Consider the following 143851-nt stretch of genomic DNA (forward strand, 5'->3'; position numbering starts at 1 on the left):
AATTGTTGAGGAGGGAAGAGATGGGGTTAGTCACACGCTCTGCAGTACTGTGGAATGTGTGTACCACCATGCAAGACAGTTTGAGGAGATGTCCTCCCCTCCAGGCTGAATTTCATCTTGCTGTTCCTTTCTTTGGCTTCTTGGTGACTTTTTGTTACGGTAAAAATGTAAAAATTTCAGAAGTGTTTCTTTCCTTCCCAGTCTACTTACTGTAAAGTTATTGTGTACTGGAAACCTTTCCTAGTGTGCCTTTTGGAGCTGATGTGGCATTTCACATCTGGTGGGGTTACACAGCTGGGTCAGAGGGAGCAAGGTCTGAGGTATCCCTTGTATTAATTAATGTATTAATCCCCAGTAATACAATTGCTGCTCCAAGGTGAGATCAGTTACACATCTCAGTAGCTCCTGATAAGATTCATAGAGGATAGGCTTCCAGCATGGAAAAGCATTGCCATTGTGAAGCATTAAAAAGTGCTATCTTGTTTTTGGATAACTGCTTCTCCAAAGCACATCCTGTGTGAACTGGTGTGTGTGCACCAGGAACCCACAACTGGCAGCAGGTCTGTGTGAGTGGATGATAGACCTGTGAGTGCTATGAAGGCTTTATCTTAATCTTTATCTTAATCTTTATTGCCCAAGTAATAACTTAATGTTGGGGGTTTTTCTGAATAAGTTTATTTATTGAAGCACCTCTTTAATGTGTTAAATATTTTTAATCTGCTTGAGAAATGGTCTATCAATTCACAAGCTCTCAGGAAGTATAATCCCTTTTCTTTCTTTTATGTCTCTTTCCATTAATATTTTGAGCTACTTTGGTCCTTCTTGCTTAGTTATAGCAGCTACTGTATTTAAAACTAGTTTAAGTTTAATTTTGCCTCTTAACTATCATCACACATTTAAGGACTGACTGTATCTAAAAATACAATCTGTCATAATCTGCAATCCTAATGAAATGGGAATAATTGGGGGTGTTGGCAGGGTTCTGGGGCACCTGTCTCTGGGATGTGAGTTTCCATTGCATACTAGCATTTGGAGAATGGCTGGGGGATCCTGAGTGGAACAATACTCAGGTTAGAACTACTGCAATGCTAAACCTTGTATTCTTGGCCTCTCCCCCAAGCTGACTGGGGCAAGTATGAACTCTGTTTTTCCTTCATATGGGCAATACTGGGATCAAATGCTGGCAGAATCTCCCCACAGTCTGATGTAGAATCTGAAATTAAATTGGGTTGGAAAGGACCTCAAGAGGTACCTAGTCCAGCCCTGGTTCAGGGCAGGAATAACCTGCCGTCACATCAAGTGACTGAAGACACTGTGTAAGAGCACAGTTATAAAATAGGTGGCTGTACACAAACACCATCTGCAAAAATAGTTTCTTGTTTGTTTAGACTTGAACACAAAGGCAGTGTAAAAACACAACTTTAGCATGTTTTGTGTGACTTGTTGGGCATCCCAGTGCCCACAGGAATGCCCCAAATTTTGAATATCAAATACAGAAGACTGTCAGTTTCACAGAAGGACTGTAGAAGAATTCACAGCACCCTTGGAAAATTGCCAGAGTTGGTTGGAAAAATAATTTTGTTAAAACAGACAAAGTCCAAGGAGGATCTGTATCTGTCACTGGAGAACTTAAATGCAGACATAAAAAGTTAACTGGCAGTTGGTTGGAAACCAACCATGTTGGTGTGATGTTTTGAACTGGCCTTCCTCCAGCTGACTCTTGAACAGCTCTTCTTTGTACATTGACCATAAAGCCAGTGGAATGTTCCAAGGAGGGGAGCTGAACAAATACAGGCTCAGTGGAATTGAGGAGACACCAATTTCAATATTGGCTTTAATACAAATGAATTTCTGCACTGCCAGATTTGCAGCCTCATAGATTTTGCAGTTTCCTTGCAAAATGGGAGTATTAATGGCATGTTGCCTTTGCAAGTAATGTTTAAAAAACATTTATTAAGAGATGGGTACTATATACAGGTATTACCTCTTGATAACTTATTCAAAATTTATTTGTAGGCTCTCTTTTAAGAAGGCTTTGCCTTTGGAAGCTTATTATTCCAGTCTCAGATGTGGATGGAGTCCTCACTACAGTACCTGTGCTGCAGAAGCTGCTGATACATTTGTTCTCAGCCTTCAGCAAGTAGTGCAGCCTTAACTTATTTACTTTATGGAGTAGGTGAGGTTAAATTGCCTTTCATGCAGCTGAGAACCCACAGTCATCTATTGATGCTTGACATTATTATACTACAATGAAATTGTCTCTCTGAACTCTTGTCATCTTTTTTGTGAATTATGGAGAAAAAGGAATTCTTGAGGACAGTTAAGGCTGGTGCCCTGTGTAAGTCTGGAAGACTGAGGTCAAGACCTATTCAATGGAAGCACTGTGGAGTACAGCAGCGCTCACTTTCTCTTCCTGAAGGGACTGGTGACTCCTCTGTCATATTAACTGGCTCCTCCAGTTAGATTGCTGTGACTTTCTGCTAGATTTTAAATTCAGTTGGGCCTATTTGGATGATGTCATTCCCACCATCTATATTCATGTGACATCTGAATGGGTTTGTGTCCAGTCTCTTGAATCAAAAAAGATACTCCCCACTATGCATGCATATTGCAAATGTTAGAAACCAAGAGTACTTGTGGGATTACACAAAGTTGATGGTGAAGCTGGTTGGTCCCTGCAGCCAGGCCTCTCTTTTTTTTTTTGCTCAGTAATGGTCTAATTTAAAGAGTATAGAGGATGCAGGATCCAGGATCCAGGCAGGCAGGTGAGGAATACCCTGCTCTTCCTCCTTCTTGGTTAGAGTTGAGCTCTCTCTTGCCTGTCCTGGATTAGGACACTCAGGTCTCTGGCTACACACCAGCCCCTGTTCACTTCTGCCCCTCCCTTCCCAACTGCCCTGGGTTGCAGTGCTTGCTGTGGCAAGCATGAGTTCGACTCCTTCCACAAGATCAAGCATTTTCTTGGGATTTAAATGTTCAATAATTGTAATAAATATACTAAATGCTGTTTTCTCTCTTAGGAGCCATAACAAGCAGTCTTGTAACAACTGAAGAGTCCTGTAAGTGTGAAGCCATAGTTGCCCTCCAGGACTCAGTGACCTCACGGCTTGAAGCTCTCTCCACAAAATATATCCTTTTTCTTACATGATTACCTGCATTCAGCACTTTCCTGGTACTTTAGAGGTACCTGTTTTGATATAAACCAGGGAAGAAATATCCCTCAAAGGAGAAAGTATTTTCAGAGTGATTTTAGAAATATCATGTAAAATAATGTAAGTTCTTGCAAACACCACTATGTTTCACATTTCATTGAAGAGCAACGCGATACAGATAAAATAAGTGCATATGCCCACATCCCCTAGATTACATGTGCCATGCTGAACATCAACCACTGCTCTACTTGTAATTCTGCTGGCTGGCTTTTACATCAATAGCCCTCCTATTATGTTCCAAAACTTTAAAGACAACTTCACAGGCAGTGTGACAACAGTCCCACTAGCTGTGTATTCCTCTGCATCCCACCTCCATAGGCAGGCACTGTCCCAAGTGAATCTCAAGCATCCTCTTTTCTCTGAAAATGTGTGAGCTTATTAGTATCCTGGAATACAGGGGCATGAGAGAGCTGCAAGGCAGGGTGCTGAGGCTCTGGGCAAGCCTTGTGCCCGTAGGAGATCCGAGATGCCGGCTGGTGGTGGAATTTGCTGGTTTCATTTGCTGCAGTGCCGTGTCTGTAGCTGTGAAGAGAAATGTGGTCAACCCCCAGATTAGACATTCCACAAACACGTGGGAGAGAAAAAAAAACCCAACCAATAAAGAAAGATGAAGTGCTGAACTCTGTCATTCCACAGCAAGCCTGAATGCTGGAATGAATGCCCCCAGATGACATGGCAGGAACTAATAACTGGAAGTTGAAGTTGGACAAGCTGTGGTACATCATAAGGCATAATTTTTAGAAGTGAGAGTGGTTGATCACTGCTACAATTTACCAAGGACTGTCACAGATTTTCTTTGCTGAAAATTTTTGAGACTGAATGCTTTTTTTTTTCCTGTCAAAGGTGCTCTTATTCAAATAGGAATTGATTTAAAGGAGCATTATGTCTGTGCTTATCATCCCCATCCCTGGGGCTTCAAAATCAAGGAGGAGTGGACTATTTAAGATTAAAAGAAAAGGAGAGCAAAGTAGTGAGTTTTATACATGAACTCATCATTTAAATAGTCACAAGAATTTTTCAGTTTGCCGAAGTTTCTGAAAGTCAAATAAACAGTTCTGCCAAGGACACAAGAATTTCCCAGTTTTTGAATAAATTCAGAGTTATTTTTATGAGATCTACGTGCACATCCCTCTTTTTGCAGTGTGTTTGGAGTTCAGTTTATCTGCCTGGGAAAAGCTAGGGGAAGACCTCTGATTTTCCTGGATTATAATGTACAATTCTAAGGAATTTAATTACTTAAAACTGAACACCAAGATATTTAATCCTGTAATGTCATCTCAGTAGTAGCACGTCCTTCAGAGATCAATCTTTCTGCCCCAAGAGCTCATGTTAAGCAAGAAAATGTTGTGGGTTTAAGTTTGGAATACACTTTATTACAAAGAGCTGAGGCTTTCTTTCAAAGTTATTCTTTGATGGGCCATTTCTATCCCTAACATCCTTTCAAGACAACCTGGAAAACATAGCAGAGACCATTACCTTCTGCTCCTCATCCCTGAGTATTATCTGCTCCAACTCTTTCTACGGAATTAGGGTTGTTGAGATTATTTGGGAAGATGCCAGGTCTTGACAGAGCTCTAGTACATTTGGAAACCTCTGTTTCAAGCATGTATTAACCTCATCTAGAAAACAGTGGTTTTTTTAATATGCAGCAATGAGAAAGACTGTAAATAAAACAAACCTTATAGCCATCTATTTTATTGCCCTTAACAACTGACCACTAGAGGAAGTGTCTGAGAAGCTGCAGGCATATCAAGAGAGACAGCAGATTGTCTGAGCTATCATTTTGCTTGATTTTAAAATAATTTTTCAGAATCAATTTTTATTGTTTTCAGTAAGCATTATTTCATTGCAAAGCTTACAAAACAGCAGCTGGTTTATTATAATCAACAAACATCAAAAAGACTTCAGGAAGACAAGAGTCTTAAAAATACAGTGACCCTGAGGATCTTCATGTACAGTCACTTTATAGCCATGAAGCTACTCATTCCTGCTGTGCTTCAGTTTGTACTGCAGGTACTGCTTTTCTGTAGTAACTGCATTTTTTATTCTCTTACTTCAAAGGAAATACAGAAAAAAAATGGATACAGTATATCACATTATATCAAACTTTGAAATGGCAAGGCAGAATGAAAAAATGTGCCTATGTCTTCTTTCAATTAAAAGGGAAAGTAAGTTGGGATCTTGTAACTTATTAAAATAAAATACAATATGATATGCACATTGATGTTGGAGTTATTTTGTATTCAACCTAAAGGACACGTGTTATGAAATAAAGGGATTAAAAAAACAAAGGAAACAAAATTTTAAAGATAAAGGAGGCATAAATGGAAGAAATAAACAGAATACTGCGCCAAGACACAATTGGGAAAATAAGTTGATTTTAAAACCTAGACATCACTGTAAATATAGATAAAAGATTGGACAGTAATTTCAAGTATTAATAATGTTTAAAATGTAGAAGAATGAAAGACATCCTCCAATTTAATACTTTTATCCTGAAAGATCTACCTGTGTTATTATTAGTCTGTCATTCCTGTTGTCATCACACAGACTTTACTGATACTTGTGTCAATCAAGCTTTTAGGATAAAACACACAAGCCTTAAAAAAAAAAAATTAGTCATTAAAGGAATCCATTCATTTTATACACTTGGCATTTATAATTATCCAAATACTTTAGAAATTATATTTAAATTAGGAGTCAAAATGATGTTTTTTTTTTAATGGAAAAATCCCACATATTTTGTAGACCCTTGCAATATAATTATACAAAATATTATATCTGGTAACTGGCTTGTCAAGGATGTATTAAACAACATCTGTACTTGTTTCACACCCTGCACATACCACACTCAAGCACGTTATGTTCACTTCACTGCACATGGGAGTGTGACTTCAGGTATGCCTATGCATTAATGTTAAGCTGGAATAAAACACTAAACAGCACAAGTGAACATGGGACACAGCTTCAGCTAAAAATGAGACTATAAACCCTCCAAGAATGCTGGATTTGGCTGTGCTTTGTATTTTGTGATGTGTCCCTGTACTGATATTAATTTGCTGTAGTACAATTAAAGTTAATGTGGGACATCCTGGCTATGCTACACTTGCTTCCTCAAAGTGCTGTGCATGCATATTTTTTATTTCTCCAAGTCATGGAGTTTTATATCCAGCACTTTACTTTGCTTACTTTCATGTCCTCTGCTTAGGCACGGGTATTATACAGGCATTTATAGGGCCAGAAGTATGCCTTGGCCTCTGTAATTGGTAAGAATAAACAAATTGTAAATCTAATGCAAGACTTTACAGCTTCTTGGCAATAGGGAGGGGATGACATCAGTCCTATTTACACTAAGGCCAGTTGTCAGATGAAATGTAAAATTTTATAGGATAGTGGAAAATTGTCCTGGAGGCCAGATGTATCGTGCAAGCTGTCAGCCGGGCAGGCTTTGATTAATGCACTAGTATTCATAACTTCATTTTGTATTAGAAATGATAATATTTACATTCAATTCCTCTGAGCAATTACCTGCCTCACTTTGTGAGCACCATGTAAAATTCCAAGATGATACAAATTATTTGTTTAAAATAGGACATATTGTTGTTCAGAAAAATTTGATTTATTATCCAGTGTGCTACAAGCCAACAATTACACACTCAAAAGAGACTTGATTGTTTATTTCAGAGTTGTGTACCCAGGCCTGGCTGCTCAGTGGTGTTCCAAAAATCAAGTGCATTGCCTATAAAAACTTTTTAAACTTAGTAAAACACAAAAAATATAGTAAAATTTCTCCCTGAGTATAATAAAATTGCAGTATAGATTCTGTTTTTGTCCATGTGCAGTTCATGAGCCCCGAGCCAGTTTCAGCTTCAAGGGTCCTTCTGTTAAGTCCACCACAAAGTTGGAGGAATACTTTGGTCTGTGTGTTATGAATTCATGAGTCCAGTCCTTTCAATTCCATGGCTCTGTGTGTGGTTAGCAGTACCACAAGGAAGACAAGGTCTTTTCCACTTCTCAGCTAGCAGAGTATCTTTCCAGGTTTTCAGCTAGACTTGATCTCCATGCTTGAAAGAATATATTGGTGACTTGACTGGGACTGGTATTCTAAACAGCAAGTACCTCTGTAATAATCTCAGGGTTTTATTTAAAGACAAGAGATAATCTTGTAAAAGCTAAAGTTAAAAGCTTTCTGGAAGTTAAAGCTTTCTCTCCTACCACATCACCTAGTCATTTTTTCCTGTCAGATTCACATTATGTGGTGTACCATACAGAATTTCAAATTTTTCTGGATTTCTCAGTACAACCTGGCAGACTCCTTCCAATATGTCAAATCAGTGGTTGATTCCAAAAAGTAACTTGTACAAATACAGGGGTTTGGTGTGCTTAAATTCTACCTGCAATTGGACTAAATGCACCACTTCCTCCAGTCTTTCCATTAGTACTTTCCTGGTCCCAGTTATCACTATCCTGATTCTTTCTCAGAGAAACCAGCAATTATAAACCCTCTTCCTGATTATCCACTTTCAGACACCTTTTTCCTATACTACAAGCAGAACATCTACAAGATAATTATTTTTCTCTTCCATCATCATTAACACATTTGAATCAGACACCAATAACCTTCATTTCTTTCTTGTTTTGTGACCATTTTTCAATGTGAAAAATAATTCCACACACAGGATTCCATCCCACTTATCCAGTCTTCTGCAAAACAATAATTGTAGCATGTTATTATAATTTAATGTTCCCATTTCTGGCCACTTTTCATCACAATCCAATTTATATTTTGGCTACCACTGAGAACAGTATTCCTTAACTTCCACTTTGTAAGAAGTTCTCCATCAAACTTGCCCTAATGATTCAAAAAATATCCTAATGGAGAACAAGGAGAAGGTTTAATCAATTGCCCCATTCCACATTACTAGCTGAAAAATAATAATAATTTTTAACCATAACTTCATACACTTCACTTGTCACTGTCAAACATGTATGAGTTTTCCAAAATTCTACTACATAATACCAATTCCACAATATTCTATCAACCCTTTTCTTTACCTTATGCATTCTTTTTTCACATGTTGCACCTTTGAGTCTCTTACCCAGTCCTGGATGGGGAGATACCTGCAGAATTCCTGACCGAAAGACCAATGAGCACTGGAATTACATAGTGCTAAAAGTTACACAGTTCTCTTTTTAATTAGTACCGTACCTTCTGTTGGTTAATGATTCTCTTGATTTTGATGCTCATTAGACCACATGCTCGATCTTTTCTTTTGGGTCGGTGGGCTTCTTGAGTCCGGTGGTTGCAATCTGCCCCTGCCGGAATTACCCTTTACCCAGTCAGAGCTGATTTCCACATGGTTGCTGAATTGACTTTTTTAGTTTCTTTCTTATCTTGGGAGTTCTGCCAAATGTGGCTCATAAATTCTGCTTTGTGTCCATTATCAGTGTGACATCCTTCTTACCAAGCTTTATTAACCACCCCCTAGGCCTGAGATCATCAAAACTTGTCCAGACATAAATTTTAGTATGGCAGTATTAGTGACAAGTAATTTATCTTTCTAATACCTCAACATCACTGACAGCTTTTTAGTTGCTCTCTGTTTCATGGATTAAGTCTCCTTCCTTTTGGATTATGAATGCATTTAAACTGAAAGAGGGCAGGTTTGGGTTATGTATTAGGAAGAAATTTGTTACTGTGGGGGTAGTGAGACTCTGGCACAGAGAAGCTGTGGCCGCCCCATCCCTGGAAGTGTTCAAGGCCAGGCTGGATGGGGCTTTGAGCAGCCTGATCTAGTGGAAGGTGTCCCTGCCAGGGGAATGGGACATAGACGGTCTTTAAAGTCCCTTCCAACCCATACCACTCTACAATTCCACGTTGATGTACGTTACACTACAAACACCGTGCGCAGACAACCTGAGCTTCACAAACTTTGGGATTTTATTTCGTGTAAAAGCGGAATGACCTTTATTAAAGAACTGGCAGTGGTTTCTAACCAGGCTGAGCACTCCCATTCCCGGGCAGGGACCCACACCCCGCCCGGGCCGGGAGAAGCCCTCACGGCCCGGCCGCGAGAGCGCGGGCCCGCCGGCACAGCCGTTAATGGTGCCCGGCCGCGCCCCCGGAAGCGGCGCCATTTCCGCCGGCGGTTGCCGGGGGGACGCGGAGCTGGGCTGGCCGCGCTGCCGTGAGGGCCGCTCCGGGCGGCTCCCGGCGCTCCGCAGGGATGTTCATCTACCTGTTCAAGAAGGTGCTGCTGGGGACGCGCGGGGCGGCGGAGGGCAGGCTGCTGTCGGGCAGCCGGAGCTGCCCTGGGGAGTCCCGGGGATCGGGAGCGCGGAGCCCGCGGGGGCTGAGGGGACCCTCGGTCCCTCCCGTCGCCTGCGGCCGCTGTGGGGCGGCTGGATGTGGAGCGGCACTCCCGGAGCGCTGCCCTGCTCTGTCCCGCCGGTTCCCGCGGCCTGACTTCTTTGGTCTCCCGCTTTGGTCTCCCGCTGCTCCATCAGCTCCGCAGTTTTTTCCCCGGTGGGCTTTGGACGCGGCTTTTCCGCTGGAGACCGAAGCCCTGTGCACTGTGTGACTCCTGTCACCTGTTTGTGTTGCTTAGCACTCCTTTGAAGGTGTCCTGTTATTATTTACTGCAGGAGTTCAATTGCTTGAGGCTGGCACAGTTTCGCTGCTGCTTACGGTCTTCTCTCTTTTTTTGCGTGTACAGGTCTGTTCATAGAAATAAATTGATCTCTTGTGCTATTGTAGGTGTCTCTAAGGTGTTCAAATAGACTATGCAAAATAAAACGTGGTTATTGCAACTGTGTAGAGATACAAAATACTTCTTTTTCAGATTGCAATTCCAGGTAATACTCGATTAAAATGTGTTTCTTGGAATAAGACCCACGGTTTCATAGCCTGTGGTGGAGAGGATGGATTACTGAAAGTTCTAAAATTAGAAACACAAACAGGTAAGTGGGGGTGTTGGTTTTTTTGTGTTTTTTTTTTTTTGTTTGTTTTTAATTTTTATTTTAAAAGCAAAACCAATGACACTTAAAAAAACATAACTTCTTCCCTGAGTTACTTGAAGATACTGCATAAGTTTTAAATCTGTACATGTGTATTTCTTTTAACATCAAATTTTTTCATCACTATCTTATGAATGCAGTTTTTCTCCAGTTGGTCTTATTTGGCACACAAGTAGTTTGTCTACCCATTATATCTGCTGAAGTTTTCTTCAGTGCTCCTTCCTTTTTTTTTTTTTTTTTTTTCAGGGCATATAATTAATTCTTTTTTCATTGGCTCTCACTTTGTTTTGGGCCTTACTTTGTTATTTCTTGATTTTGTTTGAATGTTTTCTTCCATCTTAATTATTTTAGGGAGAAAGCTGTGTATTTTCTTTTAAATAAATATGTTCCAGGAAAAGCAAAATCCATTTTCAAAAATTTTTAAACTTTTTTTTCTGAATGTAACAAAATGTGATAACTGTAGTTGTTTTTGTGGGGTTTGGGGTTTTATTTTTTTCTTTCTTTGTTTGTTGGCTCTTTCTCCTGAAAAGAGATCTTAAGGCACATAGTAATTTTGATGTAAGATATGAATAGCAAACACAAGGAACTGGAGGATGGAAATTTCATCCTGCAGTTACTATGTACTTCCTTCTAAGTGGTTCAGTTTATCTATGTAAATAGTGATTAGAGATTCAGTATTCATAGAAACATGGTAACATGTATGCTTTGTTAGGTTTAGTTTCATAGTGAATTTTGTTAATTTTTTTAGATGAAACAAAGATAAAAGGACTAGCAGCTTCTAACAACATTTCGGTGACTCAAACTCTTGAAGGTCATAGTGGTAAGTGTATTTGGGAATTTGGTCTATTCTTAGAATAGAAATACAAGATTTTTGTGAAGCTGATAATTTTGGTATAACTTTTTATTGTAAATTTGAAATAAAGGTTGTGAGTATTCAGCATGCTGTGTAACAGCTCGGTTGTATATTTTAACCATGTTATCTTGGTTAAGGCTGTTAGGGTTCTCTTTTTAAATAATGTCTGTAAGATTTGTGTATCTGTTACAGCTTTCTGTTTTCTTCTGAGGAAATGAAAATAAGTTGAGTAAATCTGATTTCTGTGCTAAATATATTGTAATTTTTCCCTTTATTGACAAGTTACAGAATGTGTGTTAACATAGACTGCAGTATACAGACAAAATTTAGATAAGTTGGAAAGCAAGCTGGAGAAGGATAATGTGTGAAAGTAAAACTTTAGTCTTTAGCAAAATTAAAGAGGACTTAAATTCTCACATGAGAAATGTTGAATGGTCATCACCCATGGACAGTGGGATATGAAGAGGATGCTAATATCCTTGCATTATTAGAAGAAGTGGACTTTCTTATGAGCACTTGCAGTTGAAATCTTCCAAGAGTCATGTTATTTTAAGGGCTTAATTAAATAATAGTGGAACAAATTAATTGTGAGGAATTGATTTAGTGGATACTTTGAAGGGATGTCTTCAGTTTTGAAATAGATTACTATTGCCTTAAAAAATCCCTGACGTTCAGAATTATCTTTGCTTGCATCTGTTGATGAAGTTCATGACTGAAACACTAAAGATGGAAAGGATACAGAGAAAATGAGTACCCTGCAGTGAGGGCAGGAAAAAGTTGATCTACCATGCAGAACTGATAAAAGCTTAAAGATGTTTCAAATATTTGAGTGGGATTGTATATGAAGCTTGAGGGTCTGAAGGATTTGTGTGTAGAATGCTCTTTTGGGTAATTGTCAGTGAGGTTGTTTTAAAAGTGCAGCAATGGTGATAATGAGACAAAGAGGAGATAAAGAGGAATAAAAATCCCAGACTTCCTACAGCAACTCTACAAGTAAAGTTTTGTCAGTGTCCCAGAGTGTCAGAGGTGGACAGAACCTGCAAAACCATGATTTGTGTTTTGGATGTAGAATCAGCACTGAGCAGGATTTGGAGAGAATGTTATTCTAGTGGGCAAATACAGAAGCAAAAGGAGCTCTTGAGCAGAATTTTGAAAAAGAAATAAGTGGCACAGAAAGAAGCCTACAAATCAAAGTCAGACATGCAAACCTTGGAAAAGCTCCAGATTAATCAAGTTGGATATTGTATTTTTTATTAACTACTTAAATAGTGCCAATAAATACTTTTTATCACTTTCTAGGTTTTGTGCAGGTTGTGACATGGAATGAACAGTATCAAAAATTGACTACCAGCGATCAGAATGGCCTCATCATTGTGTGGATGCTGTACAGAGGTATTCTGCAGGATAAACTTGAGATTTCTCTGTCCTGAGAAATATTTTTTTTCCCTCACTTGCAGTTTTTAAAATTCTTTTTCAGGGTTTTTATTTTTCAGATTGTGTAACTCAAAATAGTTTTAAAATTATTTCCAAGTTGTATTTATTGTAAATTTGTTTATTGTATTCAGATTTATTGTAATACTTGTATATATTTTTTATAGTGTAGTCACATGTGACGAGGCATTTGTCCTGCAGAGCTACCATAGAAGAAGATATCAGTACTTAGTCTTGTGCTTGATAAACTGCTCTAAATTTTTTATCTCTGTTGCTTGGAATACAATATAAAAAATATATTGTGCAGTGAGCACAGACATGTTAGTAGATTGCAAGAACTTACCAACAGTGCATAAAGCATCAATTAAATACTCTCATAAAAACAACTTTAGAAATGTTTAATGTAGTGAACCAATATGACTAACCAGTGTATGACTATAATTATCTTTTATTGCTCTTGACCCTTTCACACACACATATACTGTGGTTCACTGGAATTCATTTGAAAGGCAGCAAACCTCACAGTCAAGGTAACCACTTTCCAACATGTGGGAAAGAAAAATGAAATGAAGGGTTTTCCTATTCTCGTGGGAATTTTAGTTTAATGAAAAATGGAAACCAATAAAATCCTAGCTCTTCTCTCATTTCAGGAGTAAAGAACAGATGTCTTTCTGGCTGATACATGGTGGCTACTGTCACATAAATAATCTCTTAGGCTTGGAAAACAATCAGTAAATTATGTATTACCTATTCCTAGCAAAGCCAGTTGTTCACTCTGTTTATGTTTCCTATTGTTTTGTCAGTTCTGAAATTACTTAAGCACAGAGCTCTTTCTGTAGGGCCCCTCTTGGGCTTTGGCTCCCCTTTCTGAGTCCTCATTTGTCACTTGGCTTTGCAAATGAGCAGCTCCTATGGGAACACTGGGTTTCACAGACACTGTGTCTATGTTGTCTGGGGACACTGTAGTGTAGCCTTGCTAGGCTTTTACTGAAAGACCAGTTTAGTGATTAGTATATACCTTGAGTTCTCTAGAGGTTTATCAAATCACAAGTGTAACTCAGTTTTTCTTTCCCTTCTAATAGGTTCTTGGTATGAAGAGATGATTAACAACAGAAATAAATCAGTGGTTCGAAGCATGAGCTGGAATGCTGATGGACAGAAGATTTGTATTGTATATGAAGATGGAGCTGTGATTGTTGGATCAGTGGATGGTAAGATTTTAAGCCCTATTAATTGTTGTGCTATTACACAAATTTGTTTGTAGTATTATATACACAGTGGCTCTGTTTCTCTAGGTAAATGCAATTAATAGTTACTAATTGTTGCTTTGACTTTAGCTGTTTTAGTTTTTACACTGGCAACTTGTATCCTGTGTTTAATTTTGTGGTATATTTATTAAGTGCAGTCAATGTTTTGTTCCAGGCAATCGCATTTGGGGAAAAGACTTGAAAGGTACCCACCTGTGTCATGTGGCCTGGTCCTCTGATAGCAAAATTTTACTCTTTGGAATGGCAAATGGAGAGATTCACATTTATGACAACCAGGGAAATTTTATTGTAAGTTCATTGTGATATAATTAAGGATTATAATGATAATGTCAGGATATAATAGTAATTATATATAAGGATTATAAGTGGCTTCAATAGGCATAAAAGCTCACTTCCTCCTAATTTATTTCATGTTTGTTTAATTGGTGAACTTCAGTACTGAGAACTGGGCAACCTCAGAGACCTGCAGCTTTTTATTACAGTTATTTCTTTTTTGGTAGCTAAATGATTATCACATCAACTAATGCCTTTCAGCCTTGCAATAGTTACTGAAAATATAAAAGTAGGAATGGTTAGACTGGTGAAATTAAGTGAAACTCTTTAGGACATCTGAAAATCTCTACTTTCAGAGATGTTTGTGATGATAGGTCAGATTTAATATTTTTAGCTGCTTTTTTTTCCTCCTTTTACTCTTTGGAGGAACTAATGCTGGCTTAAAGGATATTGACTTCTTACAGCTTCTGCTTCTTAAAGTATTAGCATGCTTTTAGAAAAACCAATAGTTTTTTTCCTATTGCTCCTATTATTCTTTAGAGAAAATCTGGTAGAAAAATAAAAGGAAATAGCTATAGTATATTGTTGAATTCCTGCAATCTAGATTTATTTATCTGCTTTAAGTATTGGAATATGACTATAACAAAAAGCTAAGTGAAACACTGCCTTGAAAACCAGTGTATTTGGGACTATATTTTTAAATTTAAATGGTTAATATTGTGAATTTTCCTCTCTGTTACCTTCCTAAGAAAATATCTTCTACCCTTCCTTTTCTTTTTCCTCCCACTGTATCTTCCCACTGTGCGAGTCATGGTATTTCCAGCTGCTACAAATTTCTGAAATTCTTTAAATAATTTGCTGTCATGTCTCCCACCATATCAACAATATGTATGGTGTACTCCCTCTCCCCCTCTCTCCCGTAGCTTATCTGGCATTCCTCTTTGAACTGATCCAGGAATACTCTTATCTTTCAGACAAACCCTTACTTGTGTTACCAGGTATTCTGGGCTAGTTATTGCAAAAGTTATCTTAATTGGTGTTCTAATTTGGACACTAGTTTTTGCCAATTATTATTGTATGTTATTCAGCAAACTTCAGTCAAGAAAAAGGAAACAAAAATTGTGGTGGTTTTGTTTTTTTTTTTTTGTTTTTTTTTTTTTTTGTTTTTTTTTTTTTTGTTTAATATTGTGCCCAGGAATGGTTTGAAATAAAAATTATTGTTTACAGTGTTACAGGAGGTTTCTTGTGTCTATGCACATACATGTGTGAGTGGTGGCCTTTTTATGTTGTTGGTTTTCTTTGTTTTTAAGTTACTTTTTGAAGAATGAAAATGCCAGCATAAGGGTACTTCTTTGTAGTTAAAAATCTGTGTTTTCGTATATCTGATCTGGCTTTGATTACATAAAGTTTTTCAAACCCATAAAATTCTGGGAACTTGAAAATTTTTCTCGGGACAGGAAAACAATTTTGCTTAGACATCTTGTCTTTTGCAAGTGTCATTAGAGATGTAAATTATTCTTTAAATAAAATGTTGTATATGACTTTAATTAATCATTCTTGTGCAGATGAAAATGAAGCTGAGTTGTTTGGTGAACTTAACTGGAGCCTTCAGCATTGCTGGGATACACTGGTACCACGGTACCCAGGGCTACATTGAACCCAACTGCCCTTGCCTTGCTGTCTGTTACAGTAATGGGAGATGCCAGATAATGAGAGATGAGAATGACTACAGTAGGTACAAAATGTGTGGTGCAAATTACTGAGCTTCTCTTGACCCAAAATGTCTACTTGTGTTGATACTCTTAACATTTCTTCCTTAAAAACTAGATCCTGTTTTGATGGACACTGGTATCAATGTAGTGTGTATTCAGTGGAACCCCAATGGAAGCGTCCTGGCGGTGGCAGGCTCCCTCAAAGCAGCTTCTCAAGATAAAGATGTCAATGTTGTGCAGTTCTACACTCCCTTTGGTGAGGTAAAAATATTTGATATGTAATGTAAATATTTAGGGTTTTTTTTTCTCAGTTTTATTATGTTTTGCTACGGGGTCATTACTGGTGGAATTTGGATACCAAAATGTAGGTGTTTAGTGCTGTGAGGTATCCACCTGTGATATCCACGTGGATCTGGAAACAGCACCACGTACCCTTTTAGAACAGTGGCATAGTGGCCAGCACGAAAATCCAAGTGCCTGTCAAAACACTGATGACAGGAGAAGTGTGGTGTCTAACTGTGAACAGCAGATCCCTGAGATGAGGCTATAGAGGATAAGCAGTTTGGAGCTTAGGCACCAGTCAAGTTGTCAACATCTGTGTATTAAATCCAGAAGTACTTGTCTTTCTACACTGGCTGTGTAAGAGACCTGGACATCTCTAGATTAGAAGCTGAAAATACAGCAGTGAATTAGTATTGATAGTAAATACTTGATATTTGCTCTTTTTTATGGAATCAGTAAAACCGGCAAAAAGGCATCCTATATCAGTAAGAGCAATGGCTCAGAAACCTCAGAAAAGCTAATTTTTTTCTAAACTTCTTCTTTTGGCTGTTGGGACTATTGTTTTCTAAATGTTTTTTGTCCATCCTGTCTTTTTGTAGTATATTAAATGTTTGATAGTTGAGAGATGACTGGTCAATATATTTTTGTTGTGCGATTTTTGCCTTGCCAGGTAATATCCCTTTCCCTCTTAGTAATACACCTGAAAATCAGTAAGTTATTTTTATGTATCAGAGTGTGATGAAGTTTGTCCCTTGTACAGAGGAAGTACTGTCCAGCTTTGAGCTGTGCTGTGAAAGGGGTTAAGATCTAACATCATCTGTGGGGGTTGCCTTAGTTGAAAGTATTTAACAGAACCAAAGGTATTGGCAATAATGTTACATCTCTGGTTGCTGATGTCCTTCTGATTAACTGAAACTGGTGTTCCAGATTTTGTATTTAGTTTAAAAATAAATTCTTCATGGTTTAGAATTGTTTTGTACTAGTTCTGGTACTCAGATGTGGACTTAACTGTTTTGGAAGATGGTATTTTCTGTGAATAATGTGTGAGCAGTATTTTGACTTGGTATTTGCATCTGATCAAAGGCATGAAATAGGTAAATTCATTGGTAGCAGTTTCCTTATGCACAAAGTTAAGCCATCAAAAGAAAAGTTAGATCTGAGCATAAGTATCAGTATTCTGCTCAGTAAAATGTACTTTTAAAGCCTAAGATTATTCAAAAAAGTACAGGAAATAGTACATAAGTTTATCTTTTATTACCTATATCTATAATATTTGTAACTAAAAAGGTACCCACAAGCAAGTGCTCTGTGGGACTAAAGTTACAGCTTTTGAAAACATTATTTTTGCTTCTAATTGTTTCCTTCATTCAATTTAAAATTCTTCAGCAAAATAAAGATATTTGAAAAAAGATGGAAAGCGTACCAACTGCCTTTCTTGGATTCTTTTGGAGAGGAGATAGAGAAAAAGAAAACGTCCATTGCCTTAGTGAAAATTGTGTGCCTCTGCAGCTAATTAACTGCATGCTCTTGACATAGAGTAGGGATATGTTTTTATTTGTTGAATTTGTTTCATTTTATTTGTTTAAGCTATCAGCTATAATTAAATTAAATTGTACATTAATTGGCTAATACACTTGCTGTGTCAGTGAAACTTCTGAGGCATGTTAGGATCAGTACTACTGCGATGTTTTAATTGCGACTGAAATCATAAAGGTGATTCAAATTACCAACCAAACAGAATAATGTTTATACTGTCCTTCTCTATCTGTTTATTTCTGCAAGCTTGAACTATCACCGAGTCCTGTTCTTTCTTTCTCTCTGGAGAAATACAACACAAATGAAAAAATGACAAGCCAAACCTGAGGTGAAAGAACACATTATGGTGTACACCTTAAATATCTCTCTTTCTTTGCATATGTATTGCAATTTGAGAATTGTTCTGGGGTAAAGAATATCTATAGGGTTTTTTTATCAACTATCAAAACTGTCATTTATGTATTTTAGAGTGGCTTTCCTGTGATAAATTCAAATATTTTTCTTTCCTTGTTCTAACCAAGCACTTACGTACACTGAAAGTTCCTGGCAAACATATATCTTCCTTGGCCTGGGAGGGAGGTGGACTGAAAATTGCACTGACTGTTGATCATTACATATATTTTGCAAACATTCGTCCACATTACAAGGTATGTAGTAATGTGACAATTATATTAATGTTTCCTGTTACTTATTCTCTTTCTGATCAGGTTGAAAAAGCAGCTTGCTCTAATATACATATATATGTGTGTGTATATGTGTATACATATATAAATTAGTGCTTAACTTATGATTGCAGCTTGATCACCACTACTGACTTGAAGTTTTAGTGGAATGTGAGGGTGTGTCTTGGTGATGCAGTGACTTAGCCATTGCCTTTGCAATGCATTTGGAGTTTCATTTTCACAAAAAGGAAACAGAACTGGACATGATTCTAAATTTGGTAGGAATTGAGGATGTCATTAGGTAAAGCTCCTCTGTTTTCACTGCTGTGTGGTTAAGTAGGTTGGGCTGAGTCATACGACTGGAATTGTTTGAGTCTTACTTTATTGTCTTTTTTTTTAGTGGTGAATTATTCATTTGAGCCAGGAAAGTTGAGTAGACACCCAAACAATAGGAATGAATGCAACCTGATAGATGTATTTCCTGCTTACATTTCAGTTCCCAATATACTTCTTACAAGTGTGTATTCATCTAATTCTAAATAATGTTTTATCTTGTTTACCCACCTGAGTTTTTTCATTTGGTGTTTTCTTATTTTTTTTAGGACTTAAATCTATTTCAATTAAATTTACAGTTTAACAAATAATAGCAATTACTGTCCAGTATAGTGTATTGTATACTTTTTTTTCATGGCACAGGATATGTTCTTTAATCATCAGTGTGTAGCCACTGTAATTAAGGAGAGAGTGAGTGCAATGTGAGGAACATCCTGAAGCTATACTGAAATGTATTCTTCCACCTGGTTGTGAAAAACCATTTGTCAGGGAGTTGTAAACACAAATCTACTAGGAAGCAATTTCATATAGTTTGTTGTAAATCTTCTGGAAAAGACTTTGGTAATCTGAGCTGGAAATTAGTCTTGCAGGAAAGGCTACCTAATATTTATTCTGGGAAATGTGCAACAGCTGGAATACAGGTCTCTTGCTTTTTCTTAAACTCATCTAGGAGTATCTAGGAGACCATGTGTATTTCAAGATCTGGCACAGTTTGTAAATTAATAATACTTTGAAACTTCAGTTTTTGAAATGGCACGTAAGCTCATTTTTCTATTTTGGATAGTTGAAAAGGAAAGAGATATGCTCAAATTATTTTATTTCTGCAGCAAATAAACTCTTAATATGTTGATAGTGTACTCTATTTCAGTGTTAAATATTTTTATGGTGAGTGATACATATTTTCCTTCAATAAATACTTCTGCTGTGTTTTGATAATATAAGTAACTCCCTTTTAGGAACTATGTATTCTAAAATGTGACAGTCATTAAATGGGAGTGATTTAAAACTGTAATTATCTTAGGCTGGATTGGAATTAATGACCTGGAGATGAAGAGTTAATATCACATTACCAATCTACTAAATAATCTGTTTTCCTTCATTTTTCAATAAGCCATAATAAGAGAAAGGGGATTTTAAATTAACATGACAGCAAGAACTATGAATTGACCTGATGTTTTTTGTAAACTATTCATAATTTTCATTGAGCTGTAATACTAATTTATAGTCTGCAGGTCTATTTTAGAAGTTCTTCTGTTGGTGCTGTAGTTTATCACTTTGGTTTCATTTCCTGAGGAGTGTGGAGAACTCTTGCCGACAGTAAAAACCTTTCTCTCTCTAGTAGATGCTGATGCAGAGAATTTTATTAGTTTTTCTACAACTGCATCATCATCTTTAAGTGTTTTGCTTTATGTCTCATTTATTTGACAGCTTCACCTCCTTTCTGAGATATTTTCTGATTCTACTATAATAGAAAGGATCTTCATTATTAAATTCAGTGCTTTAAATCAAACACAACAAAATACATTGTCATGTGTATTTTGTTTCTTTTGCCTTTTTGCCTTTTCTCCTACTTGTTGCAGGATTTATTACATTGTTCTGGGAGGCAGGGAGGGGTTCTCATGGTACTAATATGGAAGGGTGGTATGAGTTATTACAGTACTCCTATATAATTGCTTATTTTTGTCTGCTTCTGGAATTGCACTGTTTACAGTATTTATTATATTTCCTTTGGGAAATTAACTTTGGGTTTCCAAAATAGTAGTCACAAAGCAAGTATTTTCATGGCAAAAACCATCATCACAGTGGGTATTTCTGAATACCTGCTGAACTATATAAATATACCTATATTCCTACTGAACAAGGAAGAAACAAGGCAAAGTGAGATCTTGTCACATTTTAAGGTTGATCCTTCAGTTCTGAAATTACTCTGTGATAGAAAAGCTTTTCCCAGTTAAGTATTATTCCAATGTCTTATTATGTGAGCTGTGTTCTCATAATAAGTTAGTTTGTCACTTGATAGGTAAGAAATATTGAATAGGAACTGTGTAAACGAAATAAACACTTTCTTTCATGGCTGGGACAATTCATTATTGAATTCTTAAAATTTCTGATTGATTTTATCAATATTGTCTTTCTTGGCAGTGGGGTTACTGCTCCAACACCGTTGTTTATGCCTATACCCGAGCGGATCGCCCAGAGTGCTGTGTAGTCTTTTGGGACACAAAAAACAACGAGAAATATGTGAAATATGTCAAGAGCCTTATTTCCATAACAACTTATGGGGACTTCTGTGTTTTAGCAACTAAAGCAGATGAAAATCAGCCTCAGGTAAAATCTGTCTTAATTTTCATGTGAAATGCTCTGTTCCACATGTCAGTTCTTTACAGCTGGAATAAGATGAACTTTAAAAGTCTAAGAAGCTGCCTTAGAGTTGTCATTTGACAGAATGGCTGAGTGTTTAAAAACACAGAATCCCAACAAACAACAAAGTAGCTGATTAACTGCATCTACAGATCAACTCCTTGTAGTCATCAGTAACCTAATAAAATCTGCAGCCTTCCAGATTAATGTTTCTTTAGAAATATTTGGAACAGTTCTCCAGAGACAAGGTAAAAGCATCAGAATAGTAATGAATATTTCATCAGTGAGAAATGTAAAAAAAGGATAATTTTTTAGGTGATATAAATTACATTTTACTGCAAACTGCTTTGTTTTTTTTTTTTTTTTAATATGTAATTATAATTGATAAATGTATCCTTTGGTTAATGAATGATCAGTTAGTGTGATACTGTTACATGATTTTTCTTGTGTAATCACTTCAGAATTATTTTCTGTATCACATATATTGCTTACAAAGGAGGAGCATGAGACAGAGTCATTTGGTGCCATGGTAAAAAACCCCAAGCATGCTTTAGTGCTGCTTTGCTTCATTGTGCTATAAATGGTATACTGTCATATGGACCTAAAACATATGTGGCCATAAACATTTGGTGAAATTGAGTGCAATAAAATAATTCTTTTCCGAATTGTAATTTTAAAGGCGGAAACAAACAGTAGAGAGACTTATTGTAACTCTATTGAGCATAAATAAGAGATTTAATTTTAACACCTGAAAATTACAGAGAGTAAGGACCTTTCATTTGTTTTGAAATGGCTCCAGTGTAATTATTAACACTGTGAGTTGCCTGGTTTTAGGAAATGAAGCGCATAGGCTTACGGGTAGCAGTTCTTTGGAGTTGTCTGAAAAACTGATTTGGTTTACAAGAGATTTTGGTCATGAGAATTGTTATTTCAAAATGGTAGAATTTACAGCAATAGGAAAAATAAATAGCTAATGGGAAAAAAAAGAAAAAGACTTAATTTCTGCAGGACCTGTTTAAAGATATTGCAAGTAGATGTGTCAGTAAGTTAACAAGGACTTCATGTTGATATCCATAACAAGGCTGGATAAATCAGACAACAGAAGCTCCCTCCCCGGCACCACCTTGTGTAGGTCTACAGCCTGTCTTGGATACTGTTACTCCATTACTCCTTAACAGGCTCCGGTCTGCTGACTTGGAGTCTCAGAGATGACTAGAAAAGGGCATAAAAGAGAAATTTATTGTAGACTGAATGTGGGGATAATTTACTGGAGAAGAATTAATGTAAACATGATGGAAATAAAAACCAGAGAGTTAAAAGAGCCATGTGTATTTTCCTACAAAGGCAGAGGCACAACATATTTTTTTTAAATAGAAATTTGAGAATGCTGCTGGAAAGTTTAACTCGTGAACAAAGAAATAAAAATACTATTTTTGTGAGGTACTTATTGGTGGCCAAACTGGGAAAAAAATTAATGAAAAGAAATCCATGTTCAGCTCTTTTTCTTTGAAAGAATGAAGTTCATGTGGTAGATGAAAAGCTAAATCGAGCTGCTTTCATGTGAGGAATAAGATGTCAAGCTATCAGTTTAAAAGGGTAGCTGTACAGTTACTGTAGTCTGCTACCACAATTACATGGATTGTTCAGGAGGTGAAAGAGCCATGAAAAACTAATTATCTTTCGTTTCCTGGAGAGTCAGGGTAACGGCTCTTGGGTAATTCACATTTTGGTAGCCCTGTATATATTATTTATTTTATTTTAAGTTTAAATACTTGACAGTAAAAGTTGCTCCTTAATTTCCACACTTCTCATTCAAGGCATTTCCCTATGCAATAATCATTAAGATATTTAATCCTTGATTTAGATCTGGATGAATAAATACATAAAGTACAACAATGAAACATCGGTGTCTAGTGAATTGTTATGTATTTGCATCTTCCTGAATTTAACAGCCCAATCTCTGTGCTATTAAAGCCTTCCTGAGTGAGATTACAAGGGCAAAACTTAAAAAACCACGCCCTCCACTTCTGTAGTACTTGTGGTACTGCAGGGCAGAGGGAGAGCCTTATTGACAATTGCCCCCACACTGTTACCATCTTGGAGGTTCAAGAAGATCTGCAAAGGACAGAACAAAGATCATAACTGCTGGGTGTTTTTTAGATTATCTTGTGCATGAGCAGTTGATGCAAGTCAAGTCCCTGAGTCAGTGGTGTATCATGCCTGTAAACACAGTGCAGTGTGTGCCTCACACAGCAGCGGGGGAGACGCTGCCTGTCTTTCCCATGTGTTGTCTGTGGACATACTGGTGGTACCTCCCACTTGTTGGATTTTGTCTGGTAGATTTGCTCCCATGCATAAAACAGCTGGTTACTTGCTTATTCTTAATTTATAGTGCTAATTGGCAGATAGCTCATTACTCTCGTGCTAATGCTGCTTTATTTTTGCTGCAGTCATGGTCTCTGTGTTTGCTGTTGCTGATGAGCATTAGAATGTGTGGTGTGGGTTATGAGATGCACCTTCACAAAAAACTCTGTACAGCTTACTGATCTACAAAAAATGTCATAGTAATGACCCTTGCTTTTATTTCCATACAGTATGTGCTGGTTCTCTGCAATTCTATTGGCACACCCCTGGACCCAAAATATATTGATATTGGTAAGCAACTTGGTCTTATTTTGTAATTTGTCCTGGAATTGACTGTTAGTTATCTGTTAATAAAGATAATGGCTTATCAAACCAGTAACATTCCTTGTTAAATTGGCTGAACTTAAACTGATTCTTCATGTTAATGCAAACTATGGATAATAGAATTTTTAAAAATTGCTACTTTTCTTGCTTGCTTTTCTTTCCCTTCTTTCCCTTCTTTCCCTTCTTTCCCTTCTTTCCCTTCTTTCCCTTCTTTCCCTTCTTTCCCTTCTTTCCCTTCTTTCCCTTCTTTCCCTTCTTTCCCTTCTTTCCCTTCTTTCCCTTCTTTCCCTTCTTTCCCTTCTTTCCCTTCTTTCCCTTCTTTCCCTTCTTTCCCTTCTTTCCCTTCTTTCCCTTCTTTCCCTTCTTTCCCTTCTTATGGATGTGTTTTCGCAATTCAGATTTTCCTTCACAACAGTGGTAATTCAACTTCTTTTTAGGAAAATGTACTTCGAAAAGGGTGCAATTGTATCAGAGGAAGTGAAATAATTTGATTTTGACCTTCATTTTAAAATAACTCGTTGCTGCTTCCCAAATAACTTAGGCATCAATTTCTTGTGTTTCAGTGTTGATAATATCTTTTTCTTATCTTCCTCGTAATTGTTTTATCTAAGTAGTTTCAGATTATAAGTTAAAATACAATTACAAAACATCAGTGGATTATAACACAAGTATGAAACACCCCCAAATTCTAACTAGCACGAATTCCAGGCTTTCCCTACTGCTTGTTTGCTGCAGGTGTGGTACAGAACATTGCCAAGTAATTGCTAGCCACTGTTTTCTGTGATTTTTGCTTGAGAATAAAGAGAATTTATTATTTTCCCTTTAAACAGATGAGGGAACTGTAGAAAAACTGACAAATTAATCAGTTTTTTGACTAATGAATCCACTTTTATTTGTTCTGGTTTTTGCTTTATTTTTGGTTTGTTACCCGAATGGATCTGAATTTGGATTCAGAGTAGATGTTGTGAACCCTGTTTGCAGTTTTCTTTTTGAACCTTGATTCTTTGATTAACTCTCCTGTTTTGTTGAAAGACTAAATAACTTGTCTTCTATATGTTTAAATTTATAAATTAAATTTTCTTATTTGCTTTTCAATGAGAGAGAAGACTATTAGGGCAAGAAACCTCATTAATTTTTTTTAATGTAAATTGCCTTCTAGAGCCATTGTTTTATCCTCTCTGCAAAAAGAAACTTTTCTAGCTAAATTAGTCTCAGTAGAGAAGTTAGTTTTAAGTCATAGTGCTAATACTTGTTGTCAATATTAAATAACAAACAGCCATTCTCTGTGATAAAATTGATGGGTAAAGGGTCTAGCAAAATTTTGGTAAGATAGAAATGATGAGAAAAGTAAGGTGAAGAATTAGTGAACAAGGAAGTAACAGTAGTTCACAGAAGAATATAGGTGGGAAAAAAATCAACCAAAAACTTTATGATCTCAAATAATTGAGATCAAAAATTATTTTCCTCAATCAGTGCTTCTAAATGGTTTTATTCTTTATTATATATTAACTAAGCTGTAAGTATCATTTTCTCATGTTCAGTTTTACAGTGATAACAGGAGGAAATCAGCTATGAGTCATACACATATTTTGAAATTCATGCCCTATATTGTAGATTATATATTCATATATTGTAGATGATATATTTATAATTAAAATGAAGAGTATGCTCTGATGAATGAATTTGACTATGTTGTCCTATGGGATGTTTATGAAAATTGTGGTAGTTTTAGTCTTGTGATTTCTTTTTCTGTCCCTTTGATGTCCTCCTGCCACCTTTTCCAATAGGAGAGTCATATCAGACTTAAGGAACAACATATCCAAGAGGTTCAATACCAAAAATTTTACCGAGACTGGGGAAAAACATCAACAAAACAACCAACCAATGCCTGCCCTGCTAAAAAAACCAAACCAAAACCCAAAACAGAGCACCTAACGCCAAAACAGAATCCAATGAAATAAGGTGATGTGATGGGTAGTAGTCTACACTGTATGTGCCCACTGGTTTCCTGGACTTGGCAGGCAGAATTAGGGTGGTGGGAGAAGGGTTCAGGGACTTAGAGGGAGTAGTTCTTCTCATTTCTGCAACTGATATCTAAAATAAGTTGAGTGAATCATTCATTTAGGGGGTCTTTTTGCTCTCCACTGAGTATGAAGAAGCCCAGCAGCCAGCTCATCTCTGTCAGAGATGTCTAAAATTAGGTGAGATGAATCCCACTCACTGTTAAAATTAACTTTGCATGTACACCTCTAACTCTGCATTTAAACTCTTTGCTTTGCATTTTTCTAGTGTTCTGTTTTGTTGAACTTTCTGGACCTATCTGTGAGTTTTATTTACATTATAAACAAAGGTTTCCTTATGATTCCACCAGTATGACCCATCTCCTACAGCTGCCTGTACACAAGAAAGTAATTCTTTGCAGTAACTGGGAACACTTAAAAAGAAAGGCTATTTAATTGAAAAATGCTGTTGTTATTCCAACTGTACTTGAATTGTGCTGAAGAGATTAAACAATTTCTTCCTTTAGCATAACTTAGCTTTCTGCAGTCTGCTGCTGTTCCCTCCAGGACTGGAGGACCAGTTTAGTGCATAGATTTGCAGTGCTCTTTCCTAGAGTGAGTTCACTTGTGAAAATGCTAGGCATTGTAGCTTTCAGCCTCATAGGTGGATAAATACCAGAGGTTAGGAATATTTACATTTTTGAGTCCTAAAAATTTCTGTAGCCTCAGTAGTTAAAACATTTCAAGCGAGTCTTTCATTACTGTATGGTAAACACAGCCAAGGATTCAACCTCTTTTTAAAAAATATATACCTCCTGTAAGACTCCTTTAAAGTTTGCTTTCCAAACTTGCAGATGAGATTGAAGGTAAAAGTGAAAAGCAAATGTCTATAAATGCAACTCTTGGAATTCATTGTGCTGGTTTCATCATAGTTAACTTTCCTCTTTTTGTAGCATTTGAAAATGCAACTTTATAGAACAACTAGAGATATTTGCAGGAGAAGGTCAGTTGGTGTGAGAAGCTGACAGCTGTACATAGTCAAGGTCCTATTGTACAGTATATAATGCTGTTTATCACAGCTGGAGCTTCTTGCCAGTAGGAAGTGTAATTGTTCCTGTTTGACAGCATACTGAACTTAAGCAGCTGTCTGGCCTTGCAGAAGTCAATAGAGAGAAGACCCTGTAAAACCTTAAGGGCAGAAGACCTTTCTGGAAGTTCTAAGATTCCAGTTGACACATGATTTCTAACAGAATCATTGTCCTTTTCTTCTGTTTATAAATGAGGAAAGTCAGCATGAAATCAATTATCTGGTGAGAGTCATTATTAATAGTGTAAGAAATAAGCAGTTAAAAAGTAAAATTAACTTATCTTTTACTCAAGATGATTGGATGTGTGTTACTGACTTATGAAAAATTATCTATTATCTGCTTGTAAAATTCTTTTTTTCCCCTCTTCTTTCTACTAATACAAATTTTCAGGTTATTTTCTTTTAGTAAGCTAGTAACTTGTTGCGTAAAGTTCTGTCCATAAAAAGTTAGATAATTTTTTGTTTTGAACTCTTGTACTTGTTTCAGACTTCTAAGTGACATCTTTCAGAGTGGCCTAAATACGCTTATGTTGTTACATTATTTGATTTTCATAAATGCTGGTGAAAAATCATTTCTTATGTTGTAGAATGTCCTCAACAGACCATTTGGTATCTGTGTGCTCCTGCCTTTTCTTGAGTGTGTGCTCTTCACTACCATGAGTCTAAACTATATTTTTTGACTAGCTGTAATTACTGCAAATTGAACAGGCACTATCTGTGGTTTCTAGCAGACTGCCCCTTGTTGGAACTAGAATCACCTGGAGCTCTACTGAGCATAAAGAGTTTACTCCTCCTTGAGACTTAGGTGCCTTGAAGGCCTCTTGGGCAAAGCCTCTTGGACTTTGTCCTGGTAGGAGATGGATAGTGGAGAAAAGAGACTGCTCGTGTAGGAATGCTAAGTGGCTGACAGAGCATTTAAATAATGCATCTGAGAATGTGTGTTAAGACACAATTTGTCTGAATGTCAGTTTGTAATATTTTATAATACCATTTCAACAAAGTGCTATTAATCTCCTAATGACAAAGTAATTGTGACATTATGCAATGTTTGATTCACCCTCAGGAGATGTAAATCTTACATTGTTGGGCTCTAAGCCAATAGCTCAAGTAAGGCTCAAAAAAAGAAGTGCTTATTTCCTTTATTCTGTTGAATTTTTAATTATGTCATTAGCTTTCTAATGCTTGTCTCTGTTAATGATGGCAATAAAGGATTAATCAGTCATTATCTGATGAAGGGCCATCACTTCAGCTTTCTTTAGACATTGATGAGTGGTTACACTTCCAGCTGTTCCTCATACTGCTTTTTATTTTGTCCAAAGACATTTTGCTTCCCCTGCTTCCTGTCCCTTGTGTTTGAAGTCCTTCACAATAGCTTGTGTTTGCTAGCCCATAAATTACTCCTTTCTTCATTGTCTAACATTACTGCATTCCATCCTACTCTGGTACAAAAATTAACCAACACAGTGTCTTCTGTGCGTGTTTTACATGCTCACAGGCTTTCTGTCAAAGTCCTTTGATGAATAACTAAATATAAACTACAGGAGGTTAAATATCTTGTTATATAATATCTTTTTAATGGAAACATAACAGATGGTATCTGCTAAGAAAAGGTCACTCAGGCTGGATTATATCATCTTCTTACATGTGCTTAGGAGCACTGACATAGTGAAGTGTTATCTTTCAAGCGTGTGTTAGTGAAATTAATACAACAGCCTGACCAACATACAGGTGGATTAAAGGCAGAGCTGGAGTCATGCCCAGGTGTCTTGCCTCCCTCCTGATGCCTTAACAGGGATGACTGAACTATATGTGAAAAGCACTTGAATTGCTGTTACTTAGTTGATCCTTTTTAATGTAAATTGTAATGGATTTTGACTATTTATGTTGCGTAAGCTGTGGCTGTTCATGAGTTGGCCCACATGTCCCAACATGTTCAGTTGTCCCTGCTGTTGCCTGACATTTTCTTTCATTTGTGAGCCAACACTTGTAGAGATATTTGAATCAAGCTCTAAAATTAGGTAGATTTATTGATTAGACTAACTTCATTCCAGTTTCTCAGGAACAGCCTGTAACAGACTTGTATGAAAACAACAGTTTAGTATTGTGTCTGTCTGTCAGATTGCTTCCTTTCCATCAGATTTAGGTGGGATTACTTGTCTTTCTTGTTTGTGTATCCTATCTCGTAGACTAGAAAGTGTCTCAGCCTTTTCATGTGGTGAAGTAATGTAGTCATGCATTAAGTTTGATTTCTGTCTATATTTTTACAAGAAGATTAGACACTGAAGCAGGTGTTTTCTAACATCATTGAAGTGAGATGGAGTGTGTGTGGATGAAATGCAGACATTGTAGAAGGTTATTTGAGATTCCTGGGTAGATATGCTTCAGGGAGGAGGCTTTATGAAGGAATAGTGAAGAGAAATGAGGTGAGGAGAGAAAAGAGGGCCAGAAAGAATTTAAAGGACAGTTGTTTTACATGTTGGAATTGCTTTGATGGGGACAGTTTGTTTAGTCCTTTTCAATATTTGGTCAGCACCTGAAAAGTAAAGCACCTGTTTAAATGTTTTCCACATATATTTTCAGTGCCTGAAAATTGAGTATTAAGACAGTAATATTGAAGTTGAATATCTGCAAAATCAGCAGAATTCAACAGTCTAAGAAGTTTACATACTAAGCATGAGAAGCTGCTGTGCAGTGGAAATCCTGAGCGGAGGAGTATCCAAATCTCTCACCTCCTTCAGACTTCAGGTGCTTTCGTTTCTGTCTGCTTAATAGTCAGGTTTTGTGAAGAGCACTGATACTCAGGTGAGCAGCACCTGCTGGTAAATCAATGCTGCTAATAAAATGGTATTTCCCTACACTAAAGGAAACTTAAGTAGTTAAATCAGCTGCCTGGAAAGGGATTCTACATCTTCCTCAGCCTGAAGGGATTGAAGTGAGCACATTGTCTTTCATAAGAAATGACAAATCCCATTCTTTCCTTCTCTGCCGAACAACAGCCAAAACTTGGGGAGGCTGGGACATCTTCTCTTATGTTGAATTTATGGTGTTATGCAGTCAAGAAGGAAAATATTTTAGGAGCAGAGTATAGCCCAGTGTGGAAGGCTCTGAGGTGAGAAGGTGGAATGGAATACTTTCAGTTGGAGGGGACTGACAAGGATCAGCCAGCCAGTCTCCAGGGCTCACCAAAAGCATGTTGCTAAGGGCATTGTCCAAATGCCTCTTAAATACTGACAGGCTTGGGGCACTGACCACTTCTCCAGGAAGTTCCAGTGTGTGTCGACCCCCTCTGTAAAGAAATGTTTCATAGTGTCCAGTCCAGACTTGAATTTGAGTTTCTTTTTCCACAGATTTTTCTGTTTTTGATTTCTTATTCAATGACTGGACAATATAAAATGCTAAAGCAGTTCTAGAGAAAATGCCATGTGTACTACTTTTATGCAATTGTTGAAGTTATACGGGCAGTTCTGTAAAAGCATCAGTTCCCACATAGAGTTGCTGCTCTTCCAGATGTGGCTTTGCATGGATCTGATCGTGATGATTGTGTCTGTGTGCTGTGCCCTGTTTTTTCACATTTGGCTTAAATCCAGTCATTGCTGAGCCTGCTGTTGCAAAGAAGGGAAGGCCCTGCCCTCCATGCCTGCTGCTCATTCCTGCCTGCTCCAGCATTTGTGATTTTCTCTTTAATCCAACTTAATGTAATCTTTTATTTATTTAATTTTGAGGTCAGTTGGATGAATGAACTGATCCAACTTACTCTCTTGTCCAGCTGCTGCTGGAGCTGATATGAAAGAAGTGGCAGGAAAATGTGACAGAGGTTGGCGTGTATGTGCTTTTTGGCAGTAACAATCACTTTAGGCTTAGGCATGTTCGTAAAACGCCTAATTGATTGTATTCCCCTGGGTAAAGCAGGAATGCTTTGCCATCTTGTTTTTGGATCACAACAGCCCTTAAGTGAACTTTTTTTCCAGACTCACGTATTTCAAGGTGTGCACAAATGAGTCAGTTTAGGCTCCATGGAAGCTGTAAGTCAAAGGGCGAGTCATCTCAAGAGTGTGAGGAATGCCCATGGCTTCAGATGTTGGCATGGCAATGTAGTTTTATGTTGTCTTGGACCACAATTACTCGAATGTTGACTAAGTTGAGTCCAAATATGAGGTTTAGTACAAAAATGTGATTTGAGCAAGCCTTATTCCCTCACAGGTCAGGAGATTCTCATGTTTCAGTTTTAAAGGATTAAAACATTGGTTGTTATGGCACATACATGAAAGTTAATAAAAAAACAAAGCAAATATATAGAATTTATTAGTGTTTTTGATGAAACAGGAGACTGTATCCTTCAGTTTGGATGTGACTAATTGTTGAAATGAATGTGTTATAAGTACATGAAATACACTGAGTTGCATATAATGTAAACAACTGTGCTGCTCACGTTAAGCATCATCACTAAGCCTTCTTGCCCATTTTTACTGAAAAGTATTCTGCAGCCATTGGGTAGCTTGTATAATCCTCTTGGTTTCAAAGAAATGAAATCTGTTCAACCAATCTTCCCCCATCTGTCTCTTGTAGCACTGCTCTTCTGTGTGGCAGGCTTATAGCTCCCTCCAGAGTTCCATTCTGTGCTAAAATACAGAGGAGAAAAAAAATAAAAGAGATTTACTGTAAAAGAATTATGTTTTCTGCTCATACCATGTTATCTGCATGACTCAGTGTTCCACTGCCAGGCTGGTTTGCACAATTCTTTTGAATTTATCTCAGTTTTTTGTTTTTTTTTTAATCATAATGATTTACTTTTAGAACTTAAAGACATTGGCTGATTTGCATACTTGGTTTCTTCATTTTTCTGTGCCTTCACTGTTTTGGTTTAGTTTGGTTTTTTTGGTTTTTATTACTGAGCATGGACAGCAGGAATGAGATACTCAATTTGTGCAGATATTCTAAATGGGCTTATGACTGAAGTAATGAAAATATCCTGCATTCCTACACTGTGATTTTTTTGGTATAATAAAGTAAAACTAAGTACACAGTCTGCTAAATATTTAATTTCTTGCCATTCAGATAAAGAAGTGATATTTGGTCCAACTATTAACTAAGGTACAAACAGTATTTCTAGGTCTTGTCTAACTTAAAATTTATGATTTTTTTTTAAGAAAAAGAACCTCTTCTAGATTGTCAACTTTTGAATAGCCTTAGATGTGTCAGATATAGAAGTATTTAATAGATCTTGCTAAGGAGATTTGAGATGCTCGTGAACTAGTGATTAACCTGAAAGTTTGTCTATATGTATTTGATGTTTTCTGCATCAGTGTGTGAAGATTTGCTGAGATAGCAGGGAGAAAACTGTTAATGGTAAAATCAGAACTTGTAAAGAATTTCTCTGTTCTTCTGGACAAAGTCACAGGCCCCTGTGAAATTTGTTACCAGCTAATGAAAACTGCTGTTAGGTTGTGTGTGGGTGGATTTTTTGGTTGTTGTTTTTTTGCTTTTAATGTATGAGTGTATGTTTTCATCCATCTTGGAAAAAAGGTACAAATTGTCATCTACACCAATGCTTGCTGCTCTAATTTTGCAACTCTTGGGTTTTGTAACAGAGCCATTGTTTGTCACAATGACCAAAACGCACGTGATCGCGGCTTCCAAAGAAGCGTTTTATGTCTGGCAGTATCGGGTGGCCAAGAAGCTCACAGCCATGGAAATCAATCAGCTGGCACGGACCAGGAAAGAAGGCAGGGAAAGGTTTGTCTTCAGGCTTTGTCAGTTTTCTTCCTCTGCTCTGGTTTCATTGATGAGGTGGATTCTGCCATGTCTAAAATGCAAACCCTTGTCTTCTCATTTTTCTAATCAGGTTTGCTGACTTGTAGGCCTGTAAGATGAAATACTAGTTTTGTATAACAACTGTGTGTTTATTATCCAGATCTCTCAGACATTTTTGGAGTAGCTCCTGTTCAGTGTCTCCATTTGCTTGCTGCATATTTTCCTTATGGAACTGTGTGTCTTGATGCCTTTTTACCCCTCTCCTGTTTCTCCTCCATGCTCTTAGTTTCCAGGCAGCTCTGTTCCCTCTGATAATTTTAACTGCTTCTTGTCTGTCATTGCCTGTAAGAACATAGTCTGTCCAGCTGGCTCTTCTCTAATACACTTGTGTCTGGTTGTGGCTTTGACAACTAATCCTGTATGGACTTTTATCCTCTCAAACTAAACAAGCCAAAGTCAACATCGTTTTGCTTCCAAAATATTTCCTTTCCAGGTGGAATTTGTGGTATTAACTTTTCTGTCACCTTCACAAAGCTTGCAACTTTGTTATGGTTTTCTTTTTAGTTATACTGTGTGTTCTTCTATATAATCTCTGCACTGTATTATCTTTCTATAAACCTACCATCTCCTGTCACCATATATCCCTAATAATAAATAATTATTTGTACATGGTGTAATAACTTACATTGCTGTAGGACCTGGATGTCCTAGCCTTGGACAAAATTATAAATTGATAAAAATACTGAAAAATATAAATGGTTGTAATTCAGCATTAATGATGATTTTAACATTCTAAAATCTTTCCTAATGCTACTTTTTAAAGGCAAAAGATAAGTTATAAGTGTTGGATACTACAGTAATACATAAGTTTTTGTGTATGTGAAGGTGAAACTCTTATTAATTATGGAGAAGAGCCTGGGGAAATATGGGAGTGCATGTTCAGAAAGGACAACTGAGTGGTTGGTGGTTTTCACCTGCAGGACACTTAACTGTAACAGCAGGAACTTACTGTTACAGGATGAAAGTTTACAGATCATAGGGGAATATAGCATCAGGGGTTGTGAAAGTGAAAGCAACTGCAATACCTTTATATGAATACAAAGCAGGTTTATCAAAAGGGATGCTTTCGAACATAAGAACAGGCATAGCTTTTATTCTCATCTCCAGTTCCAATGGTTTCTTCTCCAAGGATCAAACACACCGATGCTACCCATGATCCTTTCCTTGGACTCTAACTTTCCTTCTCTACAGGATCTATCATATTGATGACACCTCTTCAGGGTCTGCAGATGGACACCTTGATTACAGCAGAGCTTTTGAAGTGAGTGATGTTTTGAACTAGTTTATTGTGGTGTCACTGGTAGCTTGAAAGAGCAGTAATTAGTTATTTTATTTATTTTATAGATTTTCATTAGTAGAAGTGGTTGTACTTAAAATTTCTTTCACTTCTGCCTTTTGTACATAAGTTCTGTTCCTCCCCTCTGGTTTGTGCTATTACTGTGTCATTATGTATTACTAGAAATATACAGCAAACTATAGGGAGCATGGAATAAGTATATTCTGGGTGTGTACAGTATGTAGACACTTGCTGTCTTCCTGGTCAGCAGCAGCTCCCCTTCAACAAAATACAACTTTGTTGAAACTCAATAACCCTTGTGATCTTTTCTAGTATTTTTAGCCATTTTCACTTCATTTGTGTGTGCAAGTGCTGGCTGTCCTCACTAATATACCATTAATTAATTAATTAACAGACCTCACAAGTCAGGGATTGTTGCTTTCTTGTGTTTTCTGTTAAATGCCTGGTACATTTTGGTTTTCTTATTTTTCTGGAGGGAGGGACAGGACAAGCTGCTAATATTATTGTCATAATTCCCTGAGCAAAGGCTACTGATACTGATAAACATTCACAGACTGTATGCTGACAAGGTTTGATAGCCCCTTTTCATGTGGATACTTAGCAACACTCTTGTTTATTTAAATAACCTTATTTCTTTAGTAGGGCATTCTTACCTTTGCAGTAAAACTGGTACTGATACCACTTGTTTACTTTCAGGGAACAAGAGACCCGATTTGTGCAATAACAGCATCTGATAAGATACTACTTGTGGTAAGCTACATGATTAACACAACTCCTAATTGCCTCTTGAGCCTGTAGGCATAAGATTCTTCTATGTTCATAAACAGTCATAATTTCAAAGAATTTCTGAATTTAGAATTTACACAGACAAAACCTCTTTCTAAACTTCCTCAAAGATAACTTTAACAATTTCTTCTGTTAACCTGGATTCTTTCTTTAGGAGGGATAGTTCACTAAGTACTTACAATTTAATTACAGACTAGTTGTCTGAGTTAATACCTACGCATAGGATTTTATAAAGTCTAGGTCGGGACTTAATTCTGTAATCTGAATCCTGAGAAGTCTCTTTGAGACAGTATATTCTAGACAAAGATTTACAGTGTTTGTTTACATATGAATGGTATAATGCATGATACTGCACTATATACAGATGAATACATTTATGGATTATACAGATGTGAGGCATTGAATCATGCCAAAGAGCTGGTGAATTTTTTTTGTTCCAAGCTGGAAAGTCATCTCATTAGATGAACAAACTTGCATGCAGGCTTTAAAGCAAACTAAACAGAACAGAGAAAAAGAGCAGTGTTTCTTTCCTGTTATCCACATTCCAGGAAAGGTCTCGATTTTTTCTCATGTTCTGATTCCAGTGTGGATTATTTTTTGTTTTTTTGTTATATCTTTTGACTGGATTTTACAAAATCAGAGGGTCATGGGAGAAAGCAGGAACAAAAGAAGTGTGATGGTTAATAGGTGACTATGGGATTGTTGCTGCTTGAAGAATAAGAAAATGAACTTAATTAAGATAATGCTTAATCTGTGACTTTTGTTTAAAGGAAAGGAATGAGAGGAAATGCCTTTGAGAAATCTGGATAAATGTGCTGAAGCTGAATGCATATGATAGTGGTTCAATTTTCTAACACTTCTGAACTAATCTGTTTTTTAGTCTATAGGATATACTTATCTGAAAAAGTAAAAAATGCTGATTCATGCTGAGGATCTTAGGGACAGCTTTGGGGAAAGAAAAGAGAAAAAGAAGGAATAAAGTTTTCACTCCTTTGGAATTTAATGTTGACTCATTTCCAACATAAGAGTTGAACAGTAGGCAAACCAAGCTGGACATGTTGTTCACTTTACAGCAACACCACAAGAAAATAGTGGCAGTGATTATTTCAGTCAGAGATGTCACTTCTTTCAGCCTGATGGCATCTTGACACAGGCAATGGGTATTTCATTCAGCACAATAAAGATAAACCACACAGGTGCTTAGGCTTGTTTCCTGTTACTCAAGCCTGTGAATAACCAGTGCATTTTATAGCATTTCCTTTTAAATCTAGCTCTGGTCTTGCAGTAACTGTTGAGACTTGTTGGTATGCAGACAGCCCCACATGAGCAGAGCTGTCCTGCTTTCAGACCTGGACTGCTGCTGCCATATGGAATTCTTCATGGGGATTTACCAGTGTGGGACAAGGATCTTTTCACACCTCTCCTGTTTCATTATGTAGACTGTGTCTGGAGGTTCATGGCTCCTGAAATTCTGTGGGAGAGATGTGGACTGTAACTTTTTGTTTCAGCATCCTCCATTTAAGTAGATCTGCCAATTGTAGCATCTTAAACTGTCTTGTTTAAATACCAGAATTCAGAACTTTTAGGGTGATGATTCCCTCTTTTCACTCATGCTGTCACTTATCCCAAAGCTCTTTTGTGTAAAACAGCATATAAATAAGACCATTTTAAAGGGTTTACTGATGGACAAATTCTTTCACTAAGGCAGCATTACTTTCCTCTAGGGAAGAGAATCTGGCACTATTCAGAGATACAGCCTCCCTAGTGTGGCTGTGGTGCAGAGCTACACCCTGGACTGTCGTGCCTATCAGCTGTCTTTGAACTGCAACTCCAGGTAAATTTTGCTTCTAACACAGATATCAAATTTCAAAATGAAGCACTAAAATCTGTGAAAATACTAACTCTGTGAAATCTATAATTCTGTAATAATTGTGTACTAACTTTAGTATAAACCATGAATTAATTTTACTTGTTATTAATGGTTGCTTAAACATTGATTTATTACTAATTATTTTCATCTGGACAGTCATTACTCTGAGAGACTGTTAGTAAAGGTCTCCTATGTTTTACACTGTGTGTACATGAAAACACCTTCGTTTTATTAGATGAATCAAGCATAACCTTCCTTTGATCATGACATGAATTGATAAAATTATGTCATAACGTGAAATTTTATATCTATGACCTCTTTCTGTTTCTCTGTCCTTTTAAAAGGCTGGAAGCTGTTCATCCCATTTAATTTCCCATTGTTACAGGCTGTAACTAGGGGTGATGTTTCTAGTAAGTCTGGTTCTCCTGAGCTTCATCTATGCCAATACTGAAGTTGCTTTCTACTTAACAGCTATTTTTTTTGCAAGAGAATACATGAGAGTATTGGAAGAAAAGGCAAAAATACACAAGAATTTGCAGGGCTACAAGAATTGTAATCACTTCAAAATAACTTTATAATTTCAAACAAAATTCATTATACCTGTGTAGAGATCTCTTGCCTCTTCAGGTATAGCCAAAATATAGATTGCTTTGCGTGAAAGGCAGTGTGATCTAGTCAGAGCCATATTAATTTTGTTTGAACCCAGGACATTTTCTTCCTAAATGACTAAATGACTTTGTTCTGGGAAATAAGCTCAAATCCATAAGCATTTTGAGGTTAATTTTCTAAATTTCATTTGAAATTTTAAAAGGGATTAAGGCTATCTACCTGGCAATATTTAGAAATGCTTTTAAAGTGGCCTTGTAGTAAATACAGGTTACTATGATTGAAGTCCTATGCAACTGTAAATTTTCAAATGTAGCCTTTTAAAAACTTTTTTTCCCATAATTGAAACAACTTGAAAGATTAATTGGATTATACTTAATATTGCCTTGAAAAAAAGTGAAGAATACCCTTTGTAAGAAAAGCAAGAAATCCCATTTTAGGAATTAACAGTCTGCATCAACACACCGACTTTTTAATGTAACAATCTGCTTCACTGCCTCCTAGTAAATAAGGAAAACCCTTTCTGTTTAGTTGTTGAGTCTTTGTCAAGAAAAGTTTGGCAAGGGACAAACCTGAAATTTATTCAACTTGATATCTGATGTATCTTCAAAATGCTGGATATAAAATGGACATATTTCAGAACTTTGCAGGGCCAGATCCTGTGTGAGCAGGTGAAGAACATCCTTCCATATGTCTGGTCTCTGCTGTGCAGATAAATGAAAATCATACGGATTGTGCTGGTTCTGGCACACGACAGCCTCTCATAGAATCTGTAGAATTATACTGTGCCAGGTTAGAGAACTATTTCAGATTTACAGCCTTGAGTAGTGTCATTTAGCTGCTTTATTTTTCTCTGTTTTTCTGTAGTCGTCTTGCTATCATAGACCTTTCAGGGGTCCTGACTTTCCTCGACCTGGACACGCGGGCTGCAGACAGCACGGGACAGCAGGAGGCAGGCGAGCAGCTGAAACTGGAACGCAAAGACGTCTGGGATATGAAATGGGCCAAGGACAACCCAGATTTGTTTGCAATGATGGAGAAAACAAGAATGTATGTTTTCAGAAACTTGGATCCGGAGGTAAATATCAACATATATAAACTACTCTTTTTAAAAAATTCACTCTTAAATTAGCGACTCTTGAATAGTATCATTCTTGTGTTTACCATTCAGTTCTGCAAGTGTTTGTTTATATAAACTTGCTTCAGGAAACCTCAAAATTTTATCAAGTCTCATGTGGAGATGTTGTTTTGGACCAAATAGGTAAAATGAATGGTCTGTCCCAGAGACATAAAAATGGTGTCATATTTTTCTTAAATGTATGAGATTTTCAGGAGTGTATTTTTTGGTATGCTTTGGAATACATAAATGCAATTTTAGTAGAGATACCTGTAAAACAGTTCAGTTGAATCTAAGTGTTATTACCTGTGTCTAAGTGTTATTGCCACTACCTGTGGCAGATTCTATCTCTTTCTCATGATTTAATTGCAGAAAACATGAGGATTTTTAGTGATGTTTGTGTTTACAGAATTGTCAATAATGTTAATGATTGTAGTATCTGTTTCTTGTTGGAAGTGCAAGTATATCCTAGTTCGGAGAAGAATGTATCTATATGTATACTTAACAGATTTATTAGGATATAGTCAGACAGAATACAAGTTCATTCCTTTATTACTTATTTAACTTAAAGGAACCTATACAAACATCTGGATATATTTGCAACTTTGAAGATTTAGAGATCAAGTCTGTTCTTCTGGATGAAATATTAAAGGTAAGTATAATTAATTTTATTTTGTAGGAAAAGTTGGTGTCTGTCTTAATGATAGATATCTGTATTGTTGGGTGAAAATAAAAGTCACCAGGAATAAAAATATGTTTCTTTATCCATCATGTTAGAATCCTGAACATCCTAACAAAGATTACGTCATCAATTTTGAGATTCGCTCATTACGAGACAGTCGAGCATTGATTGAAAAAGTTGGCATTGAAGAATCTTCCCAGTTCATAGAAGATAATCCACATCCCAGACTTTGGTAAAATCTCCTATAAGCCAAATTTGCTTGAATTTGTCTTCTTTTCTATTCTTTTCTTTTTCAGATGGATCTAGTATGAAAAACCTCAAATTAAATCAGTATATATTTTACACACAATCATTTAAGATTTAATGAATATTGGAGTACCTAGAATGTCAGGCATGTGCTGTATCATGATAGTGGGTATAGGGTCTAAGCTCAGGACACCTTTTTGCACTGTGCTATATGGGCCCCAAAACACAGTGTTCCTTGTGTTTTGGAGGGCATGAAAAGCTGACAGAAAGATAACCAAGTTGGTTAAATTAAAATTAAAATTCATATATTTGATATTGAACATTAACGAGCTTAAAATCCGGTAAAGGGAACACATCAGACTGATGGTAGGATAAGAGTAGTTTGAGTAACCTTGTAGCATTTGGACAGGCCATGAAGGAGAAAAATGAGAAAGGCTGGGTGTGCTGTGTTCCCATGCAGCATCTCAGAAGTAATCTGAGAAATGGAGATAGTGGCATGCTTAAACTAAACATGGCTCAGCTATTAAACTAAAGTTGAAAAGTCTGCAGAGCAAATGTGTGAGAGTAAACCTGTAAAAACAGGAGTGCTGGAAATCTGTTTAATATCCCAGTTTGTAAGGGCTGGAAGAGTAAAGGCCTCAGTAGATAATTTAATGAAAAGACAGTGCAGAACTGTCCTAGTTTAGGGCAAATTAGGGAGGAAAACTCCAAATGGGGATTTCCCCAGGGAAATGCCCCTCCTCATTTTCTGGTCCGGGAAAAGAAAGAAAAAAATTCTTTGGAGAGAAGTGGAAAAAGCTGTTTATTTAACAGAAATTGAGTAATATTAAATAATAATAAAACCTCTTGCTGTTCGATGGGATGGCAAGTCTAGGAAGAAAAGTCCTTTTCATGTGGTGAACAGCTCGCTCAGTTTCTTATCAGTCCCTCCGGCGCTGGAAAGTGCCAAGGCCCAGGTCCCGGTGGGCCACAGGCGTGAGCTGTGTGTTCAGGCTGGGTGTTCAGTCCAGAGCAGGCTTGCACAGATCCAGGAAAAAAGGGAAAAAACAAAGGTCCAGGGAACTCCTCTGCCTCAGCTAGCTAAAGCTAACTAAAAGCCAGAGTGATGTTTTCTTTAACACAAACTGCGCGCTTCTTCTACCCTCCCTCTTGCTCTCAGAGCCAGTCTTAAAGGTGCAGAACTTAATATATAACATAAACCAGACGATTGGGGATACCAGTCATAGTCACCCCAGGACAAGAACCTAGAATTTCATTGACAAATTCCTTGATGAAGGAGACCAATTCTCTTTAACTCTCTGGAGACTATTTACTTATCTGTACCCTTCTTTAGTAATTTTGCCTCTGTTTTGAAGCTAAATAGTCTCTTGCAGCATTGTATGCTTAGCTTGCATCAATGGGGTTGGAGAGTTCACTGTTCATCATGATGGTTCAGAGATTAATTTAGAGTTGCTGAAAGACTGGACAAGACACTTTGCTTTAAAAGCTTGTACCAAAAACCATTCTTTTCTATCTACTTGTGCCTTTGTCTCCAGAATATTAATTTTGAAAAACAGGATTTGCTAGTTGAAATTGAATTCTGAAAGTTTCTGTAATACTATAATTTTATTAGCTTGAGTGTGTAGGGTAAAATGCTAGTGTTTTGAGTCTTCGTTTTCATAAATGTCTTGAACTAGCTGAAGATTTTTTTGAGTTTTGAAATCTTTTATGCTTTTTTTGCTAGTACCATCTGTTCACTTAATATAAAATGACTATTAGTTGTGCAAGTCTGTGTCTCAGTAAAAGTTCTATATCACAAAATTACAAAATACATGTCAAATTCTGTTCACCTTGCTCCAAAATTGCCATGAATTTTATTTTTATTATGAGAGAAAACATATCACGTATTTATGAAGAAGAGATGGATCAGAAGTGCTGGATATAAAGCAAAGATATCGCAGATCAGGACAAAACAGTGACCTTACTTCTAGAATGCAACAAACAGGGTGATGTGTAGCAGATAATTGGTTTCTTTGATGTCAGTGATGAGCACTTGAGTTTAGGTGATACCAATCTTCTCAAATTGATTCAAAAATACAGAGCTGATACTGCCTAAGCATGGCTTGGGTCACTGAATACAGCAGTAATATTAGTGGTTTTGTCAGTGCCTTACTGCACTGAGTTTGTTTCACGATGTCAATCAGCCGGTCTAAATTTTAAATAGCCTTATTTTTGCAGAAAATTCTAGAGCTCATTCAAGCACCTGATGCACACAGGTGTGTGCCTGAATTCCCTGTTTGCAGAACTAACCAATGGAGCAGTACCAGTTACAAGGTTCCCCAAAGGTTTTCCCTGCTCTCCCAGGCTGCTGTCCTAACAGGACCAGGAACATCCAGACGGATCAGAAGGGTAATTTATTTGTCATGGCCAATGTAGCTGGAGGCATTTAGACTGAGGCTGCCATCAAGGCTTAAAATTTCAACAAATGAATAGGGAGAAATAAATAAATAAATGGAACTGCACTGAGACCAGCAACACATTTCACATAAATGTAAGTAAAATCTTTCCCATTCCTCCCAAGAAAGTGTCCATCTGAACAGTTGAACAAAAGAATATTAGCAATTATTTGAACATCTCTCCCTGACCAAGTACCAGACAGATCACAGAATGTGTTAGGAATAAACTCACAACTGTATTAATATTAGCTAGTAAACAATAACTTACAACAACTCTTAAGTCTTCTTTAAATAATTACTAGAAAAATGTATCCTGATTTAATTTATTCTATAGCTGCTTTTCCATCTGCTATGTTTGTTTTTCACACAGGCGACTCCTGGCTGAAGCTGCTCTTCAGAAGCTGGATCTGCAGACGGCTGAACAAGCTTTTGTGCGTTGCAAAGATTATCAAGGCATTAAGTTTGTGAAGCGCCTGGGCAATCTGCAGAGTGAGTCCATGAAGCAAGCAGAAGTGGCAGCCTATTTTAGCAGATTTGAAGAAGCTGAAAGAATGTATTTGGATATGGACAGAAGGTAATTGCATGTAAACATCTCAGCAGTAAATACAGAAAAAAAAGTCTGTGGAAAATAAAGCATTCCTTAACCAGGAATGGCTGTTTTCTCTGGAGAGTCTTTACCAGTTTCTGCAAAAACATGTAAGGATCAGATGGAGAGAATTTTGGTTTATCCACAGATAACCAGTTCTGTATGTAAAACAGTGCATTCCAAACTGTTTACAAAACCTTGGCTGCTCTAGGTAGTGCTGTGTTTTATAGATTTTTTTTTTTCACAAGTATTTTGTCGGTATTTCAACTGGGATTCCAAAAATACAAACAATCTTAAATAATGTTTAATTTATGTGGTGTTGCTCTGTGCTAGTAGCCAAGTACACATTCTTCTCAATTACATATACAAACAAAAGAGTTTTTAATGAACTGTAATCTTTGGAGAGACAGAAGGACTCTGGATGAAACTGTGAAACATTGAAACCAATCAGTGTAATTTTTGCTCAGGAATGAAAGCAAACAAAGCAAAATTTTAGTACTGCTGGGAATATAAATTAACTCTAAGTAATTAGCTAGAGCACTGTCTCTACTGAAGAAGGATAATGAGAAATCAGCAGCAGCAGTTGTGCAGTGTAGCCTGTAGATGGTGGTCAAACATGGAGAAACATGAATCATTTTTGCACATGTGAAGGTTTTAAGCTTTGATTAATAGAGCCATGAAAAACAGTAGGGAATGATGGAGAAAAAAGTTAGTTATTATTTCATGCTGTAAGAATGAAAGTGGGACAAGGTTGCAGGGCAGAGGGAGAAGGCAGGAGCTGGGGAGAGATGCCCAATAGCAACTGGTAATGAAAACTTCCTTGCATGTCGTTAATTAGTTGGTGGTGGTTTGGGGATGTGGGCTGCCTCCTAAGCACTTCTGTCACATTGCAACACCCACTTTTAGATGTGGCATATTCCTTTTCACATGGCTGAAGAGAAATTTGGACATAGAATTGCAGAAGTCAAAAACTTACTTTTTTATTTACTTGTTTCAACTTTCAAAACTAGAAAAATCCTGATAAGGATCACAATGAAATAAGTCTATTTTTCAAATAATATTTTAATGTTTTTAGGTAGATGCTCTTACTTAGCTGACTGCATTGACTTTCTAGTGCCTTCCTTAATTTACTTGTAAGTTGAGGGCATTTTTAAAAGAAGGGCATAAGTATCTCCCATTTATTTTCTATGCACCTGCAGAATTACTTTTATATGAGGTAATATAGAATTATTCTGTTTGGTGGAAAAAAACATGCCAGACAGACACACAGTGAGTCATATATATGCATGAATAATAAAAAGGAAAAACTACTGCTGAGTCCTTTCTCCTTTCTCCAAAATCACCCTGAATCTGGAAGAGAAGTCTCTGAAATCCATTTTATTACATCTCAGCTTTAAGCCTCCATTTTTATTTAGCCTCCATCATATTTGTTGCTTCTTGGTCTTTCCCCTCACCTTCCTTCTGCTTTTAGCCTTTTGCAGCTGCTGCCATCTCTTGTAGTGGTCAGCAGTGAAAGATAGAGAACAGAGTAAGAAGGAACCTGAAGTAACATCAGCCCAGCTGTCTCACTCATTTAAATCCTCACACAGTAGTGTGGTTGATAAGGAGGTGCATATGTGTGAAATAACCTGTGAGCTCTCCTGAGTATTTGCTTCAATGGAATGGTGTTTAAATTGTAAACAAGTTATCTGGTATCACTCTGATACCTGCATTGCAGGTTAAGAACACAAAAATACTTCTGGATGCATTTCTTGAGATTTTGTTACCTATTTAGTTGTGTTTGAGTGTGGCAGTGACCTCAGGGGAGACAGAGAGTTACATTGTCCCACCCCAAACCCCTTGTGAAGGGCGGCCCAGGTGCTCTGAGTGAGTTTGAGTCCCTGGGGGTTTCTCCCTTGTTGTGTTTCTACTGGTCCCTGACCCTGAACTCCACCCTCAAGGGTGGAGGTGCTCAGGGGTTCTGTCCCCCAAAAACCCCTGCTGTGCCTCTGTTCGGGGCTCTCTGTTCTGGACCTGAGTTTGTTCTCATGCTGAATAAATGGTTTTGTGAACCAGGAGCCCGTCTCGTTGGTGTTTCATGCTGGTCCCCAGAATCCTGCTGCTTCCCTGGACGAGATCCTAAGGTTGCTGACTGCAACATTTGAGCTCTCCCTGCTGTTTCCTGTTTAGAGATCTTGCCATTGGGCTGCGGATCAAACTGGGCGATTGGTTCCGGGTGCTGCAGCTGCTGAAAATGGGCTCAGGGGACTCGGACGATGCCCTCCTGGAGCAGGCACACAACGCCATTGGAGACTACTTCGCAGACCGGCAGAAATGGTATGGTCTGAAGAGAAACTGTAGTAAGGAACTTGCAGAGGAAGTGTTTAAACTGATGACAAGACTTAACTTATGAGGAGGGACAGATATCAGGAACATCAGGATGCAGTACCTTGGATAATTTTGAAATAATGAGATTAAGCTCATACCTTTATGGTTCCATAATGTGATAAACAGAGAACTGTTGATCAGCTACCTAAAGGGTGAAGGGGATACAAATCTCTGCTTTGCCAGAAGTCTGTCTGCTTCAAAGGAAGGGAAGGAAAGAGAAGTACTTATACAGTTAAATTAGACTGGATATAGAAAGTATTAAAAAACCAAACTGGACTAAAAGTAGTACAGAATTACTAACCACCAGTGAATTTTCAAAAATGCTTCAAACCACAAATATTTGAGAAAGTCCAGAGTTCTCTGACCTGGATCTGTTTCCAGCTGTTGCCCAAACTGGGCACCCAAGGAGGATTTTAAGGTCAGGGCACACCTGTGATGGTATTTCTCCAGAACACATTTTGCAGTCAGGTGCTTACTGAACCAGAGGTGATGTCTACATAGCTAATTACTTGCAGGGAATTTTTTTCATGAACATTTCTTGTTGCCTTCTAAGCCCATGTCTTAGAGTTCCACAGCTCCACTATGTATTGTCTTTATCCAAGCTGTATTGTCACAATGCAGCTGAAAACTTGTGATTAGATTTTGAAAGTTGAGTTTTAGATGCTTTAGGTAGTTTTGGAGACTCGTCTTGGCAGTCTCAGTGTTTGCATTTTCAAATACAGAAACACAACAGTAAGTCCTTTTTCTGGAAGTTTAGCTGTAAGTTGTCCATTGTCTGTCCTCATCTCTGCAGATGTGGGAATATAGCTTTAAGAATTCTTCGGCTTGCTAATCTTAAAATAGTCAGAGAATCAGTATTGCTGCACTTTTAATATAATGGTCTGTGAAAATTAAAATTTTTAGTGCATTTTGGAAAAACAGTGAAATTCTAGCTATGAAAGTTTTTCAAGTAAAATTACCTATTTAACATAATGTGATTTTAAATTACAAATGCAAAAGGCTTACAGAATTAAAAACTTCTCTTATGTTGTACATCAGAAGCCACCACTTTTTTTTTTGTCTTGTTAGGTTAAATGCTGTACAGTACTATGTCCAAGGGCAAAATCAGGAACGTTTAGCTGAATGTTACTACATGCTAGAAGACTACCAAGGACTGGAGAATTTGGCCAACTCACTTCCAGAGAATCATAAATTGCTCCCTGTAAGCAAAAGGCACCTTTACTGTTCATTGTCTTATACCCAACTATTTATTCAAAATTTCCCATCTTGAGAGGGTTGAGAGTGAAAGAATGTAGGGTTTGACCTACTCAAGTGCAATGGAGTTACTGTAGTATTGATCTCTAGTATTACTGTTATTTTTATATTCCCTTTCCCTTATTGTCCCAGTTCCCCAGAAAGACCTGACTGACTCTGAAAGGAGAGGAAGTAGATGGGATAGGGTGTGTAGGATATATAGGTGTAAAGGGTATAGGTGTGTATATGTAGCAGGAAATTATCTACTAAATAGTAGCTAATTTAAAACTATGCTGTGGTTGACTTAATCCAAAATGCGTGAAAAGTGCAAAACATGCTCCTTTAATGACTTTTCCAGTAAAATAAGACATAGCATTTTCTTTTAACCTCATTGTAATAGCTTTCTTGAATTTAGTAGCAGTGTGTGTGACTAGCACACTGTTCTAAAGATTTACAACAATGCAGGTGCCTTCACAGGATCCATGAAGCAAACAACCCATTTTCCACCCTCTCGGACTTAAATTAACCAAACAAGAGTACTGCTGTTGCTGCACAATGTACTAAAAATGCAGAAGTGAATTTAATACAGTGCTGATGCTTTTTGCAGGATATAGCTTATATGTTTGTGAGAGTGGGGATGTGTGAACAGGCTGTGTCAGCCTTTCTGAAATGTAATCAACCAAAGGATGCCGTGGATACCTGTGTGCATCTCAACCAGGTAAAACAGCAGGAAATTATCTGTAATAATAACAGTTTAACAGTGAGATTTCTATCCTAATGCCCAGTGAAATACAAATCCTTGTTAAGTCTCAGATGATTCATCATTGTTTCTAGAAAATTCATACTTAGTGTTTAAGCCAGTTCTCTGAGATTAAGATTAAACCACAGGACAGGCAGTGCAAAGCTACATGCAGGGAATGGGGGCAGCATGCTCAGCATACAGACATTTGTAACCTCTGTGGAGCTAGGCTGTGCTGCCTCCTGATGGAATGGGAGAAGACTGGAGAGTGATGTTCATTCTGGATATTTTCCACATCCCCATCCTTCTTTGTATAGATGCAAATGGATTTGTGACTGCATGAGGATGTAGCTGGAAAAACCTGAGCTGAAAACTGATCTGCATGTTTATAACTAGAGCTGTTTCCTGGTATGACTTAACCTGTGCAACTGTGCAGTCTGTGTCAACACAAGTAAGGGAAAAACTGAGGATGAGGAATTTGATGGATGGAATAGCAGGACTGACTAGGGCTGGCTTTATGTGAACTATCTTAGTTTATGGATCTGAAGAGCTATTAGGTGTGAGATCCAGTTAAGATCTCAGTCCTGCCAAACTTTTCATCTGGGGCAAACACAGTAGCCAAACCACTGGAGATGAGGAAAATTCACAGACAAAATGAGGTATATAAAAGAATAAGTAAAGTTACTGTGTGCTTTAAGCTTCTGGGCTAAGGTCCTCTTTCAGACATACTTTTCAGAGTCTGGTTTAAGTAATATCAGAAGTGTTGAAATCCACATGTCCAGTTATCAGCTGCACTGAAATGATTTTGCATAGCTTTTATGAAAGTAGAAGCAACTGTTTTATATGTGGTTTTGGACAGAGGTCCAGCATTTTTTTCAGTACTGCTGCATCACATGATTCGCAATCATGTAAGCATTTGTATTCTCCTGCTTTTTATGTTAATTTTATAGCAGTCTGGTTCAAAACGGTGATGAAATATTGCACACAAACATTGCAGTCTGTTCATGAATACCTGACTTGTTCTGAGAGTGTATTTGAAAAAATGAGATTAATAATTGCCTCCTTTAATTTCTAGTGGAATAAAGCGGTGGAGCTGGCTAAAAATCACAATATGAAAGAGATTGGATCCTTGTTAGCCAGATATGCAAGCCATTTACTGGAAAAGAATAAAATCATTGATGCTATAGAACTCTACCGTAAAGCCAATTATTTCTTTGAAGCTGCTAAGCTCATGTTCAAGGTATCGCAGGTTTTATTTTTATGTCAGATGACTGGGGTTTTTGGACTAGCTCTTACTATTTCCATGCTACTTTTATTCTCTTGGGGTTATTTTAGTTTTAACAATGTCAAGGCAATTAAGCAGATGTCATCATACAGGATACTGCAAAGATTAACCCATCTCCCAGAGTTCAGGTATCTCTATCAGTAATAGTTACCCTGGATGTCCTCTGTAGCTAGTGGAGAGGAGACTGGACACACAAGCTATCTATTTATTTTGAGACTTTCACTTCAGTAGATGAACTCCGTGTCATAAAAGGTCCTGATGCCCTGCATTGCCTAGTAAAAGAGTGTGGTAGATTGGCCTGGCATGCAATGCCCATGTTATTTCAGATATCATGGGAGTTATTTTTAACCTTCTTTTTTTTAAAAAAAACACACACAAAAAAAAAAGCCAAAAAAACCCAAAAACCAAAAAACAATGTCAATAACTAGAAGTTAAATTTTGGTATTTCTTCAATTAGTTTAATTAGAAATGGCTGTGGTGTGCTTTTAAGATAAAGATGTTGCTTAGATTTGGTTTGGCTGCAGAGATTTCTCTACATAGCTTAAAGTCTTGTAGGAATGATATGCAATTTTTACTGCAAATATTTATAGCATTATATATAATATATGTTACTTTCAAAAGCCATTCTTCTTTTCTGGGAAAACCACCAGACCTTATTGAAAGCTATGTATGTGTTTAAAAATTGCTATTTTTTAGTTTATTTTTATACTAGATCACTAGACTTATACATGGTTACACTGATTTATCCTTCCTGAGAATCTGGCTTTATATACATGTTAGCTAAATAAATACAGAATAATGTGCATACTTCACTTTGACATTTTCATTTATAGTTCTGTTTTCAGTCTAAATTATTACATTTAAAGGCAGAATAATTTTTGGCATGATTTCCTAGGTTTGTACAATCATGCAATTGTCCAAGAGAATTAAATCCCTTTGTTTTTTTTTTTAAGATTGCAGATGAAGAGTCAAAGAAAAGGACGAAGCCTTTGCGAGTTAAAAAGCTTTATGTGCTATCAGCCTTACTTATGGAACAGTGTCATGAACAAATGCAAAATGCACAAAGGGGAAAAGTTAAAGAGAAAAGTTCAGAGGTAGTGTCTTTCTTTTCTCTTTCCCCTTTCTGAATTCTGGTATCTGCTAGCTAGTCACATTATAGCAAGCCATCTTCATGGGAGCCTATAATGTTTTTTTAATAACCCTTTTCCCTGCTAAGAACAAAGCTTTCTTTCAAGCAAGTCCCCCATGAAAACATATTGTTTTAAGTATTGTTTTAAAACATTCAAATTGTATGTATTAATAGATATTTTTCTTCCTAAGTTTAATGTGTTTTTCTTAATGTTTTCACTATAACAATGAAAACCATCCTAAGAAACTTCAGACTTTTTTCCTCCTGCAAGACTCTTGTGTCAATTAGAAGTATTGATCCCAAAGGGTGATCTGTGATTTGATTAAGCTATGTTGCCTGTAATTCAGCAGGGAGATGGCTCCAGATACAGGGGAAGCAAATGGATGAATTTTTTTCTCTGCTCACATGTTCATCTTCATATGCACAAATGAAATAGTTTAAAGAAATTTTTAAGAGCTTTGGTGTTGAAATGCAGTATTAATCCAAACTATGAACCAGTCTGCAGATGTGCACAAAATACATTTGTATACACACGTATATGATATTTATCTTTGAAAATCTGTACCATATGTTGTGCCTGTGCTCTGTACAGACGCCTGACAATGCTCACTGTAGGTCCATTTGTATTCTTCCTACTTAACACCGACAGTGGTGTAATCATCAAGTACAGAAAAGCTCTTTTCATATATCCCTATTTCCTGCTGTATCTGTTTCATATAAAAATTACTTGTGATACTGGTTTGTTTTCAGAGTGCTTCAGCTTTGGCTGGTTTGTTGGAAGAAGATGTTCTTTCTTCAACGAATCGCTTTGCAGACAATGCCTGGCGAGGAGCTGAGGCTTACCACTTTTTCATACTTGCACAAAAACAGCTCTATAAAGGTTCTGTAGATGCAGCACTGAAAACAGGTAAGAATTCATTTTCAACCCTGAAAAGACAGCACATAACTTCATTTATAGCTGCCACATTTTTCAGTTCTTAATAAGTCCACGGAATTTAAACCAAAACCATGTAATGAATTGAACATGTCTGCAGTCACAATGCCTGGAAAGGACTTTGGGAAAGAAAATACAAATCTTTCAAAATATTACCTGGTAAATTGGTCAATCTCTGCAGATGTTCTGCTGACTGTTTTGTTTCTCTCCCTAAATTAAAAGGCCTACCTGAATTTACATCACCTTATAGAGCTTCACAAAAAATCTGTGGGAATTAGAGAAACAAATAGTGCCTTGTACTTTGTCCAAGTAATGAAGATTTCAAATCCTTCTAATATTTTTAAAACCAACCAACCAACTAAAATAAAGTGGTTTAAGATACCAATTTCCTAGTGAAATCTCCTAATTTTTTTTTTTTTAGAGCAATGCTTCATAGTCAAGTCAATAAAGACTGTGGTTCATTTTGTCCAATTTTTAGAATTCATACTGTCATCTAGTAGCAACTATTCCATACAGATGTTTGCACTTCTCAGAAGATGTATAATAGTTCCTTGGATTTCTTTTTTTTTCTTTTTTTTTTTAGCTCTTCATTTGCGAGATTATGAAGATATTATCCCTGCAGTTGAAATATATTCCCTTTTGGCACTCTGTGCATGTGCAAATAGAGCATTTGATACGTGTTCAAAAGCCTTTGTTAAATTAGAGTCCTTGGAAACTCTTAAGCCAGAGCAGAGGCAACAGTATGAAGACCTTGCTCTAGAGATATTCACAAGATACAGACCAAAGCATAACAAAAAATCTGATCTGGATGATGTTCTTGAGAGGTGGGTTTATTTTTATATGATACTATAAGAATACTATCACTTTTTTGTGCTGTTGGTTGCATTTTGGGTTTTAGCAGGTTTTGTGTGTGACCAAACTAATTAAGTTCTTTGCTGCTTAAACCAAATATTGGGCAAGAATGAGGCAGGCGTTAGGCAGTTTGGAGGAAGGTAATACAGCACTATGTTGTTTGGGAAAAGAGACACTAACTCCATTTGAGGAACTGGGCATGATGATGTAACTTCATCTTAATTTGAAATGTAAGTAGACAAAGCACAGGAGTTTTAGGACCTTTGAGACAGTGTCATCTGACATTAGAGTAGGAATGTTACTGTTTGCTTCACCATGGTGGGCTGATGAAAGTATCGACAAGGGACTGTTCAACCTTTATTAACTAACAGGTCTCCAGTGTTCTGTGAATTACTTAAATCTATTTGGTGTGAAGTTAAAATTAGTATGAATGGCACATTTAAGGGGTAAGTCCTTGGAGTGGCTGTATCCACATGTGTGTTTGACATGCTTCCTGCTAAGAGCATGGAACTTGTAAATATGGAAATCAATTATGAATCAGTTTTCTTTTAGCAAACAGGATTTTAACCTGTCTTGATTGATCCTACTGTGCAGCTGTATGGAATCTCAGTAGCAGCTGTCAAGTTGACCCTTCAGGCTTCAGAGGAAGGAGTGTAATAGCAGTGCAGGTGTCTAATCAGGTCTAACCTTTATATGGCCTTCACTGCTTCTTTTCACCCCATCTTTTGGTTCTGCTGCTCCTGATTTGTTGACTTTATGATTCTGGGGGTGGGTATTCTCTGGTGTGAAGATTTTTATACTTGGTTACATGAACAATGAAGTGTTACATGAGCTAATAAGTTCTAATCAGTAACTGGCACACCACATTTTTATTATTTCAGCTTTACTCTTTTTTTCTTTTTTTATAGTGAAGATAGTAAACCTCCTGTGTGTGTTGCAACCGGAGCCCCTATCCTGGAGTATCGATTCTGGATGTGCAGTGTCTGTAAGCATTGTATGAAAGCCAAAGAAGCAGGCCATTATAACGCCTGTCCTCTGTGCCACAGCACAGTAAGCTGAGGATAAACTCTGTATCTGCATTTATGACTGCTAAAAATGGCCTCTAAAATGTTGTTTTCTTTTGAAATACAACTCAGGTACTCTATTGTAGCAATTAGTGCTGCTGGTAGAGAAACATTACAAAAACTCCCAAAAGAGAAAACCCACAAGAAAAACCTTTACTGCTTCCATTTATCTGAAGAAATTACCATGTAAATAGATTCCATTTTTTGCTACACTTTTAAAAAAAGATTTAAGGTCAAAGCATTCTTATTATAGATTGAGACCAGTTTCAAAACCGTGTGACTTGAATGTAGGCTCAGATCAACATGTTCTACTCTGAGTAGGCTCCAGTTTTTTGTCTAATTCCACAGGAAATTACTGAGTTTTCTCAGAATTCAGAGTTTTTTGAAGGAAGCAATTCCAGAGTTGAAATAATGTCACAGTAATTTTGATAATATTACCATAGATGTTTTTTGTACTACTGGAGTGATGATACCAGTAAAAGCGTATGTTAGTGCTGGTTTCTTTTGCCAAATGTAGTTAAACCCACCACAGCAATAAAGGGCTTGAAAACACGCAGCAGTCAGTGTGTCAGTCGGGTTGTTGAGCTTGGGTGATGTCATCTTCAACAGGTTAAGGAAACCTCCACGAACTTGCAACCTGGAACCTGGCATTTTTCGTGCAGCTTGAGAGCAGCCTGCATCTGTTGGAACAGATTTCAGGAGCTGAAGTGTCATCTTTGTTACACACAAACGTCCAAGGAGTGATGTCTCGCTGTCCTACCTTACTGCTGGTTTGGGCCTGTGCTCTGGCAGTGCTGCAGGCGCTTGATGCAGGGGATGAGCTGTCCCCAGGACCAGCCAGCACTCGGCTGCCTGACAAGAGCTGTGAGCTGTGATGTTCACATTGTGCCCGAGCACATTTCTGAGAGGAGAGCAGAGTGTAGGACCTCTTCTGTGCTCTCACCTAAGCACCTCTCTTATCTTAGGCCAGTAAGGATAAACCCCATCTCCATAGAATCACCGGGTATAGAACGGCCTGGGTTGGAAGGGACCTTAAAGAACATCTTGTTTTAAGCCCTCTGACAAGGGCTACAACACCTTCCACTAGACCACGTAGCACAAAGCCCATCCACCCTGTTCTTGAGTATTTCCAGGGATGGAGCATCCACAGCTTCTCTGGGCAACCTATGCCTGAGCCTCTTCACCCTCACACTAAAGAATTTCTTCCTGATATTTAACCTAACCCTTCCTTCCTTTAGCTTAAAGCCATTCTCCCTTGTCCTATCCCTTTATGCCCTTGTAAACATTCGCTCTCCAGCTCTCTTAGAGCCCCTTTAGGTACTAGAAGGTGCTCTCAGGTCTCTACAAAGCCATCTCTGGGCTGAACAACCCCAGCTCTCCCAGCCTGTCTCCCGAGGGGAGGTGCTCCAGCTCTGATCATCTTGGTGTCCTCTGGCCTCGCTGCACCAGCTCCATGTTGTGCCTGTGCTGCGGCCCCAGATCTGGGCGCCGTACTGCAGCTGCGGGTCTCACGAGAATGGAGCAGCTAACTAGCTGAGCCTACGGCGGTATTTCACTATCCCGGTATTTCGGTATGTCAGTATCCAGGTATTTCGGTATTTCAGTATCCCGGTATTTCAGTATCCCGGTATTTCGGTATTTCAGTGTCCCGGTATTTCGGTATTTCAGTACCAAGTGTTCGCGCCCTGCCGTGAGATCGGCTCTGTCTCCCCGCACCCTTTCTCACGTGGCCGCGCCTCTCCCGCGCCTTCGCGGCGCGCGCCGGCGTGCCCCTGACGTCACGGCCGCCCGCCCCGCGTGACGTCAGCGCGATGGCGGGGGAGGCGGCGGAGCTGCTGGCGGCGGCGCGGGCGGAGCTGAGGGCGCGGCGGCTCTCGGCGGCCGAGGAGCTCTTCAGCCGCTTCATCGCCCGCAGCCCCGCGGGGTAACGCCGGGGCCGGGCAGCGGGGCGGGCGCTCCGGGCGGGCCCCCGCTAACGCCGCTCCCTCTGTCCCCGCAGTGCCCGCTGCGACCTCGCCGCGGCGCTCAACGATCGCGGGCAGGCGCGGTACCTGAGCGTGGAGTTCGCCGCCGCCGTGCAGGACTTCACGGCCGCCATCGAGTGCCAGCCCGGCTTCGAGGTGCCCTACTACAACCGCGGGCTGGTGCGCTACCGGCTGGGTACGGGCCGGGGCGGGGCAGCGCCACCCGAGCAGCGCCGGGTCACGGGCGGGACGAGGGACATGGCCCTGCCACGGGCGCCACACGTCCTCAGCAGTGACAGCAGCTTTAGCTGCTGACTGCCCCACCTGGGCCTCCTTACACCCCTCTGTTCCTAGCCGAGTCGCTAGAAAGGATCCTATTCCGTGGAAAACGGGAGGAAGGGTGTACTTGCGGAAGAATTTGTGCTGGGGTAAAACAAGCCAGTTCCAAACACTACCATTAAATGTGAGATACAGCATCTCCCGAGCAGCTTTAGCTGCGGTGAGCGCAGCCTTCACAACTTCCAGTGGGCTACTGGCCACCTCTGGGGAATTTCCTGTCCCGTTTTTGATGATGCCGTAACAAAATTACAGCACTGTGCCTTTTGTTAGTGCTTGGCCATGTCAGAGGTGGAGGGACTAGAGAATGGAGCCGGGCCATGGGCACCAGCTGGAAACTCTGTGCCTGTGTGCCAGCTTTAGGGCAGCCTCATTATTGGTGTGGGCCTTTTGTCTCCTTCTCTTGGGAATAAACTGGCTGAACTGAGCATAAAGTCCATTTGAGATTCTTGCTGTGAAACCCTTTGACTCCCAGTTGAGCCTGTGGAGAATTCAAATGTAGTGGATCCAGGAAGTAGCTGCTACTTTGTGGGTGTATTAGGAGGTGTTTTTGAGTTGTGAGAGGTTTGTGAACATGAGCACTTAAAGATAATTTTACTTTTCCTTTGTTTCATTTTTTGTGACAGGAGATTTTGATGAGGCCATAAAAGATTTCAGGAAAGTATTAGAGTTAAACCCCCAGTTTGAAGATGCTGCATTGAGTCTAAAACAGGCTATTCTTGATAAAGAAGAAAAACAGAAGCGGGGTTATTGAAAATTCAGTGATGCGATTCCCATAAACGTGATTTTTGTCATCAATGGATGGAACCCAAGTTCATTTACATCTGTTATGACCTGTGGAAGCACTTCATTCTTAGATAAGTTAAAAATTGGTTATGATTGCAAAAGAAACTGGATTTGGGGTTTTTGTTCTTGAGGGAATGTGTAATGTTGATCTCTGTGAGACACATCTACAGATTTTGTACAGAAATACTTTGTAATTCTATAATGAATATATTGGACAGATTAATTGACAATAAAAGTGAAAATGTACTTTTTATCTCATGATTGTCTGCAGAGTTTACTGTAGAAAATATTCACAGGAGGAATTGTGGCTTTCTCTTATTAGAGATCAGTTTCCTGAAAGATAGAGTGTAAAATCCGTCTGATGGAGCTTCCTGTGAAGTCCCAGGCAGCATCATTTCTCACAGGGTAGGAGGGACCATTACTGAAGTCTGTAAATTGTCAGCAAGTTTATAGCAACACAAGTTCTAATGACAGAAATACTCTCTGATTGCTCAGATAAGCATTAGGATTTTGTCTTTTATGCCAGTGACATTTCTGCTTACGGTGAGTTCCTCCATGAATGATCCCAGAGTCTGCACAAGCATGAGACTCACTGAAGAGAGTGAGGTTGTTTGGGTGAGTCATGAGATCAGACTGGGGCCTCTGGATATCCTTCCCAGCAGCCTCACCAAGATCACTTTCAGTGTGGGGATGAAACTGCAGCATCCACAGTGAGCAGATTTGGAAGAGGGCTGACAAAATGCTGCATTTATTGCTTGTGCTCTTGACACTTGACTGTAGCCATTTGAAATTACAGAAATATGATAAATGATACCAGTCTGTGAACATTCACAGTTTGAGAAATAGGCAGTGACCATTTTTCCCCTTCAGAAGTCTTAATTTTGGACTTGATATATTAAGCACATGCTTTGCTACCACATATCTTGGTATTCTGTCTCTAAAACAGCACAGATAATTCAATGACTTGACACACTTCATGCCACCTCAGTCTTAAAATGAGAAATCCTACCAACTCTTGACTGATGGTGAGAAGGTGAGCTAAAACTAAACATGTTCCTCACTGACCATGCTGAGACAATTAAAAAAACAGTAATGAACAGTTGAATGTGACTTACGAAGTTTTACTGCGAGATCGCAGATGTGATTCTGCACAGAACACTTAAACTGACAGGATATAGATCAAAATATTAACAGTGAGTAAGTATTTTAGAAAACAAAGATGCTAGAGATAATATTCCAGCTTGTGTTGTTTTGTGAATGTTGCTTAATTACTTCTCATGCAGTTGTTGGCACAGAAATACTGCACAGGGCTGGGAGCAGTTGCCAGTTCTCCACAGTATTTCCTTGTCTCTCCTGTGAAAGGATGAACTGTCATCATGCATTTCAGCATAATCTGGAATTCTTTCAAGATAATTTTGGCCAGTAGGGTTTTCACATTTTCCCCTTTCACATGCACACGAGTCATTTAGTTCTCTGGCTTTCGTGTTTTCAGGCTGAAATTATTAAATAGCCCTGCTGGCTTCAGCTGGGGTAGAGTTAGTTTTCTTCACAGTGACTGGTATGGGGCTGTGTTTTGGATTTGTGCTGAACACAGGGTTGATAATATGAAAATGTTTTTGTTATTGCTGAGCAGGGCTTGCACAGAGCCAAGGCCTTCTCTGATTTTTGTACTGCCAGGCTGGGGAGGAAGCTGGGGATGCCTGGGAGGGTGGGAGGAGACACAGCTGCGACAGGTGACCCAAACTGACCAAGGGGATAGTCCACATCATAGGGCATAATGCTCAGTATATAAAAAAAAAAAAACCAAAACTTGAAGAGGAGGATGTATTTAGTAACTCCCCTTGTCCTGCAAAGTTTCCTGTTATAAAAGTTTAAGAATTAAAAGCCTAATGGAGAGTAATAAGATTCTTTTATGTAATGTTTTGTGAAATTCAGGCAACCTCTCAGGCTGTGAAAGGAGCAGGGTTGTGTGCTTTGGATGCTTTTCAAGATGAGGTGCTGTAGCTTTTTACCTTCACTGGGCTTTAGGGGTTGTCTCTGCATGAGAATTCCACACATCTGTGTTGCTCCTGGGTCAGTCCTGCCCATTCCACTGCCCTTGTCAAAGTCATGGGGTTGCACCAGTAAGTCAAACAGATGGTTGCTGCTAATGCACTGTGACTCTCTTTACTCTGGCCAGAAATACTTCAGACGTTAATAATTCTCAGCTGCTTTCCCAAGATTTCCTACCTATAAACCTACTGTCCCAAGCCTTGACTTTCCTTCCACAGCTGTCACTGGCAGACCCTGTTTGGCTTGTTCCCTGTAGCCAGGGTTAATTTGGCAATGAGTAACTGTTCTCACCTGATGATTTACCTCTAAATTTACAAAAAATTCCATAATGTGTTACAGAATGTCAAAGAATAACATCACTGCCTTACAGAAGAAGGCAAAGAGTAACATCATCACCCTGTGCTTTTCCTTAGGACTCCATTTGTCCTACTGAAACATGGGAGGAGGAGTTGTCACATAACTATCCATGTTGCAATGCCTTTCCCTTGCTTTTTCAGGAAGGTGGGAAAGCTGACAGAATGCCAAGGTTAGCAGGGCACCGAGCAGTGTGAGAAGGGTTTTATGCACATTTAGTGTGAGTGCAGCATGGGGAACAAGGAGAGCCTTTCCAAATGGAAAGCTGTGGCACATTGAGGCCAAAGGGTTGGGTTGTCACGTAGCCAGAATATGTCCCCCTTCCACCTGCCTGCCTTCTGAGTGAGCAGTGGAGGTTTAGTCTGCATGAAAAGCCTGAATCTCTAGGGCTGTTACAAGTGAGGGCTGCACTGTGCATCTAGTAGGTAACCTTGTTAAAAAGTGACAGGAGTGAAAGGTGCACTATTCCAATTTTGTGGGATTGAACTCCTCTGTCTCAGGCAAGCTCAGCCGTGCAGATCATGCTCTCCCTTGCCTGTCAGGAGGGGAAGGATTCAGAAAAGCAAAACCAGTAAGATTGCTAATAGGAAGATAATATCCAATACTCTTTAATGTCAGCAGATGACTGTTCACCTGCTGTTGAAGAATGGCTTGCTTCTCGAGGCCATAACTCCTTGGAAGGCCTGCACAACCCTGACTTTGAGTTAGCATGAGTCCTTGGCACAATATTGTATCAAATATATGAAGAAGACTAAGTGTTAGAGACAACGAAGAATAGATGAGAATTTAGGATGAGAAATCTGCAAAATGTATCTTGTGAAGTTTGTCAGGATGTGAATTCTGCAGAATGTATCTCATATAACCGCTTAATGTATCTTGTAAGTTCCACTAAAAAGTATCTTATAGAGCTGGGGTGTTATGAGCTGGACCAATAGAAATGTGGAAGTTAACGCGTGAAAAAACAGCAATTATCCAATCATAATAAAATATCACATGCTACCTTTCCAAAATACTATAAAAATGTAGCTGAAACTGTGATAAAATGGAACAAGTTACTAACTCATACTGAGTTGTCTCTTGATTCCTGAAGCTGTCTCCTGCAACCTGCCTCATGCTTTTAACAGAAGCAGGGGCTGGATCAGGGAAACAGATTTAACCCCAGCCTGTGGCTTTCATGCAGAATGGAAGGTCTGGTTGTTTTTTATGAAAAAAGTTTGCTGAGAGATCTGGTCAAGCTGGAGGTCCTACTTCCAGCATGTTGTGACCATTTGAGCTGAACACTGCTCTGTTTCCTAAGGTGATTTCCAGGATTCTCCTTGTAGGATCCCTTTAGTGCATGAGCAGGGAGGGATTGGATGCAGTCCAGAGCATTGCTTCCTACAGCTCACGGTGATCAGTTCTTTTACCACTTGTGTTTGTGTTGTACAAGGAGGATGTGAAGTGGGCCTGAAGGATATCCTTGTCTCCCAGCAAGGAACATCTGGTCCAGCTGTGTCCAGGCCTCACAACAGTAGGTTTCAACCTAACTTCTGTTGCTATGGAAAAGGCTGGTCAGTGGGGACTGGGGACTCCCCAGGATGGGGACTCTGGTGTGCCTCTGTCTGTACATTAAAAATATCTTTCCCTTTTCCCCACATTGGCTGAATAACAAAGGCTTGTTCAACTACAAAGGTATGACCAAAGTGGTAACTGAAAGCTAATCCAAGGAGCCATTTAAGCCTATAGGCCTGAAAACTGCAATCTAGGACAGGAGTTAGGTGCTGAAATTCCATCTGTAACACCTGAGAGATAGGAATAATCCCACGAGAATGTAGGTGCAGAGCAGTACACTTGTGCAATCGTGTGGCTGAATCATACCTTGGGACAGACACCCTCAAAGGTAAACAGAGAATGCCTAACCCTGACACACTGTGAGATTCTGTGTGAAATTCATCTTCTACACCATGAACAGCAACCAAAGTATGGGAAAGAGACAAAGGATGTGGAAGTGCTCTGGCTTGTCTGGGAAGGGGGAAACCTGAAATCCCAGTTGAAATGGGAATGCAAGTCTGTCTCCCCTTTTCCATCTCCCTTCCAATGTATGTGGAAAAGTCTCCTCCTCTGCCAGGGGGTGCGTGAAGGGTATGGAATGCTGCTGGACCCCTTCCTGCTTTTCCATGGCAAAAGGGGAGGATCTGGGATATCCCACTTACTGCAAACTAGTTTATCTGAATATACAGTGCAAGGCTGCAAAACAAGTGAACCTTGGTGACACCACACCAAACCTGATGCTCACCTGTGTGACCAGAGAGTGCTGACAAGAGCTAGAATTTAGTCATTATTTTTTTCCCTTCATCCCAGTCTACAAATTTCTGCTTTTCAGATTAACAGAAAGCTAACCTAAACTTATGAGTTTGGTGGTGTTGTTAAAAGCAGGGAGTGTGCTCTCCTGGCAAACTGCTGGGCTCTGCAGTGTGGGCTGTGGACAGCAGAGTGCACTGCTCATGCAGCAGAGGAAGGCAGCACCCAGACACTGCTGGGGGGTCCTGGGGTCCCAGCACTCTCCCATTCATTTTTATAGCACTTACTCCTTCAGCAGATACAGCTTTAAGGGGGCATTATCCAGCAGTCACCTCAGGCAGGACTGCAGCTCTTGGGAAGCGGGCCAAGTGTGTGCACTGACCAGCCAGCCTGGGAAGGCAGGGGCTGAGGAGCTGGGAAACCCTCTGGAGGCTGCACACGAGTGTGCTGTCAGCACGAGTGTGCCATCTGCCCCCTCTGCACTGCTGTTGAACATCTACATGTGCTGCAGCCACACCTGCAGCTACACTGTAGGCACATCCTGAGAGTGATTACAGGTGGTTGTGTGTCAGGTTTGATCTCTAAAAAATACTAAGAATTAAAAAAAAAAAAAAAAGCTTCTAGTGTGCACAGAAACAAAAAATACCAGGTGTCATTTTTGCTCATACTACAGTGTCCATCTGCTCACGTTTTGTAGAGTTAGCCTTTTCCATGCAGAGGCAGGTGAGAGGAAAATGAGGAGCTAACAAGTTTCCAAGAATGTCAGGTTGATGTAATGACATAGACAAAACTGTGTTAGTGGGAAGAAGTGTGTGCCCTAGTGTTTCATGCGGGAGGGGCACTGGCAGCAATTGCTTGGCTCTTTGAAGCCAGTCTTGGTACAGCAGATGGTTGCTGTTGCACATTAGCAAGGAGATGTTCTGTGCTTACATTGCTCTGGTGTATTTTTATTTGACTTCAGATTTGCACTTTGTATTCAGATGGGAGGATTGGCAGTCACTTTATGAAGTATTACAAGAAGCAGCATAATCAGGGCTGGACTAATTTTAGTGATCTGCAAATCCATATTTGAGCAGCTGGAAGAAACACAAAGTGTTATCTTGAAGTTTTGGGTCATTTTCTGGTAAATTTTCTTCTGTAGCCTCTTCAAAAAGGCAACAGGTTGCAAGATTTACTGATCCTGTTAGCAGACTCAAGAAGTTTCCAGTGCTGTCCCACCATTTGGTATTTAAACTTCATGCAAATAGTTCTGGTGGTTCCTGGAAGAAGTAGCTCCTGTGTCCAGTGGCACCATTTGGAAAGTAGCCAGCACAGCAGAGCCTTCAGGTGCTGTTGGAGACACACACAGAGGCTGAAGTGAGGAGTGATGCTGGAGCAGACAGCTCAGCAGCTCTGGTTGTTCAAGGGTGGATGAAGCTATAGGAGAAACCCTACTCTTTGGAGGATTTGAACCATTCAAAAACATTTGGAATATGGCAGTGTGCCTTAGAGCCTTAGTGTTTGTTTCTAAAATTTTGGATCTGTTTTCTCTCAGACTGGGGGCAGTCCTATTGAAAACCTGTTGAAATAATACCTGGCTCCAAATCTGCCTGCCATGGCCCAACTCCAGCATGCCCTGCATCTGCTCCAGAGCCACGGCACCTGTGTTTGGCTTGGCTGGGAGATCTCCTTCTTCCCTCTCTTATGTGCTCAAGCTGAGACCATGGGACTGCAAACCATGTCCTTTCCCTTTTCTTGTCCCAGAACTTTTATTTTTCAGGTCCTCAAGGACAGACTCTGCATCACCTGTGTCACAAAGCATGGCGACCTCTCAGGGTGAATACAGAGGCCTGGCGTTCTTACCAAATCCAGTTTACATGTGTCATCTTGGATCTGGAGCAACAATCCATACTGGTCCAGCAAGTACATAGCCCTGGAGACTGTCAGAAGGGTGACCTGGAGAGCCTGAGAACGATACACAGTGTGTTTGTGTAGTTTTTAAAGAATACATACATGCTGCACTAAGGGTGACATCAGTGTTCACAGTCCATGCTCAAGGCATTTCAGATGTCAGAGCTCCTAAATCTCTGAGAAACATCGGGTCAGGCTTGCATTGCAATGGTTCTTTTTCTCCTCCACAACCTACCCTTCATCTCCCTGCTTGAGCTGCACTGTCCTCTGCAGGTGCTACCAGGCTGTGTGTTGGTAGGAGAGCATGCTGCCACCAAGCAGTGCACATACACCTGAGAAGAAGAAAAAGTGCCACTTGATCCATACCAAATCCCGCTTTGCAGAACATTGTTTTGTCTTTGCCTTTTGCAGAAACTACATGTGATTTAGACTTAGGCTTCTCTGAACATGAAGGTTCCATGTGGTACCTTCTAGCTGAACCTGCCTTGAAATTTAAAGTTGGTGTCAAGGAAGTCCTCAGGCAGTTTGGTAACTGAGAGGCCGAGACAGGAGATGTTAAAACTGCACATGCTGCAGTGTATCAAAGCTAGACAGAAACTCAATCTGGTGCCTGCTGCAGCTGCACACTTAGGAAGCAGCACAAGCCAGAACTGCATCATGTTCATTTCTAGCAAGTTCAAGAGTTGAGGGGGCTATGAAAGGCTGAGTAAATAATGATGCAGTTATTGAGCTGCCCAGGCAGGGTGAACACACCACGGCTGCTGTCAGTACGTCAGGACAGGCAGTTCACTCAGCTGGGTGCACAAAGAGCAAAGTACCCCCAGCTGACTCTCCTGGGTTTTATTTTGCTCTCCTTAGTCCTTAGAAGAGAACAGGATCTCAAACTATAGGACCAAACCCATATGCCTCTGCTTCACTGCCCCTTGGGCTGACACCTGAGGACATGGATGACTGGCTAGGACAGATGGGAGACAGCAGAGATGAACTTCATGTGCATATTGGGATATAAAAGCTGATTTTTCTGCTCTAGACATTTTGAGCTGAAGTGATATAAATCTGATCCTACACAAAGCCAGAACCACCATATAAAAATCATATTTACATACCAAATTCTTTTATTTACTCCAGCCAGTCCGTTCTCAAGTCAGCTAGGTGGCAGAGGAGATTTAAGAAGAGAACTGAATTAAAGCTGCACACCAGTCAGGGTGGTTGAGTTGAATGCTGGCTAGAGTTTAAGTCTGTGAGCTGCCTAAGTCTATTTCTCAAAGGAGAGTTGTAGAATAACTCAGGATAGAGGGGACCCATATGGATCTTCAAGTCCAACTTCCTGCTCCTTGCAGGACTACCTCCAACTAAACCACAGGACTAAGAGCATCATCCAGACTTCCAGGATAGGGTCCATGAGTGGGAGGTGAGCCTTTCACTCGATCCTACCTGCTCCAGGTGCTGTGCCAGGGTCCTTACTGCCAGCCTTTTGAAGTGAGAGGGGTGTCTCACCCTGGGGCTCACAGGTACTGGGCAGAACTCTGCAGAAAACTCACTGCCATTAATTTCACACCTATTTGAGAGGAAAGATCATCAGATCTAAGCAGAAATTAGGACATTGCTGATGAATTCATTGGACATTTAATACCACTTGCCCATCCACAGTGATGTTCCATCTTGGGGTGTAGTTGAAGTCTGGAGATCTGGCTACCCAGCAGTTTTCCAGATATAACTCCACTTTGGGGCTCTTGTCTTTCAGTTCTACCTCAAGAAACACTGGCTCCATGGGTTGTTTGAGTATTGCCGTGCTGGGCCCATAGAACTCCATGAAGGATTCATCTCAAGAAAATGACAGGGGAGTTGGTTGTTATTTTATATTATTTGAACTAAAACATACTTGGAGATTCTCTGCTTCCATGGGAGAAGATTTACCTTTGGACACTCTTGAAACTACATTCAGAGCTTGTCTTACCCTTCTGTAAGCTGCAGAGAAAGAAATGTTAGAGCGGCTCTTTAGTTGAAAGTAAGGCCTGTCTTAACAAGGGAACTTAGGACTGAAAGAGTCAGAGAGGTTTAAAAATGGAAGGGAATTGCACACCTGCAGAGGAGGAGATGGAAGAATGTGGAATCATCGTCCCGGAGCCAAAGGGAGGGGATGTGGCCGGTTCACTGGAGAAGGCACCGAGCACCAGGGTCTCTTTTGCTTGGTAGTAGCACAAGATTGTTAGTCTAGAATAGAAGAAACAGCAATTTTTGTGTTTACATCTATTTTTGTACATCCAGCAGCTGTACAAAAGTGGGCAGTGTCAGTGAGCAGCTGCTCCTACCTGTAGTCTGGATCTCTTGTGATTGTTGGTATGCTCTGTCCTGGAAGAGTCTCCTTCTCATAAGAGATTTCATTCTCATAAATAATGTGGTCACCTTCAAACTGTGCATATGGGAGGCTCATTATAAATTGACTCTTCTCAGGAGCTGGAGCAGGGGATCAAAAGACAAAATGCAGAAGAGGCAGAGACTTCCAGCAGGTGTTTCTGCTCTGGCCATGGACTTACCCTTACTGAAGTGCCACAGGTAGTGACATGGAACTTGAAGAAGGCATGAGCTTCATTATACTCTCTAGGTTTGCAGGAGCTGTCCCTTAGCTTGGTTTTACTCATGTCAATGGCAGGAACTGTCTTCATTTGGGCAGATACCATTATGGTACCATCTGGGTGGCATACTGAGAAAGTCAGAGAGTTGGTTATGAGCTCAAGAAAGAATCACACATATTTTTTATTGATTGATCAGTTGCATAACTTACTTATAAATGCTGAAGTATTAAAGCTGCAGCTAATGGAGAACATCTGTAAGGTCTCCATAGTTCTCACCTTCCTTAGGGCAACATCAAACCTTGCTTTAATTTTCTGAAAGGACACTTCCTGCAGAGGAGGAGATGGAAGAGCTCTCTTGTTATAGTACATCATCCACATGTGCAAAGTTCTGCTCCTTAGCTTGTGTCACTCGAATTCTAACAAGTCACAAGAGTTAAGTCAGTGTGAAGACTTGAGCCTGAAGCTGCTTAGGCACAGAAGTACAAGTTTTCTTGTATGAATTTATCAGTCACTGTCATGGAGATAAATCTGGGCTGATTATTGTAGAATAATTCAAATTATTAGAGCATCAATTTTCCCCTGCCATGTCTTAACATTTCTACAAAAAGTTCCTATAAAAGAGCTTCTTTCATAAAAGCTGTATTGAAATATTGTTTCTGGCTCAGAGCAGATGGGACATTTTGCCTCATCTTACTAAAAACACTGAGGAGTTTGTTTTTGAAGACTTGGTGCATATCTTTTAGAGACAAGTGGGGACCATAGATTGCATAATACCAGAAGGGTCCAGGCCTGATGCCTCTTACTCTACTTGCTGTGGCTCAGAGTCCTTCCCTCTGGAGGTTTTCCAATATGTGTAACAGCATGGCAGACTGTGACAGTAGGACTCTGTGAGAGCAAACAGTCCTATGTGCTATAAAAAGGCATTGCTGAACAGCTCCTGTACCTGGTAGATGAGTCCCCCAGCAAACAGAGGTATTTGCAAGATTAGGTGTGTGGAGTTGGTAGCTGCAAGGTACCCATTGGTGAGGGCAAGGTGCCGATTCAGGAGCTTGTTACCAAGGTACAGGTCCCAGTAGTGGTGCAAGCCAAAAGTGGGCAGGGTTAGATACAGGTTTTCTTCATCACAGGAACCAACTGCTTCTGGTACTTCTGTGGGAAGAAGGTGGGATGAAGAGTAAGAATGAAGGAAGGTTTGAGTGGTGAGGTTTGGCCCAGGCAGGGATTTCTGTCACAGGTAAGAAGCCCCAGCAGCCTGTTGTGTGCATGCTGGCATTGCCTGCAGGGCTTGGCTGGGTTGTAGTGGGTGTACCAGTGCACATCTGGTGGGATGGGATGTCCTGCTTCAGCCAGCTTGCTTCCAGGACTATTCCCTGTTTCACTAAGGCAAGCTGAGCTATGTATGTAAATACATTTTTTGATCAGCCTTCTTTGAAGCAGGATCTGTTTCAAAGATAAAATAGGACAGTGAGGAGACTGTCATCTTTGTGGCATGCAAAAATCTAATAAGTTTAAGAAAATATCAAACAGACCTCCCAGCTGTTTCAGTAACCTGCTAAGTACAGTTCTTAGTGGATGATTTCTCCTTCCAGAAATGCTGTCTCTGGAGATTACAGCAATTTTTTTGAGTTAGTTAAGTTCTGTCCTGGATGTGGAGGCAGAATTGTATTTGAGGACAAACTAAAACTTGTAGCAATGTCTGAAAGTTTTGCCAGTAGATGTATGTTCATGTTCTGAGGCATCTTGTTCACTAAGTTTGCAAGCCAACTTCTACACACTTGTTTTATTGCTCTCAGTGTCTCGAGGGCAGACTGTCTTGCCAGTATGCAGAAGAGCTGCCATCAGTGGAGCAGCAACTTGGCTGTTACCAACAATGAGCTATTGAGGGGTGGGGTTTTCCCCAAAGCTCTCACCCTCACTCTGATGCTCTCACTGAATTCAATGACAGCCATGCTGTTGATGCAAACAAACCAGTTGATGTCAGGGGAAAACTTACCAATATCAGCAAGCACACACTCCACCTCTGCTGAATGATGGTAGAGTGTCATCTCCAGACCCACGCTAAGGGTGTAGTTGACCAGGAGGGTGTATTTTGTTTCATTTCTATTCACATACTGAAAGAGAGAGAAGTGTAGGGCTGCAGCAGCTTTCACAATAGGCAGGCATGTATATTCTGAAAAACACTAAATAATTATTCCAACACCCTCCCCTGCCCTGCAAATAGCTCAGACTCCAAAAGCATCGCTTTAGCTGGCCTAAAGCTATTCAGAAATCTGGCCTGGATTCAACAGCTCTTTCAGCCAAACATAAATGTGGAGAATGTTGTGCCTTTTCAGAAAATGAAGACAGAAATGAACGCAGTGATGGTTCCTCTGTAGCCCAATGGTGGGATCACAGAGGGGGATCCAGGTCCAAATCCTTGTTCCTCTTTACTGAGAATGTGGGCTAAACCAAGGAGAGTAAGTAATCGGTTGAATAGAAGGTGTGAGGAGATGCTGTGAGAGATCCCTCTCAATATCCTCTTCTCCTTCACTGAAAATGTTTACAAAGTAAAACCTGGTGTTCAACCTGAAAGAAATACTTCTGGATTTTTTTTTCTTGCTTTGATCCTTAATGCAATTTGACTGTGGTTTGACTGCAGCCTGAAAACTATTTGCACAAATCCTGTGCATTCACAATGTTGTTTCTTGTAACAGCACCACAGCTCAGCATGGTTTGGTTGAAAGAGTGGTAGAGGACTTGCAGTTATGCATCCTTCCACTGAAATGAGAGGCTCAAATCCCTCTGTGAATATATAGCCTTTACAAATATTTTGATTACAAACTGTCTGAAGCTTAAGTAAATTACATTTAGAGTACCCTGAGCCTGCCCGTAGCATGCTCGCACGGGGCATGGCCTGTGCCAGCAGTCGAACAGTGGGCTCAGGAGTTACTGGATTTTTGTTTGCCAGCATTGCAATTTATTTATTTTTCCAAGACACTCCTGTTTTAGAAGGCAGTGTCTAATACAGACTTGACAAACCTCTTCCTGTCGGGTGTGCACTTGGGCATTAGCCATGCTGACAGGCACTAGAGGAGGTAACATTCCATTCCATCTAATTATACTTGATACTGATCTCCTAGAGATCTGTGGAGATCAAGGTGGGGACATAAAAGCTTCTAATCTTAACTCAGATTATCCCAGACTCGTTGACACCTCTGTGATCAAGGAACTGTTGTTGGTTAATAAAAGCTGGACCATATCCCCAGGAGGGACTGTCCCACCTCCTCCACTCTGCTGCTGAAGTGAACTGCGTGTATCCTACCTCTTTCAGAACATGTGGATCATCAAAAGAGACTTCCAGGATAAATGCTTTTGTTCCATTAGAAAAGGGAGTTTCATAAATCTTGAAGCTGTGGTGCTGTGCTTCCCTCAGGGAAAATGGCATATTTCCTACTGTGATTGCCACCAGAGAGACATCGGGAAGAAAGTGTCCAAATGCAACATTAAATAGCCGTTCTTCTGGCATGGTATCTGCAGGGAGAGAACATCAAATTACTGCTGATGTGGATCAAATAACCAAGACGGTTGGGGTGGCCTCCCATTCAAATTCCAGGAAACTTAGCCAACAGCCATCTCTTTAATGGCTCTGATTAATGAGTGTTTGTGTTCTAGTCAGATCTGAAATACTCTGAGTACATGAGAATTGCTTCAAGCTGCAGAGGATTAACAACAAATATATAGAACTTTATAGAAAGTGGGTTCAGTGACTTTCTAGAGGTGCATTATGATGTGCAATACATTTGAAGAAATCTAGAATCTCGTTCAGCCACATAAAATTTGAAAAATTTATCATAATGTATGGTAAGAGGCTCCTTTTTCTTTCTATATCAATTATCCAGACAACTCCAAGTATGTTTAGTGCCTTAATGCTCTGGGAATTAAAATTTAAAAACCATGACTACAGCACTGGGTGGCACAATGATTTCAGTATATTCCCAAGGTATCAGATGCAGGCAGTTTGGGGGAGAAAATACCACGGATGAATGCTGTCCTCTTCTTCCCAGTGTGATAACTGCACATCACAACATCTTTATTCCAGTGCTCACAGGAAAAATCCAGGTATTAACATGAAAGGAATGTTTACATTTTTATCATCAACTTATAAGTTAAGGCTAAAAGGTTTTTGTTGGGGTTTTTTGTTTGTTCATTTGAATATAATACTTGAGTGTTGACTTTTCCTAAAAAACTTTAAGTGGGAGTTGAGAATATTCTGGTGAATGTAGATTTGTAGCACAGGCCAGGTGGAGCAATGTACAGCACAACAAAAGATTGGTAAGAGTCAATGAGAGGAATGACTTACTGTTGATAACAGTTGGTATTTGTGGCATGAAAGGTGTGGTGATGGATTTGATGACTGTATACTTCGTTGTTTGCCAACCTGCATCCGTCCACGTGTGCTCCAGAAACAGGTCAATGCAGTAAATGACTCCATATACACCGCCAGATATGGAGCTCTAGGAGGTAAAATGTGTGGTTAAGTCTTAATTCTCAGTAGCTTAATAAAGAGATAACTGAATTTAGTTTAAATTCTTAAGCTAGGAAGAGCAGATGGTATTCTAGTACAGCTTGGAACGGATTTTGCTAGTGGATTTTGCTTGTTTTTTTGGTAGCTTGGTCCATTTGTCTGGTCCAGGTGTGGCTCAGATACTGCAAAGATCCTTAGTAAGGAAGTATCAGGTTTTCAGGGGTGTCCTCATTAAGTTTAGCGCGTCACCACTTTTTTTTTTTTTTTTTTTTTTTATCATCCCTGGATTACCAGACACGTTTCTTTTTCTGTCTGTTACACAAATAGGGATCTCCTGAAGGGGATAAGCCAAATTCACACCATTGTCATCTTGCAGGAATATTGCCAGCTCCTTTCTAGGTGTTGAAAGTTGGATGGACTTTGGAGCAACCTGATCTAGTGAAAGATGTTTCTGCCCATGGCAGAGGAGTCTGGAGGATATTGTCTTTAAAGGTGCCTTCCAACCCAAACTATTCTTTTCTACTGAACATTCCTTTTGGCATTGCTTCTGTATCTGTAAATTATATCTTGATAAGGAATAAACTGTGTTCAAAACAGGTGGCTGCACCCTGAAAACATGAAGAGAACCTGTCCCTTGCTAAATCATGCTGTCTTGGAAATTGTCAGGGAAATTACTCACTGAGCCAGGCCAGAAGTTTACCAGGACTAGTTTCATTATTGAACAACAAAGACAATTTATTCCAGTGTCAGCCTCTTGCTTCTACCATGTTTTGTCATTATAAATTCCTAGTTTCTGAGTAAGTGCTTTCAAAACACAGAGAAGAAACACACAGTTCTTCAAATATTGCATCTACAAATTTTAAGCAGCAATCAATTAGTACTTGAAATTACCATGATTTGGAAACATCTGTAGTACAGACTCTCAAATGTATTTGTGTGTGACTGGTTTGTACTAACCTCTAGCTTGCCTCCCTCTGCTCCAATTGGGATGGTTATTCTGATGTGTGTCTCGTTGTACTCCAGTAAGAAGTTCATCTCTGCTGGATTCACTATGACTTGATCACCCACTCCCATTACAATGCTTTTAGACAGAAAAGTGGATTCCTGGACCACTAGTGTGGGGATAACTCTTGGCACAGTCCATGTTAGTGTAGTATCGGTGAAGCTGATGCCATCTGTGGAGTTAGATAGACAGGGAAATTGGAGCTATCACTCAGTCCTGTCTCTGCCTTTTCCTGATTCCATTTCACCAGGATATCTCTGCAGCTTTCACTGATGCAACACCTTGTAGGATATTAGCCAAATGATGGCTATTTTGTCACAGAGACCCTGGCACTCGAAGCAGACCTGAATCACCAGTTTCAGGTGAATCATTAATTAATTGATTCAGAAGAACTGGCAGTTCTGCTCCCAGCTACCTGCTCTGTTGTCCCAGGGCTTACTGGCAGAAGGAAGAGGGCACAGAGTAACCTGTTTGGACCTTCTTGAAATATTGGCTACAAGGTCTCTACAACTTAAAACCTTTTGCTTCCTCATCACTTGTTCACATTAATGCTCTTCTGTGAGAGCCAGGTGCAGCCACCACTTCTCTGCAAAAAGCCAGGCTAGTCCTGCCTCTCCAGAGAAAAGGATGATGTGAGTTTCAAAGATGCAGAGCTCTCTGCCTTGCATGGAATTGTATGAAAAAGAAGAGCCAAGGCTGTGGGATTAGTCCAGGGGAGGTTCCCTGGCTCTTCTCTAGCAGTTTTGCTTGTTTCCAGCTCTCTGCATCTGATGTGGGGATTTCAGAAACCAGAGACAAAGTGTGATACTGCACGGGGAACACAAGTAATGTAGTGTCACAGCAGGGCCTGTTTTCCTGTGACTAAAGCCACAGACTCTTAGCTCATGTTGTTCTGAGGGAAGCTTGTAAACCTCTTCTCTAAGGGAGAATGGGAAGACTGTGTTTTCTGCTACCTCCTTTGGTGGTTGTTTTTAGTGAAGAAGGAAGAGATCCTTACCAACAGGACAGGAGGCAGTCGTGTCAATGAGCAAAAGCAGCCACCGCTGCCTGTACATGGAAGTGGAAGTGATCATGTTCATAGTTACACCACTGACCTGTTTGAGCCCAGAAAAAGAGAGCTGATGTTCTGGAGAGGCAGTGGGAACAGCAGAGCTTTGTGTCTGGCTGGGGTCAACAACTCACCACGCTGACATCAGACTCATTGCTGTGGTAGGGCGCTCGCAGGTACACTCGGGACAGGGTGTTATTGAAGCTGTAGCCCAGTTTTACTGCATCACTTACTGTTATTCTCTTTCTCCCTGATGGAGAAACAAACATCAGTTGCCATTGCTGGTATGCAACATTTTGAGTCTGCAAGAGAGAGATGAGCTACATCAGTTCTATGTCTCCCAAAGTCTCTTAAAAAACTATGATGTTGCAATGTCTATTTTCCTATTAGTAGTGGGAGTAACTGGAATGATAGTATTAGTTCATCTCAGGCAAGAAATACCCTTGAGATATATATATCTGTAGTGTAAAGATAAGGAATTCTAGAGCTCTTTAAGGCATCTTTAGAGATTGTCTTCTAGCAGCCCTGGAAGAAACACAGACAGATGTCCTTGAACAAATCCACTGTGGACAAAATACCCATGCTGTTAAGAACCTGATTATCTCCATGTCTGCTGTTTGCTGGAACAGTCCAGAGGTCAAATGACAGACTGCCTCTTATTGTGTGTAGCTATACTGTGTCAAAGATAAGAAGAGAGCAATGCCTGTAAGTGGCCTAGAACAGAGTCCCCTGCTGTGATGGCCATACAGTCAAAAGGAAAATGGGCATCGAGAGCAAGTAAGACATGAGAAATGTGGGACAAGCATATATATTTGACAGAATCACAGAATGGTTGTGGTTGGAAGGAACCACTGGAGACCATCTAGTCCAACCTCTCTGCTTGAGCAGGGTCCCCATGAGTGTGGTACTCAGGATTGTGTCCAGGCAGCTTTTGAATTTCTCCAGATGAGTCTCCACACCTTCTCTGGGCAATCTGTTCCATTCTTCCTCACGTACAGGTGGAACTTCTAGTGGATCAGTTTCTGTCTTCTCTCTTGTCCTACTGCTGGGCACCACTGAGGAGAACCTGGCTCCATTCTCTTGACACCCTTCCTTCAGATACTTGTGTACATTGCTAAGATCCTCTCCTAGTCTTCCCCAGACTAAACAGGCCCAACTCCCTCAGCTTTTCCTTGTAAGAGAGATGTTCTTGTCATCATTTCCCACTCATTCTTTCCAGCCTCAAATATTTTTCATTTCAGTGACTCCTGAGCTATCTGTACCTTCTTTGTATTTTGTATGCCTTATTGGATTTCTCTTCAGTCAACTTTTCCAGACTATCTGTGGGATCAAGTAAGCTTTTAGCAGCCACAACATCTTTTGGTGATGAGTTTGACAGTTTCACTACCCATTGTGTGAAGAACTACCTACCTTTGTTTGTCTTGAACTCAATTTTCACTAATGGAACAAGCATATGACTGTTCTCCCACCTAAATGTCTTTTTGCAGTCTAGAGGTCTAAAAATACTTGAGAGGTTTTCAGTACTTGATGGCAAATTTGTCATCTCCCTTTTCTTGTCAGAGATGGAGCAATGCCCCAAGAATGACTCATAAAAGTAGAGAGAAGAGGCAGGCTAGGAGCTGTTAGGAAAGGCTCCCCTTCATACCTCTGGCAGTGCTGACATCCATGCTACGGTGTAGTCATTTGAAACTGCTGGGACATCAGTCTTCACTGACACCTGGGGACACAGGAGATTCTTTGGGAGCAATGGGAGCAAACAAATCCTCAGTATTATTGCAGACAAGGGGAGCAGTGTCTATCAGGATTTAACAGTTTGTATTCACTAGAGGTAATTAAAGTGTTTCTGTGGAGGTTCTTGATGTCAGTAATTTTAGTTAAAGTTAGTTAAAAAGTTAAAGTTAGTTAGAAAGTTAAAACCATGGCATTTATAGTGGTGGGAATATCTTGTGTATAACCAGGTAAACCTAAAGTCCTGCTTCATATCTGGTAAGCTGTAAACTAGATTAAGCTCTGGAGACCTTCAGGGACATCTGGGTCTCTCCACTGGAGGTGTAGGAAAGCAGGTTATTGGCATCAACAGGACTGGTTCTGTCTTCCCAAGCAGGCTGAACACCTAAAATGAAGGATGCCCAGTACCTAAGGTAGGTGCTGTGGTGTAAATCTTGCCCACATGTGCTGCAGAGTGAGGCAAGGAAAGGGGACAGTCTGAAGACATCTGTACCATGGTTTAATTGTGTTGCAACACTCAGAAGTGACTGCACAGCCTTGAGTTCTAATAGGAGAGGTATGCTTTCTTTTTCTTGCCTGTTGCAGGAATGCACAGAAAGCAATGAAATTTGGTTTGTTCGCTGCCTTGTTTCTACACTGGCAGGAGGCTGAGCAGCCCCACTGCACCACCTGGCAGGAGGCAGCTCCTGTCTCACAGTCTTGTCCTGTGAGTTTTCTGATTCAGCAGAGATGCAGCTCTGCAGACTCTAGGTTTTAGTATTTCAGATATGAGGATGACATTCTCACAGATGCTGCAGCACTTTATGACCTAAAGGGACTCTCACAAGTTTAAGAGCTTGGCCTTAAGCCTCTCTGTTGATTTGCTTGCAGAGGCTTGCCTTATTTAATCTGTACAGTTAACTGAGTTTCACTGCAAATAAAATTCAAAATTCACAAAATATCTGTGGCATGTAAATGTGTTACTAATCAGATCTACAGTTACACACTCTGCTAAATATCAGCAGGTTGCTATTATGCCTGGTACATGGGGTACAATCAACTTCTGACAGGAATTTGTGGAGGTTGCTGTGCCTGGCAGGGAGCTTGGATGCAGCCTCGCCTTCAGTGGGAAGGTTTTTACCTCCATGTAGTTCTCTTCGCACACAATTTCTCTTGAAGCCCAGGATGCATAGGAGCAGTACATAGGGTAGGTGTAGGTGACAGCTGCCCTCATGCTTGAAAATGAGGAGACCTTGATGTTCACAGTCAGTGAAAACAGCTCATCTGCCTGGGAAGAAAAAGTGGCAATTCAGCAGGTGGTGCGGAAGGTTCCAGGAGTGGCTGCATGGGACCATGTTCTGAGCGTTTTCTGTTTCTGAGTGTTCTGTTTCTGAGTGTTTTATAATGATGAGAACAGGTTGAGAACTGCAGTGACAGCTCCTACAGCATACCACCCTGTCTGAAATGGTTTGTGTGCAGGATTTTACTGAGCCGGGTTCATTGTCTCAGCACTCACAGCCTTTGCCTCAGACCCCATCTCAGCACTGCTCTTGCCACACTATAAAGGAGAAGCTGGTCAAGGGCAGATCTGACCTGCCTTACTGTGGGGTTCATGTTTCTCCTCTTTGTGACTCTTTGTGTGTCTCCACATGGAAAGAAAGTACTGGAACTTTTGTTTTGATTTAAGTAGTTCACATCTAATCTACAAATGCTGTTTAGTATTTAACACTAGACTGAGTCCAGTGAAAAACTCCTTTTCTTCAGCTCCCCAGGAGCCACACACAAAGCCATGGACTGTCCTTCTATCTGACATAGATGTGTATTTTTCTACAGAAGAAGGCAAAACCTTTACAGAGAAATTTCCAGCCTGGAAATCTAGGTCATTGCACAGCACACTGTACTGCCCCGTTCTTGTTAGCTAACCTCTGCCTATAAAGTTTTACCATATTTTTTCTGTGGGGCTTCCAGGACCAACCAGACTAAACATGGACAAGCAATGAAGTTTCTACTTTGATTTGTTCTGGTTTTGGGTACATTTCATCTCAACTAACATTTAGAAATTAGAAATCCAGGCTACACTTTTACACATATTTTTGGAAGGGGTGAATCACCTTCTGGAGATGCCTGCTTCTCTCCATTGACTATTGTGGAAGAGTAAACAACTAGTTTAGACTAGACATTATCTTTTAGATGGCTAAAGTTACGTGAGGCAGATCTGGGTCTAATAGACATGTGTGATCTACGTTCCTAGGCATGTGTTAACAGGCACATTACCACACAAATTAAGCCAGGAAATGATCTGCCAGAATCACACTGCAAACATTGCTTTTTCAAGCAGATGCCTACTTCTTTCCAGAGAGGCTTTCAAGAAACTCTCTGGCAAATCAGCAGCTACAAGGATATGCTTGAGAACTGGCAGATACTCAGCAGCATTAGGATGAGTGTCATTCCATGGAGAGAGGAAATCCCATGTCAGTCACACTGAACAAACCTCACAGCAGAGAGCCATTGCCTGTTCATTCCTACACCACACTCCCAACACTAGTTCCTTGAGTTCGGTATTCTCAAAATATTGCTGTTAGAATACCATGTACTATCTCAATCTTGTATTTTTGGAGAAGATGTATTGCCTGAGCTGCTTCCAAGCCCGTGTCTGGACCTTACCTCATTGGCCACATGGCAGCCGAGCACTGACGCGCGGAAGACGGGATTGCCCCAGACGTCTTCTGACAGGACATAGCCACAGCGAGATGCTAATTTCTCATCCAGCAGAACAGGGCCAGAATAAGGATCTACAGAAAAAGGGAAGGATATGTGGGACATGAAGCTCAAGACAAGTCCTGGGGCAGAGTGGGGTTGAGGCCTCCTCAGGCAGCTCTTCTCCACCTGGGTTGGGTGCTCTCCAGTGACATGTGTTGTTAAGGAGCTGGTGACACTGTGCTGGCATGTGTAGGAGTGCATGAGACAGTTTGGCATGACTCAAGCTCACACACATAATGTGCACTTCAATGCCTGTTTCCTTGCATCCAGAGACTTGTGCCATTGCCACTTTGAAGTGCTGCTATTATGGAGACTTTCTCTGAAGCATCACCTACATTTCTCCCTCCCCGATTTCGTTCTCTAGAAGAGAGTTATGGGCTATTAAGCCCCTCTGTTTCTAAAAATCATCAGGTTGGGATAATCTGCTGTTCACAAAAGATGTGGTCACAGACCTGCTTTGGGTGGGCACTTTTACATATTGATCAGTTTTCCTTCTTCTCTCTGCGTGCTGTGAAACCTATGGGGCAGCCAAGTAAGAGACATGACAGGGACTGCCTGTACTCAGCTCTTGATGATGATAGAATTAATAACATCATATTTTGTTAATTACCTGCCCTCTGATTAAGTAATTTTTTAGTCTTGGGTTAGACACAAGAATCTGTACAAATGAATAGGTTTTAACTGGCTGCCACTGCAATTTCTAGATTTGTCTGTCATGCCTATATATTGGACAGTTCTAGAACTGCTGTTTCAGTGGATGCATGTCTGCAGCCGGGATAGGCTCAGGAGATAAGTGGAATAATTTTGGAAGAAGGAGGAATGGCTTTTATGAGACCAACTGATAGAGCTGGAAGAAACAAACAGCAGTTTGTGCCTGAAGGCTGGTCTGTTTTTTCCAGCAGTATCAGTTACTCTCAGAAATGCTATCCCTTCTGCCCACACCCTTTCCCTACTTGATTTTTTCAGTTCTGCCTCCAAATCAAATGAAAAAAAAAAAACAAAAACGTAACCCAGAAAAAAGTGCACTGATCTCAAGAGAAATTAATTAGGTTTGGGGTGAAATCACATACTTTTTACAATGTGATGTGAATATTTGTTGGTTTACATTTTAGTTCTGAAGATTTTTGTTTTCCCTAGAAAACGGAACCCCTTTGTCCAATCTGAACTATTGTATTTAGATGTCATTGTGGTGTTAAATAAAAAGGAAATAAAAATACCCTCCAAAGTCCTTTAATTGGTGCAGCACTCACTCAGCCCGCACTGAAAGTGTGTTTTCTGGGTATTACCCAGCCTATACTGCTTTGCTATTATGCTGTTCAGGATATATCCAAGCTGCAATGTCACCTTTGTTTCCCTTGCTAGACACTTGTAAGGGCTCAGCAGAGGAAAGAATGAAAGCCAAATGTCAGTCCTTCCTCCTCAGACCATTCTTTCTCCTTCTCCAGCACTGTAGCTGCACAGGGAGGCTGTGGCTGTAGTTTCCAGCTTTACTCCTCTGTAGGGTAAGTGGCCAAATTGAGGTGGGAGAGGCTGGCTCAGGGTGAAAAGGATGTGCTGCAGGTTCCTTGGGGTGAGTTATCAATTATCAATAGATGGCAGCAGCATCCAGATCACAGACTCTGTGATCACTTAGGTGATTCCCTAGCCTTCATGTTATTCAGGGCTGCCACTTGTAACTCACCATAGATTTCCAGCTGGAAGAACTTTCCCTGGAGCAAGAGTTTATTCAGTTTCATCCAAAAAATTCTGGAGCGGCAGCTGCTCTCTGCAAAACCTAGTGGGAGCACATATAGAGCTGATGAGTCAGTAGGACTGGAGGGCAGAGAAGAGGCACATCGTGTTACGAGCAAAATAACTGAGTTCTCATCCTTCCCCACTCAGCTTTTATCATGTTTCACCAACCTGGGGGAGCCATCAGCCTCCCTTGTCCCAGCCAGAACAGTAAGAAAAACAGCCAGATCCTGCAGTATAAGCACATGAACTAATAACAGGGAGAACAGAGAGAAAAAAATGAAAGATCAAAATGGTAAATTAAGGAGGTGGAAACCAAAGTCTTGTTACCTGTGTAGCAAGTGACCCACAGCCTCCATCTGTCCCCAGAGACCTGTGCATGGGCAGCAAAGTCTTCCTCCCTGTGAAGTAAAGCAGAGCCAGGGGTGCAGATGGAACTTGGCCAGACCCAGAAGAAGGGGTACAAGTTACCTTTCACAGACTGTGCTGTCTTCTCCAAACCTTGTGTGTGGACCAGGAGAGGACAGTGGCTTCTGTTGTGGAAGGTCCTGGGTGGAATCCTGCAGTGCCCTCCAACGTTATCAGAGCTCGCTCCTGGCCAGGGGAGGCAGCTCCCTCTCTCTGGGAGGGCACAGCACCCTCCTGCCAGATATTTGCAAGGTCAGAGGCTGCTGCTGAGCCTAATTGTAATGAGTAGAGCAGAGGGTGCTCGGTCCCTTCCATCAACCCCTGGCAAGTAGTCTCATTCCTTACAAGCCAGTTGGGTAGCTCTAACTTCAGGTCTTTAGAGCACATGAAACATTTCCCCAGAGGTATTTTAATTTGGTCTACGCAGGAAATACATTTTTGTTTCTGTGAAATGTCCCAGTGACCCAGCCATGCCAGAGATAACAGCAGTACTTTGGCAGCTGCACGTTTTGCTTTTTTAGATCCAGCTAGGTTGCCCTTTGATTTGTTTGATTATCAGAGAGTGTTTTAGCGAAAACATCTTGTTTTCAGAAGTGCTGCAATATCTCTGTATCAGTCAGACCATGTGCAGGTCTGTAAATGGCCAAGCATTTTGCCTGGGAATATGTCATAATGGGAATTGTTTCTCTGGGGCTGCAAGTGACCCAGGAAAGAAAGGCTGAGAGGCCTGGAGTGCTAAAGATACAGCTTGTGTGGCATGGATGAGCCACAGCGGGGTGAGGAGTACAGGAGACTTAGGTTGACATTTTAACCATTTCACCTCAGGGCTCCTTTTTGTCCCCATTTTGGGCCATTGATCCGATGTTCTTACCTTACTTTAGTTCACAGGTATGAGCAGAGCTGTGCTGTAGAACAGATTGTTTCTGTAGCGCACTTCACACCACTGGGGGATGAACAAAAGCCAGTGGGCACATCCCCTCCCAGGACACACTGCAATCAGTGTGATTTCTTCCTCTCTCAGAGGACCTGTGCAGTAACAGCAGAACCCCCACCACAGCCCTGCCAAACACACTCACTTTGCACAGCAGGGAACAGTGGCACACATCTGTGTGAGTGCTCTGGAGTGGGCCCTGGGGCTCTAGCAATCTCCTAATTAATGTCCTTTAACCACAAGGCCCTTTCTCATTCTGTGGGAGCTGAAGTCCAGCTTCTGCCACAACTCCTTACGAGCCCACGCAAGACTCGCTGCATGATCCTGGCCCCCGTTAACTCTGCGTCCGAGTGACTCTTCATTGAATCCAGCTGGGGCTGGAATTCTGCTGGAAATGGCCGTACTCAGATACCACAGTGATGAGTGTGGTGTAACAATGAGATTTTGAATTTTGAGTGAAAACTTCAGTATATTTGGATAGCAAACAGTTCCAATTTTGATAAGCCACTTCCAAGAGACATGTAGCATCTCCCCGAGATCCTGTGAGTCAGGGTCCGAGCGAGCCATGTTTGAGAGAGCGTGATCACAATTTATTAATTAGCAGTCAACTGTCAGGGCAGGTACACAACTACAGTTAGCTGCCACAAGCAATGAGACAAATTTCTGCATCTTTGGACAACTCAAACCATCGTGATTACTGTGTTTCTGGCACTAATTGTGGATCTAAGTGTGACAGAAGTGACTTTGGATATGACACAGAATTGTGGTCAACGTGTGATAGCCAGCTCTTGGCCTCACTGTCAACCAAGCAAAGCAAAGCATGTCCAGGTCAATGCTTTTGGCTTCCAAGGATCGCTTAAGTGCTGTGGAAAGCATTGTTAGCACTGGGTGTCTGGAAGCATCAGCTGCTTGTGGTTCCTAAAGTTCCTCTGGTATTCATTATAAAGGTAGGGAGGATAAGCCTGTATGTTCCAGGTTATTATATTTGTCCACTCAGTTTTGTTCGCAGTGTTGGCTTCAGAAGAGCACCCATCTTAATGTTCTTGCAGGGTAATAAACAGCTGCTGCATTTCAGCTTTGAGGTGATGGCATTCTGCGGTGGATAAAATGATTCATGGCTTGGGTTCTTTAGAGTTGAAAGGTACCATTTGAACGTAATGTTTTGGTTTCTTTTCTTTCCTGCATGGGTCTGGACCTGGACTTTGTATTATATAATATGTTTGAAGGTTTAAAACCAGCCACTTGGAGCAGCACCTCTCCCAGTGAGGTTTGCTTTCAGTGGTGGAAAAAGGCTCCAGCCCTTTGAGTCATGGTGTTTGTCTGTTGTTCTGTGGTACTGAAATCCCCAAGTTACATGAATGCTACAGAAAAATATTTTTAAATTTTTCTGTCCCAGGTCTTTTAATGATGACTTTATTTCTTCAATTGGTTAAAATGCAAGGAGGTTGTTTTTGGTGTTTGGTTTTTGTTTTCTTTTTTCACTAAGTCCTGTGTGTTGATCTGAAATAAGCCTCGTAGTTTGATACTTAGTCTGAGTGTGGGATATAGTAAAAATGGACAAAAAACCCCTGGTGAGCAATGGGAGAGGGAATGGGGAAAAGTCTTGTTTTAATGTAAAAAAAGCAGATTCATAGAATCATAAAATCACAGAATGATTTGAGTTCGAAGGCATCTTAAAGATCGTCCAATTCCAACCCCTCTGCCATGGGCAGGGACACCTTCTCCTGGATCAGGTTTCTCAGAGCCTCATCCAACTTGGCCTTGAACAGTTCCAGGGATGGGGCATCCACAACTTCTCTGAGCAATGGTCTTTGCTTATATAGAACCTTTGCTTATACTTCTGAGTTGGGAAAAGCCATTATAAGGCATCTCTGCCCATCTTGTCCTCTTGAAACTGCAGGACTGGCAAACCTGAAAAAGAGAGAGAAATATTGTTATGTCAGTGTTTCTAAACATAGAAGTAGTTGCCCAAGAAGGCAAGATGTGGCCTTCAACTAGAGACAGCTTCTAGAAAATCTTCAAGGAGATGCTAGAAGAGATGCATCTCCATGGGAAAAGACATGCCTTGGAGTAAGATGAGAATTAGATAACCAGGTTGTGGGTTCAGAAGGTGAGAAAAGGGAATGGTGTAAAGCTTTATCTCTGAGAAGTGTTTTCTCAGGGCGTCTGTGAGAAAGAGAGGTGCAAGTCACCTCCACCAGCAGGGTAGCATTGTTCTGGCACGAGCTTGGTCACCTTGGCAGGAACGTGAGCCTGAGCTCTGCTCCCACCCACATGCACCAGGAGCTTGTAAACGCATTCAAAAGGCTCTTGAATTCCCAGGGTAAAAGAGCACAGAAAGATAGTTCTGGTTGAACTTCATGCCATGGCACAGGACAGCCTCACTGATGTCACTGCTATGTCTGTCTTCATATGCACATGCCATGTTTCAGAGGGTTGAGGCCTTACTGCTCTGTGCCGAGGGTGCAGGGGAAAATATACCTGTAATGAGCAACTATAGAAAAATCAGCTCAAAGACGCAATTTCTTCCTATCGCCATAAGCAAGTAGTTGGCTTGTGCTCTGGACTGTGAGAGTTTACATTCCTCATCTGTCATCATCATTATTATTATTATTATTATTATTATTATTATTATTATTATTGTCTCTATAATGTGTGTTTAGAAACTGTCCTTGTGTTTATGCCATTTTTATCTTTAAAACATACCACACTCAAATGCATATGAATTCCAAAAAGCAACAGTTGCTATCATTGCATGCCAGTAAATCGTTAAAGTGGTGGAAAAAGCACAAATAAGCAGACCTGTACCTTGATGGGCTTTTAATTTTTTTTTTAACATGCAATTGGTGTTAATTTCTCTGTGTCTGCAATGTTTGTGTTCACTATAACTGAACAATAGAACTTTGTTTTTGTTCTTTGTGTAAATTAAAAACATCTGTTCTCTTTATACGAAAAGTTGTTTTTTAAAAGAAGCTGGTCTGATCTAACTAAATACCAATGCTGTGTCCACAATGAGTTACTATTAATATTTGGGAAAGGCAACCATCCAAAGCAAGTGTAATGTCAAATCACTGGCGGGAGTGCATATTTATTGCTCGAAGTGACAGATAAAAATGCAGAGGTTACAAAAACAAAATTCTTGCAGATGACTAATGATGCATATATATGCCCCCAGTGCCCTATCACCACATTTGCAATTGGCAGGGTGTTCTCCACTGCCTCCTGCTCTCCAGGATTAATCATCAAGAGACTGGTAGCTTGGCACCCTCCCTGGAGGAGCGATGCTGCTCCCACCTTCTCTCCGGCAGACCCTGCATGGAGTGACCTTTGGAGCATTCTGGAATCTGATCCATCTATTTAAGTTGTCTGACTTTTCCCCCACCTCACTCTGGTATTTGACTGCATGGGTTTATTTTCTGCTGAAGGTACATGATTTTTTTCTGTGCAGGTGGAGGAGGTGGACCAGGTGCTGCATGTTTCTGTAGTGCCTGTGACACCAGCACCGTGGTGGTCTTCAGAGCTGTCTGTTAAATTCTGGTATGAAGGAGCTGGAATCCCAAGGCTGGACTGTCATCTTACTCATGAAATAGCTATTTAGGAGGTTATTTCAGAGAAAAAGACCCAAACACTATTTGTCATGATCTGCAGTAGCAGAACTGGGATCTGAGAGGTTCAGCACTCTCACTGTTCAGGTGACTGTGGAGCCTTGTTACTATTGTAATTGAGCATCTCAGAGATGATGAAATTGCCCTCACAGGCAGATGCCTTCAGAAGGAAATACATCTAATTAACATTTCTTGATGAAGGGCCTGATTAAAGAAAACATCTCTATTGAATGAAGTAGTTAAGCCCTTGCTTAAATCTCATTTATTTAAGTAAGATTTAAACACAAGTAAACGCTCAGACCTGTGTCTCACCTCACTGCTACCTCTGGTGTTATGTGCTAAGGGTGACATGCCATCCACTGGCAGGAACCAAGAAAAAGCTTGTCTGTCTTAAAGAATTTGATATTTTGTTGATATGCTTGTTGCAGTAAATTCCACAATAGGTCAATTTCTATTATCAGCATAATTTCCTGGCTCCCTCTTAGAGGGGGGCATATGTTAGTGTGTCCTTCCCCTCTCCTGTTCTCCTGTAGAGGAGCCCTGTTCTCCTTTCTTTCTCTTACCCTTTTCCTTGATACCCTGATACTTCCCCTCATATCTGTATTATTCATCTCCATGTATTTCTACAGCATCTCTGCTCTCTCTGCCGTGCACTGTGGCATCCCCCATCCACAGGTACCTGCACCAGGGCAGCCATCTCCCAAGGAGCTGTCATCAGCCTGTTGGTGATATTTCACCTCCATCTCAGACACCCACGGCTTCCTCCAGGATCCAGCTGAGCACAGAACTTGCTGAGTCACATTTTCCCCACAAAAACACTCATGGGCTTCCCCAGAGTCACACAGTTATAGGCACAGCTTGGCCAGAGAGGAGCAGACAGCTTTCACCCTGAAGTACATCCAGGAATGCTGGCAAGAAGTCGCTTTTATTTCCTATCTCGGGTTACCGCAAGGCGGGTTAGGACTACAAAAGCTTGAAATCCCTGGCAAGCTAAAGCTGTACATCTGTCTAAGATGATGGCCAGAGTGGACAGCCATGGGCTTCAGCCCATGACCAGTGTGAAACACTTTGTTCCTTGCTGAGCAGCTGTCATTAACAGTGATCTGTGAGGTTTCTTCCCGATTTCACCCGGTGGCCTGCATGGCTGCTCTCTTCTCTGTGAGTTCTCTCGCTTGTCTGTGTGGCTGTGGAGGTGATCTACTGCCTGGCCTCACTGGCTAATTCTTCTTGTCATGTTGCTGTCAGGGGGATGAATGCTGTTTCCATCAGTCTGATGAGCTGCAGCCCCTCTCAACCCCTTGGGAATGTAAAACCTGTAAAATGGGAACAGTGCTTGCTCCCAGGGACTCTTGCAAGGGATTAGTAGGGAATGTTTGCTGGGTAACTCAAGAATATCTATAACTCACCAGGTTCAGCCTCCCTCTGGGTGGAGGTCTGTTTGGGAAGATGATCTATGGGGTAACTGCCTTGTATCACTGGTATCTTATGTGCTCTTTCTACCGTCAGAAATTGGTGAATTAAATTAGTGCTGCACTGCAGGAATCGAGCCTCTGTGTTCTGTGAGACCTGTCCCAGTTCCCCACCTCCCAGTAGGACCTGGAGTTCATGTCCCACAGTGAAGGGGAGAGCAAGCTGCAGCGTCCTTTTGTTCTCTTGAGGGAAACAATTTTGATGCCGATATTCCCCAGGTATCCAGGCACGATGCTGCTGTCACCTGCAGGCATGATGTTTTTTTTTGGTGTGGGGGTGGAGCAGCATCCTAGCCGGGTGGATGTCTTTCCAAAAGCAGTGTTCAGAGTGGTACCTGCCCAGCCGTCCCCAAACCCCTGCAGCCCGCTGTCCGCGCCGCTTTTAGCGCCGGTTCCCATTAGGTGTCTCCCTTTCCCTCCGCATGGAGCGCTCTGGGATCGGGATCGCGGCCCCGGGATCGCCGCTCCGCAGCCTGCCGCCGCCGCCAATGGCTCAGGGCTCATTGGTGGATGTTGGGCCGGGATTTTTGCTCAGGACATTTCCTTGGCAAAGGAAGGGAACTGGATCCTGCTGCTGGCACCGCTGTCAGGGCACTGTGCACCCCTTTCCAACCTCTCAAGGGCCGCACAGTGATCCTTGGGGATCCTTGGGGTTCTTTGTCCGTGTCTGTTCGGGGCAGACAGCAACCCTGCTCGGGACAGGTGTGTCAGCAGGCAGGGACAAACAGCTCGGTCCCACCGAATCACAGAATGGTTTGGGTTAGAAGGGACCTTAAAGATCATCTTGTTCCACCCCCTGCCATGGACAACTTCCACTAGACCAGGTTGCTCAAAGCCCTGTAAACCCTTAAACACCCCCAGGGATGGGGCATCCACAGCTTCTCTGGGCAGCCTGTTGCAGTGCCTTGCCACTCTCAAAGTAAAGAATTTCTTCACAGTAGCTAATCTAAGTCTCTCCTCTTTTAGTTTAAAACCATTCTCCCTTGCCCTATCACTATCTACCAGTGTAAAATTTGCTTTCCCTCTAGTAGTTTAAGAAGTTAAGTTTCCCCTTTAAGTACTAGAAGGCTGCTAGGACATCTCTGGACACCTTCCTGCTTAGAGATCTCACCAGAGCCTTCTCTGCTCCAAGTCTCTCAGCCTGTCTCCATAGGAGAGCTGCTCTAGCTCTCTCATCACCTATGTGGCCCCCTATAATACATCCATATCCTTCTTGTGCTGGATCCCAGAGCTGGGTGCAGCACTGCAGGTGAGGTCTCATGAGAGCAGAATCATGGGGCAGAACCCCCTCCCTCAACTTGGATCCCACAATGCTTTGGATGTAGCCGAGGACCTGACTGGCTTTCTGGGCTGCTAGGGCACTCTTGTGTCGTGTCCAGCTTTTTGTCCACCAGAACCCCCACAGATACAGAGCTGTATCTATCTTGTACCCATACAACTTTGCAGTTTCATTCAACACACCTACATGGAGTTTCAGGCTGAACCCAGATTTCCTGGTGTCAGGAAAACAGGCCAGTAAGGTGGAGGGAGGCTTAGAGAAGGGCTGCTGCCCAGTCACAGGTACGATGTGCTGTCGCTGTTTGGGACCTAGGATTATCAATGTGTGAAGAAAATACATGCAAAGAAGGATGCATGATAGCAAGCCATGCACAAACATGCCTGCCCCCCTCCCTGAATCCTAATATGAAATCATGACAGTGATGTTCCAGAGAATTTATGTGGTGAGAAAAAGGGCATTTTTAACAATGAGGTGGTTGGGAGGGTTTTGCCTCTCTTTCTGCAGATGATGCCTAATCCTACCTCTGCTCTGATCAGTCTGACCTCTGTGCAGTCCTTGTGACATCCCATGGAGCTGTCTAAAATTATTTAAGTTTTGTGCATCATGACATTGGACATGAATTTTTTGCTGATCCAAATTTTTGCTGATCCAAATTTTGATTTGCTACTCAAAATACAGCAGGTTGTGAAGACAAAAGCAATACAGAACCCTGCATGCTGCAGCCTTCACAGAGATCATCCAGTCACTGCCATGACTTTCTCCTCATCTAACATTACCTTGCAAGGGGATTTTTGTGGCAATAAAAGTTTTATAACTGACTGCATATTTGATTCTTTTTTCACATACAACACTGAAGTGCCATCACTGGCACTCCTGCAGCATATGAGTTTAGATTGTCTTGTCACCATTTTATAGAGAGGAGGACTTAAGCTTCAGCCTAAAATGTTATGCTAAGATTTGAATGCCGGGGCGGAATATCTTTACAGAAGTATTTTTTAAAATTTTATTTTGGTGTTAATTTATTTATTAATTCTGGGCATGAGCTCCTGTTGTTTGCAGTGATGTTAGTTCAGCTGTCTTACAAACAGAGTTTTGCCCCAGATGCAGCTGCATCTACAATCTGTGGCATAGGCTGACTTATTTAAACAACATGTAGCATCTGGTCTCTGTGGCTTGGGCCACTTACTGAAGGTCACACAGCAGAGACTGGGAAACAGCCCAGCTCTCCTGCCTCTGATCTCTGCTCTCAAATTTTTGCAATGCTTCCTCAACCACAGAACAGCACTAATGTCCAGAGGCAAGAGAGGTGCTGTAGCCAAACTTGGGAGATGTGGAATACAAGGTGGCTGAAAATCAGTCTGGGTTTGGAGGTGAGTGGTTAATGAGCTGGAGTCTGGCTGGTGGTCAGTGCTGAGTGGCAGCTCTCAGCTGTGTTACTGGGATGGATGGTGTCAAACACCCTCAGCACTGCCCCGGGTGACGGCCTGGCAGGCACCTCTGTGGATAATGCCAGCTGAGGGGAGCACTGAGTGTGCTGGAGGCTTGACTGCTATCCAGAGAGACTTGACAAGCTGGAGAAACGGGCTTTTGGGAACCTCAGAAAGCTCAACAAAAAGGAATGTGAGGTCCTGAACCTGGGATGGAGCAAACCCATGCGCCACTGCTGGCTGGGGAGTGATTGAGTGCTGGGAAGGAGCTTTGCAATGAAGGACATAGGTAGGGGTTCTGGTGGACACCAAATGGGACAGAAATCCCCAGTGGGCCCCTGTGCCAGTGAGGCTACTGTTCCCTAGGCTGTATCAGCCATAGCCAGGGGAATGGTGAGGACTTCCTGGCTGTTGTGTGCTGGGGTACTGTGCTCAGTTTGGCCCCTTGGTACAAAAATGACATCCTCAAATGAGTTCAACCAAGGGCACTGAGCTGGCTGGGCACTGCAGCACGTGAGGAAATAGGAGGAGAGGCCAAGACATCTGGGTTCTCTCAGCATGAGGAGCATCTACTCACTGTTGTGTCCAGCTGCCTAAAGGAGGGTTGCAGGGAAGATAGAACTGAACTCTTCTCAGATGTTCACAGCAAAAGAACAGAAGGCAATAGTCACAATCTGCAGCAAGGGAAATCCTAACTGAATATAAGGAAAAACCATTCACAATCAGTGGTTAACCACTGGCATGGTTGCCCAGAGGGACTGTGCAATCCCCACCCCTGAAGATCTTCAAAAAATGACTGAAAAAAGCCCAGAACAATCTGATGTAATTTTGAAATTTTGAGTACAAGTTTTGACCAGACCCAGTGGTCTCTTCCAGCCTAATTTATTCCATGACTTTACAATAGCTGGATACCTTTAGTATAATTCCTGTTGTATTCCTGGGTCAACTGAATAGAACCCTTTGTCAGTATTGTTTTCACAGGCACACCTTTCATAACCACCACATATATCACAAAAGAGAAAAAAGAAGTCCAACATTGAGAGGAAAAATTGAAGCAAAACAATGTTCAAGAACTACACAAAACCTCCAGTGTCTCAAAGCTGCTGGTTGCTGCTAGTGTTGGCATGAGAGGAAGTATAAAGTGGATTAAGTGCAAGGACAAACAATCTGAGGCATTCTGCTAGCAGATTCTCCTGTCATCTTCCTGCCTCCCAACATGATGGTGATCCAAGCTGTGCAGAGTCTTGGATGAGGCTCCAAGTGCTGAATCACTTTGACTTTCCTCCCTCCCCTGTAATGATCACACATAGAAAGCAGACGTGACTGAGAGAGGCTCGGGCCCAGTTTATAAAGGAAAGTCACTTTTCAGCACAGCCCTTGTGGAGCAGTATTGTTTAGTTTTGTCACTTAACACCCCAATGGCCTGATGAGGAACATTTGTCAAGCTGAGTTTCCTTCCTCAAGAAAGAGGCTAGAGGAAGGTGGGTTTAAGAAGCTTTTGTTGCTGCAAAAAGGTGATGGTAGCCTTGAGATGGGATCTGTCCCTTGATTACCTTCCTCCCCTGTGGCCCCAGTCATATTTAATGAAGGAGATGCAACATATCTTCATGCTGCCAGAAAAGTGCATTGATAATATAATTTATATACTGTACAAAACCTTTTGTATTTGAAGAATATTAAGGCTCCAAAGTGAAACTCCCGTTGACACAGCAGTAACTCTATCCTCTCATTATTATGATTGAGGACATGGGGTCCTTTGTACATGGGAAATGGATTCCAGGCTCAGTCAGTCAGGTAACACAGCAGATGGTTAGCAAATTGGGTGAAGACTCTTTGGGCACATCTGTGTTAGTATCTAAAACCATCCACATATCTTGGGCATGGCTACAGGTCACTTGCACACTTCTGTCATGGGCAATTTTGTGCAATACAGTCTGAGAGTTAGCACAGGAGATCTGCAGTCAGAGACAAGAGTGTTTGATAAGATGAATACAACCAGAGAAAGTAGAAGTTTACAGGTGTAAATATATTTCTGTGCTTGGCTCCTAGCGCTTCTCACCCCAGAGCTGTAGACCTCATTCTTAGCCTTGGTCACATTTTCCTTGACCTGTGCCTTCTCACCAGCTTGTTTCACCCTTGCTTGTTCCCCTTCCACAGCCTGTTCCTGCCCAGTATGTTCTGCATTGATCCCACTCACCCTCATCCCTGGCATTTCCCCATCCTGTCTTTTGAATGTGGTTAAATCATCTCCTTGACTTATGGGCTTTCCCTGTATTCTGCAGTCATGATCTTACTTCATCGCCCTGCTGGTGCCTGACCTCATTTTGCCTTCATTTTTACCACTGACTTCAGACTGACCAAACTAGTAGGCAGATCCATATTGTTGCAGTAAAGGTGTTTTCCTTGGGCTGCAAATCAGAAAAACACTTTGGTGTGTTGTTAAGCCAATCCTTGGTTCGATGAGCTGTGCTCTCCTATTGCCTTAAGCAAGGAGTGTGCCTGCTGAGAAGTGAGGTGGGGTTGGGCTCCTGAGCTGTGTGGAAAAGTTCAGAGCCTGTGCAGGACTGATGTTAAAGCACAGATGAAATAATTTTCCAGCAGTGTTCTTCATGTTGCTGTTGTGGCCCGTACAGTTGTGCTGCTGAAAGGTCAAAAGGGACATAGATGAAGAATAAAAGACCAATAAATAGAGGTCAAGAGGACTATTCAGTATTCTGTAATCTGAGCAGTAAACACTGGGAAAAAGGGTGCAGGCTTTACTGAGGTGAACCCTGGAAATCAGTGATGTGGCACAACCTGGGAAAAACTTGTGGAAGCAGCCATTCCTAAAGCTGGAATTAACACTTGCTCAGTCAAGGTTGTCCTTACTTGGACTTAGTATCGTACTGTATCTAAGGTCTGCATCAAAACTGTTTCAGCTGTGTTGGCCAGACTGAGAATTTGCTAATCTTGTTTTCTGCTTTGCACCTCTGGAATTCATCTTTTGTTGTTTGAGCTTATTTTCCTTTACATTTGCACAATTTGAAACAAAACAAACTCCAACAAAAACCAGCATAACCCAGAATTTCAGAGCAATTTTGAGGAGTTTGAGAATATTGTCTCTTCTGGTATGAGCCCACGTGAAGCTGTAGTAGTTCAGTTCCCTTGGCAAGGGAGAAATCACAATAATAACTGGCCATGTTCCCCCCTGTTCCTTGAATTTGGACAGCTTCAGGCAATGGCAGGCAGTTGGCAGCTTCCTGGGTAGCAAGAACAGCTTCAAGAAGCATTTACAATCATTTGTCTCTCACCTAGAGGAACTGAGCTGCTACTGCCTCCTGCCTCTGTTTTCAAAACCTTTGGCCTTTGCTTGGGCATCACCAGTTTGAAGTCCTGCTCATTACGCACGCACCAAGAAATGCCATTTTAAAAAGCCAAACCATTGACTTCAGAAGGACTGCTCGTGTACTTCAACTTCTGTGTGTTTACAAACCAAGGTATTACCTTGGGTTGCCACTGCAGAGATTGATGGGAAATCTGCTCAGAGGGTAAAAAAAATAATGGAGTGTGTGTCTAGCAGGATTTCATTCCAGGCTTAAATTATATAAACACTCCTATAATAAGCATCTTTGGCAAAATCCATGACCCAGCTGTGCCACTTTTCTTGCAGAACTTCTATTCCTGGATCCATTTTGCCGAGCTGTAGGAAATTTCTTGATGTGCCTAAGTAAGCATCTGCTCAGGTCGCACTCCCACAGCAGTCAGCAGACAGAGGTCAGCTTCTCCAGACATCGTGTCCAGTCCTAGCTCTGCTCGGGAAGCAGAGACGAAGCCTGTCTTACTTCCAGGAGCAGACTGGGAATTTACAGTGACTGGACTCCAAACTAGCCTCAGTTATATCCCTAAAGCTGGGGCAAGGAGGGGGATACCCTCAGCTCTTGATGTCTAAGAACCACCCGTGAGGTTATTTGTCGAGTCCTTGTGCCCAAAACTCCGCCGGCCTTGGGCGGGCAGTCGGGGGTGATGGAGCTGGTCGTGCTCCTGCGGCCGGAGCCGCGGGTGGCTGCAGCCGTCCCTCCTCTGTGCCCAGAGCTGTGAGATCAGAGTCTGAGCATCCACACGTGGATGCCTCTCCACTACACGGACGAGTTATTTGCAGTGGAGAATCATATCTCATGCAGCAAGTTCAAAAGGACAAAAATCTCATCCTTCAGGAGTTAGTTTCTGGCTAAGAAAAACGACAGATAAAATGTATCCATGACAAAAAAACCCGTAGAAAATAACCTCAAGAGTTAAATCTGATGAATATAAAATACTGCATGAACTACAACTATAGAACTATAACTCAGGATATTCACTATGTTCGTTAAATCTCTCACACAGCATTTTAAAAGACTAACATTTTTTGAAGTAATCTTTCTTCAGCTATTCTGTATTAATGACTATTTACATAATAAGTTATTTTAAAAGATATATGCATAACATACTTCTTTGAAGATATGCACTGGATAACTTGGAATAAATCCTACCTCATTTAATACAGATTTTCTGAGATGTGTAGAAAAATGAGAGTCTTGAAAAACCTGGAAAGAATTCACATCTGATGAAAAAGAAAATATTATATGTGATTAGATTTTCCAACCAGCTTTAATAAATACACTGATATTTAAACCAGAGCAAAACAGAACAGTGAAGTATGTCAACATTTTTCAAGGCTTCTAATAATTTTTCAGAACATGAATACTGAAAAGTTATATCCAATTATCATTACTCTTTCTTCTATAAACGGCTGTAAAGTAATTGAAAAGGTAAAACAGTATTGGAACATGCTGCTAAAGGTTACTAGAACATCTAAGTCCTCTGAACTATGAACGGGGATCACTCTAATGATCAAGATATTTAAATTAAACTAAACACAGTAAAAAAAGGGGTTCTTATAGCAGGGAAGTGAAAAGCTAAAAATAATATTTTCTATATGAGATTGAAGTTCATTAAGACCTGCAATACTTTTGCCTCTTAAGCCCATATCACATGTAAAGTACTCCAACATTTCTAGCTTTTAAAATCCTTTTTTTGTGTGTCTTTCAACATTTGAATGTATCTCTGACACATAAAATTCAGTCCTTCATGGTGAATGAATGTTTTTAAGATGAAGTACCTGAAATTCTGGAAATATTTCATTATCCATCTCAGAACACTCTTTCTAGCCTGCCACTCATACTTTTAAAATTTAAACAGAGCTGAAATAAGGAAACTAAAGCAAAACAGAAAAGAAACTGTAACCTGAGTCTGTTCAGCTGCAGCACAGCCTGTCTGTGAGAGGAGATCTGAACACTAATCTCATTGTTGATTTACATCAGATTCCTTTAACTTTTGTCTGAGTCTTTACTGAGGCTGTTCAAATCAGTTTGTAAATGTAGATTGAAGGAGTAATTTATATCATTATCTTGACAGGCAGCTCAATCAGGATAATTCTTTGAAAATATCTATTTTGAACTCATCATGGAGACAGAGCATTTTATGCTTCCCTTTTTCAAAAATAAGGACAATTTGCTAAGGAAATGGGGAATTGAAACACTTTTTTTTCTTTTTTTTTTAAATTTTACTTTCTAGAATACAGATGTACTTAAGCTCTTATTAGCTCTCTTTGCATTGATGTGATAATGCATGATGCTTTCCAAGTCATGAAAGAGCCTTAACCTACAAAAATTGCTTGCAAACTGTATAATCCAAGTTTTAATAAATAAATGTTTACTAATTTATAGTAAGGGCAACAGTGTCCACAGTAACAGAAATTTATTATTACTTTAAAACACACGTCCCTATTCAGCACATCAGTTTAACATGTAGCTAGTAGATGAACAATTCCTTAAAATTAAATCTATAAGGAACTCTGTTGTTGACATGAAGTTCAGACATCTAAACCAGGAATCTTTCCAGCAATTAATGAGCAAGGCACTCAATTTCCCACATGCTTCAAAATTTAGGATAGAAAGACAGGTTATCTGAACTGGCTCTTACCTACTGAGGGATAGATTTTTCCTGATGGTTTTACTGCTCAGGAGGCCTTTTTTTAAATTCTTAGGTGCATCTTCTCACCACTTTGTAACCTCAGGAAGGGCCAGCAGGCTCACAGACTCTGATAGCACAGCAGGATCCCTCAACTTGGTGCAAACCTTTTCAGGGATGCAGATTTTGCCAGATTTTGAAGCTGCTCTCTGGTCAGAATCTGAGGGGCTGGCAGTGAGGTGCAGGAAGGATTCTTATGAAAGATGCTTGTGAAGAGCAGAATGCTGCTACAAGGGGCTTCTGTATATCAGTATGGAAGTGAAACCCTGATTGCTTGGGAAACCTTGCCTAAAAGAACATAATGCCTCTCTACAGAAGTGCCCAAATGTTTTTCAAACAAAAGTCCTATGAAGGAGTTAAATATTGTAATTTCACTAACAAAACAAAGACGCAGACAACTTTTCTTCTTAGTATCACAGGGCCAGACAGTAGTAGAAAGATTCCTCTCTGGTTCTGTATTGCTACTTCTGGGACATAGTCTTATTGCTTCTTCTTTTCTGGAGGAGTTATTAATATATTTATATCTCATAATAAAGACATATCTACGTAATATCCAAATATGCTAGGAAAGAAAATGGGAGCAAAATGTATTGGCTTGAAACGGCCATTTCAGAAAAAAAATCTTAAAGTTTTTGGTTTGAATATAAAAAACAGTGAAAAAACCTAACAAAAAAAGTGAAGGCACATAAAAAATTAATATATTTTTTATTGGTTATGAGAGCAGACTTGTTTGTAAATGCATGGAAAATGGATAGATGGAAGAAACAGTGTTTTTTGGGTGGCAAGGGTCTCTCCTTGTGTCTGACTCCAGCAGGTTTGCCTGGGGTGCCCAAAATGCCATTGACTCTGGAAGCCTAATCTCTTTTTTGAGGAAATTTTAAGCAGATAAGGGCTGTTTAAGCTTTTTCTATTAAAGGGCCTCAATACAGCACAGAATGAAAATGGTGAGTTTTCCAAACGGTGAGATGCAATTACAAAATTGCACAGCAGCACTGGAGAATAAATACAAGCGTTTCAGGCTGATAAGCATCGGGGTACAAACTGAGTATGAAGATAATTTATATTTGTTTTTCTTTGGCTGTTATGAACTTTGATGATTTTCATCCTAATTTAATAGCATGATAAATCATTTTCATGAACGTCACACACTTTAATTGCTTCCTTGTTAAAATGTGAGCTAATTGTCCTTGGTCTTGGAATAAACCTTCAGGGAAAATAAAATACTGTTCTGAACAACCCAAGTCTCTTAAGTTCAACAACGTTGCATGAAAGTGCAAATGTCAGAACAGCCTGCTGTCGTGTTCCTCACTGGGAAAGATAAAATCGGAGAGCACTGCTGTGTGTTTGTCATTGCTGCTGGTAAAGGTCTGTGGCTGAGGGAATTCCAGGGCTAAGTCTTGCCTCTGACCCCCTTGGCCTTTTCAGACTGTACCAATGGCTAACACCAAAATCCTGCTGGCCTGGGCAGGCCTGGGCACCTGGACTGGACATGGCAGTGCTACCCTCGCACAAACCTTCTGCAGGGAAAGAGCTTTGCTGCTCAGAAACTCGTATGCCTGCTCCTTGGGAATGACACCAAAGAATACCTTATAAATGAAGTATGCTTCCCATTAGGGATTACAGCATCATTTGATCAAAGTCCACTGCAAATAGCTCTTGGCAGCACAGACGTTCTCTGTAACTCTTCACTTGCTTGAGTTTGATTGGCAAAGTTGGGAAAAGCAATGCTGACTGGAGGGCTAGAGGAGACAAGGACATGACAGGGGTTCTATTGTTGTTTTTGTTGTCTTTCTCTTGGTTAAGGAATGCCCGTGTGAAATCGGTTTTATGGATGCAAAGAAAACATTGGCAATGGCTTTATTCTTCTGTGGAGCTGATCGTGCCCTACACACTGGCTTAACGTGTAAAAGTAACGCAATACAGGCTTCGCTTAAAGTTAAACAAGTTTTTGGCAACTCTGGTGAAATATATTGTCATCGGCTGTAGAGCACCGACACACTTGATAGAGTTAAAGAATGTTTGGAAGACTTCAAGCTCTCTCTGGTTTGAGTTTAATGAAATCTGGGCAATCAAAATGTCTACCTGGCAGCTCACAAAACACACTTCATGTTCATTATTTTGTAGCTAAACTATCTATCTGCCCTGATGTGCAAGGATACAATTTATATACATTTTTAAATCATCTATTTCCATTGTAAATTACCCATAAATTAGATACAGACATTTAGGCACCTCGGAGGGGTTTTTCAATCTCTATTTTGGTATTAGGGATACATGTTGCTGAGTTTTGTACATTGGTTCCTCTCTGGAGAAAATCGGTGTTTGCAGCTGGGAGAAAAATACACCCCTCCACTGCCTCCTCTTCCCATTCTATGGGCTATAAATCATAACCTTTAAAAAGATGAAATACTGGTGCGGTGCTGTTTTTTATTGCTTTTGTTTGAAGACTGCAGAGCATCTGACAAATGTAAATTGATCTTGACAAAACCTCAGTGAGTTATTATAGAGCTAAACCTGTCCTTCATAGAGATGACAAAACATAAGTAATATGATTTAAAGAAATCTCCATACCCTAAATAGATTGTGAGCATAGTCCTAGTTAAATATGTTTGAGTCAGTTTTCCTGTTGCACGTAAATCTACAACACCTTTAAGACAAAAGGCAGAGATAGATGAAGGAGTAGGTCCTTTTTTTCATCCATATTGTGCCTCGGTGTTTGCACTTCAATGTAAGAAAATTAAGGGCTTATTCCTTTGACTCTGTCTTGATCCCAAGTGATCTGGTCCCGAGACCCAGATCATTTGGACACTGAGATGAGTACACAGTGGAGAAGATAAAGTTCTGCTCCCAGCTTACTCTCCATATGTGAAAATTGTCCCATTGTTAGTGTATGTGCAATTCTATTAAAAAAACAGTCAAAAACCCTGTGAAAATAGGGCTTGTACAGAGCAAGAGAGAGTGGAGGATAGCAGTGCTTTCCTGCTAAAGCAGGTCCTAGATTCCTCTGAGCGGTCTTCAGGCCCCTCTCACCCCTTTTCTCTCTAGACACACATGTTCCAGTTCATTTTACTTTTATTTCCTTCTTGTGAGTGTAATGTGCAGATTACACAGCTGTCTTTTTGGTTATTAAATGGGATTTTATAGTTTAAATATATCTCATGTCTGTGTATATAATGGTCCCAACATGTTTATGACAGGTTATGTCATTGGTTCCCTTGTTAGTGAAACTAACAAAACTTCTCCATTAGTTTAAGAGGCCTGGGAATTTTGTGCATCCTGTTCTTGTTGCTGTATGTCAGTGCTGGGCGAATTGCCATTATACCTCGGTGCACAGTTCACTGGCTAAGAACATGTGAGTGTGTCTCCCTCTAATGTGTGGCTCCAACAACAACCTGCTCATTCCCCAAAGCCAGCAAAGGCAATCTTGCCAATTCTTGAGATTTTATTGTGAGTCCCTGGACATTTGGTGTGTGCCTTAAAAAACACAGCTCCTGGAGTTAAGATGACTACATAAGAACCTCAGCTTTCATTTGAAAAATAGCATAAAATAACAAATTCTGAGCCTTCCTATTGTGGAAGTGTTTGAAAGTAGACCCTAGTGGTTAAAAAAAAAACCTAGACAGCAAATGCAATCAACCCCTAATGTGTTATTAAAATCATATATTGTGGTGTGACTTTTAGCTAAAGACAAGCTCATGAGTATGGGAACCTGTCTGCAACTTTTGGATGGCTCAAGCTGGCAATGTAAGAGATGCTGTTCCTGTTCAAGTGCTGGGCTTTTGTACATTTGATGCTAGAATTCCCATGCTTTTTCCCAATGACAAATATAGTGCTGGTCTGTGTGCTGCTCAGCATTTGACTCATCTGCAGCCAGCAGCCTGGGGCCATTTGGAACTGAAACTCAGGTATGTTGCACTTAGTCAAGAGCAGCTCTGCTTTAGTTCAGTCTCCTGGAAGAGAGATCAGACCTGTGCAGGTGCTAAGCAAATTCCTCCCTGGTTACATCTCCACGGTTCTGAGAGCCCTCAGCCCCTTTGCTCTTGGCTCCAGAAGCACACAGCTATGCTAATACTGCATATTCTGCTTTCCAGTGTGGTAGTTCATCTGGGCACCCTGCTACATGAGCACAGAGATACAAATCCCAGACAGGAGCAGCTGGGAATCTGGGGGTGAATGCGCTGGCCTGTTCAAACCCCTGTAAGGAGAGTTATGTTAACAGTGCTTGGGGAATCGCTTCTTAATTGTCAAAAAAGGCTCTGAGCCACCAAAGCTGTGCCTTCCAGCACCTGTGCCCACAAGCGTTTGACATTGTGTTCATACTTGTGTGAAAATGGAGCATCCCAAGCTGGATTTACATTCTATATGTTGGGCTTTTCAGTATCTGTCCATGAATGAAGGACCCTCTTCACTGGACTGGACTTTCTAAAGATCACAATCATTTCATCAGAAATTGGCTTGTAGCAACTTCAGCACTGGCTTGATGATACTCACTGCTTGAGATATTGATACTCTTCATCTTGCTGCCTTTTCCCATCCATTTCCTCCTTGGGTTGAGCCAACACCTGTGGTCCCATATGGGCAAATTTGGCAGGTGCAGGGGATGGATAACAAGCTCTGGATATATTTTTCCAAGTGTGTCATCTGGCTTATAGGAGAACTCTGGCTTAGCTGTACTGCCAGTACTGGAATGACTCTGGAGCTGTCTCCCAGTCAAATGGTTGTAGAGCTGGCTGGCTTGCTTTGTTTTCCTGGACAGCATATTGTCTCCCTCTTTAAAAGAAAAAGATTTAAAAATAAATAAATAAACAAATATTCCCTTTTCACTGTGAGAAATATGTCCCATATGAAACATCTGACATTAAACCCATGTTTTAAATTCTTTCTGCAATCTGTGTGCTAGGTCCATTAAGATAAAGGGAAGTCTTTTCCCCAGTATCTATATATGTTTTTCTTTAGCTGGGAAAGGAATTATAGGAACTACCTGTGTCTCTGCTTCTGAAATCCAAATCTCAGCTCTAAGAATAAGTGCAGAATTTTTTCCTTGCAAAACCACAGCTGTGGTTAATGACCATAATGGAGAAGAAGCAGCGCATTTTCTTGCAAACATTAATAACTCCTGTGCACATTGTCCACATTTTGCAACCACATTTTCAATCCACGGCATGTTTTTCAGAGGACAGCTGCTTGAGGAAAGCCTTTCTTGCTACCAAATGCTGGCACTTGGTTGCAAAGGTCTGCTCTCGATTTAAAGAGTACAAATACAACAGGACTGGTGGCCCAGCACTCGAAAAATAAACAACCAAATAAATCTGCTAGCTATTATTGATCTTTATTTTGCCCCAAATGGTATCAGAATTCAGCATTCCTCAGGCTGACGAGAATGAGGAGTTCATTTTTGAGTACTTGCCATAGTGCATATGTCAGTACTTGCCACTGACTTTCCCCCATCGCAGCCATCTGCAGCCCTCCTGAACAAAATCATGTGCAGCATTGTGTTTAATGTTCCTGAAAGAAAAGGGAACATGTAATAATTATTTTAAAATAAACACCAAAGGGACAAGTATTGTGTTCTTTGGCTTAATTCATACACGGATGAAATCATTTCTCTAAGCAGTCCTGCCAATGTCTTGTTTCAAAGTCTGAGCCTTGGAGGAGGGCTGCAATCACTGAATGAAGTGTCGGCCATCCCTCCCTCCTCCCACCCTGCTCCCTGCTCCACGGCAGCACAGTGAGCTCAGCCACTGCAGCCCCATGTCCAGGGACAGGAGACATGGAATCCCTGCTCAGGACAAGAATATAGCACCATATCCAGGGACAGGAGACATGGAATCCCTGCTCAGGACAAGAATATAGCACCATATCCAGGGACAGGAGACATGGAATCCCTGCTCAGGACAAGAATATAGCACAGGCATTGAATGTGAGCAGGAGTCCGGGTGCCCCATGGCAGCTGGCTCAGGTGCCCTGGCACTGCCTCCCTCTTCACCTCCACCTCAGCAGGGAGCAAACACAAGTCCTAATGGCACTGTCCATTGTGGGCTTAATGCCTCCAAGAACTTGGGATCAGCCCCGTGGTGGCCTGGGGATGAGTGGTTTCCCCGTGGGTGCCTGTGTGCTCTCTCCTGCCTGGCACTGAGGTGCTGTGGCTGTGGCACTGGGGCTGGGCTGCAGGGAGGTGCAGCAACTGCTGTGTCCAGCTCCAGTGCATGGGCTCCAGCTCCTGGTGTGGGCAATATTAGGCACTGTGCAGGCTTAAAGTTTGTTGTGTCTGTATTAGATGAGTGCTTGTTCATCCTCTCTCTCTCTCTCTCTCTCATACTCTCTTCCTCCCTATCTGAAAATCCCACTGCTCTGCCCGGCTCTCAGCTCACAAAAAAAGGGGCCTAAAGGCTGAATGTGTGATGGTTCTAGGATGTCCATGGCATCCTGAGGTCAGGCATGGTGAAGTCCAGAGTAATGTCTAGCTCACATGTGTTCCAAATATATTTTTGCCTTATTTTTTTATAGCCGATGGGCACAGAAAAAATTGGCACTTGTGTGATGGTGCAGAGCCACAGAAGTTGGGGCACGATGACCTCTGCAGTGTCATGGCCAGGGCTGTGCTCCTCTGCTACCAGCATGCCAGGACAAGGGCATTTACCACCCCTTGGCAACTAATGTCCAGTTTAATTTTTAATTACCTTCGAGGACAATCTCAAGATATTACCAATGCCCTCAGAGGGAGTTGCGTCAGTCTGTATTCAGAAATCACAGTTAAAACTCAAACTTTATTTTGTCATTAATTCTGAGGAACATTTTAAAATTTTAATATATTTGAGATGAAACCCTGTAACTGACCTGTTTTGTTTTTAATTTCCAAATCATTATTTGATTTCTCTGAGATGGTGCCTATCTTGTCAAAGAGAACATGATATTGACACTTTATTTACAGTTTATAGGAAAATCTGCAAAACCTTCTTCCACCCAGGACTCCATAATTCCCACTTAGCAACAATTGAAAGAAGTGGGCTTCATCTTGACTGCACAAGGCTGGCTTTTCCCCATTAGCATCATGGCTTTAGCTCTGAGCCAGAACCAGGATAATTCACACCAATGAAAGCTGTGCCAGCCCGAGGGACGTTTACAGACAAACCAGCCCACACTAGTAGACAGCACAACATCAGAACATAAACGCTTCAAAGGCTTGCAGCCATCTCAGTGCGAAGATGCTGATCCAGTGAGCAACATCCTGAGCAGATGTCTGCTCTGTAATTGCTTCGTGTGCATGTTAACACTAGCAGGTGATGATCTGACCACCGGGCTGGGTGTGCAGGGGTGTGTGTGGGTGTGAGGGGGGTCAGTGTGTGTTAGAGAGGACGATTTTCTGGATGCTGACATCTTGATGTACGGTAGCGTTTGATGAAATGCATCGTTTACCCTAAAGAGGGGCCTGATCAATCACAACAGGTTGAGCTCGATCTGCCTAGCCTTAGCCATGGGAGTCGGTGGCTAGGGAGGAAATTGTTACTCTCCAGCTCAAGTGAAATGAGTCATGAAGAAGCAAAGATCCTGTGTGAGTTTGATACAATGTTCACTATGTCTTGGAAGAGCTATTTTAAGAAGAATTTGGCCAGAATCCTCGACTTTTGATTATTCTTCTTTCCTTCTCCTTGCATTTTACTGTTTCCCCGTAACATGTTCTAAACGCTGTGTCTTGATTTATATCTGTAAATAAATCTCCTTATTTATGAGGATGTAATGTCCCTGGGGTCCAGGAGGCCCCAGCCATTCCATGTAGCTGAAAGAGACGTTACCTAAGTGGACCATGAATCAGAAGTGGGGCAGACAGGGAGAACTATTTTTACCTACCCACTTGACTTGTGAGGGGGTCTGCCCAAAAGGCAAGTGGGGGCAGCTGTTGGGGGGACTGGGAAGGTGTTAGGAACTATACCCTGGGGTATAATTTCTGAGCATTACAAGGTGCTGTGCTGAATTATAGAACAGTGGAAGGAAGCAGGAGAGACTGTGGGAAAGCTGTTTGTGTTCTACCTAAGCAATAGCCAGGGCATTCTTGACAGAGGAAGAAAGGTAGAAATTGGTGGTAGCTGCTAAAATGAAAAAGTTACTTTCTGTTGTTCTCTTGCCAGAAGCAACCTGATAGAAAATGTGTAGCAGCTGGAGTTGGGTTGGTCACAGTATAGTTGTGATGGAGCTTTCCTTGCAGCCTCATAGGCTTCACTTCCATTCTTATGCTGCCCTTCTGATGACATGAAATAAAGCCTAGTGCCATTTCTGGCCAGAGCTACATTTCCATTCCATATGAATGTGAAGGAGGTTTCTGCTTCTCTTGGGATACAAAGTCCTTCCATCTTTTTCTGGACAGGTTCTGGTTGGAAAGATGTGGTGTTATCCACAGAAAATTCACGTAGTGAGGAGTGCCAGTATTTGTCACCTGACTTTTCTGTGTTTATGCCCTTTTTTGGTAAGGTAGAAACCTTGTCCTAACACAAGTATAATTTCCATTGCCCTCATTGAGAGATTTCACAGACTAGGGATCAAAAGTCTTCCCTTGATTTTTTTAAAATCTTTTTAATGGGTCTTTGTTTTTCAGGAATTTTTTTTACCCATTTATCTTGGTAATAATACTCTGCTTGCTCATCTCAGTGAACTGGAGATGAAGGATGAGTCTATGTACTTTTACAGATAGTTTTATTGTTGCTGGTAGGGTCCTGATCTATGATTAGAAAAGTTACTGTCTTTGAAATGCTGTATTCTCACTCAAAATATATGTTCTGGCCTGACTTTGAGTCTAGGCTTTTACTGTGAGTGATTACTGAAGATAATGTGTTTATTATAATAAACTAACAAATGTTCTACTAGCACATCATGTTTAAAAACATTTTTATTGAGTCTTTCCTTAAAAGGCTCAAATTTCATGGGAAGATTGAACCTTCTGCATGAAAAATAGAAAAACCAATAGTAAAACCAATAAATATTTCAGGTGAAAGATATTATTAGAAAGTTCTATGTCAGGCCATCTTCATGTCCACACTTTTGCGTATGGACTGACCCATCTCTCTGTCCTGCTGTAGTCACACAATTGCCAACTTGCACTGCTTCCCTTTGCTGTGTGAGGACATCAGGGTGCACTGGGAGATGCAGTTCAACCAACTATTTTCATGAAACAAGAAGCATAGCATTTAAATATGAAAATATCAGTTTCTATTCGCCTCCCTCTCCCACCCCCCAAAAAAACCCCAAAACAGGATTTCTGTGAAAAGAGGAAAAAGTGCTGGCATATGCAGGAGACTGATTGAATTCCTCTGCATGTCACTTCAACACACTTATTGGCTTAGAAATGATGACAATATCCTCTTGCTAGTAGTGAGGTAAGTGGCAGAAAGCAGACAGTACTCTTATCAACTCCCTTGAGGAGTTTGGGGAGTGACAAAGAAGAAAAATCATCATGTGTCTTGCACATAGACCAACTATGATATGTAATCACAGAAAAAAAGAGCACTCAACCAGCCAGTCTTTGTCAGCTGTCTAATTATAGCTACAGCCAACTAAATAGCCAACAACATGCAGTCCTCATTAAGTCTGCCGTGAGCAGAAATTGCTGTTAGGGTCCAGAAAAGCTGGGATAGTGAGAGGCTGGACAGAAGTCATGCAGGGAAAAATGACTTGAGGAGAGGAATGGCTCTGTGGTCCCCCAGCTTTGGAGACTGAGGAACCGAAATGCTAATATTAAGAGGACATGACTTTTAGAAATGCAGTGTGTGAGTCACCCAGAGATGCTGAGGATGATTATTCAGCTGCTCTCTGTGATACTTTTGAAGAACTTTTTTTGCTGAAAACTTCCTTTCCAACCTTTTAATGACTGAGCTATGCTTTAGCCTTATTTATGTTGTTTTAACACTGGTAGGGGATGAGGTTGCCACTCTTGTCAAAACACAGAAGCAAAAAAACTAATAAATAAACAACCCTTCTCTGCTTTTATTACAAAAGAATGCTGGTTGTGTGTGGGCAGTAGTGATCAGAGTAACAGCACTAAAAACATAAAATAAACACATGATAAAGCTGGCTAAAATGTCCAGGAGGTGTCCAAGTGGCAATATCAATAGGAGGGCTCAGAGAGTCTTTGAAAAACCTGAAAACCAAAGTTACAGAACACTTTGATAGCTATTTTTAAAACATGAACAGTACAATTGCTTTTCCTTCTTTCCATGTGTCCATTCTCTCTTAGGACTCTCCTGTGGACAAAATCCCTGAATTCTTACTGCAATCATCTGTTGTCTGTTTCACTTCTGATCAGGTGAACACACCTGACCCTCAGGCTGTATTAATGGTTTGATTCAGTAGCAATATCTGAATGATAGAGGAATAGATAAGATCAGCTTTTTCCACCTGAAGCAGTTCTCTAGGGAATCATGAGCTCAAGAAGGAATGAGGTCTTCCTCATAAAAAAACCCAACCACCTCATTTTCTTGGGGATATTTGAATTCAACCTGGAAAATCCCCTTTTCTACCAGCAGCAGCAGCAGCAGTGTGTGCAGCCAGTGCCCGCTGGGAGCTGTGCAGCCAGAGCTGCTGGCACTGGGAAGATGCTGCCAGGTGGAGGAGGGAAATGAGCTCCTCTCTGCTCCCTCCTCCCTCACTGCCACCTCCCTCCTGATTCTGCCGGGTCAACAGCAAGGAGTGAAGGGAAGGGCTCCGTCTGCTGCCATCTTTTATTTTTCATTAGGAGCCTGGCAACCATTGCTTCTAGAGCAAAATGCTTTCAGCTTTAGGCTGTGGGATTCTGACCCCCTCAATACACACGTCTGAGCAGAGGGGTGGTATAATCAATCACTCACAGCTAAAGGGCATCCACGGGAGCCTTTAGGCCTAGAAAGGCATAGCTGCACAAAACAAAAGACATGTTACTGATGATTTGCCTCTATTTGTTCTTGAAGATCAGTGTAAAGGAGCGTAAGATCTGAATTCATTCTTAGCCATGCACTGAAGTTGACAGAGTTAGATCAGGACTGTGTTTGGCAGGCTTTCCATATCCTGCAATTCAACATGGAATATGTAATCATCTGACAGAAGGTTCAGTATGTTTAGTTGTATAACTGTTAGAACAGATAAAGGATCAGCCAGGCAAACAGTGAAATATGAAAACGGTTCTCGTAAAAACATCCCAGCCTTGGGGCAAGCATCTGCCAAAACTACTCCGTGGTGACATGAATGGACATAGCGTTTAACTACTCTCCAAGAGGAGAGAGGATTACAAGGAGGTGGGGAAAGCAGAAGAAGCCAGAGCAAGCCTGCCAACAATAGCAGGTTGCAATACTTAATCTCAGTGCTTGTGCCAATGCACTTCGAAGCTGCTGTTGTTTTTATGAGGAAAAATGCAGAAAAGACTAATCTGTGTATTTATGTCTGTCTGGAAATGTTATAAGTGCCGTGTGGTCATTTTGATTCCAGAACCAATGGGGTCGGTATTCCCAGGATGGGAAGGCTTGGACAGGGTGCCTGAACTCAGCCACTACATGTGGGACTGAAAGAAGAGAGAGTGAGTAAATGGAGGGATTCAACAAAGTGGAAAACAAACCACAAACTCTACCCACACACCCAAATAATCAAATTTTCTGGGGCTGTGTCAGCTCAGGGCTACAGCTTGTATGCCCTTGAGAAGTTCTAGAACATTGTCTTCAGTCTTCTCAAATAACAAAGTCAGTTAATTTGCTCATTTATTTCCTGCTATGAATATAACTGTTATTTTGTGGGAGTTTGTGCTAGTGAGGTGAGCTAGAGTGAGCATCCTGTGTGCTGCAAGATTTGATCAACACAGACAAGTGCAATAGAGGGGCAGTGCTTGCCTTCCAATGACAATATTTTCCTGTGCTTACCAGTATAATGTTTCACAGAACAAGGGCCTGTGGCTTATTATCTACTTGTCTTTCCATTCTCAATGGAAACAGAGAATTTCTTGACAAAATAGAATGGGTTTTAATTGGTGGCTACCCTGTTTTGGGGTTTTGGTCCCATGTAATTCTTTTGCCAGTGGCAGCAGAAATTATCAGTACAGCACTGACTTTTTGTGGGCACAAGGATCTGTATGCAGGTGACAGACATATCACAAAGGTTATTGATCACTCTTGATAAGGGCAGGCTTAACATGACAGAAATCAATGTCCTTTATGGTTACCACTGTGCTTACCACAGGCTGCTTGGGGGCTTTGGGGTCAGGTTTTGTTACTGGTGACAGCACAAGGAGGAAGCTGGTTTTCCATGGGTTCTTTGAAAGATCTGCAGAAGTGGATTTAGATTCACTGGGCATTCCCTGAGGAGGGTGGAGGAATAGCACAGATGATTTGCTGCTACTTCATACTACTCTTTGGTTACACAAAAGCAAAATACACTGATCTGTCTTTTCCTATCTGATCCTGCCATGGTAGTCTCCATGCTGTCTAAGGGTTTGTTTGATAATGTGTCTCTGGTGGTTTGTGCAGTTTTGCTTTAATCCAGCTAAAGCTTAGCTCTGTTTGACTGGTAAAAGACAGTGACACGTAGGAGTAGGGCTTCTTTGGCTTCCTTCATTGGGTAGGACAGATACTTGGCAGCTGAGTTTCCCAGGGACCTAGGGATTGAAGTGAACCTTGAGTTTCTTTCTTACTTGAAAGTCTCCATCACTCCAAATTTAACATTTTTCTTCTCTATAGGCTGTAAACTACTGCAGGGAAGAAACATTTTCCAGATGACACTGCTCCATAAATGGTGTTGTAGGATGTCAATTAACTGTGATGGGAGTTGCACATCTCTAGAGTACTCATGAGAACTCTTTTGACAATGAAGTGTCATTTTGGAGATAAATGAAGCATGTGTGGACAGGTAAGAAGTTGAAAATTAGCATAATCTTTGTCTAAAATTGATTTATGTGAGCTTCAGGAAAAATTTCTTGGTGAACTGGGCTAAACCTAGGCTAGCCTAAGCCTAAAAGGGTTTGCTGCTTCTGTAAAAACTTTTATCTTTCAATGTCTCTGTGTCTGTTAATGTTCCTATAGATTTTTTAAGAAATGGAAAGAGAATTTCCACCACAATGGTGCCATATTTTGAAGGTCATTCAGGTTTATGACCTTCCAGATCCAAATCTGAATGTCTAACACGATAGGCTTACACAGTATAAATGAGATTTCTGAAGTTGCTGTGCAAATGGGAGTTTCAGCTGAGGTGGAAGACTGAATAATTTCCTTTGGAAAAGGAGGAGATAACAAGGAAAATGGATGTTCAGCAATGTGGGTATTTCAAATACAGATTCCCACTTGCCTTGCTGTAATTTGTCTTGATTATTCTGTGGAAACCAATTTTTCCTCCTGTTATCCTGGATGAGATCTCTCAAAGATACAAGATGGAGACTAGGAGAAACTGTCCTTCAGATTGAAAAAAATCAGATCAAGCAGCAAATAAATAAACTTTGCGTAGTCAGACACTGTTGCTGCATACCTAAAGCTGTAATATCATATGAAGTTTATCAGAGGGGTTGGAACGTTTACAGCGGTGTTGTCGCCAAATTTCTCCTGGGTGAATTGTTATCCATCTTCCTAAATCCTTTTGGCAGTTTCTACTGGAGAAAGAAAAAGGGTTTGCCACGTGCTGAGACCCTGGGCTGCACTTGGGCCGGGGCTCCTGCTCTGTCCCTGTGCGTGGTCCCTATCTGACAAGGGTAACACTGACATGTGCTGCAGGACAGCTGCTCACCGGGATGATAACTTGGGATGGGAGCTCAGGGAATGAATTCCAGAGAGGCTTGGAGCCTCTTTGGTGAGGTGGGCCTTAGACGAGCGTGTTCCTCACCCCCTGCTCCAGACACCTGTGTGCTGCTTCTGTAACAGCTCCAAGCCTCGCTCCCTTTGATCCACAGAGACAATTGCCTTTCCCTGGCATTGTGGGTGGGTGAAATGACTCTTGCAAGCACGTAGCACAAATGAGTTGTACGAGTGCCATAGTACACGGACGAAATGTGAGTCATAAATCATCGTTAACATCTGCTGGAAAACATATTTGTGCCCCAACACAGTACCCATTATTGGTGTTATTTGGCATGTTTGGGACACAAATCCGTAAAGATTGAGACTAATGGCTGCTTTAGCAGGCGTGTCAGTTTGGGCTTAATGAATTTGTTAATATCAAGCAACTTTCTCCCCCCTAACAATGGTGTTGGTAATTCACAAGCTGTTATTCTTGGAGCCCCACTCTAACAAAAGCCAGCCTCTCTGTCTGAATGTTGCTGCTTTCATATTTTATTGCAGAAATTACACAAAAATATTTGGCTTGTCTAATGAGGGTTTGACAATATAGTATATATTGCTGAAAATGTGTCATCACATTATTCCTACAAAAACAAACTCTTGCGTTTTTTTTCCTTGTCCACTGGCGTTTTGCTAGTTCAAACTGGGGAATATGGGATGTCTGTGTAACTTGTCTAATAATACAAAACAAATGATAAGGGTGTAATGCTGGTATTATCATTGTTCCTTTGCGCTTACACTTGTTTTCCTCCTTCTTTGGATCTATAGGTTTAGACTGCTCTTGGCCTCTGGAGTTTCAGAGGCTTTAAGAACATGCGGTTTGTCCTCCCTGAATGTCCTTATTAATCCATGTTCTTATGTGCTAGATCATGCAATTTGTTTTGCAGGAGGCCTTTAGGGCCAGGAAAGCTTATTGTGGTTATCTAATCTGACCTATTTCATTATGGAGGTCACTGAATAGCCCCCTCAGGATTTCCTGCAGCTGGGAGAGAGAGAGTACTTGAAGAAAGTTTTCCATTGTAATCAGAGATGGCTGAAGGCTTTTTGGCAGTGTAGGCAAAAATTTCTTTTCAGGGCAGCAGCAGGACGGGTTGTGAGAGAAGAAGGGCTGGAAGGGGCCAGGGGATTTCAGGAGATGGGGATGAGAGTGCTGGGATCAGTCAGGAGGACTCCAGTAGGCAAGTGTGAGATTAGCAAGATTTTGGAGACCATGAGTGTCAAACAGATTCAGGAAATATCACAGACAACTGCAGAGAAGATATGGAGGTGATTAAGTTTATTTTTTGGAAGGTGTGTGTTTCAGGACGAGGTCACAGGGCCAGGCAGTTTAAAACTGAAGTTTTACAGGCTAGAGATGGAGAAGAATAGTCATGAATTCCAGAGAGGGAATGGAAGTGATGAAACTTTTGAGAGAGGTCTGAGTGGAGGGTGGGAGGAATTTGGTCATGGGTAAAGACATAGGTAGTTTGAGGGAACTGTCATTTGAAGCAGGGATCCTCACCTGATCAAACTCTTTCCCCTCTGGATTTACAGCTGCTGTACTTCAGAGGAGAGTGAGCCCCACAGCTTGAGCCCCAGCTGAACTCCTGAGGCAAGAAACACCCCCTGATTTGTGTTGTTCCTGTTTGTCCTACTGTGAGTCAGGGCACTTACACAAATAAATGGGAAGAGGGCTACAGGCAGGTAAGGGTTTTGAGGGGGGCACACCTGGGGAACAGTTCTTTCTGCTGCCAGGATAGCAGGATGCACCATAAGCTGCTTCCCACTCCAGCTGTGCCCCACCACTATTCCCAATCCTTCCCTTGGGGCAGGATCAGGGAATTACCCTGACATCCCGATGTGCTGTGCTGTGGCTCAGAGGGGTCCTCCACCTCATTCCTGCATGAGAAGCAGCCTGTGGATCTCCCTTCCCTCAGCCCCTCTCACCTGCTGCTGTGACTTGGCTCTGATCTTAGATAAAAGCCACACAAGTGGTGGAGAGTCTACCAAGGCTCTTGGTAAGTAATTTCAATGCAAAAACCATATACCTCTTTACTGGTTTGAATCTATTTGCCATCAGAAGCACGGGAGAAAAAGAAACAGCAGAAGAGAAGTGCAAATTTTGCAAGGCTGGTCAACAGTTTGAAAAAAAGGATATCAAAGACAGCTTTTCTCTGAGTGGAAGGTTAGAAACACAGGGCAGAAGCAAAGAGAAGAAGCTGACATGAATTGGATTAGGCAGCTAATGAAGGATTGAAGCAATACATTATATTGCTACTGTGGAGGAAAACAAATACCTTCCTCCCAGAGATGAGAGATGAGGAGAGAAGTGGATATTTGTTCAGTGCAGACTGCAAAAAGCTGGTGGTTGTCGTGTCAGAATACAATATCATTGGCTCTGTGAGGAGGAAAGTGTGGAAGAGTTAAGACTTCCAAACCTGAACTGAAGATTTATAAACTCTTCCTGAAAAATGAAAGCAGAATTTTCCTTTGATAAACAGAATTTTTCAAATATCACATCTTTTGTGTCCAGTTTGGTATTCCCTCTCTGAGACCTGATTTCTCAGAGGAAGACAGTGTGTTTTGTGTAACACACACATACACAGGGAGTAGCTCAGTCTTGTGAAGGGGAATCAAGGCACACATGGATGCCTAACTCCCACTTTGTTTTCCTGACAACCTCTAATTCAGCCTTGGGCTGTGCACTCTCTCCTTTTTCAGTAGCCACACTATTTAACCTATGACTGGAAGCAAAGTTAGTGCACTGAGGACTTTCTGAAAGGCCATTCTTTTCCTGACATAGAGGAAACCCCACAGAATTAGGGGGTAAAAAGTTACCCTAAAAGCAGACAATACTGTTCCTTGCTAGAGGCTGGCCTGAGGGAGCCACAGAAAAGGGATATAACCCAAGGAGTAGAGCAGAACAAAACAGTATGTTCCTGTGTTTGCTTACCCGGTTTATTCGCATAGAATTATAGAATATCCTGAGTTGGAAAGGATCCACAAGAATCATCGAGTCCAACTCCTGGCCCCACACAGGACAATCTCAAGAACCAGCAGGTGCCTGAGAGGGTTGTCCAAAACCTTCTTGAGCTCTGTCAGGTTTGGTGCTGTGACCACTTCATGGGGAGCCTGTTCCAGTTCCCAACTAGCCTCTGGCTAAGGAATCTTATTCTAATATCCAGCCTAAGCCTCCCCTGACACTTCAGGCCATTCCCTGAGGTCCTGTCACTGTCACTACAAAGAAGAGGTCAGTGTCTGCCCCTCCACTTCTCCCTGTTCACACTCCTCCCTGTTAATACAGAGAAATACAGACATGCCATTTTCTAAATGGAAATGAAAATCAAAATGGCTTTTCTGAGAGCTGGTCCAGGTCCTGGGAGAATATTTGCCCAGGTCTATGTCTCAGAACATTGCTTCTGGTGGCAGTGTTTTTACTTCACTGACTGAAGGAAAGGGGTGTTACGGAGAAATCTGATCATCCCTGGTGAGGAGTGGAGGTCTGGGCAGCTGTTCCAGGTGTGCTGTGGGGCTAGTGCACATCTGGATGCACTAGGTGGCAGGATGTGTCTGCAGCAGTGAAACATGCTGTGGGAATGGTGTTTGCACTGGACAGAGAGCAGGTGGAGAGCATATTTCCTCGGAGACGCCAAAAGCGAGTCCAAAAGATCTCTATCTAAAGCTGGTATGCAATTCATTACCAAATGCAAAACAGGCTGCTCCAGCATAGCTCACTGATGAGCAAGAGACTTACATTTGAAAAGGAAAAAGGGGAGTTTTGCTATCAAAATATCTCTAAGCCTTTTCTTCGGGTAGAGAGAGAACATTATGGGAAACAGCCCAGTGTCCTCTTCCTCTACCTGCTTGATATTCAATACATTTAAAACGGAATTGCTCATTACATCTTGGGCAGACAGGGATTCATGTCTGCCCTAATAGCCTGCTCTTGGCCTGACAGAATCATAATTTGATTCTTGCTTGGAAACTGTGTTCAAGTGCAGCAAAGAGCAGGTGTGTGAGAAGACCTGAGGTGTTCTCCAATGAAAGTGTGACCTTGTCTGAGAAGCCTTGGTCCAGGGGAGGGCTTTCTGTGAAGAGAGGTTTGTTAGAGGTGCTGGTAGCAGCTGTGGTGGCAGAGATATGAGCAAAAGGAAAAATCATATCCTTGCTTCTGTGGAGAGGGATATTGAGTTGATGTGATCTGGCTGAAACTACATGGAAAGTTAATAACAGGGCCAAGACTGGTGCCAAATGAGCTCCCTGGAGCCCTGAGTTTGGATGTCCAACCATGTCTGGTGTGAAAGCAGGTGTTAGCTGCTTTCTGAATTATGGGCCAAAGATGTTGATGTTGTCTGACAAAAAGAAGATAAAGCTTGGGAATAGCAACAAACCTGACCACAATATTGGAATGCTGTCACCCTGAAATTGTAGTTTGGTAAAGAGACAGGTCCTGGTTTTCCCCACTGTAAAGCATTTGGGTTTCAGCCCCCTCTCTGCAGATTCTAACAGGTCACTCATTAAGTATGTGTTTCCGAGATGAGATCCACAGGGTCTCTGCTGGGAAAGATCTTCTAGCCACAAAAAGTTGAAAGCTGTTAGTGTGGTTGTAGATGTCTCCCTTTGTACTTCAGAGGCATAAACATGGAAGAGAGGCCCACACCAAAAGGGGAATCTTCATACTCTGTCCCTGTCAGGGATTCTGAAAGTTTTTGTGGGTTTTTTTTTGTTTTTTGTTTTTTTTTTTTTTTCCAGATTAACAGCATGAATACAACCTGGCATTTTTAATTTTAAGCAATGACTAAATGAACTTTATGTCATGCCTTCATATGGAATTCAGTTGTTTTGGCTCCTCTCTGACAAGCAAATAGTAAAAACCAGGTGGTGGACAAGACTGACATACTGTACCTTTATGTATCCTTCTGAAGAATGCATCAATGATAAGGCAATATAGCCTCTTTCCCCCCCAGTTTTGCAGAGTATGTTTTCTATTTTGTGCAGGTTGCAGTGCATATTTGCTCATTTTTTTCCTATAGCAGCCTCAGGTCAATTGGTCCTGTTGCACATAATTAATTTTGATGGTCATCATCTGATCACTCTTCCCACATCACTTGCTGCTTATACCACTGTAATTACAGCCCTTGCTTAACTTCTTCTGATCTACAAAATGTTGAAAGACAGTATCATTTTCCCTTCAAGATCCATCCAGACCAAAACCTATGTTTGATTTTATATATTTGGACTGACAAATAAAACCACGGGTAAGAAAAATAAATCTGTGGATTCTTTGCCAGGTAAGCAAAGGAGGAAAGTAAAGCTGCCCTGTTCCCTGCTTTCCTTTTCTTGTGACTGAACAATAAACTGGCAGAGGGAAGCATCCTATGGCATATAGTCAAAGGGGCAATTTCATTGCCCTGTCTGTACTTGAGAACCATGGAAAGGGATATCAGCTTCCTGAGTGATGTGGAGCCAGCTGTGGTGTTTGCTTTTGATGGGAAATGGAGCAGAGTATGCACTCCTGGTTGTCTTGGATTGTGCAGCAAGAGCTTGGGGCTGGTGCTTCTCCTCAGGGCTGACTCCCCACAGAGCATCTCCAGTGCAGGCCAAGGGTGTGCCAGGCTGCCTGCACACAGGGACCACACAGGTCCCTCAGTCCCACCTGAATGTTTCCAGTACACTGAGATTCTACTGCTTAGAGGCCATAAAAATGTCTTTAAAAGAGCTGGCATAAAATTTGGGCAATCTTCCAGGGCAAGGGCATGAAAATCATCCCAAGCTGAAGAACTGCATTTCAATTGTGTGTGACCACTTGTGTGTTAACTCTACACCTCTGGCTTTCTCACCACTTCACTAGATCCTCCATCCACTGGCAATTATCCTCTCTCTCCTCTCTGCTTACCCCAGTTAGTCATGCCTCCTTTTCTTCTATTGGCCAATTACACTTTCCCCAATTACACCTCCTCTTGCCCATGTTTTTTCTTCCCATCTTTCCTCTCTGGTGCTTTACCAGGATCGTTTGCCAGTTTATGCTTTCTTACATCAGCTAAGCCCAACACTCATCCTGCCTCCTTCCAGCAGACAAATCTGGAAGAGGCCAAGGCAAGATCAGGAATGGCAATCCAAATGTGCCAGCAAAACACACAAAGCTAGCACATATGAGTCAGTGAATATCACTTTGAGCGCAGGAACAAGAGAGCACTGGTAATCGCAGGAGACAGTGTTTTTGGCAGTGTAGGGGAATGAGATCTAGTCAGGACTTTCCAGGTGCTGCTTTATTTCCATTTCTGAAAAAAGGCACTGAGAAGGGAACGTGGATCACCTAGGATGAAGCATGTCAGTCTGTGGGAGGACAAGCAGCACTTCTAGCACATGTTTATGATGGCCTATCAAGTCTGAGAATCTGTCTGCAGCCCCAGAAGTAGCCTGAACTGGTATCCAAGTACAGCAGGTGGACTTTCCTCTTGTAAATGCTTATTTGTTTCCAACAATGGTTCCACCAGACACCAGTCAGCCTTGACCAGGCTGACTTCACTCAGCAAGTACCTCAACTCAATCACTTGTTTTTGGTTTGTCTGGGGAAAAAAAAAAAAAAAAAAAAGGAAATGAGAGAAAAAGAAATCCCAGGAAAAGTGAACATTTCTGAGAATGATGGTTGTTTGCTGTTTCGCTTCAATTTTATATGAACTATTTGGGTTGGCTATAGCAGAGCTGCCAGGTGGCTAAACATGCCGAGTGAGTGTGGTCAGTGCTTGGGACATGCACTATGCTCAAGACATCCAAAAAATTACTCTTGACCTTCATTTAGTCTGCCAATCACTACAGGCTGCCCTTACATCACATTTTCTCACTAGCCAGTAACAGATTCATAGAAATTTGGGGTGGAAAAGACCTGTTAGGTCACACAGTCCACTTCTCCCCTTCCTTCTCTCCACTCCCCGAAGGTCAGCCCAGGGCTGTTCCCTACAGTGTATTTTCTAGTGCTTTGTCCAGTCTTTGAAATGACTCAAGTGGTGGGGCTGCCAGCATTTCCCTCTGGGATCCTACTCCACAGTCTAATGGGCTTCACTGTTAATTTTTTCCTGATTTCCAGCCTAAAATAGCCCTTTTCTGTTTTTTTCTCATTACCCACTTGCACCACCCTCCACAGTTCCTCTCCCTCCTTGTTAGCAGTGCTAACACTCGCTGAGAAAGCATCAGTTAGCTGAGAATTCAAGTGTTTTGCAAAAAGTAGGCATTAGTGCTTCCTTTAGAACCATTGCAAAGAGAAGTTAAGGAGCTGGGAGAGAAAGTGAGTGATGACTAGAACCAGACACAAACCTCACATCTCGTAGCTCATTTCATGGCCTTGGTAGATGAAAGCCTGTTCTCACCTCTCCAGTCAAATTTACACACAGCAAGTTGAAAATGAGCAGAGAAGAGAAGGTTTTGATATTGATCACAGCAATCCCTTGACACTTCAGTTTATTGAAGTTGTGACTGGGAAGAAAGTTCAGAGTACTTTTCTATTCCGTCATCTTCTCCCAGAAAGATGTCTTATTGATGTTTGGACTTAGCAATATCCAGAGCTTTTTTTTGGAATAGGATGAGGCAGGTTGCCAGTGTTTTCTGACTAGATAACGTCTCTACCCAAATTTCTGGATGTAAACAGATACCATAGTAGACTGTCTCCAGCTCCAAGCTTCACAGCTGGGCCTTGTCTCTGATGATACATTGAACTAAAATCCCAGCCCCAAACAGGCACAGTATCAGATAGGGATTTTGAGCCTTGAGCATATCTGGTCAAAGAAGAGATGCTTTCTCACTTACCCTTCATCAAGTATTTTCGAAACCACTCTGACTTTTTAGATCAGGTCTTATTTCCTGGGAGACCTTTGCAAAGATGCTTGCTAATCTGTGATAACGTGATCCTAGCTTTATCTTAGTGCTTGTTGATGCTCTCTGAAGCATCAGACATGGCGAGAGCCCAACCTGCAAGGTCCCTTGAGGGTTGGGCCCTCAGAAACCAGAGATGGAAGAGACCTACAGGATTAGCTCATCCTGTTCGTTCCCCCGCCAATACAAGCCTGTTCCCCACGGTACATTTTCCAGGGCTGTGTCCAGACTGATCTTATTTTTAAATGATTCATATGATAGGGTTTCCTCCAGTTCCATTGGTGACTGGATGGTTGCCAGAACCATTATTTTTTCCCCCTTTCTTTGATTTTGCCTCTTTGGATTCATCCAGAATTTTGAGGTCTGCAAATTGTACTGAGCATATATTGGCAGGGAGTAACTGCAGAGAAAATTTTGACTTTTTCCTTGAGGATAACCTTGAGGTTTCTTGAGGCAAATGAATCTCTGATAGAAGCCAAGAAAAGTGTTGTTTCAGAGAGACTGGGCTGCTGGTGAAAGCTGCTTCTGAAGGATAGATGTGGGTTGGTTTGAAAGCACCTCTCCAAGCCTTCAGGCTGTGGTACCACTGAGGTTTCTGTCCTAGCTGCCAAACTCATGGTTGGTGACTGGGATTGCTCTCTTCCCTGAATTTACAATGGCAGTCCAAATTTCAGGGGACTATGCTGGGCCTATAGCCAGTGTGTCAGGAGTGAGGTTGGCCAGGTTCATTGCTGCACGTGTGGCTCCTTCTTTTGCCATCCCATGGCATAAACACTTCAGTTGCTTATTGCTGCACAGTTTTCCCTCCCATGTCTCTTGTCACTGTCCTGTGCACTGTTTGGAGTTCTTGGATACTGATGTCTGTGTGCTCAGGATCTCATCCTCCATTAGGTTCATAAATTGCCACCTGGAAAATCATTTGGGATAAGCAATATGACCAGATTTTCTGCATTCTTCAGCACTTGTCTGTTGGCAGCCATGTCCTCAATAGGACAAAGCCTAGCTCAGGAAATAGCTGCAGCTAGTAGCAAGGCTCTCACTATGAAAGGACCAAGGTTTCACCCCTTGTACTTTCACCTCCATTTTTTTCTCTGCTGCTTCTTCAAAACTTTCTTTTCCCTTTCAGGGATGGATTGTTTTGTGGGTGGGATGTGGGGTTTGCCTTCAGGGCACGCTGTGTGTATCTCTACAGCCGTGGGTAGCTAATGCTTAAAGCCTGTGCTGCCAACAAGAACCTGGTCTGGAGTGTGAGTGATCTGTAGGCTGATAGATCCCTGCAATGGACAGCTGGAAGATAGAAGAGATGTGGAAATAGTATATGAAAAACTAAAGAAAGAGGATAAGAAAGAAGAGGACAGAGCTCAGGGCCACCTCTTCACAGTGGTCCCAGAGTCCCTTGGAACTTTCCTGCCCTCATCCATCACAGGAGCCATGACTTTCATTGGCAGGATGAAATCACCTCTGGAGATAAGTCCTCCACCTCTCCACACTAGATCTCAAAAACCTTGGCCCAGACCTGTTTCCTCTGGATATTTAGAGGTTTCTTTTAAATCTCTGGACATGGCATGTCACTGAATGAAAAATTATGCTCTGATATGATTAATCTTAGAAAAGATCTGGATGTCCATCATCAGCCTCCTTATTAATTTTACTTAAAGGAGTGGCAAAACCTAATTTCTTCTTTTTTTTTTTTTTTTTCTTTTGTGCCAGCCAACTGCAATAGCCTTATCTAAGAAGATCTTAAAGCACAATCTGTCTTCCTGCATGTGTTCTTAGAGATGTCTACATGTGGTTTTCATTATTTTATCTTGTCATTTTTTCTTGGAGCCTGGAACAATGACTCTTAGACTGCACTTTTTGTCCCGTAGGAACAAAACCAGTGGGATCCAGACTGGTTTAGAGGGATGATGGTCAAGGGAGTTCTAACAGGTGACAGTTGTGTGCAATGCACTGTGTTACATGTGACCTATGTGCTTTTCTTTTTTACATGCACAGCTAAAATATGTGAACTTAAGGAGATCCTGTCCTTGAAAATTCTTGCCACTCATCAGTCAAAAAGCTTTTCTTACTTAGAAGCAAAGGTCATGAGGGAACCTGCATTGTTTAGGAGGAGTAAAATTACTATTATAAACACTCTGCTCTGGAAATGTACTGTATTGTCACCAGATAATCTGCAGAATAAAAGTATTATTCCTTAGCAGTGATTGAAATGGAGGGCTGATCATAGAGGAAATAATATGAATTCTGACACAAATTAGCCAAATCGAGATAATTAGAAATCAAAGTAGGAAACTGGCGTGGAGGAATTTAGTCCAGTTCTTTCCACACTGCAGATGATTGTAGATACATTCACCCTGAAGCATATTTCTTAACATCCTGACCCAGTGAATGCATTTGAAATCAGTGCCCATGGCTGTCACCAGGTTGTATGGTCATCCCCATGGTGTGGGATACATCAAACCTTCCTGCTCCCCAGGAAACACACTGCTACACCAACAGTGGTGAGATATCACAGCTGAGATCTGCACACTTAGATTACTTAGCTTTTCACCACACAAGACACAAATCACATTTAGTTTTTTTAGATTGAAATTCAAATGTTGATCATCCTGTGGAAAGACAGGAGATAAAAAGGTGGACCAGTATCATAGCTACAGAATAAAAACCAGAGATAATCTTAATTTTTTTTAAAATTAATCCCACAAAGGTCAATTTTAATAAGTTTCAGGGTAGAGCAAAGGAATCATTTGTTTTATCTGGCATGTAACTGATAACAATGAATGTGTTTTTGATCTGTTTATTTATAGCACCACCAATATTGTAGATATGGTGGGTTGAAAATTTTCCATAAAAATTGTTTTTGGATTAAGGTTTTGATTTTGACAGAGTAATTTATTTTGGTGAAGAAATGATCACTCTTGGGAAAAAGTTTCCCCTGAAAAATAGCATTTTGGCTGAAAATAGATTTTTTTATTATTATTTTTCATTTTTCCGATGAAAAGTCAGAATTTTCCACGGTGAGAAAAGAAAATTCCAAGTAGCTTCAGCATGAGGTATTTTATAGATAGGCAAGGAATAATCCTGCCTCAAAGGGAATATAAAATAAACTGACAAAAATCTAAGAAATTTGGATCAGTAATTTTGAAGTTACAAAAGTTTAAATTCAGCAGCTTTTCTTGTGCTTAATAGAATCTCTGCAGTGATGTGTTTTTAATGCCTCAGTTTGGGATTGCCCATCTGAGAACATCTCATTCCAATCACAAAAGTCCTTTTCCATAGTGTTTAAAGTCAGTAGAGACCATGAGATCATCTAGTTTGGCCTCCTCACATATAACTCAGTTAACCCTTTTCTGAGCCCAAAAGTCACATTTGGCTGAATCACAGATAGAACAGCAGAGCTCCTATACTTTCCTTTCAAGAGTGCTTCACCTTCTCCATGTCTTGTTTCTTTTGCTGTTAGATCTCTCTAAAATGACTCAAATATTTAACTGAAAATCTGTTTTCTTTTGGCTATTGACAGTAATTTTCTGTATGTATTTGGATAGGTTAAGCATCCCCTGTGCAATCCATGACTTTATTTTCATAAGATTGTGGTATATGATCATCAAATTACCAAAATTTTAATCATCATTAGTAATGTGTTGGTGGTAAATGCAGTAGACTTCGTCAGTCTCTGCCTGTGCTTGCTGGGTGTGTGAGGAGTGTGGAAAAGAGTGAAAAAATGTTCTTTAAAAATGTCAGAATTTTAGTCAGTGTGGTGCTTTGGCCCCACCAAAGATGCAGGAGGAATTTAATCTTAGATAACAGCACCTTAGCAGGTTTCTCAGGGCTGCAGTGTCACTTTTTGCTTGATGTCAGGACCTCAGCCTGGCCCATTAGAGCTTTAAAAGCCATCTCAGAACTGCTGCAAATCAAAGAACATTCCTCTTTTATAGGAGCAGCCCATTCTTTTTCTCCTAGCATGTATGAATTTATGGAAAGCCTCTTTTTCAGTAGACTCAGGTTATTGGGCACTACAGTTCACTCTGCTTGCCCTCTCCCCACTTTTGTCTGCCATTCACTGTTTTTAGATCATCCATAAAAATATCAGCTGTAATTTTAAATTTCCTTTCAAATACTCTAGGATAGTATCGTGTAGGTCTTATATTTATAGACATCATTTTGTGACCCTCCTAGAAACAGCCCTATTTGTTACATTATTTACAAACACTTTGGTTTATATCAGTTAGCTAATCTTCAGTATATTTTGTATACAGTTTCTCAGTACTATATACTGCTGATTTTTAGATCAGAATATTGTATGGTACCAAGTCAAACACCCCATAAAATTTTATTACATCTACACAGTTAAATTTATCCAAAAAAAACTTCTTAGAGAATGAACTCAAGTTTGTTTAAGTAACACTATTTTCCATAACCCATTTCATGTTGTCTGGTATTCATTATATTGTTCTCCTTTATTTTGTTATCAGTTAAATTCCATATGTGCCTTTTTATTCTTTTGTTTGAGGTCGATGTCAGGATATTCAGTAATGTATCTCTGGTAGGTAGTTTGGTGCTCTCAAATGTTTGCACAAGGTGCTCATTCATCTTCTGCTTTCAGACTTGTTTGGTATTCTGGGATTTAGCAAAAATAAGCAACAAGTGAGCAGTGATTTCTTTAGGCAAGTCCTTTATGACTTCTGAGTTCAAGTTATCAAGCTGATGGCTATAAAATGTACATTCTTATAAGACATTATCTAATTCCCTATTTTGTACCTTTTTTCTTCTTTGAAATAAAAAAATTGAGTAATCATACTTGGGTGATTGAGACACATCATGGTCAAATAGAAAACTTTTTTATTTTTTAATTATTTCTATTTAGAAGTTTGCCCTTGTCACTGAGAAATCGGCGTTCATTTTTTTGGATCTCATTATATTTAATTTTTTTCTTTCAACTAGTTTTGCCAACCATGACATTTTCCTTTAGGATCTTTTTCCCATTTTACACACCTTCTGCTGTTTACAAAAGCTAATCTCTATGGTTTGATTTGTGTTTGATTTCTTATTTCTTGAATAAAACTTCTGAAATTCCAAGCATTCAGTACATCATTGAACTGAGGCAAGCTTTGAGGTACTGCTGTCTTTTTCCATTGATCATGTGTGTCCTGGTCATCTAACAAGTTCTCGAAGAACTCTCCACTGTCTTTTATAATTTTTTGTCCATATTTTTCCTATTACCACATTTCTCTTGTGTTTTCCCAGTGTCAGAATATAACTGTTTGGAAATACCCAAGTATTTTTGCCCTTTGGCCTGTACTGTGTTTGCCTACATGAAATAAATAGAAACTGGTCATGACTTGCAGTTCCTAATCCAGCACTCTTTCATTGTTCAGAATTCAATTCACCTTTATGCATATAAAGTGTTACCAATACTTCACGGATTTGTTTCTCTTTAACAGGCAGCTGCTTTATCATCTTCTTTTTTCCTCGAACATTTGTGGTGGCTCACAACCTTCCGTCCTCTCTCCTCAAAAACTTCCTTTGGGCTTTGCTCATTGCATTGACCCATGGATGTTCAGGTTCCTGCATTTCTGATGTACCAAAACTCAGCAATGAGATCTGAGTTAACTTATTAATCTGATTTATCTTATAATATTATCTGATTTACCTTATAATGTTATCTGATTTACCTTATAATATTACCCACCATCTCTTCCATTATAAATTACTTTCTTCTGGTGTGGTCAATAGGGACTGCAGCTCCACGGATTGAAAATATCCATTTATGGCAATGCACTCAGTCAACCAGGGAAAGCTAAATTTAATCTGTAAAGCCTTTTGGGTCTCTCTGATTAACAAAGTACAGAAACCTTTATATTCTATTCTCTGAAGCAGTGAGATTTATGAATTCACCAACAAATGATTCATAGGTTTGAAAAATAAGCAAAAACTTCCTATAATTAATTACTCAAGTGCTGAGACTAAATAGCTGGAGCTGAGAAGGTAAGACATTCCAGAGCTTGCAAATTAAGTCTGTTGGTTGTACATATGCTTTTTTTCTTTCTTTTTTTTTTTTTTAGTTCTTCTTTACCTGCAAAGTTTGCTTTCAGCATAACTGTAACATATTAAAGGTGAGTGATATGTAACAGCCAAGGTAGGGGCTTAACCAAAAAACCAATTTAAATGCTGACAGGTTAATGAAATTTCAAGCTGGAAGGGACCACCATTCCAGTGTATCTGACCTACTCTGTGACAAGTGCCACCTAATTGCAGGCAAGATTTTTGCAATGTAAGGAACTGGAATTCTTTTACACTTTGACAAATGAATGATGCTGTGTTAACTTGCTATTGGACTACTAGAACATGTCACTTAAACATCCAATCTGAATTTAAAGGTTCCAAGTGATGATGAATTTACCACTTCCCTGGGTAGTACATTCCAGTGATTAATTACTCTCTCACTGTAAGGAATTTGTGTCCTATTTTCAGTTTACATTTCTCTACTTTGCACTTTCAGTCAATCGATCTTCTAGGGCCTTTCTCTGATACAGTTAAGGGGTGGCTCCTATCATGACTTTACTTCTGAAGCTTTCAAAATTCTGCTTATTTGAGGGCCTAAATTGATGGAACTCTTTACATTTCTTGATGGAAGATGTGTTTTCTAGAACCTTCCCAACTGCTTTAAAATGCAAATTCCAGAGATGGACACATTGCATAAGGTTCTTAACAAATCATTTGTGGAGGCATTACTATTTTTAGCATGCAATTAAAGTGATTTTTCCCTACTTTTTGCTGCTGTATCATGATTCCTGTATCAGATTCCTGTGATCCACAGTCCACCTCTGCAGTGTCAATCTTTGTCCCATGCATACCCCCACTGTTAACAAAGGTCGTTTTTGTGACAGAATTCACTCCATTACAGCAAAAGTAAATAAAGCCTGTCACCACTGTAGCGATGAGTGGAGGTGCTTACCTTGGAGCTGAGCTGGGTGGGTAAATATACTGTGAATGGCCAACTGGATCACATCCATGGAACACGTCAGAAAGGAATCCTGACAGTCTATTGTTTCACTTGTGCCTGGGCCTTTAGTGTTCACCCAGCGTGAAGAAGAAAAAGAATTATCAAAGGCGGCTTTTAGGAGTAACTTTACATATAGGGTGCAATTACAGTGTAAAAGAACACTGGCTTAATAGTGACAGACAGTGACTAAGAGATATGATTAACAGGGGACTAGCTGCCAAAATCACATCCAGGAAAAAAGTGCAGGGAGAAGAAAAGCTTTCAGACTGGCCAGCATATTTGTCAATCCACAGTTAGTGATGCTGGCAAACTGCTGAGCATCTTGGTTCATCCTCAGATGGACTAGTGCAGTCCCTCGGTCACTCGTGCACTCACCTGCATCTCCCCTGCTGGAGCCTGGAACATGGCCCTGGGGAGAGGCACAGCCCAGCACCGTCACCTGCCTGCCAACCTTCCCAGTCTGGAGCTGTGAAATGTGGGGTCACAGCCCTGCTCACCTGCTCCCAGGGACACTGCAAACCCAGGGCTCTGCACCGTGTCTGCTGCCTGACAGGGAGGGAGCAGGTGCTGGCACTTTTCTCAGCTACCCTCCAGAGATGTGTGCTTTAAGCTGGGGTCGTTCCTAGCTGAGATGCTGCAGGGCATCATGCTGAAGTCCGGAGACCTAAATACCAGTTTAAAGGAGTTTAAAGCACTTGCAAAACTGTGCCCTCTATCAGCTGGCCTTAAGTATTTAAGCTATTTTTCTATAAAGACATGACAGATAGAGTCCCCTTTTATTTTCCATTTGTCATCTCAGATTGGATTGTTTAATGTTTTTTCCCTGTGGATTTCTTCAGTCTGGCTTTGCTGTGAGCCCTGTAGAGTCCAGGAAGTCACAGAAAACCAGTTGAAGTCACCACCATGCCCTCATGACTCCAGGTTTTCTCTTGAATCCTACAACAATTTCAGAGTGGCTCCGTTTTCAGCCCAACTTGTAGCCTGACCTCCAGATACTCTTGGACTCCACATTCCTTGTCTCTCACCTATGTTTTGTTTTGGCCTCTCTGCTCTGCTCTTCTCCTGATTTTGTTCAGTGTTTCCCAGACTTGCTGCCACCATCTCTCCATTCAGGTTCTGTGCCCAGAGAGCCAGGGACCTGGATTGCTGTCTGTGGTTGCATTTCTTTTGTCATTAGCCTCAGGTGGTGCCATTCCATTTGGTAGTAGCAGCAGTGGGACGGTGGACTGGGAGGGAGCTGGGAGGACTTTGGGGTACTGAGGCCATCCAGTTCCTCCAGTGAAACTGGCAGTGTGGTTCCTGGCGTGTACTGACCATCTCCCCTAGGCACAATTTGGTGGGAGAAGCCAAAGCCCTCATTTATTTTGGGGTGTGGATAGAGCCTTGGTCTCAGCACAGCTGTGTATCTGCTCTAGGCCCATGCCTTTCCTGTTGGGAACTGCTGGCTTTGCTGATGCTCTCGCTTGTGTCTGCCTTGGCTGACGAACCACTCACGCAGAGTTGTGGCATCTTCACGCCCTGTTTTAGTACTGCTACTTGTCAGTGGATACATGAGTCAGTACATCGCCAGCTGCCTCCTGCTGCGCTCATCTGGGGCCCAGTCTGCAGGCTCTGATCTGCAGGCTGTGCCGAGAGAGACAGCATTCTGTGCTGTTTCCTTTCTCGTGTGCCTGCCTCTGGACCGACACAAGCTTCAGATGTTTCACTTTGTGACGTGCCTTTTTTGCTTTCTGGTGTGTTTCCCAGGTTGGCTCTGAGAGAATGAGCGGGTCAGGCTCATTTGGGAGGCTGGGAGAGGTGTCCACCAGGGCAGGCACTGCTGCTCCGCCTCATGTGTCCAGAATGGCACCTGCATCCCTCCTGGAGCTGGGCTTTAAGCAGAGCTTTACACCACCAGGGCCAAGCTCTGAGGAACGTGCCCTCATCCCTGCATCCCTTGTGCCAGACCAGTGGCTACGTGACCCTGTGATGAGCAGTGCAAGGGGTGCTCTGAGAGAAGCACAACCCCATTCTTGCCCCCAAAAAGCACAAGGCCTAACAACACACATCACTGGATGGGCCAGAAAATATGCAGTGTTTTTCTTTATGTATACCTAAGACAATTTAAGGAAAAAAGGTTTGGTTGGAGGATTTTTTTTTATTTGGGCATTGAAAGTGAAGAACTAGAATGGAAAATCAGGTGCAAACATTTTGTGTCTGAGATTTTTTGTGTAATTTTAGCAAGATAATCAACCACAGAAATGCCAGCAGAAGTGTGTAGGTAGGGCAGGATTTCTAGAAATGTGACTCCTGACTTCTTACTTGTCACAAAATTTCTATGTTACAGCTTGCAATATAAATAAGCATTGACAAGTATTTTGGGTAATGTAGCCTTTACTATACACTTGTGCTGCTTCATGTTCCACCAGCCTTTTTCTTTAGATTATCTCACGCCAGTTGGAAACATGGCAATATTGTAATTTCATAATATCTGCTGTCTTTTGGATGGTGCTGCAGTTTTTTTGTTCCTGTTTTCTTTTACAACTAGCAGATTATATCCGGAAAACACACTTCATATTCTGATAATGGAGGAGCAGTGTAATTCTGATCCAAATGAAGTCAGTGGCAAAACTCCCATTGACTTCATTAGGGATAGAATTTCACCCCATCTTGTGTTGCCTTGCCTAAAAAAGGAGAAGAGACCTGATGTAAAGCCTATTGTAGTCAATGGAGAGATTCCCAGGGATTTTAATGGGCCTGTATTTGGTCCAGCATGAGGTTATTCAGTCACCTTCAAATTTTACAGGAATATAACACTTGTGCTGCATTCTCAAAGGACTAACAAACTTACTCTGAGTTAGATAAATTTCTACACATTTCTTCTCAAGCATTTGGGTGTGCTAAGAAGTTCTTTCCTTCTTTTTTTTTTTCCCCTCTATTCTGCAGTTTCTCTTTTCAGACACTGTTTTGCCTTATGGTGATTCTAAATCACCACAAAACAAATCAACAAAGAACAATGAGCAGGATAGATAAGTTTGGGTTTATAGATTCCAGTTCCATGAACTTTGATTTAATAAACTTACCCCTCTTTTTTTAGCAGAAAGCACAAAACATGGGCGGGCTGGCGAATTTGAAACCTGGTTCTGATTCTGACCTACATTTAAAAGCTAAATTTGAGTCTGATAAAGTTTTAAAAACACTGGTAATATGAAAAAGATGGTTCACTGTTCCCTTTGTATTTTTAACCTTTTTTCCTATTAAAACTGTAAACAGTTTTGTATTATTGCAGTGAATTCTTCTCTAATTTACTCCAGTGTAAATCCAGAGGAATGTTTCTGAGGGTGGGGGAGCTGTTCCGCGTTCATACTGGGGTGAGTGATGGGTGCTCTGCCAGGCTGTTTCCCCTTCCTCTTCCTCCTTTCCCCATTTATCTTGGGTAACTCTAGACAAAAAATGTCATTAAATGTTGCACTGGTTCCAGTGGTGGTTGGTTGTCTCTGCCATTCCCCATCCCTTTGGCTATGAGTATTTAAGTGCCTGCAGTATCTAAGAACCAGAAAAGTTCAGTCTAAAAAAAGCCTTTCTGGTGGATTCTATTTACCTCCTAAAAAATATGACTATTTATTTTTATTTTTGCATTGGAAGAAAAACAAAACCTCAAGCATTTTATGAAAAGCTTTCTGTGGGCTGAAACATCTGTTTTTGCCTCACATGTCAGGGCCCGATTTGAATCTCTTGCATAATTTTTGATAAGGCAGATGGACTGTTTCCTTCTCTCTCTCACACAGACATGCAGACATTATCTTCTTCAAATTTCAGAAACTTTTGTTTCAAACTTTTTTTTTTATTTGAAAAAAATTTATAAAAAATGTTTTGCTCCATATAAGAAATTAGCTTTATGTTAATGTTTATGAAGAGTTAGGGTCAAGAGTGTTTCCAGTTTGTTTTCTTGCGTAATGAATTTAATTTCAGCAGAATATGGACTTTTACTGAGTTTCACTCCAAAAGTAAAGATATTCTGTAGAAAATCTTGTATTTTTTCAATTTTTCCGCTTTTCCTTCCACATTTTTTCTTCATAGTTTTCCTCACAATAGTGTATAAAAAGAGTGAGCATACAAGTGGGGTTTTTTAGATTTTGAGCTAAATCACAGTTCCTCATTCACTCTGTGTGCAGGTGAAAAGCACAGATCTGTTGCCCTTTGGCTGATATATACTTGTATCCTTTATTGATCTAAGCATCGGTGCTCATTATTACAGTGGGACTCATCAAGTCCAGCTGCACAGACCTGAGGTTGTATCTGAGAAAGGAAATACTCCCCTGGAGCTCTCAGAGAATTAGGTATCTCCAGCACATAGCCCTGATTGCTGTGCCTGCTGTAGGACAAAAGAAACAATTTCTTGGAGGTGGCTCCTTCTCTCTTTTTCCCTAAAGGGAATTTAGGGATTAGCTGAGATTTAGATACCTAAATCTTAGACGTGTAAACTATGGCAGATGAATCCTGTAGAAAGTCCTTGGAAATGTTAATTGGCTACCTAAAGAAATCAGCTTAAGTCTTCCAATTGATGGAATGATATTGCTTATTTAGTTGCTATACGAAATTCTTGCAAACATGAAATTGCAAACTAGAGGTCCTTTGTGTCTTGTGTGGTTTTTTTTCAGAGATAAGCCCACTCTCTCTATGCATACTCTATAAGCTAATTTTATACATTGTGACTGCTTTCTTCCACCTCAGGAAGAGAAATCCTCCTGGGAAAAGTTGTAATGTGATCTAAAGTCCAAGTCTTTACATAGTCTTCAGTGACTTTTGCATTATGAACAAAATTGTTTGGCATTTTTTTCAGCATAAAACCCCAAAGTGAATTTTTCCATTATTCAGAAGATACAAGCTGTTCGTGATCACATTGTGATTTTTAACTGAAAACTAGTGCCATCAATTATATTGGGAGGGTTGATTGGTTTTTCTTCTCTTCTACCTTCATACGTCTAGTAGTCAATAATTGTTCATTAATAACAATAAATGCACATCTGTAGGCAGCAGGATCACATTAGAAATGAAAGCATTTTTGTTCCTTCACAGATTAGATCCTGGTTAGAAACCAATAAACAGAAAATAAAATCCTCTAAGATATTGTTGGGCTAATCTTCTAATCCTGTGTAGAAAAAAAGTCGACAGATTGTTTTCTAAACCAAAATAATTGTTTTCTTCTTTTAAAATCTCTTTAAGGCAAATGTTCCAAAACCTTAGGCTGTATTTACATTTTTTAGCAGCTTTCTGTAGTTAATTTTTGTCATGTTATCAGCACTACCTTCTGTAGTTAATTTGGCGTGCAGAAAGCCGTGATTAATGGGCCTTTGCTATAGCATTAATTTTCAGCCGCAACCCCTCCTTGCCCTTTGGTGTTATGTTAATTACTGGAAAAGAACCGTGAAATCGCGTATGGCACAGAGCTGTGGCGTGGTGAGCAACAGCAGCCAGGGCTCAGGTTCTGAGATGCATCTGAACAGCAGAATGTATCTGGTCCAAAAGTATCTGATCCAGCTAACAAAACCAAAAACGTGAGGGGTTCTAGGGATTAGGCGGGTCTGGTTTATTCTGAACAAGTGCTCCATCTCACCTCTTTCCTTTGTCAGTGGTGATATTTTGGTAGTTATGCAGAAAATTACTGGACACTTTTTTCAGTCCTTGCAAGGACACTTAATTTAAAAGCACTTTCCTCAGCAGATTTTCTGCCTGGCCTGACTGCTGTAAGGACTGCTGGTTCTTGATCCAAAACCAGCTGGAGTCATTGCAGTGAGTTAAGTTTTACATCTACCCTGCTCTTATAGAGAAGAGTCCTAAAATGGTCACCCCTGGAGAAGTAATTTGTTGTGTTAAAAATACATCAATATTTAATAATCCTGTGAGCAAACTGCTTGATTAGCAAATCAAATAATTTAATGATGAGGCCAGAATTGTAATTTATTACTACCAAAATAAATGTGAATATAATAAGCTTTATTAGAAAAAGATTTTTTTTAATGTAGGGAAGTATCCTATGTCTCCATTCATTGAAAAAATCCTCCCCATCAGACTGTTTGCAAAAAGGGGGAGAAAATGTAAGGTCCTACTTCTCTCTGTTTTTGACACAGCTCCTAGGGGCAGAAAAAAGTGCTAGATGCAGCAGGAAAAGACTAAAGAGGGAGGAAGAAGGTGGTGAAACCTGCTGTTCCATGGGCTGTTGCAGTGGTTTCTGCTGAAGCTCGTAAGCAGTGGCCAAGACACAGAACTCATCTTTTTTACACACAAATAAAAAATGCTGGGCTGTAAAGTCACTCTCCTTAGTCCCCATGTTGTCCTCAAATGAGGTACTGCCCTCTGAGGTGTTTGGGTGGGAACTGAGCTGCAGGGCTCAAGGAGTTGTCAGGTTAGCCTGAGGGGTGATGTCCCCGGCTGGGAAAGGCAGATATGTCAGGAGCTTGGCAAGACACCCCTGAATGACATCAGCAACAGGTTCATCTGCCTCATTTTCATCAGGAGTGGCCTTGTGAGCTGGCAAAAGACAGGTGTCACCTGCAGACAGGGGAAGACAAGAGAATAAAGCCAAGAAAGTAGACAGTACATTGTAAAACACTGTGACTTTGTACCTTTTCCAGTTTAAGTACTAGACTTGCCTCTCTGAAGCCAAGAAGTATCATTTCAATCTCTCCCACTGATGACATAAGACTGCTGCATGACACATAGCCTTTATAAAGCATCAAACATCTAGCAATGTGATAGTTGTTTTTATCACAATGCTCCCAACAAACGACACATGCTGTTAATATGAATCTATCTTTCAGCAGCAGATATTTCAGGCACTGTTAGTAACATAATCTCACAGTGTTGCCCTAATAGAGTATGCTGCAGATGTGAATCTTGCTGGAGTGTATTCTTTCTTTGGTTATTTTCCTGTACTTCTTGGCTGCAGTGGGACACGTGCCCACATACTGTGCATATGCTCAGCCTTGTTAATCTTTGTCTTGAGTCAGGTCTTTGTTAGCCTAAGTGTGTAGGCACAGAGATGCTGTTGGAGCACTGCAGGAAGTGGCATGGGCTGGAGGGTGCTGTGGAGGAAAGGGGAGAGCAGGGGCAGTAATATTTAAATAACATGGGGCAGTAGCACGGCTGAGGGACTGTTCTACCCTCCTTCAGAGAGTGTATAACACATTTCAGTGGGATTAAGGGCCCAGCATGCCAAGAGTAGGGGAATTCCTTGGCTCCTGGTGCAGCACTCCCAGGGAGCCCTCACTGCTCTTGAAGGGCTACTCACGTTAGTGTTGGCTGCAGGGTATGGCCAAGAGTCACCCCTCTATCTTGGGCAATTTATCCCTTTGTGGTGTCTGTACTGGCACACCAGCGGTGCCAGAGCTCTGGTCTTGGCCCTGAATGCTGGTGCTCCTGTCCTTAAAATGTCAGAGCTGTCCTTGGCACGTGTTTGGCTTGGGCTTACTGAGAGTCTCTTGTACTGTTCCTGGTCAGGAGTTAGCCTGGGCCAGGGACAATCAAAAATGCAGTTTGGATACAACCTCCCTATTTTAGAGGCCAGGAGAGTTTAATAAATGCATGTGGCCATGTTATGACAGCATGCTTCTGCTCCCAGGGCCAGAGAACGGGGCCTGGAGCTGCCCAGTTTATTGGTAGGGATGTAGTCATTGTGTCTGAGACCCTCCTGCAACAGGGAGGCTCTTGTTTCTTCTACTGTGATGCAAGAAGCACATGAAATAAAAAAAACCAAACAACAAAACAGGCACTGATTGCATTTTTTAAAAGATGTGTTCTTTAAAAGTTGGATTTTTGCCAACTAAGAGAGCAAGGCAGAAAAAGTTAGAAGTTAGAACTCAAAGAAAGGTGGATCTTGAATATTAGACAATGCAATTTCACATGTGCATAAAAAAATTAAGAAAGCTACAGAGAACTAGAAACTACAGAAAGTCAATGTATAAAAGTCTACATGCTAGATAAACTAGATCTGGAAGATCTTGTGGAATTTCTGGTTGGTTTTTCAAATTAATATCTTCTCAATATTCATGTGAACAGGTATAAAAATGTTAATAATATTTAATTATTCCTAGCATTACCATATGTGTGTTGTCTTCTGTTAGTAACCCCACTAACTGAAATGGAATTGATGTAATATAAGATTGGTGGGGCTAGCTGTTGAATTGTACACAGAAATGCTTACAGACAACTCAGGTTTGTTAGTCAGGTAATTGCTAATCCTCTGAATATGAAATGAATAAGAATTTAGTATTCTAGCTTCATTAAGTCCTCTGCATTTATTAATCTCACATTCTGTGTAATCCTAATTAAGATCTGGTTCCAGTATATGTCTCTGTTGTCCAAATCCTAAATGTACATAACACATGGTCTTATACTCAGTTATTTGAAAAAAAACCCACCAAAATGACTTCACTATTGTGGCCTGAGAAAATAGTGTTCTTGCAGCTGCCTGTAGCAATCAGTCAGGAACATTTATGTTCACCAAAATACTCAAATAACTGTGTCATTGCTGTATTGCTCCAGTTTTGTTGTAAAAACTGACCGTGGTGTTACTCTGACAACACTGAAGGTACAGACATGATATAGTCTGGCTGTTGAGTTTCTCTTTTTTGCAAAGTGAACCACCAGGACTGGAAGGCAGGTAAAATTTATAATAGTTTCTCAGAGTCTGAAACTTTGGATAGTGCTTCTAAGCTGTCCTTACATTCTCACACCTCCTTGATCTGGACAGACAAGGAGCCTGCTCCCTGCAGGCTCCAGTCTGGGTTGCCAGACCTTGTCTTTCCTCCCACCAATATTCCCTAACCATCTGATTGAGGCACATCTTTAATTTTTCTCTTCTTTTGGTGAATTTGAAACTCATTTGATGAATCCTGTGTATGTTTGTGGGTGATGACACTGTGGGTGTTGAGACAACAGAAAGGAAAGGGTTGACAGCATTAACCTGAAGCTATGGAGGAAGCACCCTCCCAGGCTTGAGAGATAATACACTGCTCCTGGCCTCCTGAGTGGCTTGATGATGCTGGCTGGTTTGAGACTTTATGCCAGAGACCATCTCTGGCATGTGGAGCTACAGATGGAAAGGGGACAGGCTGGGCTGCAGGGGCACATGGATGACCCAACAAACCTCTTCCCCAGCAGAGCTCATCTCACTCATCTGTGTTTTCAGCTCTCACCAACTGACTTGAAGCAGAGCCCAAAGGAAGCAACAACAATTTGCCGACCAGAGTTCAGAGCACATCTTTTCCATGACACCCATGAGGCCCCAGTCCCAAGCATTTCAGGGAATAACTGTTTTCCCTTCTGCTTCTGCTCTTCAAATCTGGTAATTCAACATTACGCTCTGCCACAGACCTGAATGAGAGCAAAAGTTTAATCACTTCCATACAGCCTCTGCTCCAGTCAAGAGTTTAGCCTGAGCCCATTTGCAAATAAAACAATGAGGAGAAGACTGTTGTCTTAAATACATTTTAGTTGGAGCTGTGTATTATGAAGAAAAAAAGTGAGAAGCTGCAAAGCCTTTTCAAAAGCAGGCTGGTAGAGCTGGGAAGTATTTTCTTTTTGCATAAAGAAATAATGCTCAGTCAAACACCTACAGAGTGTAATTGCACATGACAGTCCATGTCAGAGTTCAGCAATGAAAATTGAAATAAATATTTTTTGGTTTTCACACTGGAAATAATGTATCAGCTTAATGAGTAACAGGTTTTGTTTGTTTGTTTGTGTTGTGTTTCTGTTGGTAGGGAGGACATGCTCTTTTGTTCTCACCATTTTGTGCTGGCTCGGGTCTCTAATGCTACCATCACATTGACTTTGACAGACTCAGCTGGAAAACCAGACTCATTTTAACTAGTGGTGCCCAAATACCAGCTGTGTGATATGATTCACTTTGCGGAGGAGGAAGAGAATTGCTTGTTCAAGTCACTGCCTGGTTTATGCCTGAAGGACGCCTGCTGCAGAGGAGGTTTCACCTGTTAAATCCCCACAACCTGTTCTATTTATAAAAAAGTATTTTTGACAGTTGTCACATGCACACGTGCTGTATAAACGAACTGACATCTGTCTTACCCCTTGGAATTATAACCACGCTGTGGTGCTATTAATTGTTTTTGCTATCGGTTTTCTCAGTAGTTTGATCCTCCAGCACAGCCCCAACAAACAGAGGCACACCTTTCTGAAGCAGAGTTTAGAAAACTATATATTTCTTTCAGAGAGGAGGTGAAAATACTTTGAACTTTAAAAAACAATCTAATTAAGTAGTCAGGGAATGTTAGTTTTAAGACTTCAATACATTCAGATCCTCTAACATGCAGTTTCAATAATTTAGTGTGCTGGATGATTGAGGAGGGTAGAAGAACATACTAGGAAGCAGATATGGTATGATTTTAGTTAATGGGGAATGTTTATTCACTGTTTATCATAAAGCAGAACTTGAAGGGACTTCTGTGAAGGTTAGGGAATGGCAGATTCAAAACAAACAGCACATAGTTAAAGTGCGGCACTTATAATCTTGAAAGTTTATGTGAATTTAAGAAAGCAATTAGATGAATTCATGGAAAAAGAGTACTCAAAAGCTAATAACATGAAGAAATAATCTCTGTCTTAGGAAGTCCTTATGCCTCTGATTACTGGCAGCAGGAGAAGAATGCCAAGAGAGGTATCAAGAATCCTTTCTCCTGTTCTGCAGTTTCTTAGTCATCCTCTATCACTCACAGCCCCAGATCAGTCTTTGTGCTCTTCTTTCAAAATTAAGACCATAAACACACCATTGAATATAAACTGGTGTTAAAGCTCCTTAGAGTAGATCCTAAATTTGGGGTACTAACACTGCCAATTCTGTGTTCCATATTGTGAGCATTTCCATTTTGCTTCACACAAAATTTCTGATTTAAATTTTCTTCTTCTTTTCCCCATAATTGTATGCTGATACCAAAATACTCCATATTGTTTTAAGTAAGCTGATTTATAATATTATCCTGTTGTTAAAATAGATGTCTTGAGAGATGAATCACTTTGGATTCAAGTAAAAGTGAGAAATTCTGTCTATATTTTATGGTATTATAGTAACTGATTACCTGACAAAGAGACTATAATATATGTATGCAATTACTTTACTTCTTTTATTCTTATTTCTTAGCTTAGTATGCAGAAGAAATTATCTTTTTTGATTTTAAAAAACAAGCACTTTGCAATAATGGATGTTGAATAAATATTATAAACTTCACAATATCTTTAGGTTCAACTGTATTCACAAGTGTGCAAAAGGTCTGACTTTCAACTCGTGCCTATAGAAATGGGTCCTGTATATCCCATGTATGAATTCATGTATGCAAGCTCAGAGACAGATTTTTTACACTTACACCATGTATTTATGAATGGCATAGAAATGACACATAAATTACAAACCTGAAAAGAAAAGGAAAAATAAATTACATATCAAAGAAGGACAGTGGTGCTTTTCTCTCATCATAGAACTGAGTTTTAGAATAAAAATTATATATTGATAGACTTGTCCTCAATGTAATATTTATCCATTGACTTTTTTCATCATAATGAAAAGCTTAATGAAAAAAGTTTTCCCAGTCTCTTAACTTTGTCACTACTTCTTTTGACAGATTTGTTATTAAAGTTTCTAGCAGAAAACCCTCATTCTATGGGTCTTATAATGGGAAATGTGTCTGTTAGTATGGCAAGTTATATTTGGAGACAGCATGTGCAATACTAAATGCCAGAACACCAATATGACCCATCTGCCCAGTATGTAAAGTATAATAACACCATTATGAAGTGATGATATGTTTACATACCCTTGTAACAGGATTAAAGTTTTCTTAATTGTCTCCTGCTTGAACCTAATGTAATGTTTTTGGTGTGTCCTATAGAATAATATTGAAAGAATGAACAAATCAGTGGCGGAACCTTCTGAGATTTGCCTAATTACAACTCAAATTGTTCCCATATTGGAAATTACATGCATATAATGCCTTTTGGGGCACAGAGTAGAAGCAGCATGTGAAGGTCAGCCAACAGTATTCTGAAATGAGTTCTGTCTTCATGAACTTTAAAAATGTCTTTTTCATGCAAAGAGACACATTAATTTACTAGAAACAGATTTCAGAATTGTTTTATCCCATTTTGGAAGGCTTATTTCTGCAATCCCCATGAACCTGCTGTGGAAAACACAAATTGAAATTGCCCCAAATTTAGTTAAATCACCACAAATAGAAATCAGTCAGCTAGATCATGTGTAGTATTAGAATGCTGCTGCTGCATTTCAGGTATGTGGTTTAAGGGCTCTCAAGAGGCTTAGAGACCTTCAACCAGATCTTGACCCATGCATTATTCAAAACAACCCTGTGACATGTAGGGGAGTCTTGGGCAGGTCAAGAAGTACCAGCTGCATCCAGGTGTGTGTTCCCATGACACTGTTGCACGATTATCATAGGTGAACATGTGACAGTTTTTTCTTTTCATTCCACTTCAGCATTTTTCCCAGCACAGCTGCTTGTTAACCAACGTGATGACTTCTTGCTGGCCTAGAAGTGCAGCCTCACTGAGCACAACTGCGTGTCTGGGAGCAGAGAGATACTTGCAGAATGACTAAATCTTTGGGGAATGCCATAAAGATCAGCAAGGTCTTCCTGAGCTATTGATAATGGCTCATGTTTCAGGACTTCATTGACTTGATTACTTCAAGTCAAAAAAATCCCTTGGCAATCATCAAAAGTTCAGTACAGTTTTCATAGTGGTATTACGCAATAATTCTAGGTATTGAAAATCATACAAGCCATTAAAATGTTAGCATCTATATGTTATTTTAAGGAATATTCTAACATCAGTATTCTAGTAAAATCCCAATTTCATTCGATGTTTAGTGACACTGAGAAGTATCTGAGGACTTACATGTTAGAAACTGTCTCCGTACCATCCTGCAACAATAAAACTAAACAACATGTGTTGGTTGCCTGGGTTGTTTAAAATAAAACATATCTTCTTGAAAGGTGTCTTATGTCTTCCTGCTTCAGAAGTAAGACAATGTAAAGGAAAGGGGTAGATATGAATGAGGGATATGGGTCAGAAAAGGATCTAGAAATGTTGTCCTGTTTTAGACAATCTGTCTGGGACATCATCTTTGGTAATGCAGTTCATGTATTGTAGCTTAGGATCTTTTACTTTCAAAAATGAGTTTTGGCATCAGTTTTATTAATTGGTAACTTTTTGCCTTCCAAAATCAGTGCTGAAACCCATTCTAACTGAAAAGAAGGAAAAAATGTCATTTGACAATGCTCCATGATCTTGATTTGCTTTGCTTGCAGGGTACAAATGAGAGATGTGGTGGGGTTTTCTTTTTTGTTGTTGTTGGTTTTTTGTTTGTTTTTGTTTTTGCTTTTGTTTTTGTTTTTCTGAAAATATTGCTTACTTTTCTTCAGTTCACTGGAAATTTAGAGATTTAGAGAGCCCATTTTGACTCCTTGCACAGGTGAGAAGGGAAATGAAAATGCAATTTTTCAGGGTGAACAGAATATTTGATATGTGATTGACTTGTACTTCCATATTTTGTGAGCTTGGGGTTTGACACTGCATCAGATGATGGGAGCAACATGAACTGCTCCTAGAGCAGAGTATCAGACCTGAAGTCTGTCACTACCAAAGGTTTGTGCCTCATGTTATACAGAAACAGCAGTTTAGGCTTAGTCTACACCAAAGATTTGCAGCTTTGCAGACCTTTGGAGCCTTGCAAATGTTTAGGTTTTGTGTTGACCTACTCTAGCAGGGATGAGTGGGCAGGGAGTTTGTGCTCCTTCCCACAGCACAAGTGTGGATAGCATTAGGGTTTGGACTCAGTCCCATGACAGGATAACTGCAGCCAGACTCCCTGGGGTGCTCTGGATGTTTTGTGCTGAACCTGTAGTGCAGTCTGACTCTCCAGCCAGCGTATCTGGGGCCATCACATCAGCTTGGTTGGTGCTCACAGACACGGAGAGCTGGCGTGGAATCCCCAGTGTCATTCTCTTCCCAGATTTTGGCTGCACAAGGCAGTCATGTGCTCATGACACGAACACCTTCATGCTCCAGTTCATGGTGGCTGGTTTGGCCCCACTGCTTTCCATCAGCTAAAGCAAAATGACTTCTTGCTGCCTCATCGGTGGCACTAACTTGTATTTAAAGGGTTTGGGTACATTGTCTGAAGGGCAGACAAAACCATTTCCAAAGTGGGAAATGCTCGTTAGCAGTGCTCTTTCTTTCTGGAGATTTTTAATATATAATTTTACCCTTAGTGAACCCTGTAGCTGCAACAAATGTTGGCAGTTTAGTGGGTGTTATCTCAGATAATCAGCTTTATTAGCAAAATCGGGTCTCACAGCTCTCTTTGGCTTGGTTCAATGCAAAGGAGCATTAACAATTTAAGTTTAGTCTGAGCTAGTTGCCTACAAGGGGATTGCCAAGTTTATGTGCATGCTTCTGTGTAATTATAATTATGAAAATTGCTCTTCAGCTTGTGAAATGGAGGATTTTTGCAGGCTTTTTAGATTAAGAGGCTGTCAAATATGTATGCTGTTCCAACATACAATTCCACGGCCTTTAAAAAAATAAATTATTTTGAATGCAAGAATCCAAGGCTCTTTCTATATAATTATATTATTATTTAAATAATATTCATATGAATTATGGTAATGCCAGTTAAGAAAAACTAAATGGAATTTATGATAAATTATTTTCATAAGTTGCATTAAATTTGATATCCTTACTCATTTGCAAAGGAACTCTTGTTGTCTATCACCATATTGTTAGAAGATGGAATCCTCAGTGTAGTGTAGAATTTATGGTTCACACACACTTAAAATTATGTATGGAAAAAAAGACATCTTTAATCTAAACTAGTTACTTTGGGTCTTTAGGGGGGGGAAGCCACAGCAAAATATTCAGGTATGCTTTTGACTGATGCAACTTTAAAGAAATAATGCCAAGGTTTCACAAAATGATCTCTTGTCTGATCTTTTGCGTCGGAATGAAGATAAAGTTGGTGCAAAGTATTCATTACCAATACCAGGATCATCAGTTCCTTTAAAATATTTCAATCAGGAATAAACTTGATCCAGTAACAAGCAGTGGGGTCTAATAGCACAGGCAGGAGGGAGAATCTTAATAGTCTTTTAAAGACTCAAAGTCTATGAGTAGAAGCATCTCCATTTGGAGATGTAAAATATGTTACAGGCTAATTTCCATACATGTTTTTCATTAATGCAAGAAAGAGCCATCTTCCTTTCTCTCTGGGTAAAGCTCTCTGTAGAACAACATGAAAAATACAGAAAAAATGTGTAAATAGTAAAAAGGTTGAGTATGGTGAGTTGAAGTTCTGAACACTGACAGTCTACAGGGAACCTGAAATGTGCAGTCTTGAATGGCCCTGAATCTACGCTAATTAACAAAGGGCAGGACCGTGCATGAATGTGAGTTAGTTACAGCTCACTGAATCCAGCCACAGCAACACCTGTCTTTAATATATAGAAAGAATAATTGTCATGAGGGACTTGAATCCAGGATGCAGTGATGGAAGCTGCACTTCGTTCAGAGGGTAGAGAAGCCTCTAAAAATGATGGATGATAGATGATGGTTTTCTAACACAAAACATACTGGCTCTGACAATGAGTAATTTTATGTTGGATCTTGTTCTGATGGATATAAATGAATTAAACACTGTGCAGCAGCCTTTAGTGGCTATGGGTCTGATGATCACAATCTGATTGTAAGTAATATGTTTCTTATACTTAATATATTAAAAGAGAACCGTCCCAACAGCTAGCACATTTGTGAAAGGGAGAAGCGGTGAATAAATTTTGTGGAAGTTAGGGAGAAGTGATGAATAAATTTGCCTCCAAGGAAAATTGCAGATGTAAAAATCTGAATGAAATCAGGGAGCTCCTCAGCAAGAGTTTATTATTTGGCTGGTAAATCTTGATTCCACATTCATAGGAAATAATTTGCTAAAAGAAATTCTGGTCCAGCGGAAAAACAAGGCTATAATCATCCCCAAATATCTGACGTGTAGGAAAAAAAGATAGTTGTAAACTAGAGATAGTTGTAAACAACTTGTATAAATTAGAAACTGTGGTATTTTTAGGAGAAATAATGCTTATTGCAAAATCCCTGGTTACAGAACAGGAATAAGGATATTAGGAGCAGAAGAAACCTTTGGGAGAAGGTAGGCTTGATGCTAGAGAAAACAGATGATACTGACAGTGATGAAGTAAAAAAAGACAGAAGTAATAATGATTTCTCATCTCCATTTGGAAATATATACTGTGACATACTTTATCACCTTCCTAGCTCATCAGTACTGAAAGAAAACAATAGTGATCGGCTACGGATAAACATTTTTATATTGTCTGTCTTGGCTAACTTGCACTTAAGAATCCTGAAAGAGTTGGCTGTGGACATCTCTGTTTCACAGATGTTCATTTCTAATAAGTCCTGAAATCTTGGGGGATGTCCAGAACAGAGGAAGAATTGGAATATTGTGCCAGCAAACAAATAGCAGAGATGAGATGAGATGATTCAGAGAGCTGCAGACTGGTCTACCTGGCATCACCTTCTCATCAAATAATGGACAATCTGGTACAGAATTCTGTTGATAAGAAATTATTTTTCACATGATTGTAACCAAAGTCTGAACAAATGATTTAGGTAAATATGGCATTTACTTTTAAGAATGACAAATTAATTTGATTATGGTGACAGCACAGAGTACATTATGGACTATTTTGATTACACCAAGTGTTATTCTGACCAAAGGATCAGCACTGCATGATATCAACAAGGTGAACTTGGAGTCTGTTGTGATTCACATGACAAAATATTAAAAGTCTTGTCAGTGGGTGCCTTCACTAAATAGAAATGCTTTCAATAGAGCTACAGAATGGTGGCTTCTGCCTCCAAAGCTGTGTAAATTTTCCCTCAATGCTATGGAAGTAAGTCTGCATTTATCCCTGTGGACATTTCTGAAAGACACAAATACTGTCAAAGTGATTTCTTGTGATGGTTACACAAGGTAATCCAAATAATTTGGTCCAATAAAAAAATGATTTGTTTAACTGAGCCAGAGATATGAAGATATTTTTTCTCTTTGTTCTCTTCTTCTTAGTTCCAACCTATTGTTCCTGAAAGGAAAGGTGATGAGTTGGAGATTTTGGAAAAAAATAAAAAAAATCCCCAAGCCATAAGAATGCTGGAAAAAAAGACTTTTGGTGACAGAATGAAAATAAAAGAGCAGGGTTTTTTATTAACAAAAAAATTAAGGTGGGTTGGGAACACTTAACAATAATTTTTTTTTATTGGAAAAAGCTGTTTTGTTAAATCAAAGTTCTGTTAATTTTTTCTTTCCCTTGACTGATCCTTTTTTTATTTAGCTTTTGAAAATGTTGATATAAGTCATATGAATGTTTTTGAAACCATGAAGGCCATTTTTATGCTTTAAATTGCTCATTTTTTTCTGAAATGTGAGCTAATTCTGGTAATAGGCATTTATGAAAACAGAAAATTCGTCCCATCTGAGAATCCAAAATTCCAAGAATTATGAAAATTTTGGTGTTGGAATTTTATTGGTGAGCATTTTAAATATCTTAGATGGGAAAGCTGTTTTGGGAAAAAAAAATCAGAACAACATTGTTTTATTATATAAATGAGAGATTATTTGATTGTAGAATATGAATTTCAAATAGGATTAGAGTTCTAGGAGACAAATATGAAAATAAATATTTACATAAGAAAAAGGTGATAGCAATTTAACTTATTAGTTCTATATTGAGTCCAGTAATTTATAAGACTAAAATTTATCTTCTGGAAAGATAGCCAGCTTTGAATCCATGTTTTCAAGAAAAAGTATTCCATCATTTTCCTTGGGAGATAATTTCAGTGATCAATAATTCATTCTTTTAGCAGGATGCACTTCTGCTTTGAAAATCTGTCTCTTGCATCCTACTGTTGACTCTTATGAAATTGTTGTGTTAAAGTAGTCCCTACAAGCCTTTTGGTTTTCTTTACCACACAAATTTTTATATCATAGCCAAGTGTCCCCTTCAACTAACCATGCCATACAGAGGCAATCAAAACTGAAGAGTTTATGCTAAATCAAAGACCCAAGTCCAGGTTTTGCCTAAAGAGAAATTTTATTTGAAACCTAATACTTCCATTTCAGCTGTCAAAAATATGGATCCATAGAAAATAAAAGCATGAGAGACAGACCTCCAAGGGTCATTTTGTACTGTGACTCAAGTCGGAATCAAATAAACTTGTGCCATTCCTGCCAGATGCTTACCTAACCTGCTCTTAACATCCTCTAGGGATCCTAGAAGTTCCTTAGGAAATCGATTCCAGTGCTTCATTATCCTTACCATTAGGTAATTTTCCATAATATCTGATGAGAGTCTTCCTAAATGCAGTTAAAGTCCATTACTTTTCACTCTTGAAGACAAGGAGAGCAAATTATTGCTCTCCTCGTCCCTCAGACTTTCCACTATCTGCAGTTTATTTCTTGAACCTCTATACAAAACAATGATAGACTTGGCTGTCCTCAGAGTGCTCCAAAGCAGTGCACTTGATAAAGTCTTTCTAAGGCTGATGGGCTCTTGCTTACATTTTAAATGTATTCCTATTACTGCATGGACTTTCAGAGGGTGCTCATTCAGCCAGTGACCACTGTTCTTAAACATAAAGAGTATGATCTCTTCAGAATGCTCATTTGACGCTGTTTGAGTACATTTAAGTTCTTGTATTGCACATATTATCAGGGCTACGTGCCCTTAGAGATTTGAGATATCCCAAAATGTAGTTCGGACCTGTCAGCCCGACTTTCCTTCATTGTTGAAGTCTGATGTGATAGTAACCTTGTTTTTTTGAAGACATATTTTTTGCATTTGAAAATGTCTGTCACAGTTTGGAGCATCTCGCTAGATTACATCACAGTGGCATGCAACACACAGGAAATCTGAAAAATATGCTGCATTAAACTGCCCTTAAGGAAACTGTGGTATTCAAAATAGAATATGTTTTAAATCTCACTCGCTTGTTTGTACAACTGGCCTGTGCTACGTAAGCTCTGTTAAAGCTTGGAGGTTGTGTGCAGTAACCAGGTATCCCCTGTTTTTGGGTAAGTTCACTCATAATACTGAGAACTCTTTTTTCAGGTGAGGGGAGATAGGGAGGTTGGTGTTTTAACCTGAAATGAATTATTTGCCGAACTGTCTGATTGATAATGGAACTGGGATACAAAAGAAGGAGACATTTATCATCTGAACTCAACACAGTTTAGTGAGACTTTATTGACACCAGAACTTCTCTAAGATCTGCCAAGGAATGTTAATCACTGTGCTATCTGTCAAGAGGAAAGGGATAACTCAGTATAGAAAGAGCCCTTTATTAGTGTGCAGATAAATAGAAGTCTAGATAAAACCAATATACTTTGTTACATTTATCAAGGACTACTCCCTTTATGAAATTTTACTTATGGTTGCCAAATGATTGATGTACTGGTTTTAAGTCATAATTTCATCACATATCCTTCTTTAAAAGATAATGAGGAAGCACTGTGATTCGTACTTGATTTCAGCCTTCAGCTGTATGTAGCTGAGTCCAGTTTGCCACCCTGTTTAACCTCGAGGAGAAAAAATTAGGTACTTTTCCCCTGCATTGCCTTTCTTTACCCTCTCCTCCTCCACTGCTCTCACCTGCACCCTGCTCCATTTCCATAATGTGAATGTGATTAAAAGATGCCTTTTGGCTGGACTGGAGTATATCACATTTCTTTAAGGGGACAGCAACCTCTCTCCCACAGAGACTAGCTTGAAGCCATTCTGGTCTGTTCCAGGGCCCTAAATTATCATACTGTCAATAGCAAAAGTAAAAATAACATAAAAACAAAAACAACCAAAAATTAGAAAGTTTAGTATTTAGTATTCTTTTCTTTTGAAAGTAGCTCATTGAGCAGGTTGGTTTAGTTTCAATTGTTTTTTGTTTCTCATTCTTTAGGAGAGAAGTGGACTGTGGCCAGGTTTTCCTATCACAGCCCATCTGTGTTATGTGCTAGGGAGACAAAAGAAAAGATTAAAGATGTTATTGTGTAAAATACTTTATATTTTGAGGGTGGGAAGTAGAGGAGCTAGGGAAGATAGAAAATTATTTCCAGTTGAAGACTGTACTAAAAAATTATCATCTTTTGTTGGTTTCAGTTGTCTGGGGAGTTTGAGGTGAATGATGTTACAAATTGCTGATCGGCTGTGTCAGAATTAATTTCTTCTTTCCACAATTTTTTTTATAAAGCTTGCTCTGGTTGAACTTTGGGCTGCTTTCCTCTGGAAATAAATTTAAAAGTGGTTTGACATGAAGGTGTAAGTATGGAAAAATGTTAGCATAATACTAAATATGTATGTACTAGAAAATAAAATTTAACTCATCAAAGGAAAACTTGACCAATGTGTCAATCCATCATTTCTTCCAAATGCTCCAGGGTCTTTAAATGCAAATTAACTGCCCAGAGATAAATTAAAAAGATATTATTCAGGTTGTAATGTCAAATACTCAAGTGCTTGGAAATTGCTCTCCCATACAATGTGAATTAAAATCTCATGTGCATATGAAGCTGTCACTAAGTGCATGGTCCAATATGCTTTGCTTCAGTGGGACCTTTGCCACTTTTAAGGGAGGGAGTGGATGTTACTGAATTAGGGAACAATTATTACTTATCGTATGGCTAACTATCTACTTGAACTATGAAGTCAGAATTATTGATTTCCCCATAGTATATTCTGTCCTCTTCATGACTTTAAAATCTGGAGCTTTATATGTTCAAAATTCATGAGAGTTAATCAGTTTCCCTATACTCCTTTCAGGTACAGGGCAGCACTGTCTCAAAAGCTTTAAAGCACAGAGGTAAAACATTGTATGCCAAAATTTAAATACCAAATTTACACCATGAGAGACACCATGAATCTGATTAATTGCCAAATTCAGCCATGTATATCATAATTTATGTTCAAAACATAGATCTTGCTGTCTTTATTGACAATTGTGATTCACCAGCAGATATGAAAATCATTTGGACACTCAGACCATGAAAACTACACTACCAGTGAGTGTCTGGGTAAAGCTTGGAATACATGCTTTTCTCCTATAGCTGACAGAGGTCAAAATGTTCTCCAGGATGTAAAAAACCCTAAGAATGGTAAAGCTACCGAGAAAAAATGTCTGACCTTACTTCTTTATCTAGGAGTTATAAGAAGACTAAAATGGTCGTGGAGGATGGAGATTTTCAAGATGGCTTTATTAAAAGCAAGGCTGATTTTTTCTAAGTAAGTTACAAATGCAGATTGTTTTCTGCATCTTATTTTTGAACATTTTATTCAAGAGGGCAAAATCGCACACCTAATATACAAGAACTCTCTTTTTTGCTGGACTTCAAGTTTCTTAAATGAAAAAAGTAATCTTTGTTTCATTGCAACAGAGATTTCAGATACTTTTGCCCTTATTTTTGTTTTTCAGAACTGCTACCATATTAGTTAAAAATTAAAGCAAGATTGTGGTGGACACCAGTTATGTAGAAGAAGCAGTCTAAACTGTTAAACTGCAGCCGAGTGCCACTGAACAGGGAAATAAAAATGGGCAATCTGGGGCAAGTTTCCTAATAGGCTGTGTCACCAGACACTCAGCTACCCAGAGTCTAATCCAGAGCTGATTGTGACAATGCATACCCCTCCTTTGAGTCTGCTTAGTTTTCATTATTCTTTCAGTTTGGAGAAATTCTGTGACTTCCCTCTTGCTGTATAACATGTTTGCCTAATCATTCATTCTATCACAACATTTTACTTAAATGGAAAAGTATCATCCATGCTTTTCCCTTGAGAATACTGAGCCACATGTGGTCTAGAATGAAACCTTGACTGAGTCAAGATGAGAATTTAGAACAGATCCCCCAGCAGCCACCCTTTTTCTTGCACATCTACCTCCTCCAACAGCACTGTGTGGCAAGGCTTTGCATTCACATCTGTGTTTCAAAATGTCTCACAGGGAATATACATGGCCAACCCTATGGTTTGTGGGTTCATTTCTGGTTGCAGGTTGATGGCTGGTTTTGACATATAAAACACTAAGTTATGTTGGTTTTCCTGACCAAAGACACCACATTTTATGGTGCTACACAACTCTGTGATTGGAGATTAACAGGATGTTAAAGAGGGCTCTGGGTGTTTTCAATAAACCCTGATGCTGGAGGTCCTGAAATGGGTGATATGAGATTTGTGATGTAAAGAACACTGGTTTTGAGGTTTTGAGAATTTAAGAGTCTTTGTTGACAGTTCCTGGCAGGTTATCTGAAAGGTAACAGGTAAATTATTTCTTATGAGTTTAACCCTTGATATTGTAAATGGGGCCTGCAAGAAAATTTTGCAGGGCATGGAGAAACAAAAGGTTTAATTCAGCCTGAAAGAGAGAAACTTCAGGAAAACTGAGAAATTTTACCAGAACTCAGGTATTTAAGCATGAGCTCATGATCAGCATGATTAGAGCTACAGATATGACTGGAACTACTCACAAGTGACCATATAGGGCATTCTGTGGGAGACCAAATATTATGGTAAAACAGAAGAAATTATATTGGACAAGTGACTTAAGGGTGTGAATGGCAGGTGTTTCAGAAGGAATGGATTTGTTTTTAAAGGTTTCATTTACTTCCTAAATTAAATTTATCTTAAAATTTTTGAGACTCTTTTCTCAGAAAGATACTCTTAATAGATTTTCTCTTTTATTCTGCTTATTTTAGTGAGAAAACTCCCCTCACAATTATTTTAATTACATTTCAGTATAAATAATGGGGACTATTACTATTACTGGCAATATTTCTGGGTAGAGTATCCCAGATTTAATATCAGTTTTCTCTGAAATTCTAGATATTTCAAAAGTAAATACACTTATTTCCGAACTCCTCCATCTTAATTTTCAGAATTCTTTTAATGATGACTTTGGAACAGTTGAAAAATAAATTTTCTGACTCTTAGAAATGTTGAGATGGAAAATCAGTCCTTCCTTTTGGGTTTCAGTTAACCACTGATCTTTAGGATCATTTAAATATGATGGATTCAGTTTTAGTGTTAAAAGCTTGCATACATCAATCTTCTATCAGTGGCTGTGGAGTCCAGCAGAGCATATCTCAACCATCCAAGCATGTGAAACTCCTGAGAGATCAGATCTTGCAGTTAAACAGACAGTTTTTGATATAAAGTGGAAAGATATAGCCTTGAGATGTTAATATTGCAAATTTCCACTTTT

The 143851-nt window shown here is 40.4% G+C and overlaps 4 protein-coding genes across 13 annotated transcripts in view; 3 read left to right on the plus strand and 1 right to left on the minus strand.

The window, feature by feature from the left end:
* The window catches only part of MATN3 (matrilin 3), a 14655-nt gene extending 9231 nt beyond the window's left edge, over nucleotides 1-5424 (plus strand). For all 4 annotated transcript variants that reach the window (XM_058836513.1, XM_058836515.1, XM_058836514.1 and 1 more), the window contains 2 exons: nucleotides 3021-3128; nucleotides 4931-5424. In XM_058836513.1, the coding sequence (XP_058692496.1) occupies nucleotides 3021-3128; nucleotides 4931-4986 (164 nt within the window). In that variant the 3' untranslated portion in view covers nucleotides 4987-5424. The remainder of the gene's footprint in view (nucleotides 1-3020; nucleotides 3129-4930) is intronic.
* A 3942-nt stretch (nucleotides 5425-9366) lies between these two features.
* Nucleotides 9367-53368, plus strand: WDR35 (WD repeat domain 35). 2 transcript variants are annotated; one of them, XM_058835774.1, is made up of 27 exons: nucleotides 9367-9463; nucleotides 10055-10172; nucleotides 10978-11049; nucleotides 12382-12474; nucleotides 13596-13724; nucleotides 13936-14069; nucleotides 15620-15785; nucleotides 15882-16027; nucleotides 18106-18231; nucleotides 20722-20907; nucleotides 23535-23595; nucleotides 32304-32448; nucleotides 33718-33787; nucleotides 34520-34573; nucleotides 36334-36443; nucleotides 37953-38163; nucleotides 38774-38854; nucleotides 38980-39116; nucleotides 41936-42139; nucleotides 44321-44467; nucleotides 45587-45719; nucleotides 46359-46469; nucleotides 47566-47730; nucleotides 48729-48869; nucleotides 49655-49811; nucleotides 50422-50662; nucleotides 51599-53368. In XM_058835774.1, exons 1-27 carry the CDS (start codon nucleotides 9440-9442, stop codon nucleotides 51747-51749), a joined length of 3513 nt encoding a protein of 1170 aa, XP_058691757.1. In that variant the 5' UTR covers nucleotides 9367-9439; the 3' UTR covers nucleotides 51750-53368. The 2 variants fall into 2 exon arrangements, with proteins under 2 accessions (XP_058691757.1, XP_058691758.1); XM_058835775.1 differs by lacking the exon at nucleotides 47566-47730.
* Nucleotides 53369-53520: 152 nt separating this feature from the next.
* On the plus strand, nucleotides 53521-55095 carry TTC32 (tetratricopeptide repeat domain 32). The gene is made up of 3 exons (XM_058835776.1): nucleotides 53521-53678; nucleotides 53754-53914; nucleotides 54681-55095. The coding sequence occupies exons 1-3, from the start codon at nucleotides 53566-53568 to the stop codon at nucleotides 54806-54808; spliced, it is 402 nt and encodes a 133-aa protein (XP_058691759.1). The 5' UTR covers nucleotides 53521-53565; the 3' UTR covers nucleotides 54809-55095.
* Nucleotides 55096-60393: 5298 nt separating this feature from the next.
* LOC131578256 (uncharacterized) lies at nucleotides 60394-77566 on the minus strand. Of its 6 annotated transcripts, none has more exons than XM_058836826.1 (24): nucleotides 77247-77566; nucleotides 77076-77146; nucleotides 76917-76975; nucleotides 76696-76788; nucleotides 74919-75046; nucleotides 73396-73542; nucleotides 72193-72264; nucleotides 70682-70849; nucleotides 70497-70593; nucleotides 69454-69671; nucleotides 68332-68485; nucleotides 67294-67502; nucleotides 65986-66103; nucleotides 64936-65141; nucleotides 64202-64319; nucleotides 63954-64120; nucleotides 63729-63829; nucleotides 63500-63630; nucleotides 63334-63384; nucleotides 63057-63240; nucleotides 62851-62974; nucleotides 61652-61748; nucleotides 61369-61470; nucleotides 60394-60855 (listed from the first exon to the last, which is right to left on the minus strand). In XM_058836826.1, the coding sequence occupies exons 1-23, from the start codon at nucleotides 77538-77540 to the stop codon at nucleotides 61388-61390; spliced, it is 3090 nt and encodes a 1029-aa protein (XP_058692809.1). In that variant the 5' UTR covers nucleotides 77541-77566; the 3' UTR covers nucleotides 60394-60855; nucleotides 61369-61387. The 6 variants fall into 6 exon arrangements, with proteins under 6 accessions (XP_058692809.1, XP_058692812.1, XP_058692810.1 ...); XM_058836829.1 differs by having other exon boundaries at nucleotides 60418-60855; nucleotides 76917-76995; nucleotides 77247-77563; XM_058836827.1 differs by having other exon boundaries at nucleotides 60418-60855; nucleotides 76917-76995; nucleotides 77217-77563.
* Nucleotides 77567-143851: the final 66285 nt, after the last annotated feature.

This window comes from Poecile atricapillus, chromosome 3 (genome assembly GCF_030490865.1).
Source record: "Poecile atricapillus isolate bPoeAtr1 chromosome 3, bPoeAtr1.hap1, whole genome shotgun sequence".
NCBI classification, from domain to species: Eukaryota; Metazoa; Chordata; class Aves; order Passeriformes; family Paridae; genus Poecile; species Poecile atricapillus.

Coding starts and splice junctions, on each gene's coding strand:
- WDR35 (XM_058835774.1), top strand. CDS start 9,440: ATGTTCATCTACCTGTTCAAGAAG. Junction 20,908..23,534: donor CAGATGAAAATCAGCCTCAG/GTAAAATCTGTC, acceptor ATTTCCATACAG/TATGTGCTGGTTCTCTGCAA. Junction 39,117..41,935: donor AATCCACATCCCAGACTTTG/GTAAAATCTCCT, acceptor TTTTTCACACAG/GCGACTCCTGGCTGAAGCTG.
- TTC32 (XM_058835776.1), top strand. CDS start 53,566: ATGGCGGGGGAGGCGGCGGAGCTGCTGGCGGCGGCGCGGGCGGAGCTG. Junction 53,679..53,753: donor ATCGCCCGCAGCCCCGCGGG/GTAACGCCGGGG, acceptor CTGTCCCCGCAG/TGCCCGCTGCGACCTCGCCG. Junction 53,915..54,680: donor GCTGGTGCGCTACCGGCTGG/GTACGGGCCGGG, acceptor TTTTTGTGACAG/GAGATTTTGATGAGGCCATA.
- LOC131578256 (XM_058836826.1), bottom strand. CDS start 77,540: ATGTGCTCTAAAGACCTGAAGTTAGAGCTACCCAACTGGCTTGTAAGG. Junction 63,830..63,953: donor CCTGTGGCACTTCAGTAAGG/GTAAGTCCATGG, acceptor CCATATGCACAG/TTTGAAGGTGACCACATTAT. Junction 63,241..63,333: donor AGTTTCAAGAGTGTCCAAAG/GTAAATCTTCTC, acceptor CATTTTCTTGAG/ATGAATCCTTCATGGAGTTC.